This window comes from Oncorhynchus mykiss, chromosome 1 (genome assembly GCF_057628025.1).
Source record: "Oncorhynchus mykiss isolate SJ-2025 chromosome 1, ASM5762802v1, whole genome shotgun sequence".
In the NCBI taxonomy this organism is placed as follows: domain Eukaryota; kingdom Metazoa; phylum Chordata; class Actinopteri; order Salmoniformes; family Salmonidae; genus Oncorhynchus; species Oncorhynchus mykiss.
The window spans coordinates 38,415,051-38,559,229 of NC_143022.1; the positions used below are offsets into that span (position 1 = coordinate 38,415,051).

The 144,179-nt window shown below is 42.8% G+C and overlaps 1 protein-coding gene across 4 annotated transcripts; it reads right to left on the reverse strand.

The window, feature by feature from the left end:
* Positions 1–23,520: 23,520 nt before the first annotated feature.
* trim44 (TRIM family member 44) lies at positions 23,521–93,928 on the reverse strand. 4 transcript variants are annotated; one of them, XM_021600601.3, is made up of 7 exons: positions 93,444–93,603; positions 85,760–86,000; positions 85,336–85,675; positions 82,544–82,621; positions 57,995–58,279; positions 52,687–52,712; positions 23,521–26,198 (listed from the first exon to the last, which is right to left on the reverse strand). In XM_021600601.3, exons 2-7 carry the CDS (start codon positions 85,951–85,953, stop codon positions 26,114–26,116), a joined length of 1,008 nt encoding a protein of 335 aa, XP_021456276.2. In that variant the 5' UTR covers positions 85,954–86,000; positions 93,444–93,603; the 3' UTR covers positions 23,521–26,113. The 4 variants fall into 4 exon arrangements, with proteins under 4 accessions (XP_021456276.2, XP_021456267.2, XP_021456229.2 ...); XM_021600592.3 differs by having other exon boundaries at positions 52,687–52,709; positions 85,336–86,000; positions 93,444–93,928; XM_021600554.3 differs by having other exon boundaries at positions 85,336–86,000; positions 93,444–93,928.
* Positions 93,929–144,179: the final 50,251 nt, after the last annotated feature.

A 144,179-nucleotide genomic window follows, 5' to 3' on the forward strand; every position in this document is an offset into this window, starting at 1 on the left:
AAAGGCGGATTTCAGGCATTGATATTCCTTGTAACAACTGGGAAAGGTACCGCCAATTGCACCAGTGTCATTTAAACACTTTGTTGAACAATGCATCAAAACTGAAGGACTCATGAAGCATACAACTTGAAGCATACTGTAATATTTTTATTCAAATGTGTCAATGCCATTAAAAAGGGATATCGTGTTTATTTGCTGTAACATGGAGTGTATGTATTTTTACTAAAGACATGTTTAGAACCTACAAGCTGCATGTTTCATCCTAGGGACTATTTAAATGTTTTCTGTGCAGTAGGAAGATACTGTGGACACTTGTGAGGATATCTCAGATTTATCTCAATGGACATAAATGTGCTGAGTTCTTAGAATCAACGGGGTGGTCCTGTGACACCCTGCCCGGCCTATCAGCCCGCCCTCTGAGAGTATCCCTATAGTTACAGGACTTGCTAACAGCCTGGTAGATCAAGTTTCTTCGCGGTGTGGCCACGCCAGTTTAATGAATTATCCACATCTCTTTGGAAAACCCAAACACCCATCTTCTGTCTGAGTAGACCTATCCTACTCAGACAGAAGCAATCACACCAGAGGTGATCCTATAGAATGCAGAGATGGACAGAGAGAGTGTAAGAGGGAGAGAGAGAGAGAGAGGGTGAGAGAGCTGGTGGGTATAGGTCCTTCGGGTTTAAGCTACTGCATCCTGCTGGCCTCAGCACTACTGAAAGGACTTGGACAACTAACCTTTTATTTCACCAGTTTACATTCTCAACTTTATTTTTCATGTTCACAATTTATTTTATTTTGAATTCAATACATATTCTATTGACCCCATACGTCCTCCCCTCAGCAGCCTCCACTGATAGATAGCTCACCAACCAGGAATAGGGTAAATTACTTGCATGTTGGTGTTGCCTGTCCAGCTGGGTTAAGACGAACCGTCACTCCAAAACTAGTGGACCAATGGAGACTCGTTGTCTACACCTCCCTCTAAACCCCACCCTTCACGGAAAAATAATGCCAAAACTCGCAATCGAAAAGACTGGCAGTGAAAGCAAAGAAACAGACATAGAAAGAAAATATATGAGTAGCTTAAACAAAAGGAAGTACATACAGGCAAGAGTGTAGGCAAAATGCATTCAATAGGATTGGTTGCTGGGAGAGTTTAACCGGAAACTAGTTTTGCATTAGTTTTCAAATATTTGTTAAAAATAATTTGTCACAGAGTTTTGAGCTCGCTTTAAAATTATTTACGTACAGGTTTTGGAGTTATGCTTTCGATGTCTTATTTTTGTTTACAATTCTATACATTTTGCTTTCAATTGTTTGGTTTTTGATTTCAACATCCATTATTTAATCCGTCCTCGAAAATATAATGTTTACATTATCAACATTATTTTTCATGTTCACTATTTATTTTATTTAGAATTCAATACTTATGGCGTGAAATTGACCCCATAAGGACAGCTCATAATAATGGCTGTAATGGAGCCAATGGAATGGCATCAAGCACATGGAAACCATGCATTTGATGTATCTGGTACCATTCCACAGATTCCGCACAACCCATTACCACGAGCCCCTCCTCAATTAAGGTGACACCAACCTCCTGTGCTCTATATAGTTTCACGGTTGTGAAAGCATATGTCGAAGTAGCCCTCTCTCATTTTCTCTTCAAATTAATACAATCATATGATTCCCATGTCTTGAATTGAATACGGAAGCCTATTCATATTTACCTGTGGAGCTTCTCACCTCAATAACTGTGTTGTATTCCATTGTACCCTGTCTTTATATCATATCGTTTAACTGCACCTCATTATCTAATTATTTGTGGCACTTAAGTCTTTTGTGAGCGACTGGGTTTTTGCAGTTCCAGGGGTAACGGTTATTCAGAATGAGAATATTGTAAAATGGTATAACAGTTAATGACAACTTCTGATATAGCTAATTTAAGTGTTTCTCGGTATCCAACTCTTAATGGTGCCCTCTTAGATTAATTTGGATAGGATAGCCAACTAAATAATTCAATTAATTAATACAGTAATTAAATCAGTAAATGATCTTGAATAGTAATTAGCCAAAAGCCATAACAAACCAGTATGTCAATAACAGGATACACTCAACACGATCGGCTCTATATCACACCTATCTATATCACACCTATACATACCAGTGGTAGGAATCATGCTTGTCACGTCAGTGGGCTACAGTAGCCTAAGCTTCAGAGGGGGACGGGCATGTTGCCTAACACTGGCAAAGATTTTCAGCTGCCAGGCAGACACTGGACTACATTTCTGAGTGACAGAGTGAGGGTTTTGGCATAGGCGAGTTGTTGCATTTTTGTGGGACTGAAAAAAAATGTCCCGGAATGTAAAATAACGTTATTAATCGCTTCCTATGCTTTAAAAATTATGGTTTAGTTCCAGAATAGTATAGACAACTTTCGTTCCAGTTTCTGTTCCTCAAAAAATTCAGTTGTTTTCCAATTTTCTGTTCTGTTCTGTTCTGTGATCAGACATAATATCACTATAATCAGTGTTCATTTTCGGAAGTTGCTTTCATTTCACGCATCTAATATGTAAACATTACAACTGTATTAAATTATAACTTATAAAATGTACACCCAGTTAAATAAAATGATCTTTCTTCTCTTTCTTGTGATGTAATTGTTGAGACGCGTTAAATCCCAGACGACGCATTAGCGTTCTTATAGATGCAATCGAAAGACAATGGTCATGTCCGAATACCCATACTAGCATACTGCATACTTACACTGCATACTATTTACTTATTGTTGCATACTATTTAGCACGTACTGTTTAGTCAAAGGTATGCCACGACGGCAACACAGTAGCGGGTCCTGATTGGCTTGAGCATCTTCCCAATTAAGTAGCCTAGTTTTGTTTTTGGTTATTTGGAGAGAACTAGGGACAATCACTCCCAGCCAACCTCTTCCAATGCATTGTGATAAAGTGTGCATTGAATTCTACTACATGAAGTACCACAATTTGTATAACATCCTGGCATTTAAACCATAGTCGATTTTGAACATGTTGCATACTATTAAACATTCTATTTTCACATACTGTCACGTTCTGACCTTTATTTCCTTTGTTTTGTATTTATTTAGTATGGTCAGGGTGTGAGTTGGGGTGGGCAGTCTATGTTTGTTTTTCTATGATTTGGGGATTTGTATGTTTCGGCCTAGTATGGTTCTCAATCAGAGGCAGGTGTCATTAGTTGTCTCTGATTGAGAATCATACTTAGGTAGCCTGGGTTGCACTGTTTGTTTGTGGGTGATTGTCTATGTTGATTGCTTGTGTATTCACAGTTCTCATTTAGCTTCACGGTCGTTAATTGTTTTGTATAGTGTGTTTCAGTGTTTTCTTTATTAAATTTCATCATGAACACATACCACGCCGCATTTTGGTCCGCCTCTCCTTCAACAGAAGAAAACCGTGACACATACTGAGAATGCAACATGCGTGATTGCTTTGTTTCCCACTAATCATTGATTTCGGTAGCACATCCCCATATCTAATTGATCAGCTGTTTTCAAAGCCAAAATGAGTATGACATTCAGGCATTTACAGTATACTCATTTTCGAAATGTTGCATACTCAAACTGTCTACTATTTAGGACACAAGTATGGGTATTCGGACACGTCCACATATTCCATTTCAGCCATTCAGTCCATTTCAGCCATTACTGGGGTGTGTTTGACAGGTCATTACAAACATTCTGTATTTGTAACGTTAACGGGAAGAAACGACAGGCACAAGCAAATATGAAAGAGTCGTAGGAATAAAATTAAAGCAATCAATCCAGCGAGATTTAAGTGACAAGTGGATATTGTAACCCTCAAACACAGGAAATAGATGACTGAAAAGACAGATACTTAGGTGGGCGGGGCCCGCGTGTTACTACTCCCTTCATTCCTTTCCGCCCTCCCGGCCGCCTGTTGCAGGGGAAGTGTGCATTGAATGTGCATTGTACAGTAAATGTGAGCATAAAATGAGCTGGTCTCTGAGCGGAGAGAGTTGTGTGTGTCCGTGGAGGCTGCTGAGGTGAGGACGGCTCATAAAAATGACTGGAATGGAGTCAATGGAATGTTATCAAACATGTGGTTTCCATGTGGTTGAGACCATTCCATTGACTCCATTGAAGCCAATATTATGAGCCATCCTCCGCTCAGCAGCCCCCACTGGTGTGTGTGGGTGTGTAGGAGGAATCTGCTCCAACATTTAATGCGCCTAAAAACTAATCAGGCTGTATTTAGGATTCTGGAGGGGATGAGAGGAACACCATCACCAGAACCTTTCATTGGGACACAAACTGCCAGCCACAACATCTTAAAGAACACCACTCAGTATATCTCATAAATGTCAGCTGATGGCAGAGGCCTCTCTCTGTGTTTCCCTGCTGAGTATTTAATCGAGTAAGTCTCATTAAATAGCATTGCCAATGGCGGAAAGTGCACAGACACAAGCTGAGTCTGACCTTTCATCAGAAGAACAATTGATATGACTGGGCACTCATTTAATCAGAAGGGCATTTTATTATCATTATCTTTATGGGAACCCATACATCATGGTTACAGTCAGAGCCTGTTAGTTCCCCTTAATGTGGTTGCTAGGGCACCGAGGCTGGCACATAGGAAATGCAGCACTGATCTGTGATCTAAGAATCAAAACACTTCAAATCAAATAACTATGGCCCTGAGTTACTCCTGGCCATGGGGATATGGAGAGTCATGTGGTCAGGAAAAACTCCTGGCCCTATTCATGGGTTGCACGTTTTGTCGCAGTTTTAGGACTGACACCCGACTGAGTGTTCTACTCAATGCATTGTCATTGGCGCTGATGAAGATTTCCTCAAAAGTGTATTACAGTAGCTTGTAATTACAATAACAATTCTAAAAGGAGGTAAATAATTAGTAGGACAACTTTTTGTCATCACTGTAGCCAGATTGACTTTAGATGCAGCCAACTAAGATTCTGGGGACAGGACTGGATTTTGCTAGCTCACGTTAGCATTGCTAGCTATTTTTGACAAACTTTGCCTGAACATCGCTAAAACCTTGCCTACATTAGCAATGTCAATGTATTTCCAGGACACTAGAGTGTAATTTATACAAAACAGTCATTAGCCCTCTTCAGAATGACTTGGCATTGCTCGACTTTCAGGCACAACTATGGCAGAGGGTGGCTAAAGAACGTTAATAACAATGGCATGGCGCAACAGAATGACGGTGCAACACGTGAATACATTAGCAACATTGAAATGACAGACAGAAAACACAGGAAGAAGAAGAGAATGGTTTGTTCCACTCAGAGGTGCACTCCCTTATTGATGCTCTTAACTTCCCAGAAGTACGTCTTTGCAACAGTGCTCTGAATACAATGAGGCCTCAATTGAAGCGTAATGTGAATAAATAGTCTCTCTGCAGTATTTCTCAGGGCCGAGCTGTTCTTTCTCTTCTCAGTGGGCCAGCTCACTCACTCAGTGAGTGTGTCTGCATACATTTCTCCACCATCTGTTATCCTGCTACTCTATCAGCCACCCAGGACTCTGTACAAGCAAAGTAGTCCAGCACCAGGCTCATTAGATACATTGTTAGAGAGTGGCCTTCGCAAAAGAGGTGCTTGCTGTTGGAAGGGTGTATGTGTTTTTAAGAATGTGTGCGTGTGTTTTCAGTGTGTGTCTATGCCACCCACAGGGAGAGCCTGAAAGTTGACTAAATAAGTTGCAGAGCCCTGGGATACACATTACATTCACACACTCCCTCAGTCAAACTCTCAATTCAGGCCTCCAGCACTCTCAGAGGGCTGTCACAAAATAGAAATAGATTAATTCCATTCCCCATAGCAACCCTCACGGGCCTCTATTTCACTAGCAGAGACATATTGGAAAGAAAGCAGAGACGATTCTGTGGTATGTCAACTAATACTAAAGAGTGGAAACACATGGCCCATCTGACATTGCATGTATGATCTATATGTTTGTATTGAGGATACAGCCTTGATGAGCAAAACATGGCCTCAATTTCCAGACTGACCGTGTCCTTATCATCCAGCACTGGTGTCACATATACAGGTACCTGACAATTTTTGTATTTTTTTTATTTCACCTTTATTTAACCAGGTAGGCTAGTTGAGAACAAGTTCTCATTTGCAACTGCGACCTGGCCAAGATAAAGCAAAGCCTTTTATACACATACAACAACACAGAGTTACACATGGAATAAACAAACATACAGTCAATACTACAGTAGGAAAATCTATATACAGCATGTGCAAATGAGGTAGAATAAGAGAGGTAAGGCAATAAATAGGCCATGGTGGCAAAGTAATTACAATATAGCAATTAAACATGGGAATGGTAGATGTGCAGAGGATGAATGTGCAAGTTGAGATACTGGGGTGCAAAGGAGCAAGATAAATACAGTATGGGGATGAGGTAGATAAAGTAAACTCTTGAGTAAATGAGGCATACAAAGTATATTGAAAGCAGGCGCCTCCTCACAGGTGTGGTTCCCCGAGTTGGTTACCATGGCTAGAAGAAGAGATCTCAGTGACCTTTAAAGAGGGGTCTCAAAGGAGCATATGGTTTGTGTGTGTGTCTCAGTCACCAGATCTCAACCCAATTAAACACTTATTGGAGATTCTGGAGTGGCGCCTGCGACAGCCTTTTTCCGCCACCAACAAAACACCAAATGATGGAATTTCTCATGGAAGAATGCTGTCGCATCTGTCCAATAGAGTTCCAGACACCTGTAGAATCTATGTCAAGGTGTATTGAAGCTGTTCTGGCGGCTCGTGGTGGCCCAACTCCCTCTTAAGACACTTAATGTTGGCAGTTACCTGTAGCTTCCCCCTGATGGTGCCCCCTCATTCTATCTTTTCACTCCCCACACTGGCAAACCTTTTCAAAGTTTATTTTCCTCTCATCTGCCTGTCTCTTCCTCCCTGTCCCCCTCCTCTCTCTCCCACTCCTCCTTGAATGACTCATCCCGTCTCCAGACTGTTTGTTACCTCTGTCATTCTTCCAGCTCCTGACACCCTGCCTGCAACCTCTCTCACATCACACTTGTTTATTTCTGTTCCCTCTCTCACACTTTCTCCCTTTCCTTGCAAAAATAAAGTCTCCCATACAGGCCTGAACATGTACAGTGTCTCCATGTAGTAGAGTAGACTATTGAGTCACTTTTTCAGAGTAATAAGTGCAATTATTTAGGATATTTTTCACAAAGATAAGCTGAATCCTGACAATATGTCTAATACAGGTGCCATGATAAAGAGTCCGAGGGCTGGACACTCCATAAGATGTAAGAACTAGACCAGATAACTAGACCGTTCTTCTGCACTATGTGAGGCTCTGGTCAAAAGTAGTGCACTATATAAGGACTAATTTGTGAGGAACAGACACAACCATAGCCAGTCTCTGTGTACAGAATACAGTATTTCCTGCCCGCATGCAGCTGTGTTTAGTAGAGGGGATGGATTCATCAAGCCAGATGCACATTGCTCGGCTCAGTGAGTGAATGCTTACCCATCAGCGGTTTGTTTACCAGAGTCTCTTCCTCAGTCATCAGGACATCACTGCTGCTGCTCTAGCTTTTATAAAATTTGGCAGAGAATCTGCAGCGATTATCATAAGGACATCTACAGACATCTACATGTAAACTGTTCAACCCTATTCTTAACTGATGTGGTGACGTCATATCAGTACACAACATACAGTAAATGTCTTATCATCATCACCCAAATCCAATTAGTATCCGCTTTTTAATCTGCGTGTCATCTTGATTAACTGATTGCCATGGGGAGAGTCAGAGAGAGAGAGAGAGAGAGCAGAGTACCAGGAAGAAGCAGGAGTGAGTGGGTGGAGAGACTTAAAGACTTAAAGCCAATTGGAGTCACTGGAGTGGAACAGAAATGACTGCATAATTCCAACTCTGTGAGACAGCTTCAGTCTTTAAAGGGTCATTATGGCTTTGAAGTAATCTTAAAACCACAAAATGTTTGCCCATTTAGCAGATGCTCTTTACCAGAGTGACTAAGTATCACTCTTTCCCTGTCATCCTGAATCTCAAGTCAGAGCAGAATTGATAATAATAAGATAATAAGGATAATAATAAGCAGAGGTAATGTGACCTACACAAATATGTACAGTGGCTTGTGAAAGTATTCACCCCCTTGGCATTTTTCCTATTTTGTTGCCTTACAACCTGGAACTAAAATGTATTTTGGGGGGGTTTGATCATTTGATTTACACAACATGCCTACCACTTTGAATATGCAAAATATTTTTTTATTGTGAAAAAACAAGAAAAAAACGGAAAACTTGAGCGTGATTAACTATTCACCTCCCCCAAGTCAATACTTTGTAGAGCCACCTTTTGCAGCAATTACAGCTGCAAGTCTATTGGGGTATGTCTCTATAAGCTTGGCACATCCAGCCACTGGTATTTTTGCCCATTCTTCAAGGCAAAACTGCTTCAGCTCCATCAAGTTGGATGGGTTCCGCTGGTGTACAGCAATCTTTCAGTCATACCACATATTCTCAGTTGGATTGAGGTCTGGGCTTTGACTAGGCCATTCCAAGACATTTAAATGTTAAACCCCCCTTAAACCACTCAAGTGTTGCTTTAGCAGTATGCTTAGGGTCTTTGTCCTGCTGGAAGGTAAACCTCTGGCCCAGTCTCAAATCTCTGGAAGACTGAAACAGGTTTCCCTCAAGACTTTCCCTGTATTTAGCACCATCCATCATTCCTTCAATTCTGAGCAGTTTCTCAGTCCCTGCCAATGAAAAACATCTCCACAGCATGATGCTGCCACCACCATGCTTCACTGTGTGGATGGTGCTCTCGGGGTGATAGGAGATGTTGGGTTTGCGCCAGACATAGCATTTTCTTTGATGGCCAAAAAGCTCAATTTCAGTCTCATCTGACCAGTGTACCTTCTTCCATATGTTTGGGGAGTCTCCCACATGCTTTTTGGCAAACATCATACGTGTATGCTTATTTTTTTCTTTAAGCAATGGCTTTTTTCTGGACACTCTTCCGTAAAGCCCAGCTCTGTGGAATGTACGGCTTAAAGTGGCCCTATGGACAGATACTCCAATCTCCGCTGTGGAGCTTTGCAGCTCCTTTGTGGTCATCTTTGCTGCCTTTCTGATTAATGCCCTACTTGCCTGGTCCGTAAGTTTTGGTGGGCGCCCCTCTCTTGGCAGGTTTGTTGTGGTGCCATATTCTTTCAATTTTCTTTATAATTTTTTTTATTTTATTTTACCTTTATTTAACCAGGTAGGCAAGTTGAGAACAAGTTCTCATTTACAATTGCGACCTGGCCAAGATAAAGCAAAGCAGTTCGACAGATACAACGACACAGAGTTACACATGGAGTAAAACAAACATACAGTCAATAATACAGTATAAACAAGTCTATATACAATGTGAGCAAATGAGGTGAGAAGGGAGGTAAAGGCAAAAAAGGCCATGGTGGCAAGGTAAATACAATATAGCAAGTAAAACACTGGAATGGTAGTTTTGCAATGGAAGAATGTGCAAAGTAGAAATAAAAATAATGGGGTGCAAAGGAGCAAAATAAATAAATAAATTAAATACAGTTGGGAAAGAGGTAGTTGTTTGGGCTAAATTATAGGTGGGCTATGTACAGGTGCAGTAATCTAATAATGTATTTAATGATGTTCAAAGTTTCGGATATTTTTGTATAATCCAACCCTGATAATTACTTCTCCACAACTCTGTCCCTGACCTGTTTGGAGAGCTCCTTGGTCTTCATGGTGCCGCTTGCTTAGTGGTGTTGCAGACTCTGGGGCCTTTCAGAACATGTGTATATATACACTGAGATCATGTGACAGATCACGTCACACCAAGTTAAAAAAAATCCATCTGTGTGCAATCTAACTAATGCAACTTATTTAGGGGCTTCATAGCAAAGGGGGTGAATACATATGCACTCACCACTTTTCCATTTTATTACATTTTTTAAAACAAGTTATTTTTTTCATTTCACTTCACCAATTTGGACTATTTTGTGTATGTCGATTACATGAAATCCAAATAAAAATCTATTTAAATTACAGGTTGTAATGCAACAAAAATAGGAAAAGCGCCAAGGGGGATGAATACTTTTGCAAGACACTGTATATCATTTTTTTATTTTGTATTTATATACACTGAACAAAAATATAAACCGAACATGTTGGTCACATGGTTGATGAGCTGCAACGGAGACACAGGTGCAGTCCGTGAGTTTAATAATAACGAACAGATACAAAACAAGAGAAGCGACTGGACAAGAAAACAGAACCAGTACTGCCTGATGAGTGAGGCTACAAAGTGCTAGATAAGGGGGGAGTAATCAAGGTAGTGATGAAGTCCAGATTTGCATAATGATGGGCACAGGTGTGCGTAATGATGGTTGCCAAGTGTGGACAATGATGGGTTGCCAGGACTGGTGGTTAGTAAACCAGCGATGTCAAGCACCCAAGCGGGAGAGCGGGAGTAGGCGTGACATGAGCTGAAATAAAAGATCCCAGAAATATTGCATACGCACAGTAATCTTATTTCTCTAAAATGTTGTGCACAAATGTGTTGACATCCTTGTTAGGGAGCATTTCTCCTTTGCCAAGATCATAAATCCACATGACAGGTGTTTTATATCAAGAAGCTGATTAAACAGCATGATCACAGGTGCACCTTGTGCTTGGGACAATAAAAGGCCACTCTAAAATGTGCAGTTCTGTCACACAACAGATGCCACAGATGTCTCAAGTTGAGGGACTGTGTAATTCGCACGCTGACTGTAGGAATGTCCACCAGAGCTGTTGCCAGATATTTGAATGTTAGTGTCTCTACCATAAGCCACCTCCAACGTCATTTTAGAGAATTTGGCAGAACATCCATCCGGCCTCACGACCGCAGACAATGTGTAACCACACCAGCCCAGGAACTCCAGATCCGGTTTCCTCACCTGCAGGATGGTCTGGTACGAGCCATCCGGACAGCTGATGAAACTGTGGGTTTGCACAACCAAAGAACTTCTGCAAAACTGTCAAAAACCGCCTCAGGGAAGCTCATCTGTGTGCCTGTCGTCCTTGACCTGACTCCAGTTCTGCGTCGCAACAGACTTCAGTGGACAAATGCTCACCTTCGATGGTCACTGCTATGCTGGAGAAGTGTGCTCTTGATGGATGAATCCCGGTTTTAACTGTACAGGGCAGATGGCAGACAGCAGCGTTGTGTGGGCGAGCAGTTTGCTGATGTCAATGTTGTGAACAGAGTGGGGTTATGGTATGGGCAGGCATAAGCTACGAACAAAGAACACAATTGCATTTTATCAATGGAAATTTGAATGCACAGAGATACCGTGACGAGATTGAGACCTATTGTCATGCCATTCAACCTCTGCCATCATCCCATGTCTCAGCATGATAATGCACTTCCCCATGTTGGAAGAATCTGTACACAATTCCTGGAAACAAAATGTCCCAGTTATTTAATTGCCTGCATACTTACCAGACATGTCACCCATTGAGCATGTACGACAGCGTCTTCGCACAGCCAGACACAATTCCACAGGCCGCAATCAACAGCCTCATCAACTCTATGCGAAGAAGATGTGTTGCGCTGTATGAGGCAAATGGTGGTCACACCAGATACTGACTGGTTTTCTGATCCATACCCCTACTTTTTAAAAAAAGGTATCTGTGACCAACATATGCATATCTGTATTCCCAGGCATGTGAAATCCATAGATTTGGGCCAAATTAATTTATTTCAATTGCGTGATTTCCTTATATGAACTGTAAGTCAGAAAAATATTTAAAATTGTTGCTTGCTGCTTGTATTTATTTGTTCAGAGTAGTTAGCTATTTATGGAGCCATCCCGTGTATAATTTCTAGGCCTCCCAGGTATTTGCAATGACAGTAATGTATATGATTATTGCCGCTAGGGGGAGCTGTGATGTCAATGGGGAGCGTAGTGGGATCGTGAGGTCTTGGATGTTTTTTCTTCAATCTTGGAGAATGCTAACTTTTCTCAGTTTCATCATTCCATCCTGTTAATTTGGGTATATTATCTGCTGACCACATCTCAGTCCGATGCGTGTAACAGTAACAAATTGGTGTACCTTGAGCTGACACTCCTAACAAGGTGTCTGTGTCCTTTAACAGTCTCTGAAAAGTAATAAAGAATGACCTGACCATGTCATCAAACAGAAAGCAGCTGTGTGATGTGCCAGCAGAGGGCAGGTTCTGGGGGCAGGACATAGGCCATATGGCATCACCCTGCACTGCCACGTTGCCCGCCACACTCCTGGACAGAGCAATTAGACCTGCTGCCTCACACACTGTACTGTCGCCACCGCAATTAACAAGTTCCGGAGGAGCCTGAACAACGACAGAGTGAAAGACTGCACACACAGCATGAGGGATGAGAGGAAGGTGGGTGAAAGAGGGAGGTGAGAGGTAGGGTGAAGGGAGAACGGAGAGAAAACCCATGCAAAAGGGTGGACAGGCCCGGTTGCCGGGTTGTAGTGAACAGCCGGTGTAGGCGGGTGGCAGAATCATCACAACAATCAATGCTGTCCATTTACTGAGAAAATAATGTTTCAAATTCTGAGAGTTGGATGCACATCTTTCTTCCTTGACACAAACATGATTAAACTGTTTTGGGTTGAGTCTTTTCATGCTCCGTTTTGATGATGCAATCCAGGGTTCCATTGTTTTGTTGTTACCTGTACCTGTGGGAGAACAGAGAGTTTGGATTATAAACTCCTGGAAACTGTTGCGCTTTTTTCTCTCACACCCAGAGTCGTGAATATGATTCATCATCTGTGTTGTTGAAATTCTGCACCTGGGAGAGGGGGAGACGGGGGGAGAGAGATGGTGGGGGTGGAGAGAGAGAGAGCGCAAGTGAGAGAGTGGGAGATTTGCTACGGCTCCCAGATGGAACACCAAGAGGATGGGTATCTGCCGCAGCCTTACATTTTATTCAAGCACATGTTCAGTATTCACCGACTGAGAAGGAACCAACCATCTCTACACACACACCCAGAGACAGACAGATTCAATGGGCTAACAGACCTAGAGCAGACAGAGAACGCAAACAAGGACAGACAGACAATTCCAGACACACAAACTGATCTAGATCCAGTGAGAACCAGAAAGACCTACAAACAGATTGATGGACAGGAGGTCATGTTGTAGGCCGAGTGACAGAGAAGAGCGATGAAGACTGTCAGTGAGAGATGGATCTCTGGACCCTCTCATTTCCACACAGTCATCGCTCATCAGTGTGTGTTGCCAGACACCGGTCTTTCCTTGTCACACCTTACAGATGCCTCCTGTCACTCAGTCTGGGATTGGCCAAAGCCTCAGACAACGTTATCTGTCTCACTCACGCACACACGGACGAACTTAAAGATGGAATACGCATTAGGGGAAACAGTGCCACTGTCCACCACATGGTCATTGCTTCTGCTCTATCGTGTGTGCAGTGAATTCCAAGGGAAAGAAATACAGTGTTTGTTGTTTGCAGTAATTTCTTTGTTGTTATAATATCAGAAACAGAAGTGACAGTTTAAGGATTTCAGCTTTCAGGACACAAATACACACACAAACACAGGACAGAGCTTTGGTCCCTGCAGCTTCTGATTCAGGTATGAGCCTCCACCTGCAATGTAGGACAGGCAGTTGTGGAAGTCCCACTTTTCATCCCGTCGGCTCCCGAAGACCAGATGATGACGATGATGAGCCAAACCCCAGACCAAAACAGTCACTCTTTGATTCAGAGCTCCAGGAATAGGCATTTTAGTCTGCTGTGTTTTCAACTAGCCCAGACAGACACAGAACTAATCAATCTATTGAAGCAGTCCTCTTTCAGGTTAAAACATCTTAGGGCTAGGCCCCCTTTTTTCCCAATATCCGTCTGAATGAGGTGCCCAAAGTAAACTGCCTATAGCTCAGGCCCTGAAGCCAGGATATGCATATAATTGGTATCATTGGAAAGAAAACACTTTGCAGCATCTGCTAAAATTGGTTTCCCATTGAACATACTTCTTTCTGTAAAAAATATTATAGTTTGATTACATTTTAGGGTATCTGCGGAGTAAATATTCATGTTTTTTGACTTGTTGAAACAAAGTTTAGGGGTAGATTTTTGGATTCCTTTCTCTGCATGTTGAACGAGATGATGACTCAAATCGATGGTGCCAACTAAACTGACTTTTTGGGGCCTCTATGGAAAGGTGAGTCTCTCATGTCCGTTTTGCTCTAGGACGCCACAAGCCTCACAACACTCGTCTGAAGGTAGCCCGGTACCAATTAAAAACATTATTGGAAGTATTAATACTCCTTGACTTTCAGTCTCACATCACTGCTTCACAGGAGAGGCATTTAACAAAATGCATTTTTTGGAAGAAATGCCTTCTGGGACACGTGAATTTTATGTGCCTTAATTCCAAACTTGTATATCATCCATAAATACAAATAAAATTGGTAAATTACGAGTTGCCGAGAGATGAGCATGGATTGGTCTGCCATGTAGCATGCTTTTGTCTATAACGTGAGCTGCTCAGTATACGTTGATAGTCCTTTCTACCATGCCGTTTTTGAAAGATATAATGCCAGCCATCAAGAACTACTAAAGTTTGGCTACTTTTCTCAACAACATTGATGTCCTGAATTTACCAGGCGCTGTTGACAGATCAGTTGGAAAAAGTGATGGGCTACTTTCTGCACAAGCCACGGTCAGTGTTAACCAGAGTGACTTGACACAACACCTGCCAAACAAGATGAAGCTACAAACAAAACTGAGTTAAATGGTTCCAGTCTGCCGTGAAGCACTCATCCATGTTTACAAGTAGGAGTCGAGCAAAATGTTCAGATATTATACATTTTAATTTTAATTGCAAGTTAAAGTGTACTGTTAGCCAGCTAGAAACATTAGCTAAAGTTATGTGTATGATCTGTGTAGTAATATTATTTGAATCAGAAAACTATTTGCATTACTAGTTATAGCCTAATGTTAGCTAGCTAACATTGAACCTAGTTGTTAGCTTTAGCTACCTGCAGATTCATACTACAGCTATGACAATGTTTGTATTGGTAGTAGTATGAGTCGGGATTATGCTCGTTCATTGTTTAGCTAGCTAGCTAGTAGCTACATGTTAAGATGGCACCAGAGATGAAGGTTGATGCTTTATGTGTTCATATCCAATTGTGTTTTTTTGTTTAACTTATTTTTTTTAAACTTATTTTGTACATAATGTTGCTTCTAACATCTCTTATGACCGAAAATAACTTCTGGACATCAGAACTGCTATTACTCACCACGAACTGGCTGAATCCTTTTTTCCCCGTTAACTTCTTATGGCTGCAGGGGCAGTATTGAGTAGCTTGGATGAAAAGGTGCCCATTGTAAACGGCCAGCTAATCAGTCTCAGTTGCTAATATATGCATATTATTATTAGTATTGGATAGAAAACACTCAAGTTTCCAAAACTGTCAAAATGTTGTCTGTGAGTATAACATAACTGATATTGCAGGAGAAACCCTGAGGAATATCAAACCAGGAAGTGGCTTCTATTTTGAAAACTCCATGTTCCATAGCCTCCCTTTGCTCCATTTAAAAGGATATCAACCAGATTCCTTTTCCTATCGCTTCCTCAAGGTGTCAACAGTCTTCAGACATTGTTTCAGGCTTTTATTTAGAAAAATGAGCCAGAACGATAACATCGCGTCAAGTGTTCGCATGAGTTTTGCTCGTGCAACAGAGTTTGGGCAGACATTGCCGTTCCCTCTCCTACTGAACAAGACCGTTGTGGTTGATATATTATCGATTATATATTTTAAAAACAACCTGAGAATTGATTACAAAAAAACGTTTGACATGTTTCTGTGGACATTACGGAAACTATTTGGAATTTGTCTGCGTTGTCGTGACCGCGCTTTCCTGTGGATTTCTGAACATAACGCGCCAAACAAATGGAGGTATTTTGGATATAAAAATTATCTTTATGGAACAAAAGGAACATTTATTGTGTAACTGGGAGTCTCGTGAGTGAAAACATCTGAAGATCATCAAAGGTAAACAATTAATTTGATTGCTGATTTTCGTAACCGAGCTACTTGATGCTAAGTGTACTGAATGTTTTGTTGAGCGATCGATAAACTTTGCTTCGCTGTAAAGCATAATTTCAAAATCTGACATGACAGGTGGATTAACAAAAGGCTAAGCTGTGTTTTCCTATATTGCACTTGTGATTTCATGAATATACATATTTTTAGTAATATAAATTGAATGTAGCGCTATGCTATTCAGCGGTTGTTGATGACAATTATCCCGTTAACGGGATTGCAGCCATAACAAGTGACGATCCCGAGGTGAATATACAGTAACCATACTGTTTTCCCGGGAACAGGCCCAGGCCCAGATCCCCGTCATTTGCGTGAAGAGAAGGAAAAGGGGCGGGCGGGCTTCTGAGAATTCGTAGGTGATCATATAAACCCCCACTTCCTTCCATTCTGCTAGCAAATGTGCAATCTTTGGAAAATAAAATCAATGACCTACGTGGAAGATTAAACTACCAACGGGACATTCAAAACTGTAAAATCTTATGCTTCACGGAATCATGGCTGAACTATGACACTATCAACATACAGCTGGCTGGTTATACGCTGTACCAGCAGGATAGAACAGCGGCGTGTTGTAAGAAGAGGGGAGGCGGACTACTTATTTTGTAATAAGAGCTGGTGCACGATATCTAAGGAAGTCTCAAGGTTTTTCTCGCCTGAGTTAGAGTATGATAAGCTGTAGACCACACTACCTACCCACCTCTATTGTACTCCACACTTCCCTTTCCGATCTGGACAAAAGGAACCCTCAACGTGATCAAGACAAAGGAGATGATTTTGGACTACAGGTAAAAGAGGACCGAGCATGACCCCATTCTCATCGACGGGACTGTAGTGGAGCAGGTTGAGAGCTTCAAGTTCCTTGGTGTCCAACAAACTAACATGGTCCAAGCACACCAAGACCGTCGTGAAGAGGGCAAGACAAAACCTTTTCCCCTCAGGAGCCACTCCAGCCACCCTAGTCATAGACCGTTCTCTCTGCAACCGCATGGCAAGCAGTACCGGAGCGCCAAGTCTAGGTCCAAGAGGCTTCTAAATAGCTTCTATCCCCAAGCCATAAGACTCCTGAACATCTAATCAATTGGCTACCTAGACTATTTGCATTGTCGCCCTCCTTTTATACCGCTGTTACTCTCTGTTGTTATCATCTATGCATAGTCACTTTAATAACTCTACCTACATGTACATATTACCTGAATTAGCCCGACTAACCGGTGCCTCCGCACATTGACTCTGTACCGGTACCCCCTGTATATAGTCTGGCTATTGTTATTTTACTGCTGCTCTTTAATTACTTGTAACTTTTATTTCTTATTCTTATTTCTATTTTTTATTTTTTAAACTGCATTGTTGGTTAGGGGCTCGTAAGTAAACATTTCACTGTAAGGTCTACTACACCTGTTGTATTCAGCGCACTAATGTCACTAATAAAATTTGATTTGATGTCTAAACAAAAGACTCAACTTCAAAGGATGATTGCATGAGCCATCTAGTTAGCCAGGTGTGTCTGGGGGTGATTACGACATATATTTTAATTCATGAATGTGTAGATGTCTAGACAATAGTGACCCATCCACTTAGCTAGATGTGGCTGGGGGTTGGTTATAGTATTTCCTTCACATGCCCATCAATTTAGACAAGTGTGTTGGGTAAGCATCATCTAATTATAAACTATTTATATCCATACACTTTCTGTTTTTAATATTGCTACTATGCATGAAACCATTTCAATGTACCATTTACACCTTCTGAATCATGTGCATGTGACAAATAAACGTACATTTTATTTGATAAAGAGTGTGTTTACCAGAGATGTTAATGTAAAGGACAACATGACCTGCACCAAATTCAGATTAAGGACTAGATAAAGTGTATATTTACCTGCAGTTGTTCCTTATTGTAGGTTACTACTTTTACCACTTTTAGTCTTGAAATCTTTGGTTGTTTAATAAACGACTCACTCTGTTTAGCACATGGCCTCACATGTGAATCCTTAAAGAGATGTGTGGGGCTAAGGCTTAAGAGGGTGTGAATGATTCTGAATGGGTATGTGATAAAGAAGAGCTCTCCAGTAGTAAATTATTTATCCTGAAAATCTTGTTTCACTCAGTACTTTATTGAAGCACCTTTGGAATCAATTAAAGCCTTTATTCTTCTTGGGTATGATGCTACAAGCTTGGCACACCTTTATTTGGGGAGTGTCTCCCATTCTTCTGTGCAGATCCTATCAAGCTCTGTCAGGTTGGATGGGGAGCGTCACTTCCCAGCTATTTTCAGGTCTCTCCAGAGATGTTCAATCGGGATCAAGTCAGAAACTTATCCCGAAGCCACTCCTGCATGGTCTTGGCTGTGTGCTTAGAATCGTTGTCCTGTTGGAAGGTTAACCTTAGCACCAGTCTGAGGTCCTGATCACGCAGGAGCAGGTTTTCATCTGTACTTTGCTCTGTTAATCTTTCCCTCGACCCTGACAAGTCTCCCTGTCCCTGCTGCTGAAAAACATCCCCACAGCATGATGCTGCCACCACCATGCTTCCCCGTAGAGACTTTTATAATACATTATTTCGTCGTTTTATGGGACTTCAATCACGGCCGGTTGTGATTCAGCCTGGATTTCAACCAGGGCGTCTCCACTGAGATGCAGTGCCTTAGACCGCTGCACCATTCGAGAACGCCAACCCCATGTTTCCTCCAGACTCTTGTTACTCTTGGCATTTTTTTTGTGTAAATGTAACCTTTATTTATTTAACTATTTAAAGAGTTCAATCTTGGTTTCATCAGATCAGAGAATCTTGTTTTCATGGTCAGAGTCCTTTAGGCGCCTTTTGGCAAACTCCAAGCAGGCCGTCACGTGCCTTTTACTGAAGAGTGGCTGCCTTCTGGCCACTCTACCATAAAGGCCTGATTCGTGGAGTGTTGCAGAGATGGTTGTCCTTCTGGAAGGTTCTCCCATCTCCACAGAGGAACTCTGGAGCTCTGTCAGAGGGACCATCGGGTTCTTGGTTACCTCCCTGACCAAGGCCCTTCACCCCCAACTGCTCAGTTTGGACGGTCAGTCAGCTCTAGGAAGAGTCTTGTTGGTTTCAAACTTCTTCCATTTAAGAATGATGGAGGCCACTGTGTTCTTGGGGACCTTAAAAGCTGCAGAAATGTTGTTGTACCCTTCCCTAGATCTGTGCCGACACAATCCTGTCTCGGAGCTCTACGGACAATTCCTTTGACCTCATGGCTTGGTTTTTGTTCTGCACTGTCAACTGTGGGACCTTATATAGACAGGTGTGTAATCTTCCCAATCATGTCCAATCAATTGAATTTACAACAGATGGACTCCAATGAAGATGTAGAAACATCTCAAGGATGATCAATGGAAACAGGATGTACCAGGATGTACCTGAAATCAATTTCGAGTGTCATAGCAAAGGATTTGAATACTTACGTAATTAAGGTAACTGTTTTTTAATTTTTTTTATACATTTGCAAAAATGTCTAAAAACCTGTTTTCACTTTGTCATTATGAGATATTCTGTTTAGATTGATGAGGAAAATGTTTAATTTAATCAATTTTATAATAAGGCTGTAACGTAACAAAATGTGGAAAAAGGGAAGGTATCTGAATACTTTCCAAATGCACTGTATGTGTGAAATTTGTTTTGATTTAGAATGGACAAGTATAATGCACCTGTCTCGAAACGGGCAGGGAACCGAAATAAACTCAGCAAAAAAAGAAACATCCTCTCACTGTTAACTGTGTTAATTTTCAGCAAACTTAATATGTATAAATATTTGTATGAATATAACAAGATTCAGTTAACAACAGAGGTAAACTGAACAAGTTCCACAGACATGTGACGAACAGAAATGTAATAATATGTCCCTTTAACAAAGGGGGGGGGGGGGGGTGGGCGGCAAAATGGCCCTGGCCCTCACCCTCCAATCCAACAGGTTCCAGACGTGCTCAAAGGGATTGAGATCCGAGCTCTTCGCTGGCCATGGCAGAACACGGACATTCCTGTCTTGCAGGAAATCAGACACAGAACGAGCAGTATGGCTGGTGGCATTGTCATGCTGGAGGGTCATGTCAGGATGAGCCTGCAGGAAGGGTACCACACGAGGGAGGAGGATGTCTTCCCTGTAAAGCACAGCGTTTAGATTGCCTGCAATGATAACAAGCTCAGTCCGATGATGCTGTGACGCACTGCCCTAAACCATGACGGACCCTCCACCTCCAAAATCAATCCCGCTCCAGATTTCAGGCCTTGGTGTAACGCTCATTCCTTCGTCGATAAACGGGAATCTGACCATCACCCCTAGTGAAACAAAACCGCGACTCGTCAGTGAAGAGCACTTTTTGCCAATCCTGTCTGGTCCAGCGACGGTGGGTATGTGCCCGTAGGCGACGTTGTTGCCGGTTATGTCTGGTGAGGACTGCCTTAAAACAGGCCTACAAGCCCTCAGTCCAGCCTCTCTCAGCCTATTGCGGATAGTCTGAGCACTGATGGAGGGATTGTGCGTTCCTGCTGTAACTCGGGCAGTTGTTGCTGCCATCCTTTACCTGTCCCGCAGGTGTGATGTTCGGATGTACCGATCCTGTGCAGATGTTGTTACACGTGGTCTGCCACTGCGAGGACGATCATCTGTCCGTCCTGTCTCCCTGTAGTGCTGTCTTATACGTCTGACAGTACGGACATTGCAATTTATTGCTCTGGCCACATCTGCAGTCCTCATGCCTCCTTGCAGCATGCCTAAGGCACATTCACACAGATGAGCAGGGACCCTGGGCATCTTTATTTTGGTGTTTTTCAGAGTCAGTAGAAAGGCCTCTTCAGTGTCCTAAGTTTTCAGAACTGTGACCTTAATTGCCTAACGTCTGTAAGCTTTTAGTGTCTTAACGGCCGTTCCACAGGTGCATGTTCATAAATTGTTTATGGTTCATTGAAAAAAGCATGGGAAACAGTGTTTAAACCCTGTACAATGAAGTTGTTTGGATTTTTACAAATTATTTTTGGAAGACAGGGTCCTAAAAAAGGGACGTTTATTTTTTTGCTGGGTTTACATGTTATCTATGCACTTAAATAGCGAATGGAGGATGCTTTTCCAGTGGCTAATTTTCATGCCAGCCAGGTAGGCTATACATCTGTTGTAAAGAGAAGCAATGTGCTTAAAATTATGAAATAAATAAAGCTGATTGGATCCTCCTCTTTCTAAGAGGCCATCCCTCTGTTCTCATGCAATTGCATAGTCTATAGAAATGTTGCACAACATGAGCTTATGGGCTCTCATGAAGTGTTTGATTAGATTTTTGATTTCATTTGCATTGATGTCAGAATTATTAGAGGGACAATAGAGTGCTGAGTAGCAGGCAGTTAGCAAGTTCGGCAGGCTACGAATGACAAATCAGCAGCATAAGAGTTTTGAGCAGCCTAATTACCATGACTAAATGGTCACGTGGAATTAGATTGCCGTCATGACTCGTGACAGCCAGTGTGGCGTTAATACGGTCACCATAACAGCCCTAGGCAGGGGTGGGCCTCGTCAAATAAATGGATGCCATCTTAGACAGGCACACACACACCCACGCAAACACAACCACAGGCTGTCTTGTAAAGCTAACCTTGTGGGACACACAATTCAGTCCCATGCAAAATTCTATTTTCCCCGAGCCCTAAACCGTACTCTTTCTCTAACCTTAGCCAAAAACCTAACCTTAACCCTAACCAAATGTCCCCAGTTAGTCACATTTTTGTTTGTTTACTATTCTTGTGGGGACTTCTGGTCCCCACAAGAATAGTTAAACACTTCCACGTGCACACACACAAAAGTACAGCCACATATTGAAAAGGGCAACCGTACAACCAGGTTTGAGCCTCTTGCAGTGTGTGGTACAATTTCTCCCTGCTACTCCAGGCTTGCATGCCAATAAGCAGAATCATTAAAGCATGTCATAGTGGGAAGGTGGGCGTCTGAGCTGCTCTGTTACTCTGAAACCACAGCCTACAGACGTGTTTTAAAATTATTAAACACACTAATTAAAGCCACCCGCCACTAGCATCCCTATCACGTAACTAATTTCATCTCACAACCCACAAAGCAATTAATTCCTGTCAATACAAACAAACATATTGTCTATTTTGCCCATCGGGAAAATGGAGGTCTAACAGATGTGTGCGTGCGTGCTCTGCGAGGTGAGCCCAGCCTGGGAGAGCAGGTGTAATTGGATGTGGGAAAAAAGGAAACTTGTGGTCTCTCTCGCTCAATTAGATCAAACAATCTTCTCCTCTCCATTTCCTCCTCAGACAACAGGGTGCATTGTTCCCCCTCAGGTCTGTTATTATTGCTTTGATCATGTTGGAATCAACGATCGAGGCGACGTAGATGACAGGCTAATGATAACGCGTTGAAACCAGCCCTCCTTTGATAGCATAAAAGCCCCTCTCCATCTATACATCTTGTCTGGACAAAATCAATTTAGCTGCACAAAGAGGAAAAATATGCCCCACTAATAGGGTTTTAGTGCTTTGGTCCGCTGACACTCAGCAGTGGCTTAGCCATGCCTGCATGGGGATCAATGACTCCTACAGTAAGTCATTAAGGCCCATGTCTATAAAGGGAAACAGGTGAGGAGAGAACATGTAGAAAGGCATACTAAGCTCCAGCTGACCATGGCCAGTCGTTTATAGTCGTTGAGTTCTCAATGCAAAGACATTGGCAGGTCTGCTGAAACTGCAGCTCCACACTTGATGGAGCGTTCCATATACATTTGAAAGCAGGTGTGAAGCCGCAGTGTGCTCTGCGCCAGGATTCTGTTAAATGCGTAAAAAGGGAAGTGGGGGGAGCGGAAGATGAGACAAAGAGTTTTCGACTGTGACTGTGAGAGAGAGTGGTTCTAGCTTGGCGGAAGATGAGACAAAGAGTTTTCGACTGTGACAGTGACAGTGAGTGAGAGTGAGAGTGAGAGTGAGAGTGAGAGTGAGAGAGAGAGAGAGAGGGGTTCTAGCTTGGCGGGGTTTACGGGGAATCTCTTTCTGGCTGTTGACTGCAATTAAATGGTGCCGGCTGTTAGAAGACATAATTTAAGAGCAGCTATCCTTCTCCCCTTTCCCTCCATTCCTCTACTTCCCCAACCCCCAGTCCTGTCTGAATGAAAGGGTGCCATGAATCTTGATTAAGGAAAGACAGAAAATTACTCCCTTCCTTACCCAGCTCATCTACCCCTCCTTCCCTCCCTCCCCTACAAAGAAGTGCTGTTGAGGTGCCGAGAAGGACGGGTGATGGCAGATGTTTTGAGAAATGGACCTCACAGATGGAGGTGGAAAACACCACAGAACTTAGCTTGTCTAATAAATAATTAAGGGAGAAAATATGCTTGTGAAACAATTATTTGTCATTTCATTTATTAAGTCATTCAAGGCAACAGCATTAATAAAAAATTTCATATCCTGACTATTTACCTTTACTCTTACCATGATTGCTGAATCAAAATGAATCTATGTATATGTATATGTGTGTGTGTGTGTGTGTGTGTGTGTGTGTGTGTGTGTGTGTATATATATATATATATATATATATATATATACATACTATGTATACAAAACTATGTGGACAGCCCTTCAAATGAGTGGATTTGGCTATTTTAGCTACACCCGTTGCCTATACTGAAGAGCTCAGTGATTTTGAACGTGGCACCGTCATGGGATGCCACCTTTCCAACAAGTCATTTCGTCAAATTTCTGCCCTCCTAGAGCTGCCCTGGTCAAGTGTAAGTGCTGTTGCTGTGAAGTGGAAACATCTAGGAGCAACAAGGGCTCAACCGCGAAGTGGTCGGCAACACAAACTCACAGAACGGTACCGCCGAGTGCTGCCTCTGTAAGCAATGTCAGCCCAAGAACTGGTTGTAGGTAGCTTCATGAAATGGTTTTCCATGGCCATGCAGCCGCACGTAAGCCTAAGATCACCATGCGCAATGTCAAGCATTGGCTAGAGTGGTGTAAAGCCTGCCGCCATTGGACTCTGGAGCAGTGGAAATGCGTTCTCTGGAGTGATGAATCACTCTTCACCATCTGGCGGTACGCTGGACTAATCTGGGTTTGGAGGATGCCAGGAGAGCGCTACTTGCCCCAATGCATCGTGCCAACTGCAAAGTTTGGTGGAGGAGGAATCATGGTCTGGGGATTTTTTCCCATGGTTTTGGCTAGGCCCCTTAGTTCCAGCGAAGGGAACATCTGAACACTACAGCATACAATGACATTCTGTGCTTCCAACTTTGTGGCAACAGTTTGTGGAAGGCCCTTTCCTGTTTCAGCATGACAATTCCCCTGTGCACAAAGCGAGGTCCATACAGAAATGGTTTGACGAGATTGGTGTGGAAGAACTTGCCTGCACAGAGTCCTGATCTCAATCCCTTCGAACACCTTTGGGCTGAATTGGAACGCCGACTGCGAGCCTGGCCTAATCGCCCAACATCAGTGCCCAACCTCACTAATTCTATTGTGGCTGAATGGAAGTAAATCCCTGCAGCAACGTTCCAACACCAGAAGAGTGGAGGGTGTTAGTTATAGCAGCAAAGGGGGGATCAACACCATATTAATGCCCATGATTTTGGAATGAGATGTTCGACGAGCAGGTATCCACATACTTTTGGTCATGTAGTATATATATATACATACATACTTTTGGTCATGTAGTATATATATATATATATATATATATATATATATATATATATATATATATATATATATATATATATATATATATATATATATATATATATATATATATATATATATATATATACTACATGACCAAAAGTATGTATATATAAATAAATAAATATATATATATATATATATATATATATAACTTATTTTGTAGCAGTCATGAAATGATTATATATCTTTCTATTAATCATTTCATGACTGCTACAAAATAACATGATCCATTGGGTAGGGCTTGGTCCTGGTCACAACCCAAATCATATTGATTAGGTTAAAGGTTACTTTCTCCTTTTAAGACTAAATAGACCGCATCAAAATAAAAAAAAAACTTGTGTGTGATTATTGAATGACATGATGGAGTAAGACAAAGTACTGTGTGCAGTTAGTCGTCAGGAGTCAGGACTGCACTGTCTGTTGTACACTGCAGATTGTCTCGGGTAATGAGGCATGGTATTACAGAGAACGCTGACACTGCACAAAGAGCTATTACATACAGGCAAAATACACTTAGATTCCCCGTAACATGTACGCAGCAGCTCTCAGAAATCAATATGTGCCAACGCATCATCTGATGAGGAATCTGACAAACACAAGAGGAAGGAGGGGAGAGAATTTGAAGGTGAGGACAAACAAGAGAAGAGGAGAGCAGTTAGTAAGTACTAGGTTGTGTTTATACATCAAGGCAGATTTAAGACACTTGTGATATATTTCCCTTCAGAGTATAAAACAGGAACACCCACCTTGTCCTGTACATTCTATATTCCTCCTCTGATCTAAGGTGTTCTGTCAACTTATTTTGCCTGGCTTTTTTTTTGGTCAATGCTGCTTGTCATTACTAAATACATAGAAGAAATTAATGTAAAGCACAGCGTGTCACATTCAGAATTTCATGATCCAATCCTGACATCTGCTGGGTTTTAGCAGGTCCTCAGCTTTTCTACCTACACTCCTCACTGAGCACAGCTCACCAGACAAGGATCTGATTGAGTGTGAAAATTTTGCCTGACGGGAATAGATTGCAATCGACTCATGAACCTCAATTTAAAAAAAAGACTTAGCAGAGTTTTAAAAGTTCTGAAAGCAGAAAGAAAGAGCCATCCATTTTGTTACAGCCTTCTTCATTCTCACTCCATTTTCGTCAGACATGGAGAGGAGAATCTCTCTGGTTTTGTTGGTCTCCTGGACAGAAGTAGGAGGAAAGAGAGGAGTGGGAAGTGATCTGTGATTGGGAAGATGGTGTCAGGGGGCGTGTCCCATTGAGGATCTGGACCCACCCTCTCCATAGTCCCTGGGGTCCTGAGGGTCTCGTCTCGGCTCTGGGAGTCTGAAGGAACGAGACACACAAGAAGATCTGGTGAGAGGAACATCTCTTTTTTCTTTCTTTCTCTTTCTTTCTTTCTTTCTGTCTTTCTTTCTTTCTTTCTTTCTTTCTTTCTCTCACTCTCTCTGCCACACACACATACAAACATTTGTTTTACTATCCTTGTGGGCACCAAACAATTGACTCCCATTCAAAATCCCATTTTCCCTGACCCCTATCCCTATCCCTAACCTAACCTTAACCCCAAACCCTAAACCTAACTAATTCTAACCCTAACCACTAAGCCTAAAATGCCTTTTTCTTTGTGGGGACTAGTGAAATGTCCCCACTTGTCCAAATTTTCCTTGTTTTACTATCCTTGTGAGGACCCAAAAAACAGACACATTTGCGGGTGCATGCACAAACACTACAGTACATGTCACCAATCAAAAGTATTAGCTTGTATTATTTTGAGATGTTAAGTAGAAATGCTTTATTCTACTTAGTGGCTGTCGAGTGACGCAGGTAAAGTGATTGCCAAATTGGTGGAGCCTATTGCAATCAGAGACAGTGTGATAGATTCCATTCCACCGGGAACAGGCTGCACTAATCATATCCCCTAATTGGACAACCTTCTGAGGGTGACAGAATGACAGAACAGCCCTCCTCCCAGAGGGAGAAGGGAAGGGACAGGAAAAAAATACTTCTCTCTCCTCCTCTTTCCTCCCAGAGAGAGAGAGAAGCCAAGAAACAGACAGACCCCTCCTCATTTCTTCCTCCCCATTTCTGCACACTCATTCTCCTCTCTTTCCCTCTATATCCTTCCCTCTCTTCCTTCTGCCCACTTCCTACCCCCTGATCTCCTCCCAAAGACCACATCTTTGCTGGATCTCACTTTGTCTGAATTCAAACATCCCTCTCCTGCCTCTAGGACCTCCTCAGAGGCTACTACTCTGTTATCTCCTCTTTAACAACCCAACAGCCCTCTTCTGCCTCTAGGACCTCCTCAGAGGCTACTACTCTGTTCTCTCCTCTTTAACAACCCAACAGCCCTCTCCTGCCTCTAGGACCTCCTCAGAGGCTACTACTCTGCTCTCTCCTCCTTTAACAACCCAACAGCCCTCTCCTGCCTCTAGGACCTCCTCAGAGGCTACTACTCTGTTCTCTCCTCTTTAACAACCCAACAGCCCTCTCCTGCCTCTAGGACCTCCTCAGAGGCTACTACTCTGCTCTCTCCTCCTTTAACAACCCAACAGCCCTCTCCTGCCTCTAGGACCTCCTCAGAGGCTACTACTCTGTTCTATCTTCCTTTAACAACCCAACAGCCCTATCCTGCCTCTAGGACCTCCTCAGAGGCTACTACTTTGTTCTCTCCTCCTTTAACAACCCAGATATTTGGCCTTTCCCCCTCTCCTCCTCACTCTCTTGCTCCTCTCAGACTGTGGTGCAGCCTCAGGCAGCAGAGCAGCATATCCATGAAATCATCCTAATTTGTGGATGTTCATCACTCATTTCGTACCATATCTTACGAATTTCAAATCGTACAATATGTTATACATTTGCAATTTGTTGTGGCTAACATTAGCTAGGTTAGTGGTTAAGATTAGGGTTACGTTAAAAGTTAGGAATAAGTGTTAGGGGTTAAGGTTGGGGTTAGTGGAAGGGTTAGCTAACATGCTAAGTAGTTGCTAAGTAGCTAATTAGTCAAAATGCTAAAGTTGTCCATAATGTTATTCAACCTTTGGGTTGCTAGATCTTCACGTTATACGCTCACCTTCTTTTCGTTTTTTGATGTAACCTTCTGTCTTATGTAACCGTTTACTATGTTATGTCTTTTAGGGCAAGTTGTTGTTGTCTTTATATTTTTCTTCAACAAAGTCAGTGTGAAAGTATACACCTTCGCACCTCTGATGCCTGTTATACTCTAAACGCCTTTTCTCAGAGTGAGAGCAAGACAGAGAGAGAAGAGAGAGGTTTGCGAACACACACACACACACAGAGACACTGTTATCCCATGCCTGATATGAGGGGGAGAAGCCGTGTTTTGGGAGTAACTCAGAAAGTCTTATTTGTGTAAGGCAATTTCATCTTTCATCTCCAGTCAACCAAAAAGTCTCCCTGCTGTTTGATATGAAAATGTAATTATACATATATTCACATGGCTCCCCTACGGTGGGAAATTAACTATTTCTATTGCAATAGTCCTGGCTCAGCCCTTGGACGTAATAACTTATTTATTTCACCCGCAGGAGACAGGGCAGTACGTCAAGAGAGAGAACAGGGATAGCGTTAATAAGGAACAAAATGTCAGGATGAAGGGAGAAATATTCCCTACAAGGTTAGATTCCTGCTCTCTGCTTTTCCCTCTCTCTCTTTCTGTAAACGTGCACAAGTTTGTACACACCTCTCCTCCAACACCTCTCTTAGTCGCTCTCTTTCTTCCTTTCCCTTCACCACCACCACCACCCACTCCCTCCATCTTAAGTACCGTCTTACTGAGGACTAATGCAGTCCATGCATTATTGATTAACATCGATACGTTTTTCGTCCCTTTGCCTGTGATCGTGGCCTGCGGCTAGGGGGCACGTTGAGCTGTTAAGCCCAACGCGGGGCTCACTGTCTGGGGTCGGGAGAGTTCTGAGACCCCTGGGTGATGGATGCATAGATGGGGTCTCAATGGATGGGATCAGATGTGTATGTGTGCGAGAGACAAATGTGTATGTGAGAAAAAGAGCGTGCTCTAGGGGAAAGGGTTTCCAAAAAGTCTCTGAATCTTACTAACATCCACTGACTGTGTAAATTGGAAATGTCTCACCCTTCCTCTTAAAATGAACCAATTGTTCATTTTGGAAAACTTTGTTCTCCCCGCGAGGAACAGGGGGCAGGATCAAGCACGGTGTTGCTGACTTTGTTCTTTATTTTTTTTGGGGGGGGGGGCTGGGTTGCTGAGGCCTATAGAGACAGACAGAGAGGAAAGGAGAGAGGGAAGGAGGGGAGCTGTGGCCTGATTAAGTTTGATTCCCAGGATATGAGAAATTGCAGGGCTTCTAAGTCATCATCCGGAAATGCGCCCATCAGGCTCCAGCCTTGCCCCGTCAATCTAGCATTACTGCTCCGTGCATAATCAGACTGCGATACTCTGGAAAGGCTCAATGTGGGGGGGCAGGGGTGGCAGGGGTAGGGGAGGTGGGGGGCGAGGTCCCTACTGATTTAGCAGTACTTTAGTGCTTGAAGGCGACTGGGGGAAAGCGGGAGTAGTGGAGACACGAAGAGGAGAGGCTGATGAGGAGGGGACAGGGAAGTAACTTAGGTCTTTCCTGGTTAAGCATAGAGGTTGTCGGAGTGAGCACTTCACCAGAGCACCAGAGTAGAGACACTCATGCCAGTCATCCAAGTGGTAAATAAATATCCCCCATTTGCATTTCCAAACAGCGGTGATGCCGCCTGGGGAGAGAGGCCCATTTCTCAGGACCCTTGGGGCCTGTGAGGGAAGGGGGCTGTAATGAGAGAGGATCCTTAATGGTTATCGATAGGGCCTCCAGGACAGTCTCTTACCCTGGCTCTCCAGTAAGCACTGTACTCTGCCACTACTTAATGAAGTAAAACTTGAATCTTCTCCGGGATGATTTAACATCGCACACAGCTCTGAGACATGGACCAATCGAGAAGTAGATGGGGGAGTGATATAGGAAAGGAGGGAGAAAGGGATGAAGAGAGGATGAGAGGGAGTATGAGTGATGAAGATTGAGTTGAGGGTTATTAGCAAAAGAATGAGAGAAGAAAGAGAGAGAGAAAGAGAGTGAGCGAGAGAACAAAAGAGAGAGAGAGTCCAGATGGCAGTCCGTTGTGGAAAACGGAACCAGGAGTATGATGGGTAATTTGACATAGCAGAGTGAACACTCCACTGGGCCTAATTGGCCATTGTCCTGCGAGGCACTACATCCCTTTCCTCCTCTCTCTCTGTCTCTCATTCTCTTTATTTAGCGCTCTTCCTCTTTCCCTCTCTATCCTCTCTCCGTCTCCATGTCTGCCTCGCTCGCTCTCTCTCTCTCTCTCTCTCTCTATCCCCATCTCCCTCTCTCCATCCCACCCTCTCTGTCTCATGGTTAATGTCAGTAGATCTGTCCTCTTCCATCTGACATCTGCTATGTGTGAAATGTGTAATTTAGAAATGGCCCCTGCTCATCCACCTGTCCCTGGGAGACCCTGTGCCATCCCCCAGCACTTTGTACTGCAATCATCCTGCCACAGAGAATCTGAGCTGGGGATGGAGTGTGATGAGGGGAAATGCAGAGTGGAAGGAGGCGTTGGAGGGAGGGTAGGGAATAAGGGAAAGGGAGAGATGGAAAGGCAGAGAGGAAGACAAAGATATACTGTATCAGTGCTTCACATGAAGCTTGAGGAGGAAATGGATTCTCTGTCAGAGTGATTCAGAGGAAGCAGGAGGAACTACTATTATGTAAATTGGAGATTGTGTGTTTGTCAGCGCATAGCGTTTCATAGGTTGAAAGGGTGAGAGAGGATTTTGTAAATGTATGCTTTCACCACCGCGCCTCTAGATAAGAGCTGTCAATAGCGATTCAGTGCGCTGGATAAGAGTAGATATTCTTTCTATAAAAAGCTGTTATTGATATTGGAGTGTATTATAAACTGGAGCGGCTTGGTGATGCAACCTACCCCTGAGAGGGAGTGAACGCCTTCACGCCCATCCACCCACACATCATCTCCCTCCTCTTCACTTCACACCAGCCCACACACAAGCATGCACACTAAAATAGAGACAAAGAGTGAACAGACGGGCTAATAAAGCTGTGAAACAAAGCCGCAGAGGGAAAAATAACAAGAGTAGAGGGATATTTTTCCATGAGAAAAGAGATATCATCGCAAACCATTCAGTGATGCCTGACATAATTCCCAGAACATTCTTGAAAACAATTCCTTTGATAGAGCTACCTCACACCTAAGTTGCAGTAGAGAGAAAGTGAAAACGCAAAAGCTATCTAGCCACCAATCATGTCCTGAGTCGATGGAGAAGCCTGTCATGTGACGCACACACATACCATTCTATGTACTAACCATTCTGTAATCTCAGCCCACAGCCAGATAGATACTGCATTCCCTCTCATCCGTATCCATACATATATTTATACAGTACTGTCAAGGGTACAGCAATAGTGTACACCAATGGGAGAAGTGTGATGCTACAGGCAGAGGAGCATAGGATATGACCTTTAGTTTACATTGCATGTGATTGATGTGAGCAAAATGCTGCTCAGTGCAGTTGGAGATGAATCCATCTCATTAGCTTACTGATCCACAGCCTCCAGCCGCCCTGATTCCAGCTCATCTTCATACATGCCATTATGTAAAAATTTACATTATGAAATTCACTGGATACTACCACCCACTCGCCAGAAGAAATCCATGCAATCCCCCCACCATATGAAGTGTAGCATACATTAGCCTGAAAATGCCTCTGTGTGCTACCGGCTCTGAACCACAACTCTGGAACACACAAGGTCAGTGATGTGGAATTAAAACAAGCGTTGGTGATGTTTATCCAATAGAATAATCATTGAGGAGATGTGAGTTAGCAGCAGTTTTGCAGCCGGTATGAACACTTATCCACCCAGAGCCAATTTCCTGTGCGTGTCCGACAACGTACGCACCTGCCTTAATCGTTTACAGGAATTAACAAAGAGCCGTTCTGATAAGAGCATTAACTATTGTAAAGAGTCAATCTGACACAGGCTCATTTAGTGCTTTTACAATCACTTGTTGCCACAGGGAAAATTGAGGAATTAGCCTAATTGAGGGGAGTTGCATTGAGCAACACTGTCTCCGCCGCCTGCGTAGGCCGCAGAAATAAAATCTCTCATTAATTAGTAGTGTGAAATTTCATTTGGCGGCTCTGTGCTCCGGGGAGGGCTGTTAGTGTAGCGCGGCATCACGTGGCTGATAATTCCCCCATAAAGCTAATTTTCACAGAGATGTAAATAGATTGATAAACAATTAGAGAGCATTCAGCACATCCTGGATCAGCCGGCGCCTGCCTCCTATATCTCCTTCAGAGTCGTTAAAGTCCTATTAGGCAACTTAATTCATGTCTTAAAGAGCATCCTAGAGAAGATAGGAGAGAGAAGAAAAAACCCAAAAGTGGAGGGCCAGGTATAGAAAGAGGAGCCGGAGGGAGAGAGAGGTTTAGTTTATTCATTCGACCATTTAAAAAAAACGGCACACTTGAAACTTGAAAAGCCATACATGCACATGAGTAAAATCACGGAGGATAACACACAAAGTCTGGGACTTATTTTCATTGTGATCTTGAGACAAGATGACTAGGCAAGATCCAACACGGCTGCGCACAGTTTGACAGCGAGATAATAAAACATAAAAACAAAGAAGAAAACATCTCATCATTGCAGTTGCATCGTAAGGTACATTCAAACAGAGCACATCAAACTGTTAACTGTATTTTTAAAGTTGCCCAGAGAGGACATCGTTTTTATGGGCAGAGCCAACACATTCTACTCTGAGGTTCCAGTATACAAGAAAGTACCTTTCCCAGCATTACTCTTGAACCTGTATAAGCACACATCAGCAACACCTGATCTGGTGCTGTGATTGTGTGCATCCCTAACATGGGGAAAGTAATCAGTTAGATATCTGGGCGCAGAACCATAAATTCTCCTGTAAACCAAACCCAGTCTAAATCTGGGACACCCTAGCCTCAACAGGCAGCCAGTTGAGTTCCTGAAAGCAGCTCCTGCCTATGTAAGCATGTGGACTCACCTTCAATACTACCCTGATCAGCTTATTCTGAACTATCTGGAGCTTCCCCCCAATCTGGATAAGCCCCCAAACCAGGAAGTACTAGCGTAGTCAAAACGGCATTGAATGAGGGTAGTTGCTAGCACTATCATGGAGTACTTATCAAGCAGATTGGACTTTCTAGCCACAAACTTAGTCCAGGCATGAACCTTTCCTAGCACTTTAGTGGCCATGCTCACACCTCCCAAACTCCCTAACTCCACTCTGACTTCCGAGGACCTACACAATTTAGGTCTGGATCCAAAAGTAATGGCCTCAGTTTTACCTAAGTGCAGAGATAGCAATTGGCTTGGAGATAATAAGCTAATGTTAGTAAGCTATGTGCAAACTATCCTCTCCAACAAAGTTTTACTTTTATGAGACACCAGAAGTGTAGAGCCATCCGCATAAAAGGAAAAGACGGAAAGAACAAGCATATTTCATATCGTTTATATACAGTAAAAACAGTAGAGGTTTCAGTTTGGAAATTAGACAGTGGTTAACTGTATCAAAGGCCTTCTGTAGGTCAAGCAGTACCAATCCACAGCGTTTTCCCTCATCAAACTCTTTCCTGATGTAGTCAGTCAAGTAAAGTCAAATTGAATCAGTGTAATAGGTTTTTTTTAAACCACGACTGAAAATCATACATTAGACTTAGCTTTTTTTTTAAACATTTATAAATATCTCATGTTCAACTCTCTCCAGGATCTTTGATGTTATACTGAGGATAGATACAGGCCTATAGTTCCCAGGGTGAGACTTGATCCCCTTCCTATACAGAGGTATAACTTTAGTGTGTTACATGTCCCTAGGAAAGATGCCTTGTTCAAGAGAGAGATTAATGATATGCGTAATACAAGGGGAAATTTGCTCAGCAGAATCTCTAAGAAACCTTGCAGGAATATTATCCAGGCCTTTGGCTTTGGAGCATTTAAGCTCTGCTAATATACAGGCTACTTTGGTTGTTGCTACCTTTGCAAAAGAAAAACGTTTTAGCTGAACCCCTAACTCTGCATAATACTCCTTGACTTGGGTGTTTCCATACAAACCAGAATTGGTGATCAGCTTGCTAACCAGCTTGCTGGCAACAGACGTAAATAAAGAGTTGAATTCATTGGCATCCTCTGCTTTTCATATACCATCTCCCCCCTGATGTTCAGTCCAATACGGTTTAGTTTGTTTTTGGTAGTACTACAGCCTAGTTCCTTACATTATTTCTAAAGCTTTTTAGGGTCATTTTTGTTCTCAATTATTTTCTCAGCAAAGTAACCCCTCTTAGCTTCATCCATCCTGCTCTGTGCTTCATTTCTGTTATGTTTATAAGGGAGAAAATCTGGCTGCTCTTGAGAGTTCCTTTTTCCTTGCTTTAATAGATTCTAGAATCTCATGATTAAACCAAGGAATAGATCTCAGCTTTACTCTGACCCATCTAATGGGAACCACCACATTCACCACCTCAAGGAATCTACATTTAAAGGCTTCCCAGGCACTGTCTACCCCTACACTATCCAGCACAGATGCCCATACAATTTTACCCTCTTGCGCCCTAAATATTTCAACATGGTATTTTTTTTTAGTTCATTTGATTCAAATAGTTTTGTGACACTTAACAATATCTTGAAAAACCCACCTTGTGCAAAATTTAATAAAATGATCACTGATTCCATAGACTATTACTCTGCAATATTTTGGATTTATCAGACACCAATATTAAGTAAATCATACTTTGCACTGTTTCACATACCCTGGTGGGTACAGTACACTGACAGCAAAGGTAAGTTTCATTGAGCCCATGCCCAAAGCTAGGATCGCTGTATTTTAGATGAATCCACTGCGTGTATTCCAAACATACCAGAGCTTTGCTGTTACTCTAACCCAATGTTCGCAGGAGGTGCATGACTGCATAGGCCGTTTGTGTTCATGATAAACTGAGGCATTGATGTATATCACCTGATAAGAGAAGGCATAGAGTTATTATAAGATCTCCATTAATTTGAGATTTCAGACTGGCCTTGGATGATCGTTTTGATATATAACATTCCTTCCAAATCCGAAGTGTGGGATGCCATCAGAAGTGTTGGCATGACAGAAGTTACTGAGAATGTATCGTTCTTTAATGTAGAGTAAAGTAAAAAAAGTGCTGCCACCATGCCGAACTTGCCAATAGCCATCTGGCCTTGCCGAGAGACAGAGAGAGAGATAGGGGAGAGAACAATCATCTCTAATGGAAGTGATGGATCAGGCCTGAAAGGCAGACAATATTTGTTTCATTCTCCACCATAGTTCTATTTGGGGCCAAATGGAGAAATGGAGCATATCAGTGCCTCCAGTAATGCTGTAGTATAATGCAGGACAATGTGCCGGGATCCCCGGCAGTGTGTTCTGCAGCCTGCAGAACACACTAGACAGCCTGGAAATGAGGAAGTGAAGGAAGGACCCGTAACAACCAAGGTCTTGGTGCTGAAGCCCTCTCTGTTTACAATGAACTATAAAGACTGTCCCCATAGTGCTGCAATGCCATTTGGTCCTGGGTTTCATTGGGACTGCATATGAGAACAGGGCCTGAAGCGGTATGGTACTGCACTACTAACTAGCTCCCAGACGATGACAGTATAGGTTGTGTCCCAAATGGCAGCCTATTCCCTATATAGTCCACTACTTTTGACCAGGGCTCTGGTCAAAAGTAGCGCACTATGTAAGGAACAGGGTGACATTTGGGGTGCAGTAGTGACTGTAGAGTATAGAGTTCCACCATGTGTCAGAGGGTAACAGAGTAGAGGCTCTAATCAGCTTGGACAAGCCATTCTTATGGAACTGCTGAGCTGTCACACTACGATCACACTGCATTCCGGAACATTGCTAAAATTATAAGCTCTAGAATGTGGTTGAATGGAGAAAAAGTCCTTCGGAGTGACAAGGGGGTGGTAGAATTATTGAATTAGAGCAGGGATGGACTTTGATTTACTGAATCAGCTGATTCGGAGAAGGGCTGGAACAAAATCCTTCGTACCCAGTCAGTGCTCCAGGAGGAGGGTTGGGCACGCCGGAATTTTAGTTTTGTGTGGGCTCCACCCCTGGAATAGGTATTTGTATCTTTCTGCGGTATACTCTGACATTTCTACAGAGGAGAGCAGAGTTTGGAGGAACCTTTGTCATTTCTCTCCAGCTTCTTGAAACAAGGTTTATTTTCCTCTCAGTTTAAAAAGCCTCTTTCTTCACCACTGCTCTAAATATACCTTAAACTTCCCTTCAAAAAGCTGGAGTGTCAAGGCCAGCAAAGAGAAAAACTATTTAGAGCCAGATAAACTTTTATCTATCCCTCTATTGAACAACACCTCAAGTGTGTTGAGAAACCATATCAATAGCTAACAGGGGATAAATAACAGTGAAACCCTGCCCTATCCCTACACTCTTCCTCCCCACCACCCCCCTCCTCCCAGAGCCATCAATCCTGCTCTACTAGAAGTGGCTCTGCTAGAGGTGGACTCCCCCTGGTTTTATTTGCATATCTGTCCCATGTGATGTATGGGAGTCGTTCTAGGCTGGGCCATTATGAAGAGTGACTGGTCACAGTGCCCACGCTCCCACGAACACACTCGGCAGACTGGCACAGCTGCGTCCCGCCCTCATCTCCCTCCCTAACGGTGGACTACTGTCGCCGCCACCATGGAAAAAAAACAACAATTGCCCAGGTGCCGAGGCAAGCTGTCCGGGAATGCCTTGGAATGCTGTGTCTGTGTGTGCTGTGTCTCTGAGCGATGTCATGGAAAGGACTTTTCCCCATTCTCTCCCTTCATCAGAGATGGAGAGATGGTAGAAGACCATATGGCAGCAGAGGAAGAAAAGAAGGAGAGATTAAAAGAGAGAGAAAGAGAGAGAGTGTGACGGAGAAGAGACAGCCTGGCTAAGTCTTCTGTTATGTGAACGCTGCCCATCCAAGTTCTGTCATCCACACGTACATAGCCTAAGTCTGAAGGACACAAAGGAAGACTAGCATCCTCTCTGCCTGCTGCCTGCCTGTATACTGCCGTCACAACCCTTTTCTCCTGATAAACATTCCCTGTCCCTCAGTTCCACTTGTCCTCTCAAAAAAACAAACACAGAATTAGAACCTTCGCCCAGAATACTTACCACTGGGGATATCACATGTTTAATGTTTGAGCATACAATCCTGTGCTAATGATGAATACAATAGAAAGAAGTGAATACAATAGAATAGAGCTGTGTTGACGGGTCCCTGTAGTTGTGTGTTCCTGCAGTAGCAGCAGTAGACTCGACAGTAGGTCAGAGACCTGGCAATGTGGTGCCAAGACAACAACCTCTCACTCAATGTGAGCAAGACAAAGGAGCTGATCGTGGACTACAGGAAAAGGAAGGCCGAACAGGCCTCCATTAACATCAACAGGGCCGTATGTGGAGCTGGGCGAGAGTTTCAACATCACCAACAAACTATCATGGTCCAAACACACCAAGACAGTCGTGAAGAGGGCACGACAAAACCTATTCCCCCTCAGGAGACTGAAAAGATTTGGCATGGGTTCCCAGATCCTCAAAAAGTTCTACAGCTGCACCATCGAGCGCATCCTGACCGGTTGCATCTCCGCCTGGTATGGCAACTGCGCTGATCTGACCATAAGGCGCTACAGAGGGTAGTGCGTACGGCCCAGTACATCACTGGGGCCAAGCTTCCTGCCAACCAGGACCTCTATAATAGGAGGTGTCAGAGGAAGGCCCCCAAAATTGTCAAAGACTCCAGTCACCCAAGTTATAGACTGTTTCCTCTGCTGCCGCACGGCAAGCTGTACCGGATCGCCAAGTCTAGGACCAAAAGGCTTCTTAACCCCGTCCATTTGCTTTGTACACTGCTGCTACTCACTGTTTATTATCTAACCTGTACCCCTGCACATTGACTCGTTACCGGTACCCCCTGTATATAGCCTCGTTATTGTTATTTTACTGTGTTACTTTTACCTTTTGTTTATTTGGTTAACTCTTGAACTGCACTGTTGGTTAAGGGCTTGTAAGTAAGCATTTCAAGGTAAGGTCTACACTCATCGGTGCGTGTGACAAATACAATTTGATTTGATTTGACACTGAGCTGGGACAGGAGCAGAAAGAGAAACAGACACTTTCACTGGGCCCTGACAGCTCCACAGTGCTAGTTGGATGACTAATACATTTTTATGGGTGCTAATGCATCTTGTAAAACATCTGTCATAAATGCCTGCCAGCCCCTGGAACTAATATTCCCCCCATTATATTTTATCATAGCACAAGACAGAAGGCAATTTCAGTGTTTTGGGAAATCCAGTGGCCTGTCCATCCATGCCTATAAGTTAAAACACAACCCCCCCTCCCCAGACAAACACCTTCAGTGGAGGCTAGGAGGGAAACAACACTACACTGTCATTTAAATCAGGACCAAGCCCGCAGCAACCACCAAACCTTTACATATATATTTTTCCTATACGAAGATATTTCTCACCTACCACCAGAAATATGGAGAAAAAAAATACCTCTAAAATGTCATTCAAACAAAGAAAAACTGATCTGTAATCTCCCTCAACACCCCTCGCACCATCCAATGCAAAAGAGAGAAAAAACAAAGTCCAATAGTAAAAGAGAAAGAAGCTTTTCTTGATGTGTGACCAGTGAGAGGTGGTGTGCTATGTGGTGTGCATACTAACACTCCTCTATAGTAGGGTAATTAAGAACCGTCTCCCTTCACACTCCTCCCGTTCTTTACATTCCACTCAAGGTTGCCTTCTCCCGCCGCTGCCGAATACTGATACTGATGTGCTAGGCAACATAACGCCACAGCAACACATAAATTGCAACAGTGACAGCGCCTGTCGGGAGGCTGCTGAATTAAACATGACCATGACAACCTTCGTGCTCTCCCTCTCTCTCTTTGCGCTCTCTCCAGCAGAGGAATGGAGGCAGTAAAAGAGGAAAGGATGAGAGAAGAGACAGGCATCTTCGGCCCTTCCACTCTGCTGAGCCTGGGGTCCGTGAGCCGTGTGTTGTGATGTCACACGATTCAGCGGGCCCCCGTCTGCATGTAACAGTGTTAACAGTATATTGGTGGTGTAGTGGGCCGGGAGGGAGCAGGGCTAGGAGATGAGGCGGTGTGATATGGTTCTGCTGCTGCCGTGTTGACAGGTCATAGCGAGGGGCAGGATTCATCAGCCTTTGTTCAGCTCACCACTATCACCCCGCCAACATCTCCACTGAGCTGACACCAGACCTGGAACCCTACCCCGGGGTGTCAGACTGTGTGTATGTTTGTGTGTGAGAGAGAGGGAGAGGGGCACAGTGAGCATCGTCTTCATGTGGCTGAAGGAAGGAATATTTTACATCAGGCTCAAGAAGTATGTGTGCATGTTGTGTTTAGTACTTGGGAATGCAATAAATAATGTTTGTGTGTTCTGTAACTTCTAGAGTGGTGTGTGTGTGTGGGATTACCCTTAACAGAGATACGGGGTGACAGTCTGCTTTGGGAAAACCACTGGCACTCAAAGAGAGAGAGATTGCAACTTTGTTGTCTGTATCGGTTTCTGTATGTGACAGAGGAGGGACTGTTATACTTATTTTACTAAGTCACATCACCCAGTTATTCCAACTCAACCCTCTGTCTCAGTAAACACTGAAGCAGGCATTCACGGTCTTTTACCCAAGATTCTACCAGCCTGGAGACTGAGACTGCTAGATTGACTGGCATCTCCTAGTTTGAGTGGTTGACATACGTGGCCAGTGTTCAGTTAGCCATCATAGCCCATTACAAACCATTAAATGTTCTCCATCGTTCCTGCGTCAGCTCCTTACCGATGGCGATGCCATCTGGTCTCGTCAAGCTGTACCAGAACGACTCCCTATAGACGATGACTAGTGTTTGATGGAGTCACACTGTACACACAGAATCACAACACATCTGTGTTCTACTATACACTGCTCCTATCTTCTCCAGCAGTCTACCTCTCTCATATAGGCTCTCTCTCTCTCTGACACGCACTCTCCATTTTCAGTCTGTCTTAAGCTCACTTCATTTCTTACTCCCTCGCTCTCCCTCCTCAACAGCCCAGTCTTTCAAGCTAGTGCTGACAACGAGTGGCATGATTACTTTCCAGGAAAGGAGAGCAGACTAAAAGAGGAGAGCAGAACCTTTTAATGAGCAGGTGCAGAGAGAAAGAGACAAAGAACAAACAAATGAGAAAGGATGAGTGTTTCACAAAAACAAACCATCAACGTTGTGATTAACCAGCAACCAAACAAAATAAATATTCAGATATAATGTATTAGAGCCACAATTTGGAGTCTGTTTCAGCCCAAAAGCAGCGCCACTACTTGGTTTGGAACAGAACAAGCTAAACATACAACCACTCAATTTAATTGACAGAGCTGCGGATGCAAGGACTGACAGTCCATGCAGTCAAAACAGAAACAATCCGTTAATACATTTGGAGTTTGATAGGGTCAAACAGTTGTACTGAGCTCATGAGGTATTCATAAACAGTACATGGACTTGGTAGGAAGTGTAATACTTGGTAACATATTGGATACCACAAGCTTATCAGCAAGGGTATCACTGGAAGCAGATATAACTCAATGTGCAACACAGGAGAAGATAGCAAACTGTTTAAACCACCGTACATGGTGAAGTTGGCTGTCAGACTAAGTTATTGTTGTTGTCTTGTGCACTGGAGCCCTATGAGATATGATTCACCAGGCTTGCTCCCATTTTTCATGCCCTGTCCTTCTATATTACCCCGTGCCCAGAAAGCTTACCCCCCCATTTTACCATCTCCCCTCTTTCCCTTCTCTATTCTGAGTTAAACATGATCTCTCCTTTCTTGAATAGTTAAAGCGGTAACTGGGGGTATATATATTAATATTTTAAGTTATCCTCTTGATTCCCTTGTTAAATAGTTAAAGTGCATCCTCTTCTGGCTCCTTTTCAATGTCAGCAGAAAACTTTAACGGATTTCAAATGAATTAGATATAAATAGATATACTTAACTGACGAACCGACAAACACGCACTAACACACACAGAACTACTGTAGACAATCCATCATTTATAGCCACTATAGATTTGAAACATTAAAGGGATACTTCGGGATTTTGGCAATGATGCCCTTTAGCCCCGAGTCAGATGAACTCGTGAATACCATTTTTATGTCTCTGTGTGCAGTTTTAAAGGAATTTGCTAACTAGCTTTAGCACAATTGCTGACTAGCGTTATCGCAATGACTGGAAGTCTACGGGAACTTCTAGCATTCTAGCTGTTCCTGTAGACTTCCAGTCATTGTGCTAATGCTAGTTAGCATTTGTTCGCAAAACTACCTCTAACTTCCTTCACACAACGCAGAGATAAAAATGATATCCACGAGTTCATCTGACTCTGGGGAAGTAGATACATCCCGAAGTATCCCTTTAATGTTTCAAGCCTATAGTGCCTATAAATAATGAATTGTCTGCAGTATTTGTGTGTGTGTCGGTTCGTCAGTTAAGTATATCTAAACAGTGTGTTTGCCTACTCATTCATTTGAAAGCAGTTATCCTCACAGTTTTCTGCTGCTATTTAAAAGGAGCCAGAAGAGAATGCACTTTAACAATTTTACTGCCAGAATCCCTTAATAATACATTGCCCAAAGTATCCATTAAAACTAACCATATTTCATTGAATTTTATTGAGCAAGGATAATCCACTCAGTAACACTTGCCACTGTTTTCTTAGGAGTTCTGGGATCAAAGTCCAGGCAGATAACTAGTCTGAGATTGGCACTTTACACCTCCCTTCTTCTTACTGGGGATGATAGTCAACACAGAACAACACACATGACCAGAGTCTATTATTTACTCCAACCCCTAGGATTCAAAACTTAACTCCACAGACTATATCTAGCTATGGTTGTTTAAAGTCTACCTCTCTACAACTCAACAAAATCTGAGCTCCTCCACATCCATTATAAAGCCAGACACTTTCAGTCACATCTTTTATCAAAATATATTATTGTCAACTGCACCATTTTCTTGATGTGCGAGAATACAATCTTATGATTCAGATTCTGACATTTCAGAAACTCTATTAATCTAAAAAGCTTTACATTTTCCAATCCGCTTTAAGCAGCACTACCCTTTCCATTTAGGTCCACATCTCTTCAGAATGGCTGAACAGGGGAACAAAATACAAAACCATAATGTACGAGTTGCTATGGCAACTCCCAAGGTTAAATTGTGATTGTTATCGGAAGCCTTGTGGTAAATTGACCTTTTTTGCATTCCAGTTAACCCTGAGATAAACATTTTAAAAAGATCACGCAAGACACCCGAGCACGCACGCACGCACGCACGCACGCACACAGGTTTAAGATTAGAGCTGCTGTGGCTGTCTGTCATTCGATAGTGGACCTCAAAGTGAGTACCAGTGACATGAACCTAAAGAAGTCTGTGGGTTGTGTGTAGTACATGTGACTCTTTCGATTAATAATGCATATTTATTTGTGGTGTGACATTCAGTGAGTGGTGTGTGTGAGTGTGTATATATGTGCTTGCACAGAGAACAGTGTTATGTCAGTGTGTGTGTTAGTGCACACATGCCAGTGCATGTTTAGCAGGATAGTGTAGAGGGTGAAGTGTGGGATGCGAGATCCACAGTCCCATTGGAATGTGAAAGGAAAGGAGTGTGATCCTCCATCATCATCCACAGCAGCCAGCTGGGCCTTGTTACTCACGCACGCATGCACGCAAGGACGCACGGACGCCACACACACACGCACCAGCAGTCACTTAAACCATGTTGGCTGGTGTTTCCAACTACAGCCACTTAAATTATTAAGTGAGGGCATGTTGATTACACCGCGGCATACAGTTACACACAGTAAGACACACACACGTTCACGCGCACACACACACACAAATGTGATGGGATAATGGAGAGGGGGAGGAGGCTGCAGTGCCTTTGTTCTCTCTGGGGATTGTAAATATTTCATTAGCGGAAACCAAGCTCTGTGTTTCCATCTCAGGGGTCTTTCCCCAGCCCTCTACCACTTAACTCCTCTCTTTCCTCCCTTCCACCCATCTGGTTGACCCTCTGAAGGGCAAAGGGCTCAACATAGTTTCTAAAGCTGAGCCAAATCATCTCAACACCACACCCTTCCCTCTCCTAACCCTGGATGTGTTGACTGAACATCAGGAGGGCAACGCCAGAGAGATACCACTTCCTCTTCCTGTACAGCCTTGCCAGCACAACCAAAACACTACTAACTAACCATCCATTCAAGGAGAGAAAGATCACAACAGCAACCGATTTCACAGTTCAGGCTGTGTGTGTTACAACAATGTCTTGGAGTTAGTAGCGTATGTGAGAGCGAGCGAGTGAGAACGAGAGAGCGAGTGAGAACAAGAGAGCAGGTGGGGGGGTGAGGGAGATAGCCAGGGGGAGAGAGTGAGAGAGAGCGCAAGGGATGGAGAAAAGGAGCAAGAGAGAGAAGAGTATGTGTGATTACATAAAGGCTCTGGTGAGAGCACTAGCCCTTAGCCCTGCAATCGCTACTCTCCGAGGTAACGCTATTTCTGCTCAGGTCTTATTCATGATAAAACAGAGGAAATGGGTGTGTATGCACGCGCACAGGTCCCACGCATGAAAAAGCGGGTCTGGAAATCAGGGTGCATTGCATGGCTCCAGAGAAAGACCATAGCGATGTGACAGAGTGGAGGAATAAGTGGAGGGACCTCCTATCATCCTTATAAGTGCCAGACTCCCCAGCGTGCCTTATCATATTAGTGTGATTACACTGCATGATTTATATGCTTGCCAAGCCTCCCCTGCTAAGCAGACTTTCTGCACATCACAGTCCCGTAACTCTTTCTGACACACATATCTTCGTCACAACTGGGGTTGTAAAGTGATGGTACATTACTGGAAACTTTTGAAGTCACAAGACATGTACAGTGGGGCAAAAAAGTATTTAGTCAGCCACCAATTGTGCAAGTTCTCCCACTTAAAAAGATGAGGCCTGTAATTTTCATCATAGGTACACTTCATAGGTACACTATGACAGACAAAATGAGAAAAAAAATCCAGAAAATCACATTGTAGGATTATTTATGAATTTATTTGCAAATTATGGTGGAAAATAAGTATTTGGTCAATAACAAAAATGTATCTCAATACTTTGTTATATACCCTTTGTTGGCAATGACAGAGGTCAAACGTTTTCTGTAAGTCTTCACAAGGTTTTCACACACTGTTGCTGGTATTTTGGCCCATTCCTCCATGCAGATCTCCTCTAGAGCAGTGATGTTTTGGGGCTGTTGCTGGGCAACACGGACTTTCAACTCCCTCCAAAGATTTTCTATGGGGTTTAGATCTGGAGACTGGCTAGGCCACTCCAGGACCTTGAAATGCTTCTTACGAAGCCACTCCTTCGTTGCCCGGGCGGTGTGTTTGGGATCATTGTCATGCTGAAAGACCTAGCCACATTTCATCTTCAATGCCCTTGCTGATGGAAGGAGGTTTTCACTCAAAGTCTCACGATACATGGCCCCATTCATTCTTTCCTTTACACAGATCAGTCGTCCTGGTCCCTTTGCAGAAAAACAGCCCCAAAGCATAATGTTTCCACCCCCATGCTTCACAGTAGGTATGGTGTTCTTTGGATGCAACTCAGCATTCTTTGTCCTCCAAACACGACAAGTTGAGTTTTTACCAAAAGTTATATTTTGGTTTCATCTGACCATATGACATTCTCCTAATCTTTTTCTGGATCATCCAAATGCTCTCTAGCAAACTTCAGACGGGCCTGGACATGTACTGGCTTAAGCAGGGGGACACGTCTGGCACTGCAGGATTTGAGTCCCTGGCAGCGTAGTGTGTTACTGATGGTAGGCTTTGTTACTTTGGTCTCAGCTCTCTGCAGGTCATTCACTAGGTCGCCCCCCCGTGTGGTTCTGGGATTTTTGCTCACCATTCTTGTGATCATTTTGACCCCACGGGGTGAGATCTTGCGTGGAGCCCCAGATCGAGGGAGATTATCAGTGGTCTTGTATGTCTTCCATTTCCTAATAATTGCTCACACAGTTGATTTCTTCAAACCAAGCTGCTTACCTATTGCAGATTCAGTTTTCCCAGCCTGGTACAGGTCTACAATTTTGTTTCTGGTGTCCTTTGACAGCTTTGATCTTGGCCATAGTGGAGTTTGGAGTTTGACTGTTTAAGGATGTGGACAGGTGTCTTTTATACTGATAACAAGTTCAAACAGGTGCCATTAATACAGGTAGCGAGTGGAGGACAGAAGAGCCTCTTAAAGAAGAAGTTACAGGTCTGTGAGAGCCAGAAATCTTGCTAGTTTGTACGTGACCAAATACTTATTTTCCACCATAATTTGCAAATAAATTCATAAAAAATCCTATACTTTTTTGCCCCACTGTATGTGGCCCTTGTGCACTTCAGATTATCACAGGTGTCTGTAATTATCTCTGGACATCTATGTGGCCTCATCACAAAAACAGATAATTATTAAATAAGATCCTTTTAAAATACAAAAACTAGAATAACAAAGTTGTAAAACATTATCCTAAATATAAACCATCAACTTAGTTAATAGCACTGTGTTAAATAATGGGGTTTCGGCATGAAATATCCTTTTTTTAACTCACTTATTTGACTGTCAGTGTGAATTTGGTGCTAATGTTTTGGTGTCAAACCGGTGGTACTTGTGAAGAAAGTCTATAGTTGGACGAGTTGCAGAGGTAATTGATTGTCTCTTAAACCATATGGTCTACATACTGGAAACTAACAGACAATATGGACAGATAAAAAAGGAATATAATACAGTAACAGTCAAAAGTTTGGACACACCTACACAATGAAGGGTTTTTTATTTGTACTATTTTCTACATTGTAGAATAATAGTGAAGACATCTAAAGCTATGAAATAACACACATGGAATCATGTAGTAACCAAAAAAAGTGTTATATCAAAATATGTATTATATTTTAGATTCTTCAAAGTAGCCACCCTTTGCCCTGATGACAGCTTTGCACACTTTTGGCATTCTCCGAACCAGCTTCATGAGGTAGTCACCTAGAATGCATTTAAATTAACAGGTGTGTCTTGTTAAAAGTTAATTTGTTTTATTTCTTTCCTTCTTAAATGCGTTTGAGCCAATCAGTTGTGTTGTCACACGGTAGGGGTGGTAAACAGAAGATAGCCCTATTTGGTAAAAGACTAAATCCAAATTATGGCAAGAACAGAATAAATAAGCAGAGAGAAATGACAGTCCATCATTACATTAAGACATGAATGTCAGTCAATGCGGAACATTTTAAGAATTTTCAAAGTTATGATGAAACTGGCTCTCATGAGGACCGCCACAGGAAAGGAAGACCCAAAGTTACCTCTGTTGCAGGGGATAAGTTCATTAGAGTTACCAACCTCAGAAATTGCAGCCCAAATAAATGCTTCACAGAGATCAAGTAACAGACACATCTCAACATCAACTGTTCAGAAGAGACTGCATGAATCAGGCCTTCATGGTCGAATTGCTGCAAAGAAACCCCTACTAGAGGACACCAATAATAAGAAGAGACTTGCTTGGGCCAAGAAACATGAACAATGGACGTTAGACCAGTGAAAATCTGTCCTTTGGTCTGATGAGTCTTTATGAGACGCAGAGTAGGTGAACGGATGATCTCCACATGTGATGTTCCCACCGTGAAGCATGGATGAGAAGGTGTGATGGTGTTTTGCTGGTGACACAGTGAGTTATTTAGAATTCAAGGCACACTTAACCAGCATGGCTACCACACCATTCTGCAGCGATAAGCCATCCCATCTCATTTGCGCTTAGTGGAACTATCATTTGTTTTAACAGGACAATTACCCAACACACCTCCAAGCTGTGTAAGGGCTATTTGACCACTGAGAGTGATGGAGTGCTACATCAGCTGACCTCGCCTCCACAACCACTCGACCTCAACACAATTGAGATGGTTTGGGTTGAGTTGGAGCGCAGAGTGAAGGAAAAGCATCCAACAAGTGTTACACATATATGAGAACTCCTTCAAGACTGTTGGAAAATAATTCCAGGTGAAGCTGGTTGAGAGAATGCCAAAAGTGTGCAAAGCTGTCGTAAAGGCAAAGGGTGGCTACTTTCAAGAATCAAAAATATATTTGGATTTGTTTAATACTTTTTTGGTTACTACATGATTCCATATGTGTTATTTCATAATTTCTACAATGTAGAAAATAGAAAAAATAAAGAAGAACCCTTGAATGAGTAGGTGTGTCTAAACTTTTGACTGGTACTGTATATGAACACATTTTTTAAAAGTTATTCAAGTATAAATTACCAAAGTTATGATTTGGTATTTTTGGGGCATTTTATTAGGATCCCCATTAGCTGTTGCAAAAGCAGCAGCTACTCTTCCTGGGGTCCACACAAAACATGAAATAGTACAGAACATTAATAGACAAGAACAGCTCAAAAACAGAACTACATACATTTGGTAGACTGCCATAGATTCTGTTAATTACCAAAATTATTGAAGATTCCGGTGGCATAGGCCTCAGTGAATGTCCAGCCTTTCTTTTTATCAGAAAACTAACAAAAACCCTGCTCTCCTAATCTTCGTCCCTTAAGGACCACCTGTCTAGCATAACTTGCAACTCACCCAGGGTGAAAAACAATCTAAAAATGCAAGCAATGATCAACTTTTAGAGATGTAGAGACTCCATCGATTGGGATGTTTAATTTGCTTTCTTTAGTACAACTCACCCTTCTCATTTGCAAAGTTGCACAATGTCTCTGTCTCTCTCTCCCTCTCATGCACTCCGCCTCCATCTCACCTCTTTTGCTGTCCCTCTCCCCCTTTCTCTCCAATCCTCCTATATTCTCCAGGGAGACACATTGGCTCTGTGAAATTAACTGTTTATGGCCCATCCCCTGCTGTCCCAGGATGCTGTGAGGAGGTGTGTGTGGAGACACTAAGCACCTCTCCTGTTCCTCCATCGATCAGAACAAACTAACACACACCCATGCGCACACACAAACTATTGATCAGTGGGCCTACCATCTCCCAAACCAACACCACTCTCTGATCAGGGAAGAGTTTTTTCAAGGGGGCTCAGGGACGATGATGAGAAACCATTAACCAAATCAATGTGTGTGTGTGGTGTATTATGTGAGAGATGTGCAAGGGGGGCAATGGCACCTCTTGGTAGGATATAAATTGATTCAATTAAAGAGAATCTCATAATACATCATTAGCACACACAAACAGGCAAACCATGACCAAGTTCATAAAGAGGCTTCAATTGTGCGATTAGAGCCAGATGACAAGTATGGTCATGACCTGTGTCTATGTAGAACTAACACTGGGGAGAGGGGGCTAGGGAGAGAGGCTCATCACTAACACTGGGGAGAGGGGACTAGGGAGAGAGGCTCCTCACTAACACTGGGGAGAGGGGACTAGGGAGAGAGGCTCATCACTAACGCTGGGGAGAGGGGACTAGGGAGAGAGGCGCATCACTAACACTGGGGAGAGGGGACTAGGGAGAGAGGCTCCTCACTAACACTGAGGAGAGGGGACTAGGGAGAGTGGCTGCTCACTAACTCCGAGGAGAGGGGACTAGGGAGAGAGGCTCCTCACTAACACTGAGGAGAGGGGACTAGGGAGAGAGGCTCATCACTAACACTGGGGAGAGGGGACTAGGGAGAGAGGCTCCTCACTAACACTGAGGAGAGGAGACTAGGGAGAGAGGCTCCTCACTAACACTGAGGAGAGGGGACTAGGGAGAGTGGCTCCTCACTAACACTGGGGAGAGGGGACTAGGGAGAGAGACTCATCACTAACACAGGGGAGAGGAAGCTAGGGAGAGAAGAGTACAGTCGTGGCCAAAGGTTTTGAGAATTTTCACAAAAAGTCTGCTGCCTCAGTGTCTAGTTATTTTTGTCAGATGTTACTATGGAACAATGAAGTATAATCACAAGCATTTCATAAGTGTCAAAGGCTTTTACTGACAATTACATGAAGTTGATGCAAAGAGTGAATATTTGCAGTGTTGACCCTTCTTTTTCAAGTCCTCTGAAATCCGCCCTGGCATGCTGTCAATTAACTTCTGGGCCACATCCTGACTGATGGCAGCCCATTCTTGCATAATCAATGCTTGGAGTTTGTCAGAATTTGTGGGGTGTTTGTTTGTCCATCCACCTCTTGAGGATTGACCACAAGTTCTCAATGGGAATAAGGTCTGGGGAGTTTCCTGGTCATGGACCCAAAATATTGATGTTTGGTTCCCATAGCCATTTCGTTATCACTTTTGCTTTATGGCAAGGTGCGCCACCATGCTATGAAAAGGCATTGTTCCTGGATGGTTGGGAGAAGTCACTCTCTGAGGATGTGTTGGTACCATTCTTTATTCATGGCTGTGTTCTTAGGCAAAATTGTGAGGGAGCCCACTCCCTTGGCTGAGAAGCAACCCCACACATGAATGGTCTCGGGATGCTTTACTGTTGGCATGACACAGGACTGATGGCAGCACTCAGTCTTCTCTAGACAAGCTTTTTTCCGGATGCCCCAAACAATCGGAAAGGGGAATCATCAGAGAAAATTACTTTACCCCAGTCCTCAGCAGTCCAATCCCTGTACCTTTTGCAGAATATCAGTCTGTCCCTGATGTTTTTCCCTGGAGAGAAGGGGCTTCTTTGCTGCACTTCTTGACACCAGGCCATCCTCCAAAAGTCTTCACCTCACAGTGCATGCAGATGCACTCACACCTGCCTGCTGCCATTCCTGAGCAAGCTCTGTACTGGTGGTGCCCCAATCCGGCAGCTGAATCAACTTTAGGAGACGGTCTGGCGCTTGCTGGACTTTCTTGGGCGCCCTGAAGCCTTCTTCACAACAATTGTAAGCTTGTAAGCTATAACCCTACAGAAATGAAAAATACATGTATTCCCTCCACTTTCCCAGTCACATTCCTCCCTCTCTCCTTCCTTTAGTTCCCGTTCTTCTTGCATTAGGACTTCATTATGTTTTATACGAGTTGGTATCTGATGCCTTCATCCAGGCAGGGAGCTGGGCTAAATTCTGCATCCACAGCATTTTATGAAGATGGAAAAGAGTAGTGTATGTGCATACATTTGTGTACACTATCGTTCAAAGTATTAGAACACCTACTCATTCAAGGGGTTTTCTTTATGTGTACTATTTTCTACATTGTAGCATAAGAGTTAAGACATCAAAACCACAAAATAGCACATATGGAACCATGTAGTAACCAAAAAAAGTGTTAAACAAATCCAAATATATTTTATATTTGAGGTTCTTCAAATAGCCACCCTTTGCATTGATGACAGCTTTGCACTCGCTTGGCATTCTCTCAACCAGCTTCACCTGGAATGCTTTTCCAATAGTCTTGAAGGAGTTCCCACATATGCTGAACACTTGTTGGATGCTTTCCTTCACTCTGCGGTCAGACTCATCCCAAACTATCTACATTTTGTTGAGATCGGGGGATTGTGGAGGCCAGGTCATCTGATGCAGCACTCCATCACTCTCATTCTTGGTAAATAGCCCTTACACATCCTGGAGGTGTGTCGTGCCATTGTCCTGTAGAAAAACATAGTCTCATTAAGCGCAAACCAGATGGGATGGCGTATCGCTGCAGAATCCTGTGGTTTAACACTTTTTTGGTTACTACATGATTCCATATGTGTCATTCCATAATTTTGATATCTTCACTATTCTTCTACAATGTAGAAAATAGTAAAAAAAAAAAAAAACAACAACCTGTGAATGAGTAGGTGTTCTAAAACCTTTGACTGGTAGAGAGTGTGTGCGTGTGTGTGTGTTAGATATCTATCTATGTGGGTTAACCTTGACCAAGGGCATTGTAGAAGCGTTATCCAACCGTGGGGTCCCAACTCTCAGCCATCTGGTCTGGATAGAGAGTAGTGGATTGTGCTTGGGTCTCAGCATTACCATTGGCAGGCCCATCAGTTACAGCCCCTGAGCTGGCAGTTATACTGGGCCTCTCCATGGCTGGGTCAGGGCCATTAAAAACAAAACACTAGAATCTGCAAATATTGTACATTTCTCCAAAACAAATACTCCAACTCCTCTATGTACTTGCTCCATATTCTGCAGGTGTGTGACAAAACAAGGCAATGCTGATTGATGTGTTTATTCAGTTTCCCTGCCGTAGCTGCTATTTGGTTATTTGTGTTATCACTTATCTGTTCTGAAAATCCAACAACATTCCAAAGATAAAACACAGAGCTGTCTGTCTTTCTCTAAAGCTTTTAGTTCAAAGCTTGTTGATGGTGTCTGTCTTAAAAGACACTGTCTTCTTTAACCTTTATTCAACCACAAAGTCCCTTTCAGATAAAGCATTTATTTCCCACCGGATATACTGAGGCTGACATTTCAGAAAGGCAGACAGAGGCACTGCCTGTGTCTCAGACCTTTACTGAGCGAGCGAGTGAGTGTGTGCGTGTGCATGCGTGTGTACGTGTGAGAGAGAGGTGGGGAGGCAGCCTGACATCAAGGCCGGGAGAGACACACACACCAAAGGGACACAGCAGGGGGTGATGGGAAGGCAGCTGCTCCGAGCGAGCAGCTCCTCTGAGATCCATGTCAGTGTCAGGGAATCAATATGTGTGTGACTGGGTAAAGGCTATCTGTTACACCTACTGTCCCACACTAGCCTACACACCTTTACAAGTCAGACAGTCGGAGAGAGACAGGTGGACAGATGGACGGCAGGATGAACAGACAGACTTACAGATAGTAGGCAGGCAGGCAGACAGACAAGACACACACACACCCTACACGACTACCTACCAGACCAGCTTACTACAACACAGACCGTGCTGCCGAAGCACGGTCGATCCACCTGAAGGCTTGAGTTGACCCCAATAATCAGACTACAGCTTGACCACACACTAGTGGACAGTGTGTCTCTCCAGCATCCAGCCCGGCTCGGCCCAGTGTCCAATGAAGCGGACAGGGGCAGGTCATTCTGTGTTGCCGTGTGATTAAAGAGGGCAAGTCGTCACCTTTCCAAGCATTTAATTCCAGCGGGGACAGAGATTAGAGCAGCTAATTGCCTGGCTGGGCCACGGACGTGACACACATACAGTACTAAAGGTGAGGAGGAGGAAAGGAGGGGGGGACACTGTGCAAGGGCTGAAGAGAGAAGTGTGTGTGTGTGTGTTTTTAGTTTTACTATCCTTGTGGGGACCAGAAGTCCTCACAACGATTGTAAAACAAGGAAAGTGGGGACATTTTGGCTATTGCCTTATTCCTTGTGGGGACCGGCGAAATGTCCTCACTTTCTTTGTTTTATCATCCTTGTGAGGAATTCTGGTCCTCACAAAGACAGTAAACGCAACGTCCGTTAGGTTTAGGTTTGCAATTTTGAGTTAAGGTTAGGAGTTAAGGTTAGGGAAAATAGGGATTTTGAATGGGAATCAATTGTTTGGTCCCCACAAGGATAGTAAAACAAGTGTGTGTGTGTGTGTGTGTGTGTGTGTGAGTTTACTGTACGTGCGAGTGTGAGCATGGATGTGTGTCACATACTGATCCCCTCTCCCTGTAAGCCCACTGTAAAACCACCTGAGTGTGGGGATTTAAAAGGGTATTTTTCTCCCAGTTCTGCCAGATGCTATAAAAAGAGGTTGTTATGAATCAGTCTTACCTTGGCCTGGCCTCAATGTCGCGCTGCTGAAAAAGACAAGAGAAACAGCAGTTTAAATACAGGAGACTATAACACAGAACTGTGGTTGACACTGACACAATCAAACATCTACACAGATGGCAAGACCTCACACAGCTGACATCACATATCAAAAGCTATTCTCAAAGATATCGGTGTGTTACATGAGAGGAGAGTAAATGAGCCCAGTGGTGGATCAGTTCTCTGACAGTAGACACTGTTCACACTTTAATTAGCAGCCACCTCAGTCACCATCTATAGCCAGCCGCCAGCTATAGAGGAGAACCGCAGAGACTAACAAGACAGTACTATACTGTAGCTTCCCCTGGAGGGCCCTGCTAACTCCATCTCTCGGCTCCGTTTCATTAAAACAAATGAAATCAAATGTTGTTATTTGTCACATGCGCCGAATAAAACAGGTGTAGACCTTACAGTGAAATGCATACTTACAAGACCTTAACCAACAATGTTTTAAGAAAATACCTAAAAAAAGAAATAAAAGTAAAAAATAATTAAAGAGCAGCAGTAAAATAACAACAGCGAGGATATATACAGGGGGTACCGGTAGAGTCAATATGCGGGGGCACCGGTTAGTCGAGGTAATTGAAGTAATATGTAATGTAGGTAGAGTGACTATGCATATATAATAACAGAGTGTAGCAGCAGCGTAGAAGAGGGAGGGGCAATGCAAATAATATGGGTAGACATTTGATTAGATGTTCAAGAGTCTTATGACTTCGGGGAAGAAGCTGCTCAGAAGCCTCTTGGACCTAGAGTTGGAGCTCCGGTACCGCTTGCCATGCGGTAGCAGAGAGAACAGTCTATGTCTATGACTAGGGTGGCTGGAGTCTGACAATTTTTAGGGCCTTTCTCTGACACCGCCTGATAAAGAGGTCCTGGATGGCAGGAAGCTTGGCCCCAGTGATGTACTGGGCCGTACGCACTACCCTCTGTAGTGCCTTGCAGTCGGAGGCCGAGCAGTTGCCATACCAGGCAGTGATGCAAACCGTCAGGATGCTCTTGATGATACAGCTGTCGAACCTTTTGAGGATCTGAGGACTCATGCCAAATATTTTCAGTCTCTTGAGGGGGAATAGGTTTTGTCGTGCCCTCTTCACGACTGTCTTGGTGTCCTTGGACCATGTTAGCTTGTTGGTGATGTGGACGCCAAGGAACTTGAAGCTCTCAACCTGCTCCACTACAGCCCCGTCGATGAGAATGGGGGCTTGCTCGGCCCTCCTTTTCCTGTAGTCCACAATCAAGACACAATGAACAGAACTACCCTCCTTCTTCCCACTTAGTTAAAAGTGGACTATTTGATATTAAAATATAAGTTGAATAGGTGCAGAATTAAAATCAATTGTAAAAATAAGAACATATTGTGAGGCTGGGTGGGCCAGATGGGTGGGGTCTAGTTTACTATAGTAACCCAGGTCTGATTGAGACTGGTGAAATGTCAAATGAGTGATATCTACAGTGATGGCATTAATTTCTCTCTCTATGGCTGCGTTTAGACTGGCAGCCAAATTCCCTTGCTTTTACATCTGCATTGCCTTGGCGTTTTAGGCTGTGTTTCTGTATAAGCACTTTGTGACCTCAGCTGATGTAAAAAGGGCTTTATAAATACATTTGATTGAAATCTGATTTTTTTCACTTTTGACCAATCAGGTCAGCTCTGATGTGAAAAGATCTGACATGATTGGTCTGGTTTAGGAGCAGGTCAGGTTGAGGCCTGGGTCAACATGGTCAGCACACTGGGCATCTAATGACAAGCTAATGGCTGATTGGACCCTGTCCGAGGCCAGTTTGAGGCCAGGAGGCTTTACACATGATTGTACCCACTGCTTCTACTCTCTATTGTCAAACACTCACTTGCTCACACACAGGCATGCATGTACAAATGAGGAAACTACTGTAACTTGCTCAAACAAACAGCCACACTAATTCTAGTATGCACACTAACACAGATTCATATGGGTGCAAACACATCTCACACAATTCAATGGAACGTGTTAGTCTGTGTATTGGTGCACTGCGGCATGTGAGAGGGTCAGTGTGCATGATTGTCTATCTGTATGGGTATCATTCCAGTCTGTGCACTTTGCTGTGTGTGTGTTTATGCTCTGCGGTGTGTATTTGTCTGTATGCTTAGCTGTGTGTGTTCTGCAGTGTGTGTGTGTGTGTGTGTGTGTGTGTGTGTGTGTGTGTATTCTCTGACTATGTGTGTGGTTGTGTGCATGTGCTATGTGAGACTTTGTGTGTGTGTTCTGTCAGACAGGCTGAGGGATGATTTCCTCCGGGGTGACAGATCAGTGCTCAGTAATCATGGTGGGTGGTGTTTGGAGGGTAAACACAGCGGGCGTACGTCTGTAGAGCTACTTGCCTACCTACCTACCTACCGCCCGCCAGCCCGCCCCGCTCTCTATTGATTTAATGACAGATCTGTAGATTACACTGCAAAACAGGAGCCCATTCATTCTGTAATAAATGTACACAGCAACTGCCATAACAGCTGGCCCATTCTTTATCAGCTTTACCTCTATTTAGGCTAACTGCCTAGCGAGCATTAACACAAACACACACGCACAAGCATCATTCTCCATTTATGCACTGGACTTCTCAAACTAGTATGTATCTTATAGGATAAATTATGGGATTATGTTAATGTTTTTGCCTAAAATTGCAAAACTATCAGATAATTTGGGTAATTAACAAATCATGTATGACAATCTATGGTAACTTTGGTAATTTACACTTGAATAACATTTAAAAAATTTAGTTTTTCTAAATTGTGTCCATATTTCCCATGAGTTTCTGGAGGATAGACCATATGGTTCAATAGGAAATAGCCTAATTTATGAAAAAAAGCATCTAATCAACAATGGAATTATTTTGAATTAACTCTGCAACTCTTCCAACTATTGACCTTTTTCAAAACTGCCACCAGTTTGGCGACAAAACATTTTCAACAAAGACATATTGACATAGTACAATTCATGCTGAAGCCCTCATATTAAACACCAGTGGCATTCACTAAGTTGATGGTATATATTTAGGATAATGTTTTACAGCTTTGTCATTCAATTTTTTGTTTAAAAACCATGTTATATATTTTACATGTGAAAAGGCAAAACAGAGGGCCAGAGAAAATGACAGACACCTGTGATAATCCGAAGTACCCAAAAGGGAAACTAGATGTCTTGTGATAGATTACCTAAAATCCTTCGAACATTTCCAGTAATATTCACTACGTTTGCCTGATCTAAAGCAAGCGGACTCATCTCAATTATGAGAAGTATGCTTTAGAGAGGGGTTTGAGGAAGGATAATTATCGGGATATTATTCCATCCTAAATTATTTCCATAGTCTTATTCTTTCAGATGTGGTTTGTGGTTGCTGGTCTGTTGGTATTCATACAGTGCATTTCTGTTGCTTTCCTCTCTCAGATCTGCAGTTGGCATCTTTTCCATCTTGTAAGTAGATAGTGGGGCCACTACATCAGAGAATACAGACGGCAAGAACTGAAACGAGCTCGAGAATGTGATTAGATTGTGTGTATAAATTGGTATTAGGGTCTTCTCTCTAACTCGTTCCCTATCTTGTATCTCTTGCACACACACAAATGTTTATATTTGTACCTCATCATACACACACATATATCCCTAAGGCATCTCAAACACTGTACATGTCTCTCTCTCACTCCTATAGACATCTCTAAGTCACAGCGGGGCATTACTCAGAGCAGAAATTACTTACAGGAGAGAACAAACAGGGCAACCATCACCATTCAATTAGGCCCTTAATGAACTCGGACCACCACGAGCTGATCATTTCACACAGGAAAGCAATCTGCAGGCTGGCCATAGCCATTAGTACATCCCTCCGTCTCTCCCTGACTGCCAGCCACCCTGACTGGCTCATGCCTGAGAGGCTCCACCAGGGAAGACAATAGTCCAGTCTCCAACAGTTAAACTATAGCAGTTGAGTAATGGGCCAGGAGGATCTTTTAATTTACCCCTGTAGAAATAAGAGCCTTCTTTTAACTAGTATGAGGGAGGGGGAGTGGGTGGGGAGGGGAAGTGTGCATGTGAGTGAGTGAGAATTCATATGTGTGTGTAGATGTGTACGTATGTAAATGTCAGTGTGTCACTGTATGAGTGTGCGAATAATGGTGTGGGCGTATGAGAAAGTAACCTTGGCAGGGATTGGTATGTAGAAGAGGAGGTACAGTATTTCCAGCTGGCGTCTCTCTCTCTCTCTCTGTGTGTGTGTGTGTACCTGACAAGCAGCCAGAGGACATACATAGTTACACTTAAGCCCCCAGCTATGCAGTGCTAAACATGTTTACATCTAAGAAACCACCCTAGTTTTACACTCGCAGCTTCCCAAATAAAAAACCTGGTCTCAGGGCATTTTGTATTATTCTGTGGGTAAATCCGGGACAATCCATTTAGTATCATATGTTACGTTTCATATAGTTTGTATTAATTTGTGGATAACCATCACCCATTTTATATGATATGTTATGAATTACAATTCGTATTACATGTTACGAATTTGCAAATTATATAATATGTTACGAATTTGAAAAACGTATGATATGTTGCAATTCTAGCTAGGTGGCCAACTTTAGCTAGCTGGCTAACGTTAGCGAGGTTATGGTTAGCTAACATGCTAAGTAATTGCAAAGTTGCTAAAAAGCAGTAAGTAGTTGAAAAGTTGCTAATTAGCTAAAATGCTAAAGTTATCAGTGATGAGATTTGAAATCTAAACCTTCGGGTTGCTAAACATTCGCGTTCTACGCCTGCCCATCCACCAAGAACAACCACCCTACTTTCATTTTTGCCTTAAGTAACCATCTGGTCTTATGTAACCATACCAAACATAACATATAATACTAATTTGAGTGAACCGTATTTACATTTACTGTGTTAGCCTGGTCTCATAGACTAAACATGAGTTTAAAAAAAGTGGTGTAAACTGATTTTATCCCTTTGTACTCAGCACCGACCTTATAACTGACCTTATAACTGACCTATATAAATGTTTCATCCTAACCCACCATCATACTAGGATATCTGAAAAGGCACAGCATGTTGAATTACCAATCAACATGCTGTGGCTTTTCAGATATCCTAGTATGATGGTGGGTTAGGATGAAACATTTATATAGGTCAGTTATAAGGTCGGTGCTGCGTTACACACCCAATGATGCACTGATCCAAGATCAGTGCCTACAGTGGTAACATCTACCCTGACAATGGTGGTGTATAAGGGAGAGGTGCCTCACCGCTGGTCTGGGGCATGGTCCTCCCTGGGCTATGGCGGCTACTCCGGCTCCAGGCTGTGCCTCGGCCTGGTCCAGCTGGCCCAGCTGCTGCGTGATACAGGCCATCTCCTCCTGGAGCCGCTCGGTGTGGACGGTGATCTCAGCGATCTTCTCGGCGGCGGCGGCGGTCAGGAAGGCTTCTTTCAGGTCCACTAGGTGGAGGGTTCTCTTCTCCTCCAGACGAACTAGCCGGTGGAGCTCATCAAACTGACTGTTGACATACGCCTCCAACTGCTCTGTAGACATCTAGAGAGGAGAGGAGAGCGAGAGAGCAAGAGAGAAAGCGAGAGAGAGATGGAAGGATGTGAAAGAAGGTGAAGAGATGTGAGGAAGAATAGTAGGATGAAAAGGTGCAACAGTCGCATTGACGGTCTACAGACAGTCGGCCTGAGTCAGTGTTTCCCCTATATCAATTTCTCAAAAAAAGAACAAACACATTTTTTTTAAGTAGTTGAAAAGTTGCTAATTAGCTAAAATGCTAAAGTTATCAGTGTAAACTGATTTTATCCCTTTGTACTCAGCACCAACCTTATAACTCACCTTATAACTGACCTATATAAATGTTTCATCCTAACCCACCATCATACTAGGATATCTGAAAAGGCACAGCATGTAGAATTACCAATCAACATGCTGTGGCTTTTCAGATATCCTAGTAAATATATATTTTTTTGTAAATCGGGATTGTAAAAAAAAATCTGTGTAAACTTAAACAACTAAGACCATCTTCTGTGATGTGGTTCACAGCAGCACTAACAGGTGTGTTGACATGACAACTGCGTTGTGGTTTTGAATGACCCTTGCCCCCCTTTGTTCCATCCTGGCTGAAGATCTAGCTAGCCAGTAACTAGCCAACAACAGACACAGATGAAAAGGGAAAACATAAGTATCTTTACCATAGATGAATATGGTAAACTTTTAATTATATAATACTGGGCCTCCTGGGTGGCGCAGTGGTTAAGGGCGCTGTACTGCAGCGCCAGCTGTGCCATCAGAGTCCCTGGGTTCGCGCCCAGGCTCTGTCGTAACCGGCCGCGACCGGGAGGTCCGTGGGGCGACGCACAATTGGCTTAGCGTCGCCTTGCACACACTGGGCGCAGTGTGCGCTAACCAGGGTGGCCAGGTGCACGGCGCATTGGCGCATTGGTGCGGCTGGCTTCCGGGTTGGATGCGTGCTGTGTTAAGAAGCAGTGGTTGGGTTGTGTATCGGAGGACACATGACTTTCAACCTTCGTCTCTCCCGAGCCCGTACGGGAGTTGTAGCGATGAGACAAGATAGTAGCTACTACAACAATTGGATACCACGAAATTGGGGAGAAAAAGGGGTAAAAATTCTAAAAAAATAAAAATTAAATTATATAATACTGACACCCTACAGTAAAATGTTCCCAACATCTAGCTATTTGAATCACACCACTCCTTCTTTGATGTTGGTTACGGTACTTATTTAAATTAGGGAAGAAAATATCATGGTGTATTAAAATTATGATGTCACGCTATACCATTAATAATCCTGCCTCCTGAATCCAAGTGTTTGATACGGGGGAGACGAGTAATTTTATGATCAAACTTTATCAATGTAAAAGCAACATTCATTATTCATAGGAAATTATCTTTAAAATAGTCAAATGTCTCTGCGGCCAAGAGGAGAGCCACTACAATTTTAGGTCGGAGACTGCATCATTGACTAAGCCCACCACCACACCCACCACCTAAGCCCCATTTTGATCCAGAAAAACACCTGAAGTGGCAAGTTTAAACGTGTATTTGTAGAATATTTTGGGGGGTTTCAATTAGGTAAATGCAGATGGGCAGCCTATTTATTGAATGACGCAATGCTGCATTAGTTGGGATACAGGTTATAAATGCTTTTAAAGGGAAAATTATATTTCGGATGGTGTCACCATAATTTAATTTAAATGGATTTTGGTGTAGAATGTCCTTTTAAAAAGTCACCAGAAGTGACCTCAGTTGTTTTACAAATTGATTGGTGTTCACCTGTTGTAAATTCAATTGATTGGACATGATTTGGAAAAGCACACACCTGCCTATTTAAATGTCCCACAGTTGACAGTGAATGTCAGATCAAAAAACAAGCCATGAGATCGAAGGAAGGCACATATCTGGGGATGGGTACCAAAAAATGTCTGCAGCATTGAAGGTCCCAAAGAACACAGTGGCCTCCATCATTCTTAAATGGAAGAAGTTTGGAACCAACAAGACTCTTCCTAGAGCTAGCCGCCAGCCAAACTGCACAATCGGGGGAGAAGGGCCTTGGTTAAGGAATGGACAGATAACCTGATGGTCACAATGACAGAGCTCCAGAGTTCCTCTGTGGAGATGGGAGAACCTTCCAGAAGGACAACCATCTCTGCAGTACTCCACCAATCAGGCCTTTATGGTAGAGTGGCAAGACGAAATCCACTCCTCAGTAGAAGGCACATCACAGCCCACTTGGAGTTTCCCAAAAGGCACCTAAAGGACTCTCAGACCATGAGAAACAAGATTCTCTGGTCTGATGAAACCAAGATTGAAATATTTGGCCTGAATGCCAAGCGGCACGTCTGGGGGAAACCTGGCGCTATCCCTACAGTGAAGCACGATGGTGGGAGCAGCATAATGCTGCGGGGCAGGGACTGGGAGACAAGTCAGGATTGAGGGAAAGATGAACAGAGCTAAGTAGAGAGAGATCCTTGATGAAAATCTGCTCCAGATCACTCAGGACCTCAGAGTGGGGACAACGACCTTAAGCACACAGCCAAGATAACGCAGGAGTGGCTTCGGGACAAGTCTCAATGTACTTGAGTGGCCCAGCCAGAGCCCAGAATTGAACCAGATCAAACATCTCTGGAGAGAACTGAAAATAGCTGTGCAGCGACACTCCCCATCCAACCTGAAAGTATCTGCAGAGAAGAAAGGGGGAAACTCCCCAAATACAGGCGTGCCAAGCTTGTAGCATCATACCCAATAAGAATGAGATACAATAGCCGGACCCCTTCTACTGCCGGTACGGGGCACGGAACCCCGGCGGTCCTTCACGACCGGACTACGACGTGGTCTGCTCGAGGGGGTACTCAACTGGCCCCTACATCATGACGTCCCCTGAATGCCCATCTGCTAGCCGCAGCCCGCTAGCTGTCTAGAGAATATTGGACTGTTAGCTGTATACACCCATCGGACAATTTCTTGGTCCTCTATACCTATTTTGCCAATTGGACTTGGACCCCTCTGCTACTCGGAAACCTACTAATCCATCACGACTGGTTCTATCGACGTCACCGCACACGGAGGCTAAAACAGACTTTTCCTCCATCAAGACGTCCCTCTAAGGCCCCTCTGCTAGCTTGCTAGCCCCGGCCTACTAGCTGTCTGAATCGACGTGTCTCCAGCCAGCCCAACCACTCACTGGACCCCTATGATCACCAGGCTACGCATGCCTCTCCTTAATATCAATATGCCTTGTCCATTACAGTCCTGGTTAGTGATTGTCTTATTTCACTGTAGAGCCTCTAGCCCTGCTCAATATGCCTTAACCAACTAGTTTCACCTCCCACATATGCGGTGACATCACCTGGTTTAAACGTCTCTAGAGACAATATCTCTCTCATCATTACTCAATGCCTCGGTTTACCTTCAATGTACTCACATCCTACCATACCTCTGTCTGTACATTATGCCTTGAATCTATTCTATCGCGCCCAGAAACATGCTCCTTTTAATCTCTGTTCCGAACGCACTAGGTGACCAGTTCTGATAGCTTTTAGCCGTACCCTTATCCCACTCCTCCTCTGTTCCTCTGGTGATGTAGAGGTTAATCCAGGCCCTGCAGTGCCTAGCTCCACTCCTACTCCCCAGGTGCTCTCATTTGTTGACTTCTGTAAGCGTAAAAGTCTTGGTTTCATGCATGTTAACATTAGAAGCCTCCTCCCCGAGTTTGTTTTATTCACTGCTTTAGCACACTCTGCCAACCTGGATGTCCTAGCCATGTCTGAATCCTGGCTTAGGAAGACCACCAAAACCCCTGAAAATTCCATACCTAACTATAACATGTTTCGACAAGATAGAACTGCCAAAGGGGGCAGTGTTGAAATCTACTGCAGAGATAGTCTGAAGAGTTCCGTCTTACTATCCAGGTCTGTGTCCAAACAATTCGAGCTTCTACTTTAAAAAATGTACCTTTCCAGAAACAAGTCTCTCACCATTGCCACTTGCTATAGACCACCCTCTGCCCCCAGTTGTGCCCTGGACACCATATGTCAATTGATTGCCCCCCATCTATCTTCAGAGCTTGTGATGCTAGGTGACCTAAACTGAGACATGCTGAACACCCCTGCCATTCAACAATCTAAGCTTGATGCCCTCAATCTCACACAAATTATCAATGAACCCACCAGGTACAAGCCCAAATCCGTTAACACGGGCACCCTCATTGATATCATCCTAACCAACTTGCCCTCCAAATACACCTCTGCTGTTTTCAACCAAGATATCAGCAATCACTGCCTCATTGCCTGCATCTGTAATGGGTCTGCGGTCAAACGACCAACCCTCATCATCATCAAACGCTCCCTAAAACACTTCAGCGAGCAGGCCTTTCTAAATCGACCTGGCCCGGGTATCCTGGAAGGATATTGACCTCATGCCGACAGTAGAGGATGCCTGGTTATTCTTTAAAAGTGCCTTCCTCTCCATCTTAAATAAGTATGCCCAATTCAATGTTTTTTAACCATGAACCAATATAACCCTTGGTTCTCTCCCAACCTGACTGCCCTTGACCAGCACAAAAACATCCTGTGGCGTTCTGCATTAGCATCGAATAGCCCCCGTGATATGCAACTTTTCAGGGAAGATAGGAACAAATATACACAGGCAGTTAGGAGGCTATATTCTTCAAGCAGAAATTTGCATCCTGTAGCACAAACTCAATAAAGTTCTGGGACAATGTAAAGTCCATGGAGAATAAGAGCACCTCAAGAGCTGCCCAATGCACTGAGGCTAGGAAGGGATGACAGTGTTTCCCCGATCAACAGACCTCCACAGCAACTCGCCCAAGCCTTCCCCATTTCTCCTTCACCCAAATCCAGATAGCTGATGTTCTGAAAGAGCTGCAAAATCTGGAACCCTACAAACAGACGGGCAAGACAATCTGAACCATCTCTTTCTAAAATTATCTGCCAAAATTGTTGCAACCCCTATTACTAGCCTGTTCAAACTCTCTTTAGTATCGTCTGAGATACCCATAGATAGGAAAGCTGCCGCGGTCATCCCCCTCTTCAAAGGGGGAGACACTCTAGACCCAAACTGTTGTAGACCTATATCTATCCTGCCCTGCCTTTCTAAGGTCTTCGAAAGCCAAGTTAACAAACAGATCACCGACCATTTCGAATCCCACCGTACCTTCTTCGCTTTGGAATCTGGTTTCAGAGCTGGTCATGGGTGCACCTCAGCCACGCTCAAGGTCCTAAACGATATCATAACCGCCATTGATAAGAGACATTACTGTGCAGCCGTATTCAACAACCTGGCCAAGGCTTTCGACTCTCTCAATCACCACATTCTTATCGGCAGACTCAACAGCCTTGGTTTCTCAAATGATTGCCTCGCCTGGTTCACCAACTACTTCTCAGGTTCAGTGTGTCAAATCGGAGGACCTGTTGTCCAGACCTCTGGCAGTCTCTATGGGGGTGCCACAGTGTTAAATTCTCAGGCCGATTCTCTTCTCTGTACAAAAATGATGTCGCTCTTGTTGCTGGTGATTCTCTGATCCACCTCCACGCAGACGACACCATTCTGTATACCTCTGGTCCTCCTTTGGACACTGTGTTAACTAACCTCCAGAAGAGCTTCAATTCCATACAACTATCCTTCCGTGGCATCCAACTGCTCTTAAGTGCAAGTAAAACTAAATGCATGTTCTTCAACCAATCGCTGCCCGCAGCTGCCCGCCAGTCCAGCATCACTACTCTGGATGGTTCTGACTTAGAATATGTGGACAACTACAAATACCTAGGAGTCTGGTTAGCCTGTAAACTCTCCTTCCAGACTCACATTAAGCATCTCCTTTCCAAAATTAAATCTAGAATCAGCTTCCTATTTCGGAACAAAGCATCCTTCACTCATGCTGCCAAACATACCCTCGTACAACTGACCATCCTACCGATCCTCGGCTTCGGCAATGTCATTTACAAAATAGCCTCCAACACTCTACTCAACAAATTGGATGCAGTCTATCACAGTGCCATACGTTTTATCAACAAAGCCACCACTGCGACCTGTACGCTCTCGTTGGCTGTCCCTCGCTTCATAGTCATCGCCAAACCCACTGGCTCTAGGTCATTTACAAGTCCCTGCTAGATAAGCCCCGCCTTATCTCAGCTCACTGGTCACCATAGCGGCACCCACCCATAGCACGCGTTCCAGCAGGTATATCTCACTGGTCACCCCCAAAGCCAATTCTTCATTTGGCCGCCTTTCCTTCCAGTTCTCTCCTGCCAATGACTGGAATGAACTTCAAAAATCACTGAAGCTGGAGACTCATATCACCCTCACTAGCTTTAAGCACCAGCTGTCAGAGCAGCTCACAGATCATTGCACCTGTACATAGCCCATCCAACGACCTCACCCCCATACTGTATTTATGTATTTATCTTGCTCCGTTGCATCCCAGTATCTCTACTTGTACATTTATCTTCTGAACATCTATCATTCCAGTGTTTAATTGCTATATTGTAATTACTTTGCCATGCTATGTATTGCCTTAACTCCCTTATCCTACCTCATTTGCACATGCTGTATATAGACTTCTTCTACTGTATGTTTGTTAGCCTACCTGGTTAAATAAAGGTGAAATAAAAATAAGTACAATTTTTAAAAGAATCAAGGCTGTAATCGCTGCCAAAAGTGCTTCAACAAAGTACTGAGTAAAGGGTCTGATTTTTTTAATCTACAGTTGAAGTTGGAAGTTTATTTTCACTTAGGTTGGAGTCATTAAAAATCATTTTTCAACCACTCCACAAATTTCTTGTTAACAAACTATAGTTTTCGCAAGTCGGTTAGGACATCTACTTTGTGCATGACACAAGTAAGTTTATCCAACAACTGTTTACAGACAGATTATTTCACTTATAATTCACTGTATCACAATTCCAGTGGGTCAGAATTTAACATACGCTAAGTTGACTGTGCCTTTAATAAACAGCTCGGAAAATTCCAGAAAATTATGTCATGGCTTTAGAAGCTTCTGATGCTGAGGCTAATTGACATAATTTGAGTGAATTGGAGATATGGATGTATTTCAAGGCCTACCTTCAAACTCAGTGCCTCTTTGTTCGACATCATGGAAAAATCTAAAGCAATTAGTCAAGACCTCAGGATAAAAGGTGTAGACCTCCACAAGTCTCATTCATCCTTGGGAGCAATTTCCAAACGCCTGAAGGTACCACATTCATCTGTACAAACAATGGTAAGTATAAACACCATGGGACCACGCAGCCGTCATACCGCTCAGGAAGGAGACGCATCCTGTCTCCTAGAGATGAACGTACTTTGCTGCGAAAAGTGCAAAAAAAATACATTCTTTTTTTAATTTTACCTTTATTTAACTAGGCAAGTCAGTTAAGAACAAATTCTTATTTTCAATGACAGCCTAGGAACAGTGGGTTAACTGCCTGTTCAGGGGCAGAACGACAGATTTGTACCTTGTCAGCTGGGGGATTTGAACTTGCAACTTTTTTGGACTACTAGTCCAACGCTCTAACCACTAGGCTACCCTGCCGCCCCCCAAAAAAATAAAATCAATCCCAGAACAGCAGCAAAGGACCTTGTGAAGATGCTGGAGGAAACAGGTACAAAATAATCTATATCCACAGTAAAATGAGTACTATATCAATATAACCTGAAAGGCCGCTCAGCAAGGAAGAAGCCACTGCTCGAAAACCGCCATAAAAAAGCCAGACTACGGTTTGCAACTGCACATGGGGACAAAGATCATACTTTTTGGAGGAGTGTCCTCTGGTAGAATGAAACAAAAATAGAACTGTTTGGCCATGATGGCCATTGTTATGTTTGGAGGAAAAAGGGGGAGGCTTGAAAGCCGGAGAACACCATCCTAACTGTGAAGCTCGGGGGTGGCAGCATCATGTTGTGGGGGTGCTTTGCTGCAGGAGGGACTGGGGTACTTCACAAAATAGATGGTTCATGAGGAAGGGAAATTATGTGGAAATTTTGGAGCAACATCTCAAGACATCAGTCAGGAAGTTAAAGCTTGGTCGTAAATGGGTCTTCCAAATGGACAATGACCCCAAGCATACTTCCAAAGTTGTGGCAAAATGGCTTAAGGGCAATAAAGTCAAGGTATTGGAGTGGCCATCACAAATCCCTGACCTCAATCCCATAGAAAATGTGTAGGCAGATCTGAAAAAACATGTGCGAGCAAGAAGGCCTACAAACCTGACACAGTTACACCAGCTCTGTCAGGAGGAATGGGCCAAAATTCACCCAACTTACTGTGGGAAGCTTGTGGAAGGCTACCCGAAACATTTGACCCAAGTTAAACAATTTAAAGGCAATGCTAACAAATACTAATTGAGTGCATGTAATCTCCTGACCCACCGGGAATGTGATGAAAGATATTAAAGCTGAAATAAACCATTCTCTCTACTATTATTCTGACATTTCACATTCTTAAAATGAAGTGGAGATCCTAACTGACCTATGACAGGGATTTTTACTAGGACTAAATGTCAGGAATTTCAATGTATTTGGCTAAGGTGTATGTAAACTTCCGACTAACAGATTAGATAGACATTTTCTGTTGATTAAAACAACATGAAATTTAACATAAATACAGTGTGGACATTGTTAATGTTGTAAATGACTAGTGTAGCTGGAAACAACTTATTTTTAATGGAATATCTACGTAGGCGTACAGAGGCCCATTATCAAGAACCATCACTCCAGTCTTCCAATGGCACAATGTGTTAGCTAATTCAAGTTGATCATTTTAAAAGGCTAATTGATCATTAGAAAACCCTTTTGCAATTATTTTAGCACAGCTGAAAACTGTTGATCTGATTAAAGAAGCAAAAAAACTGGCCTTTACTCTTGTTGAGTATCTGGAGCATCAGCATTTGTGGGTTTGATTACGGGCTCAAAATGGCCAGAAACAAATAACTTTCTTCTGAAATCCGTCAGTCTATTCTTGTTCTGAGAAATGAAGGCTGTTTCATGCGAGAAATTGCCAAGAAACTGAAGCTCTCGTACAATGCTGTGTACTAGTCCCTTTACAGAACAGCTCAAACTGGCTCTAACCAGAATAGAAAGAGGAGTGGGAGGCCCCGGTGCACAACTGAGCAAGAGGACAAGTGTCTAGTTTGAGAAACAGATGCCTCATAAGTCCTCAAGCTTCATTAAATAGTACCAGCAAAACACCCGTCTCAAAGTCAACAGTGAAGAGGCAGAGAGTTCCTCTGTCCAGTGTCTGTGTTATTTTGCCCATCTTAATCTTTTCTTTTTATTGGCCAGTCTGAGATATATGTATTTTTCTTTGCAACTCTGCGTAGAAGACCAACTTCCCGGAGTCGCCTCTTCACTGTTGACGTTGAGACCGGTGTTTTGCAGGTACTATTTAATGAAGCTGTCTTTTTAGAATAAGGCTGCAATGTAACAAAATGTGGAAAAAGTCATGGTGTCTGAATACTTTCCGAATGCACTGTAGACATAAAACTGTGAACAGTGACCAAGACGGGGAGAGCGAGTGCATAAATGTAGAAGTAAAAAATACATGAGGAGACTATAAAAGAATAGAGGATGATGAGGTAAAAGAATAGCACCAGACGGTAGCAGAGAGGGAGAGGTATAGCGAGAGATCGACACACAAATAGCAAAATAAATCAGGACCATGAAAGAAAGTGAAAAAAAGAAAGAGTGAAAAAGGGATGGGTGAGTAACTGCCAGGCCTCAACCTCCGCTTGCTTTTTAACAGTCTCTCTATATTTCTTTCTTTCTTTCTCTCTGTCTCTCTCTGAGTGGTGCATCTCCTCCCCAGGCTCTCCTCCACGGTGCCAGGCTGTAGATAGAGACCTCAGAGCCCATCTGCACCGCCGCCATGCCATCTGTTTGGCTTTCAGGGCAATTGAACTCCAAACTGAGATTGCATTTTAATCAATTTCCCAGCTCCCCAGGCTTCTGGGCTCTCTTTAGCTACGACTCATTAGAATACGACACCTTCACTAGCAGGCCCCTCGCTGGGACGCCTCCAACGCAACATGCCAACATAGACGGTGATGCATTGAGGAGTTCCAGCCAGCCCCCTATCAAGGTCTCCTGGCACCCCCTCTCCCCCTGAATGCCCTCATGTCACCTTACCTGTCCTCAACATCTCTCACATTGCCTCCTATCTTTACCTCCTTTCCCTCATCCCTCCCCCTAACTGCTCCTGTGGAGCAGTCTCACAGAAGTTAGCATAGCTGAGGCCATTGGATGAGGCCATTGGAGACCAAAGTCTTGTCAGTAGCTGCCATTTCTGCACAAGCAATCAGATTCTCCAAATTACCCCCCAACTCAATAGAGAGATTTAAAACATTTAATTAACTTTTTTTGTATGGGGGGATAGAAACATGCCCATCACTCATTCAGATTCCAGGAAAATCGAATCACAGCAAATTAGTAGGCATGGAGTCACTGTACCGAATCTAAAAGTCGTTTTTTCAGTCCCAGCTATCCCATTAGCTTTAACACAGATCAAATTGAGAAATAAGATCATCCATTGAAGAATTAAAAGGGAAGGACATTTCAGTCAGCATAGCTTGCAGCAAGGTTCTTAGGTCATGTCCCTAATGCAAAAACATGTCATCAATCTGGCACAGTTGACACATTCTCTCACCACCTATCCCATCCTCCAGGCCCTCGATTGAGCCCCCTGCCCTTTCCTGCTGGGTCCCCACGACCCCTGCACCAGATGGGGGACATGCTCCTAGCACTGCCCCCCTGTTTGTGGAGCATGGCCCTCTGCCCTTGGACCTCTCTCCCTGGATGGAGCTAAGCATCTGCCCTGATAGTGAGAGGGGAGTCAGCCATCCATGCTAATCTTCATTTACACTGGAGCAGACCGAGGCCTTCAACTGGAGACACCAGAGAGAGCGGGTACAGGACTTGATGATGAGAAAGAGCGAGAGAAACAAAGAGAGAGAGAGGCAGGGAGAGAGAGGACACACTGGCAAGGCCATGGGCATTAGGCCACTGTGCCTCCGAGGCTACACAAAGACAGAGAACGACTGCTAGGAATCAAAATGTTACAGAGGAGAGTAGTGGGTTTGACTAAATATAGTAAACTTCTTAGACATAGGCCATGAGAGAGAGAAATAGTGCTGTGCACATGACTTCAGAAGTCTAGACACTCCAATGAAATTAACATCAGACAGTGGCTCCTTTGGGATTAAAGATTCAGAAGGTGCTACCAATTAGTACTGATAGAGAATGCTAACATTGAGCCAACACTCTTTGGACCAGCAAAACATCACATTCTCATAGCTGACAGCTAAAGCCTGTACGTGTTTACAATTGTATTTGACCATCACTTGAACTCGTAGTCATGCATTCATTAGAAATCAAATCAAAGTTTACGTGTCACGTGTACCGAATACAACAGGTGTAGGTAAACCTTACAGTGAAATGCTTCCTTACAGGCTCCAATCAATAGTGCAAAAAAGGTATTAGGTGAACAATAGGTAGGTAAAGAAATAAAACAACAGTAAAAAGACAGGCTATATACAGTAGCGAGGCTACATACAGACACTGGTTAGTCTGGCTGATTGAGGTAGTATGAACATGTAGATATGGTTAAAGTGACTATGCATATATGATGAACAGAGAGTAGCAGTAGAGTAAAAGAGGGGTTGGCGGGTGGCAGGACACAATGCAGATAGCCCGGTTTGCCAATGTGCGGGAGCACTGGTTGGTCGGCCCAATTGAGGTAGTATGTACATGAATGTATAGTTAAAGTGGCTCTGCATATATGATAAACAGAGAGTAGCAGCAGCGTAAAAGAGGGGTTGGGGGGCACACACAATGCAAATAGTCCGGGTAGCCATTTGATTACCTGTTCAGGAGTCTTTTTGGCTTGGGGGTAAAAACTGTTGAGAAGCCTTTTTGTCCGAGACTTGGCACTCCGGTACTGCTTGTCATGCGGTAGTAGAGAGAACAGTCTATGACTGGGGAGGCTGGGGTCTTTGACAATTTTTAGGGCCATCCTCTGATGCCGCCTGGTGTGGAGGTCCTGGATGGCAGGCAGCTTAGCCCCAGTGATGTACTGGGCCGTATGCACTACCCTCTGTAGTGCCTTGCAGTCAGAGGCCAAGCAATTGCCGTACCTGCAACCAGGATGCTCTCGATGTTGCAGCTGTAGAACCTTTTGAGGATCTCAGGACCCATGCCACATCTTTTTAGTTTCCTGAGGGGGAAATAGGCTTTGTCGTGCCCTCGGACCATTCTAGTTTATTGTTGATGTAGACACCAAGGAACTTGAAGCTCTCAACCTGCTCCACTACAGCCCCGTCGATGAGAATGGGGGGGTGCTCGGTCCTCCTTTTCCTGTAGTCCACAATCATCTCCTTAGTCTTGGTTACGTTGAAATATTTAGCATCAGCGTTTCCCCTATATTCATTCCTCCCCTGCTGCAACAAATATGTGACTCGATTCAGAAAACTAGGCATATGTCGCACATCATTACTTCACAGGAGAGCCATTTGAATGTAAACATAAAAAATCTATCAAAATTAGTTTCTTGGCAGAAATGTCTTCTGGAACATGTGAACGTTCATGTGCTGTAATAATAAACTTGTATTCCATCCATAAATACAAATGAAATGGTTAAATTACGAGCCTAGTTTGTTTAGCCACGGACAAAGACAGGAACCTTACCACTAGCCATGATTGGCTGAGATAATGGATGGGCTGGACATGCCGGGAGATGAGCTTGGATTGGTCTGCCATGTAGCATGCTTCTGTCTGTAAAGTGAGCTGTTCAGTATGTGCTGATAGAAAGGACTAACACGCCGTTTTTGAAAAGTATATAATGTTAACCATCGAGAATTACAAAAATGTTGCTACTTTTCCTCAACAACATTGATGCCCTGAATTTAGCAGGCGCTATGGACAGATCAGTTGGAAAAAGTGATGGGCTACTTTCTGCATACGGTGAGTGGGAACTGGAGTGACTTGACAAAACAAGATGTAGCTACAAACAAAACTGAGGTTCCAGTCTGCCGTGAAGCATTCATCCATGTATACAGGTAAGAGACTAGCCACATATTCAGATATTCGCTTCTAATTTTATCAGAAAGTTGTTGATCTATGAAGTAAAATTATTTGAATCAGAAATCCATGCGCATTGCTAGTTAGTCTAATGTTAGCTAGCTAACACTGAACCTAGATTGTTAGCTTTAGCATCCTGCGGATTCGTACTACAGCTATGACAATGCTTGTATTGGTAGTAGTACGAGTTCGGATTATGCCGGTTCATTGTTTAGCTAGCTAGCTACATGTCTAAACAAAAAGACTCCACTTCGGACAGATTATTACATGACTCATCAAATTAGCCAGGTGTATCTGGGGGTGATTATGGCCATCTATTGTACTTCATGAACATGTGTACATGGCTAGACAATAGTGACCCATCCACTTAGCTAAACATGGCTGGGGGGTGGTTATAGAATTTCCTTCATATGGCCCATCAATTTTGTGTGTTGAGTAAGTGTCATCTAATAATTATAAAATATTTCTAAAATATTTTTATCTGGACACTGTTTTTGATATTGCTACTATGCAAGTCACCATTTCAGTGAACCATTTCTACCTTCCGTATCCTTTGCATGTGACAAATAAACATAGATTTTATTGTATATATTGTGTGTTTACCACATGGCCTCACATGTGAATCCTTAATGAGATGGGTGGGGCTAAGGCTTAAGAGGGTATGAAAGATGCTGAAAGGGTGTAGACAAAGAAGAACTCTCCAGTAGGTGTAGCAAATTATTCAAGGGCCATTTTCTCAAAAGTGGGGTTACAAGTTTATCAACTTTCAAAGCAGAATTACTTCCCATTGTTCCTCAACTGCAGTGTATGATATACCATTTACTAGCTCGGAGTCATTACTTTTATCCATTGTAAAAAATACTATTTCAAATTTGGCTACATAAGACCGAATCGAGGAGGTTGGTCACATATGTATATATTTTTTAAAGGGATTGTTGTTGGCTCAATGACTGGAAGCCTATGGGAACTGCTAGCATGTAATTGTGCTAACACTAGTAGCAATGCACCCAGGTGCTAACAACTTTAAAAGTGAAAAGCACCACATTAAATGTAGGAGCACCAGAAAATAAGATTTTCTAAATTGACCGAGAAACAGCCTATATTGGGTCAATATGAATTCTACTCACTGGGCACAGACATCAATTCAAGGTCTATTCTGCGTTGGTTCAACATAATTTCATTGAAATTACATGGAAACAACGTTGATTCAACCAGTGGTTTATTATGAAGCACATGTTGTGCCCTATAAACTAATATGTAACACTGTAAAGACATGAGTTATAAAAGCTAAATTGCTTATACAAATACCTGGAATTGAAAATGCAAAGTAATTTGTGAAATATTAGGTTTCTACATGGTGTAAAAACACTATTTCCTTGCATTATTTTGAAAATTGTACACGTCCCCTAAAAACATAGTGATGATGACATGCAAGAGATCTGTCAATCATTCATTGCCATGTCTATGATCATTGATCTCCTGAAGAAGCTATCCCTTTAACTTTCTTTCTGTGCTCCAAATGTTTGGCTATACTGGTAAATCTACCAGGTTATTAACTAGCTAGCCAATGAGGTAACATGACTGAACAGAGTGTAAACAAATGGTTAGACCATGCGGTCCCTGAGATCCGCTATAGGAAGAAAAAAAATGTTGAGTCGGTAATAATGGGTCAGATCTTTAGACCTGGTTGGGTTAAAAGCAACACTGAGCAAATCATAAATGAAACATTAAGGTCTGTACACTTGTTGTAAAACTTTCTGTGCATATCATCTCTCTCTATATACTGTAGGTCCGGCTGGTGCTTATCCCCAGTGCCAGGCTCTGCGTACTGTTTTTACAAGGCCTAAAAAGCATTAATGGAACATTAGGACTAAATGGCTTTGAACGGTCTATCCCTCCCTCTGGCAACAACGGCCCTGCTCTAAACACTTTTCCAGAGAGATCCAAAGCCCCATTCTTCTCTCTCTCTAACTCTCGCTCTCTGTTATCGGCATTTCTCTGCAAGCAATCACATTCTCCAAATTACCCACTAACTCAACAAAGGAGAAGTACATTTTTTTTAATGTACTTTCTCCCTTTTTTCCCTCTAAAATAATGTACAAATGGGGAAAGCAAGAGAGGGAGAGTGAGAGAGAGGGTCAGAGAGAGGGAGAGAAGGAGAGGGCCTGTGACATCGGCTTTGAAAGAACGTCAGCTACAGTGAGCTCCTGTTTAATGATACATACGGTAATTAAATTAAAATGCTGTGAAAAGAGAGAAAGAAGGATAACTGGAGGTAGAGGCAGATAGAGAGGGAAATAGAGAGAGAGAAATACTTGAAATCAGTCAGAGCCCATTGCCCTTTATGGTTGTGAGGTCTGGGGTCCGCTCACCAACCAAGACTTCACAAAATGGGACAAACACCAAATTGAGACTCTGCACGCAGAATTCTGCAAAAATATCCTCCGTGTACAACGTAGAACACCAAATAATGCATGCAGAGCAGAATTAGGCCGATACCCACTAATTATCAAAATCCAGAAAAGAGCCGTTAAATTCTATAACCACCTAAAAGGAAGCGATTCCCAAACCTTCCACAACAAAGCCATCACCTACAGAGAGATGAACCTGGAGAAGAGTCCCCTAAGCAAGCTGGTCCTGAGGCTCTGTTCACAAACACAAACACACCCTACAGAGCCCCAGGACAGCAGCACAATTAGACCCAACCAAATCATGAGAAAACAAAAAGATAATTACTTGACACATTGGAAAGAATTAACAAAAAAAACAGAGCAAACTAGAATGCTATTTGGCCCTACACAGAGAGTACACAGCGGCAGAATACCTGACCACTGTGACTGACCCAAAATTAAGGAAAGCTTTGACTATGTACTGACTCAGTGAGCATAGCCTTGCTATTGAGAAAGGCCGCCATAGCCTGTCTTCTCTTGAGAGCCATGTCTGCCTATGTGCTCACTGCCCACAAAATGAGGTGGAAACTGAGCTGCACTTTCTAACCTCCTGCCCAATGTATGACCATATTAGAGAGACATATTTCCCTCAGATTACACAGATCCACAAAGAATTCGAAAACAAATCCAATTTTGAAAAACTCCCATATCTACTGGGTGAAATTCCACAGTGTGCCATCACAATAGCAAGATTTGTGACCTGTTGCCACGAGAAACGGGCAACCAGTGAATAACACACACCATTGTAAATACAACCCATATCTATGCTTATTTATTTTATCTTGTGTCCTTTACCATTTGTACATTATTAAAACACTGTATATATATATATATATATATATATATATATATATATATATATATATATATATATATATATAAAATATGACATTTGTAATGTCTTTATTGTTTTGAAAATTCTGTATGTGTGATGTTTACTGTTAATTTTTGTTTATTTCACTTTATATATTCACTTCATATATTATCTACCTCACTTGCTTTGGCAATGTTAACACATGTTTCCCATGCCAATAAAGCCCTTGAATTGAATTGAAATAGCCCATCACCATATTTTTTTTAATGCATTTCTGTCTGTTCCTGGCCTTCCCTGTAACGGCTTTCTTCGGTAGAATGAGAGTCGGACCAAAATGCAGCGTGGCTATTGAAATCCATGTTTATTTAATAATAAAGAAGCACGAACTTTACAAAAAACAATAAACGTAATGTGAAAACCGAAACAGCCTAAACTGGTGCAAACTGACACTAAGGACAGGAACAACGACACATAGGACAATCACCCACGACAAACTCAAAGAATATGGCTGCCTAAATATGGTTCCCAATCAGAGACAACGATAAACACCTGCCTCTGATTGAGAACCACTCCAGACAGCCATAGACTCTGCTAGATCACCCCACTAGCTACAATCCCAATACATACACACCAAAACCCCAAGACAAAACACACCACAATACAAAAACCCCATGCCACACCCTGGCCTGACCCAATACATGAAGATAAACACAAAATACTTCGACCAGGGCGTGACATTCCCGTGACAGCTTTAATGTGTCTACTGCTCTTGTAGATTTTCTGAAGCAGGGTAAAGAGATGGAGACAGATGGTATATATACTGTATGTATTACTAGGTGCTCCTGAAACGTAGTGATTCCTCACAAAACCCAGACAAAAAAAACATTTTTAATGATTTGGTGGGTTTTCACAAAATGTAATCCATCGAATAGTCCTTTGGAGGAAAGAATGTTGACATTTTTATCTAAAAACAAAATTGAGAATAATTGATCAAAGTTGGCGTTTTTATGACATTTTGGCCACACCCAGGCCTTCGAATCAAATTTTATTAGTCAGATGCGACGAATACAACAGGTGTAGGTAGACCTTACAGTGAAATGCTTACTTACGAGCCCCTAACCGACAATGCAGTTAAAAAAATATGGATAAGAATAAGAGATAAAAGTAATAAGTAATTAAAGAGCAGCTCCTTATTAAAAAAATAACAATATATACAGGGGGGTGGCGGTACAGAGTCAATGTGCGGGGTCACCAGGTAGTTGAGGTAGTATGTACATGTAGGTAGATTTAATTAAAGTGACTATGCATAGATGACAACAGAGAGTGGCAGTGGTGTGGAGAGGGGAGGGGCAATGTCTTAAGAGTCTTATGGCTTGGGAGTAGAAGCCTCTTGGACCTAGACTTGGCGCTCCGGTACTGCTTGCCGTGTGGTAGCAGGGAGAACAGTTTATAACTAGGGTGGCTGGAGTCTCTGACAACTTTTAGGGCCTTCCTCTGACACCGCCTGGTATAGAGGTCCTGGATGGCATGAAGGCCATACCCAGGCCTTCTTTAAGAGAGTCTATAATGTTTAACCTATAGATGCTACAAAGCATAAATTGGTGTCATATGAAGATTTAGCGCCTGCTATGCAATGAGTATTTTATTCAAATATAATAATTGTTACATTAATTAATGGCTATGGAAAAATAAGCACATTTTTCAATAAATTACACTCCATGTGCAAATCAAAGTTCCAAAGTGGGATCTCAGCTAGTTTTAAAGAGCAAATTCCCCTAAAAAGCAAGTAATCCCTTTGAAAATGGCCTGTGGCATCGATATGGGTCAGTAACATATATTCTCGTGTCGAAACGTAGTTTGGAACGTCCGTGCGTCACAACAAGTAAATGAAGGTTGCGTTTGGGTGAACAATTATGACAAGAAATCATGCCCCGTTATGCCAAGCTCCATATGCAAATCACCCCTCTGCCCTTCCCTTATGATTAGGGCTCCGTTGTGTCATCTCCCCCAACACGCTCAAAGGATCACTGCCATTAGAGACTGAAAACCCAAATACGTATTGACCATGCCTCTATGGTGTGCATGCTCTGCCGAAGGACCCTAGTATGCAGAATAGGTGCTTGGAGTTCGTCGGCCCCTGTCTGTACCAGTAATGCTAGCTTGGTGTGCAACGACCCGTGGTGGTTAATTATAACCAGAGATACTAGAATATAATGCACTCTCTGGTATAATTGAGGACTACATGAAAAGGCGGGCAGAACAGGCCACCATTAACATTGACGGGCTGTAGTTGAGCGGGTCGAGAGTTTCAAGTTCCTTGGTGTCCACATCACCAACGAACTATCATGATCCAAGCACACCAAGACAGTCGTGAAAAGGGCACGACAAAACCCTTTCCCCTGAAAAGATTTGGCATGGGTCCCCAGATCTTCAAAAAGTTATACAGCTGCACCATCGAGAGCATCCTGACCTGTTGCATCACCACCTGGTATGGCAACTGCTCGGCATCTGACCGTAAGGAGCTACAGATGGTAGTGCGTATGGCCCAGTACATCACTGGGGCCAATCGTCCTGCCTTCCAGGACCTATATAATAGGAGGTGTCAGAGGAAAGACCATACAATTGTCAGAGACTCCAGTCACCCAAGTCATAGACTGTTTTCTCTGCTACAGCACGGCAAACGGTGCCGGAACGCCAAGTCTAGAACCAAAAGGCTCCTTAACAGCTTCTACCCCCCCATTGCTGAACAATTAATCAAATGACCACCATTATTTACATTTGTGACCCGATTCAGGAAACTAGGCAAGTCATGACTTCACAGGAGAGCTGTGTGAAAGTAAAAAAAAATTTTCAGCAGAAATGCCTTCTCGACCATGTGAACTTTCATGTGCCTTAATATCAAACTTGTATGCCATCTATAAATATGAATAAGAGTTCAATTACAAGCATAGTTGGTTTAGCCACAGAAAAAGCAGGCAACCTTCCCAATAGCTATAATTGGCTGAGATAATGAGTGGGCTGGACATGCCGAGAGATGAGTTTGGATTGGTGTGCCATATAGCACTCGTCTGTCTATTGGAGCTGGTCAGTATGTCTAGGTAATCGTGTCAAACGCAGCTTTAAAAAACAAATTGAGCTCAGGTTCATCATGTTTCCATTGATCATCCCTGAGATGTTTCCACCTGTGGTTTGGAAAGGCACACACCTGTCTATATAAAAAGGTCTCACAGTTGACAGAGCATGTCAAAGCAAAAACCAAGCCATAAGGTTGAAGGACTTGTCAATAGAGCTCAGGGACAGGATTGTGTTGAGGCACAGATCTGGAAAGGGGACCAAAACATTTCCGCAGCATTGGTTCCCAAGAACACAGTGGTACCCATCATTCTTAAATGGAAGAAGTTTGGAACCATCAAGACTCTTCCTAGTTCTGGCTGCCCAGCCAAATTGAGCAATCGGGGAGAAGGGCCTTGGTCATGGAGGTGACCAGAAACCGAAGGTCTCTCTGACAGAGCTCCATAGTTCCTCTGTGGAGATAGGAGAACCTCCACCAATCAGGCCTTTATGGTAGTGTGGCCAGACGGAATCCACTCCTCAGTAAAAAGCACATGACAGCCCGCTTGGCACCTAAAGGACTCTCAGACCATGAGAAGCAAGATTCTCTGGTCTGATGAAACCAAGACTGAACTCTTTGGCTGGAATGCCAAGCGTCACCTCTGGAGGTAACCTGGACACCTGTGGGGATGTTTTTCAGCGGCAGAAACAGGAAAACTAGTCAGGATTGAGGGAAAGATGAACCTGCTCCAGAGCGCTCAGGACCTCTGGGTGAGGGGGTGGGGGGGGGTTCACCTTCCAAAAGGACAACAACCCTAAGCCCAACGCCAAGACAACGCAGGAGTACGGGCTCCCTACCTGAGCCCGTACTTGAACCCAATCTAACATCTCTGGACAGACCTGGAAATGGCCGTGCAGCGAAGTTCCCCATCCACCCTGACAGAGAATGAGAGGATCTGCAGAGTGCCAAGCTTGTAGCGTCATACCCAAGAAGACTAGACTGTAATCGTTGACAAAGGTGCTTCACCAAAGTATTGAGTAAAGGGTCTGAATACTTACGTAAATGTAACAACATTTGGAAAAGGTCAAGGGGTCTGAATACCTTCCGAATGCACTGTTCAAACGTCAACATTTTGCCTGTTTTGGTAAAACATAGTCACTGTTCTATTACCAGTGGCAGGTACTATGTGTGTATCTGTTCACAGAAACATGTATGGAGCCAGCACATGGAGAACAATGTGATGAAGTCCAGACTGACAGACTAGCTTGATACTGATGTAACTAAATGGAGAGACCTGGCACTCAGCACTAACATTTTACTAGACAACTTTGACTTGTATTGTATTTTTTTTGTTATTGATTTGAATGGTATGATTCAATATGGGGAGGGAGAAACCCTGTGTTTTCTGCACCAGGATCAGGGAACCCCTGCTGTATACAGGACACCACACAGGAAGGTGTGTGACATGTTTGCCAAAGTAATTTCATTACCACCAGACAAAATGCCCATAGGCACAGTGTCTGTATCAGCTGGGAATGGTGAAAGGTACACATTGTTTCAGCAGAATACTGCTTCTATGGTATTATATAAATGGTTGTTTGTCAAGGACACATCCAAGAAACATCCACATCAAACCACACCCCCAAACCAACTCACGCTTGGCTTCTGTCATGGCCACCAGCAATACTTGAGGAGCAAGTTCTGCTTTAAAGTTATTGCCCATTTTATACAGATAATTTCACATAGTAGGCAGTGTAACCAATCCCAGCCCTCTTTTTACATGTATCATTGCACATCCAGCAAAATACCAGCAGAGAGCAACCTTTTTGAATCAATTTTCACATTCACTCTGTTGGTAATGCCTACAAATCGGATCATAACTCTAAAAGTAGCAGAGCCCCCCCTAAAGAAAAAGTTATTGAAATCAAAACACTACTGATATTACAGAGCAAACGATAAAGCTTCATATGACACCAATGTTTGCTTAGTAGCACCTACAGATGAAACACTATGGAGTCTTAAAGGAGACCTGTGGAAGGCCAAATGTCACAAATATGCCAACTTTTATCAATTATTTCTCAATGATGCTTTTAGATACAAATGTCAAATTTATGTCAACAATTCTTCCTCCAAAATGGATTATGGATTACACTTTGTGAAACCCCACAAATCAATGGGTCCTGTCTAAGGTGATTGAGCCAGCAACACCACAGAAGGCAGTGCGCCACTGACAGAATTATGCAGAGGAGACAGTAAATAAAAAAAGAGACAGAGGTAAATATGCTGACTACCTGCTGCCTTGATCTAAACCTCCCCGCTTCACACAATGTTACCTGCTCTCTGAGACAGACACATAGACACACACAGAGAGACGCCCAGACAGAGGGACATGCAGGCAGGCGGTTAGGTATGCAGGCAGGCGGTTAGATATGCAGGCAGGCGGTTAGGTATGCAGGCAGGCGGTTAGATATGCAGGCAGGCACATCCCCCATGCTATCCTAATCCCCTGGTCACCCATTAATATGTATGGGCTGAGTCACAGCATTACTGTGCTTTTTGTATAATATTCCATTCTCCCTGCAGGTATAGTGTGTGTGTGTGTGTGTGTGTGTGTGTGTGTGTTCCATCCCCCTGCAGAGCATGGAGATATGAGTTAAGAGACGTGAAGATTAAAATCCCCATACCTGAGGCAGAGTACATAATTAAGTAGAGGGAATTTAATAAGTAAACAGCAGCTATGGGTTAAACCTTTTTATCCACTCACCTCCCTGAAAAGCATACACACGCACGCACACACACACACTCCCTTGGGACCATGCTAAAGTTTAATCTCTTCAAACTTCCCCTTCACACACACACCCTTCCCTCTGCCAGCATTGAACTGTAGTAGTCTTGCATAATGAGAAGCTGTGACATTTGAGAGCATGGAGAGGACACACTGACAAATCGACCTAATGGTTCCTGACGCTTCAGCCTGTGAGTGAGGAGGGAAGTGGATTCTCCTGAACAGGCCACACCTCTCTGGTGGGAAGACAGGAGACAAAAGGTCCAGGAAGGCCCAGGGGCAGCATTGGTATTCTAGTATGATAATATGCCAGGGCTGGTATTCCAGTGAGTACCATATTAAACTGATTATGACAGTAGGCAGATTATGCAATAGTCACAGAAACACCTTAATTCTGCTTATATTAAATCGCCATGAGGTCCAAATTGAAGTATGCATATGTCGATTAAAACACCTGGTTTTCTGAGCAATCTCTCAACTTATTAGGACATGTAAAGACCTCAATCAGCGTTCCAGCGGTGTATTTGATCAGCTCATGTGCTACCACCAGCCGAGAGCCTTCCTCTTTAGCACAAGTGAAGTGAGTTCGTAACAACGGAATGCATGTGTCTTAGAAGTAGTTTTCACATACAAACTTTAGATATGTCTGAACTCAGAATCAAATAGGCTTCCCAAACATAACACTGTGGTAGGACGTTTATTTTGATTGGATAAGAGTGCTAGCAGGTAGCCTGATTTCAGATGTGTCAATGTAAATATTAGGGACATGCAAAGCATGTCGTTTTAATCAAACTATTATATTAATCTGACTATCCACAATAATCATATTATTGTGTACATGTAACTGTACTCAGTGACTACTTGCCAATAAGGGTATTACCTTTTCACAGGGTGTTCAAATGAACCTGCTACATTATGGTGCTTGACAGCGGGTCAGCTCTCAGAGGGGACGGCGTCACGCCGCTCCGCTCACAGAGAGAGACATAGTTATGTAACGACACAGCAGAGTGTTAAGGCTGCAGGGTTCGCTGGAGGGCCAGGTTCAACACTGTCTATGGTAAATAAATTAGACCTGGCTGATTAGCAATGACCTCCCGCGTGCGCACGCACGAACACACAGTTTTACTCCCAGTGACTGTGTCCCCGCACTAAGTTATGTAGGGTGACATTAAAGACATTATTTCCAAGGTTGACCGGGGATACAGAAAGTCTATTTGAGTTGCTGTGTGTTAAAATGGGCCAACCTGGCAAGAGGGAGCGCAACTTAGCTACCTGCCAATCCTATATATAGCCTACTGTAGGAACCAACAGCACAGAGGGAAATTATTAATATCACTCTGACCGCTGCCAAATAATCAATCCCATACACTGAACAATAAACTCCTTAGAGGAAAACCTACAGTCACTAACACAGTATAAAGGACTCTGTGCTAAAGGACTCTGTGCTATTTTCTATTTTATTTAACTAGGCAAGTCACTTTAGAACAAATTCTTATTTACAATGACGGCCTACCCCAGCCAAACCTTGACGCTGGTCAAATTGTGCGCCGCCCTATGGGATTCCCAATCACGACCAGTTGTGATACAGCCTGGAATCGAAACAGGGTCTGTAGTTACGCCTCTAGCACTGAGATGCTGTGCCTTAGACTGCTGTGCCACTTCTGAACCATCTGCTACGTCTCAGAAGTAAACCAGGTGGTATCCCTGTTACTCCAGTACTGCTCAACAAAGTCATAGATGTCTGTCTGAGAGTTTATGAAGACAGATTTAGGTGGTGATGTCATAAATATCTAGATTTTTAGAAAGGTATGACGCTCCAGAAAGCCAAGTGGAAGCCTTCTCAGTGAACGGAACACAGTGAGTAAATAGGAATAATTGGCTCCCATGTATACTTCCTCCGTCTCATTTAGGATGTAATCTCTGTGTATTCCATCTTTAGCTCACACTAGACTGATGTGTGTCATACTGCCACAGCTGGATTTTGTTCTTAGAGAATTAGGAGAATAAATCAGACTTTCTCGTTCAAAGCAGTGTTCCCGAGGTAGAAACACTGTCGGCCATATTGGAATGTTAGTTGTAATAGTGTGGTTGTACTGACCTCAGGGTTGGTCCACTTGGTCTTGATATGGTCAGCCATGTTCTGTGTGCAGCCCAGCAGGTCATAACCCTCCCTGCTCTGGAGGAGAACAAAGACAACACAGAGACAGACAGTCACACAATTTGAAGTTGGTTTGTTTTTGAATTTTGTAAAATTCCATCACTCCTAGGCTTCATCTATTCCTCAGAGGCAAAATTATGATGATGATTACCCCACTTGGTTCATCACTAATTGGTACTATAATGATACGGGGTGTAAATGGGGCCATGATAATGTCATCGCTCTCCTCTCTGCGTAGTGATGATGATGTGTCATTCCCTCTCCTGCACATTATCCATGATATCTCCTCTGCCCACAGAGAGCAGTCAGTTAGTCAGTTAGTCACGGGATGGTGCGGGCTGTAAAACGCCTGCAGTAAAAAGCCATCTGGGAAGGAATCGCTCCCTAGCCAAACAGACATTGGAATATGTTAATCATATTCAAAAAGAAATAGATGTTGTTTCCATACAAATTATTAATAGGGCTTAATAATTGGAAGGATTTGTCATGAGGTCATTGTAGCCTTTACATGGTGGCATACTATTATTATTTTGACATGAAATCATTGTGTTAAACATATGGAGATAGTCCGCTCAACTTTTATAAATCCCTAGTGTGTTGACTGGAGGTAGTGTATCCGTGCATGAGAGCTATTAGTCTATTGTAATCATATAATATTACAGACACTACATAAACAATATTGATAGTATTGTTTCTCCTATAGGGGATGTAATTTGCAGTAGAGGGCTTAGAATGAGTTACATACAGGCTGTGTCACTTCACTGTATGCCAGTGGAGGCTCCTCAGAGGAAGAAGGGGAGGACCATCCTCCTCAGTGAATTTCATGAAAATTAAAACGGTAAAACATTGAAAAAGTTATCCTTTTAAATACAACTATACTAAATATAATCACGTCATCAAATAATTGATTAAAACACACTATTTTGCAAAGAAGGTCTACAGTAGCCGTAGCCTCAACAGCTATCTGTAGGGTAGCACCATGGTGTTGCCGGAAGACAGCTAGTTTCCGTCCTCCTCAGGATACATGGACTTCAATACAAAACCTAGGAGGCTCATGGTTCTCATCCCCTTCCATAGACTTACACAGTAATTATGACAACTTCCAGAGGAGAGTCCTCCAACCTATCAGAGCTGTTGCAGAATGAACAGACATGTTGTCTACCCAATCAAAGGGACAAATAATTGATCTAGTACTGAAAGCATAAGCTACAGCAGTGCATAAAATGTGGTGAGTGGTTTACTGAAAGAGAAAGAACGACAGTAGTTGTAAATTTATTCCAAAATGAAAGCGAAGCAAGAAAGAAATAGAGAGTGTATTTTTTTCTCACTTTGTTTCCCTTACTTAGCTATCAAATGCAGCTAGCAGGCTTAGCCTACTCAAACAGAGGGATGCTATGTTAGCTAGCGGGCTATGACTATCCAACAGAACACTGGAACTCTTCCAAGTCTAGGTAAACTTTGGTTTGACTAATTTATTGCCACCCCGCAGGTGTAAGTGCTTACTGACTTTACACTGTAACGTTACTGCATGATTGTAGCGGGTTTATAAACGCGTTAGTTCTATTGGCTATGCAAACTATGACGTTACTTTAGCTAATATGGTGACTACGATGTAGGCTGTGTGTAGTGGTTTGGCTTGGAAAGGTTTTTTCACCTGGTCACATACAGCTGATGTGCATTGAAATCCACAAGCGAAAGGAAGAGTTGAGAGGAGGAGAGCCCATAGACGCAAGAAGAAATACTGATATGATATGAAAGTGAATGTGATCAGGGGTGTATTCATTTCGCCAATTCTGTTGAAAAATTATTCTTATAACAGAAGCAAACGGACCAAAATGGGGATAAACATACCTGAACTTGTCCAATAGAAACTCTTGTTTGCAAATGTTGGACTAATGATTACACCCTATATCAGCTAGATGCAAGCAGGAGTGTGTAAGGCTGTATGGAATGTCACTGTCTGTCCATGTGTTGCCTCAAATTTGTCTCTCAACCTGTGTGCACCTACATTGTAAACTTTCATTCATAGACTAGGTTGTAGCAACCTCGTGATGGGTATCGGGAAACATTGAGTATCGTGTAGTAGTCTAAACCTATCGCTGATACATTGAACTGGGTGAATGGAACATGAATGACAGTCATCCAATATGCTGTAATAGAAATAAGGCCATGCCGAAGAAAAAAAAATGAAATGCCTCCCTCATCTTAAATGGCAATGACTGCTACTGCTATATGATTTCTATCCATGAAGAATACCTTTGCAGGTCATTTAATCAAGGACACAGGTGGCAAGGATCTCTCTCCCCCTTTACAATAAAATGCAAGTTTAGAACTCTTGTTGGCCGTTGTTAAAAGAGCCTGCATGTTTGTATACACTCTATATACAAAAGTATAAAAGGACACCCCTTCAGAATAGCGGATTATCTTGTGGCTGAATGGAAGCAAGTCCCCCCACAGCAATGTGCCAACATCTAGTGGCAAGCCTTCCCAGAAGAGTGGAGGCTGTTATAGCAGCCGGGGGGGGGGAGAGACCAACTCCATATTAATTGTTAAATTGTGGGACTGTGCTTAAATCCATGTTATTAATGTGGTACTGCGCTTATATCACGTTTATTAACAGTGCTACAGTGTAATATCTATGTTATAAACATGGGTTGACAGGTAGTGATCATTCTTATGTGAAGTCATTGCGAGTCCGCCTGCAGGTATGATATTATTTAAGTGCGACTCACCTTTTGCCAGATGTAGGCCTCGCGCAAGGTGATGATCTCATGCTCGCGGTGCTCCCCCTGCACGGCACACACCACACAGATGACCTTCTCGTCAGTCTTGCAGTAAAGAGAACCCTCCTGGCCATGCTCATTACAGCGCAGCCTCTCCACTGTCACCGTCTCCCTCTTACTACCCCCCTCTGGGGCTGCCACCGCCTCTTCATCACCATCATCTTCATCAACTTTCCCCTCCCCTTGGACTCTCTCTCCTCCACACGCCTCGTTCTCTTGTACCCCAGTCCCACCGCATGCCCCATTTTCCATCACCTCTTGCCCTGCCCTACGCCCAATCTCTCGAAACCTTTCCTCCCCCTCCCCTGAGTCTCTGTCCCTGGCCGGCTGTTGGGACCGGGCCTGGGGCTGCGCCACTTCCTGGTCGTAGGGCGTCAGTAGGTGTCGTGTGCTGTGGACATGTTTCTCAGCGTGGGTAGAGCAGAAGGCGAAGCTGCAGGTGTAACACACCTGGGTTGCCTGCTGGGCCTCGTCAGGCTCACAAGCGTCACATGACCCATCCATCTGTGGTAACTCCTCCTCCTCAGGTCCTCCACTTCCTCTCCAGGGTTTCCCTTGGTCTGTCATTGTGGTGGGTATGAGTAGGGTGAATAGGGGGCTATGAGCAGGACACCCTGTTGGAGAGATCAGTAGTACAGGACAGAGTATATAAATAGTGGTGACCAGGGAACATACTCACACCAAGCTCTGCAGAAATGTTATGTAGTCAGAATGTTACAGTCAGCTCTTCTAGACATATCACATGTGTTTGGGAGGGACAGACAATCTCTCTCTAAGAAAACAACAGTAATCTACACCTTTAACAAACACATCCTCCTACTGTACATCACCTAAGCAACAGTAACAGGTTGTAGCGACTACTGTCAGAGGGAAAACACAACCCAATTCTTCCACAGGTACTGTACTGGGTAGGTTACTTTCTAAATGTAATCCGTTACGTTACCTGTCCAAAATTGTAATCAGCAAAGTAATTTTTGGATTAACCAAACTCAGTAAAGTAATCTGATTACTTTGGGTTACTTTCCCCTTAAGAGGCAATTAGAAGAAGACAAAGATATATTGCAGGATAAACCAATGTTAGCATTTACATAGCTGGCCATAAATCAATGTTGCATTTTCATTTATGGGTTGGTTATGTAGGCCTCTTATAACCCATTGCTTTCTACTACAGATAATAATACGATTAGGCTGTATCGTTCCAAAAATCAAAGTCCGTCAGATTTCCCGTCAATCCAATTAATTTAATACCCCTTGATCTTCAAGAATATTAAATATGGAATATGGAAATATAGACTAGCCAAAGTTTTACCTGAGCATATACACACACATATTTTATATACTCAGTCGGGGTCTCAATTTACTGTTGAGAATTAGAATAGTAGGATACACAAGGTGCAAATTTGAAATGTTGTGTATCAGCAGTTTTTATCTTGTTACGTCACTCAAATTAGCCATGTCAGCTAACAATTTTTTGATTGGTAAATTAGTCTAGCCAGATATCTAAACTATGAATAATGGCCGAATACCTATCGGCACATACCCAGGGGCTCTGACCTCCAGGGAGCCCTCGTTGATTTTGTTAGTCACTCTCACTCAGATATAATTAACATGGCATAAATGATGGCAAAATGTGTAGAATTGCAGGTAATTCGTTTTAAAACTACAACATTTTCTCTACACCCCATGGCAAAATGTGTAGAATTGCAGCAAGTGAACTTCTCTGCCGTCAAGAGGGTGGTGACTAAAGTGTTTTGCCCGAGAGGTGTGTGTGTGTGTGGGGGGGGGGGGGGCATCCAAAGCTCGCTTAGGGCCTCCAAAAGGCTAGGGCCGGCCCTGAATCATTTACCCAACCAAGGAGAAGTTTTAGAACACCTACTCATTCAAGGGTTTTTCTTTATTTTTACAATGTAGAATAATAGCGAAGAAATCAAAACTATGAAATAACACTTATGGAATCATGTAGTAACCAACAAAAAAAAAGTGTTAAATCTAAATATACTTTTATATTTGAGATTCTTCAAAATATCCTTGACAGCTTTGCACACTCTTGGCATTCTCTCAACCAGCTTCACCTTGAATGCTTTTCCAACAGTCTTGAAGGTATTCCCACATATGTTGAGCACTTGTTGACTCCTCCCAAACCATCTCACTTTGGTTGAGGTCAGGGGATTGTGGAGGCCAGGTCATCTGAGGCAGGTAGGTAGTAGGTAGCCATGCTGCTTAAGTGTGCCTTGAATTGTGTGCCTTGAATTGTAAATAAATCACTGACAGTGTCATCAGCAAAGCACCCCTACACCATAACACCTCCTCCATGCTTTATTTAAATACACATGTGGAAATCATCCGTTCACCTACACAGCGTTTCACAAAGACAAGGCGGTTGGAACCAAAAATCTCCAATTTGGACTCCAGACCAAAGGACAAATTTCCACCGGTCTAATGTCCATTGCTCGTGTTTATTGGCCCAAGCAAGTCTCTTCTTCTATTTGGTGACCTTTAGTAGTGGTTTCTGTGCAGCAATTCAAACATGAAGACCTGATTCACGCAGTCTCCTCTGAACAGTTGATGTTGAGATGTCTGTTACTGAGTGTCTGTTACTTGAACTCTAAGTAGCATTTATTTGGGCTGCAATTTCTGAGGCGTGTAACTCTAATGAATTTATCCTTTGCAGCAGAGGTAACTCTGGGTCTTCCTTTCCTGTGGCTGTCCTCATGAGAGACAGTTTCATCATAGCACTTGATAGGTTTTGCGACTGCGCTTGAAAAAACGTTCAAATTCTTTACATTTTCTGCATTGACTGACCTTCATGTCTTAAAGTAATGATGGACTGTCGTTTCTCTTTGCTTATTTGAGCTGTTCTTGCCATGTGGACTTTGTCTATTACCAAATAGGACAATCTTCTGTATGCCAACCCTACCTTGTCACTACACAACTGATTGGCTGAAAAGCATTAAAGAAAGAAAGAAATTCCACAAATTAACTTAACAATGCACACCTGTTAATTTAAATGCATTCCTGGTAAACTACAATTTATGCATATTCAACGGGAATTGAATATGCCACTGCGGCCATCCTTACTTCCAAGTATTTATTCAAGTTAGATAATCTTTGGATGCCGACAGCAGTCACACATTGGAAGACATAGCTTGGACTACGGCCTATAAAAGCGTATTCCTGCTCTTTTCCCACAATCCATCACAGATTTGGTAATAGTGGTCTCTGACTTGTTGTCAGACTCATGTGGAACAAACTTTAACTTGTGCCTTTTTTCAATGCTGATTTGAATGTAATTGAGAAAACAGAAAAATGTTAAAGATAAATATTTTCTTCTAACCCTAGAAGTAATCATCTGTAATCTGATTACCATATTTTTGCTGGTAACGTAACGGATTACAGTTAGGTTTTTTGCTATACGTTACTCACCAACCCGGAGACTGTACCTGCCAAGGTTTACTGTCTTGGTCTGCACACACACTCTTTTTTTGCAGACTTTGCCCCACATACATACATACATACACAGTCACACAACTACTGAGAATGCATACCCAGCAACAGCACAAGCAAATACACACACTCTCTCTCTGGGCAAGTTCGTTTTCCATGGACCAGTGCCATGGGTGGGTGGAGATTTTACTTAAGGACCAATGGAATTGTATAAAATGTACAAACTTCGCCCACCCCGGACACCGGCCACGCAGAATGAACTCCCTTTCTCTCTTCCCTCCTTCTGTCAACCGTCAGAACTTGACCTTTTTTTAATCGCGTCACTCGTCATCTTTTGCTCCTGTCCCTTTCTTTCATTTCACTCTACAGGAGAGCATATGAGAATGCAGGCTACCCGCACTGCCTGCCTGACACACACAGCAGGACCTAAGCTTCATACAAACCCATTATGTGGCACTATATTGAATCACTCCAATATGGTATCCTTCTGCGCGGAAGGATACTTGGAATGTAAGATTAGTCCCATGTACCGGGTAGTGCAGCTGCCGCCGCACTACTTCCAAATCTTTCATTTCTTGGCTCATTCCAGAGAGGATTTGCTTGGTAAGAGCTCTATATTAGAGAGTGTATAAGCGCAGAAGTATACCCGCTGCTATTCAATACCATGGAGCAGCTAGCTAGCCTCTCCATTTGGGTGCTCTGCTGTCCCCCCACTCAGTTTGGCTTGTGTCATCTCGTTCGGGTTTTGTTCTTGTTTTTAAATCACTCGTGACAGTGTACCAACATGGGCAATACTCAGTTTGGTCGACCAGTATTGCGGCGCTGGCGGTTTGTCTTAGTTGTCTGAGGGACTCTGTCCACCAGAACCCTCGCGGTTTTAGCCTTCCAGTTCTGGGACCGCCTACCCTGCAGCCATCTTGCCTAGACTCTTGCTCTTATGTGTTCCACAGTGAACAAGCTATGCAAAGAAGCTAGCTTAATAAGGTGTGACCATTGCAGGACAAAGCACAATTATAAATACACTGTACACTTCCCATAAGTCCTGCCAACACTTTCCTTAAGTCCCTGCATTTATACCAAGAAATAAGCTATAAAAAAGGTGGCTTGAATTACAACTGACCCACACGTATAAAGCAAGAAATAAGATATAAACGTGTGGTAAAATGCCCTGCCCCTTAACGGTCAGACAGTTCACACTCCATGTGTCCACCTTCACATAGTCTGTGTTCAAAATACCCACCTGCATTCTGCGTTCTCCTGTTCTTTCAAGGGTGATCTTCTGAGAACACCTGAAACAGCATATCGTGTAGATTGGGAGAACACAGAGCGCTTAAAATCCCCCAAAATTGAAAGGTACCTCGATGTGACCACTAACCTAAACAGTAAAGTTCATCACGCACCTGGCGTCAACAAAGATATATTGTGTAGCATAAAAGCATGTGGACCCTCCTTCAAATTAGTGGTTTTGGCTATTTCAGCCACACCCGTTGCTGACAGGTGTATAAAAATCGAGCACACAGCCATGCAATCTCCATATACAAACAGTGGCAGTAGTAGAGCTCAGTGACTTTAAACGTGGCACCATCATAGCATGCCACCTTCCCAACAAGTCAGATCAAATTTCTGCCTGCTAGAACTGCCACGGTCAACTGTATGTGCTCTTATTGTGAAGAGGAAACATCTAGGAGCAACAATAGCACAGCTGCAAAGTTGTAGGCCACACAAGCACACAGAACGGGACTGCCGAGTGCTGAAGTGGGTAGCAAGAAAAAAATATAGTCTGTCCTAAGATGCAACACTCACTGAGTTCCAAACTGTCTCTTGAAACAATGTCAGCACAAGAACTGTTTGTTGGGATCTTAATAAAATGGGTTTCCATGGTCTGGGGCTGTTTTTAAATGGTTTGGGCTAGGCCTCTTAGTTCCAGTGAAGGGAAATCTTAACGCTACAGCATACAATGACATTCTAGACAATTCTGTGCTTCCAACTTTGTGGCAACAGTTTGGGAAAGGCCCTTTCCTGTTTCAGCATGACAATGCCCCTGTGCAAAAAGTGAGGTCCATACAGAAATGGTTTGTGGAGATCGGTGTGGAAGAACTAGACTGGCCTGCACAGAGCCTTGACCTCAACCCCATCGAACACCTTTGGGATGAATTGGAACGCCGACTGTGAGCCAGGCCTAATCGTCCAACATCAGTGCCCAACCTCACTAATGCAGTTGTGGCTGAATAAAAGCCCCCACAGCAACATCCCAACATCTTGTGGAAAGCCTTCCCAGAAGAGTGGAGGCTGTTATGGCAGCAAAGGGGGGACCAACTCCATTTTAATGCCAATGATTTTGGAATGAGATGTCCACATACTTTTAGTTGTGTAGCTAGCTACGTCCATTTACAATATACCCAATGTAGTAGTGTTAGCCACTAGTGCTACCAATTCAGTGAAGGACTATGCCAGAATTAAAATATTGAACACAAATACTAAGTAAAGGAACAGAATCAATTTTCAGTAGTTCGCTAAATTAAGCTGAAACCAACCAGAATTGCACAACGAGCAGGCTTACATTGTGATAAATTCATACAACAACCATGCATATTATTAAATTACACCGATGCTCAAGACAGCTTGAACCCTATGCATTGATAACTAATTGATAGGCAATATGATTCAATACAACTACATTAGGTCTAGACTACTTCATCTTAATGTATTGGATTCAAAACAAACACTGGCATATTATAAAAGGAGAACAGGTCCAATTTAATTATATGCATACATAAACAGGAATATCTATTAAATGAATACACCAAATATGATTAATGCCCTTCTCTCTCCTTGCAGGGGATTAGACAGATGAACTGCAGTCCCCAGATGCCCATGCCTCAAAACCAGAATTGTGTGGAGACATCAACACTGGTTATTTCTTATAAAATATTAACCCTGTTGTTTTCCTGTATCTGTGTACAGTATGAATACAACAGGATACATATGGTCCAAAGAAGTGCTTACGTGCATGTTCATTCTCGACAAAGTAATAAGAAATAAAATGAATACCAACCAAGAGTAAATGGCTCAGTAGCATAAACCTTTAATCAACCACAAGAGACACATCAAGGAGATTAACATTCAAAAGTTTTTAAATACACAGGACATGAGTTTATAGGTTTTTATTCCAACCTTTCACCAACACCTCATTCAACTAATTGTTGTCTAAATTGTAGACAAATAGTTGAACATGGTGTTTGCTGGGCAGTAATAAAATGTGCACACAGTACAGTACCCAGGGGCAGAAATCATCCACATCTGTATTTTAGAAAGAGCTTCATATGTTACAATGAGCTGACAATTCTGCATGATGGAGAATACTGTGTGGATCCACTTCTAACATAGTGACGTTGCACACTGCTGAATAAGTTCCTGACTAAACTCCTGTGATAGGGTGATTTTCCTGGTGGACAGGGGGTCCTCAAGTTCTTCACATCTGTCTGGGTGATGGGGTGGGATGTGTGTCAACCTAAGGAAAACAGAGCAGAAACATAAAGCCAAGGGAGGATAAATTAACCTCACTGCTCAAATGTAAAATGCTAGTTGAAGCTGCTGAGAACCACAACTAGCTTTGTTAATGTGCAATGGTTTTTCATATTCCTTGGCTTGATCACGTTTTAAGTGTTAAAACGTTCATTTCATTATATGCAATGGTGAAACAAGAGGGGGGGTGACAAGAAGAAAGTTAGCTAACGTTAGGTAAACATACTACATGCATGTATTTACTGATAATTTAAGAATGCACAAATAACTTGCCTGGCTAGCAAGCCAAGACTGAACAGAACACAGTTAGCTGCATTTCCTGTAGTTTTTTTATCCGATGTTAAAATGTCTTGCCTCCAAACCAGTTGGCGCAGTGACTCAACATTTGAATAAAACATTTATATGAAAGTAATTCGTTCAATATTAACAAAATATGGTGAATCAATAAACCTAATACTTACATTTTACAAAGTTATTCCTTATTCGTCTGGAACATTTTCTCCCAAGCAGGAACCTTAGACCCCGTTAATTTAAAAGTCTCGCTCTGTCGCAAGGTGTTATGGGATATCCTCCCCGGTTAACGAAAAAATGTGTTCCAATGCGTTCTTTGTTTTCCAGACTTTTCGCTTATAGAACTTCCGGTAAACTTAGTACATACTTGCCTTTTTGCGTTTTTATGTTTGGACTCGCACTTGAAAATGTCAGTTGTCTTACGTACTCGCTATACGCTCTAGATAGAACACGAGTATGCATTTTGGAACTCAGTAATAGTGTATGAGACAAAGGCTGGTACTGTAGGTCCGTAGTAATATTTACGATTATACACAGCAGGGCCTAAACTTAATTCAAATCCGCTATTTTGTTCTCTTCTGTTCTCCTTCTCTGTGTTGGGGCCTATTCCCTCCTGAACAATGCTCGGGTATTCTCTCTCCTTCCTGACACGAACAACCAGCACAAACCGGGCTTCGCTGCAACAACAAAAAACAACCATCTTCTCCCCTCTATATCCAGTTCTCTGACTCATTCAAACACTCACTTTTCCCCTGTGAGGCCTACCAGTGGGCAGCTCAGTTCAAATGGGTACTCACTGCTGGTATTTCTGTGAGGCAGGCGCTGCAGTCTCGTTCTCTTTCTGCCGCTCTTCGTTAAACTCTCTGCTGGGGAGAGCACAGACAGTGTTGACGTTAGCTAGCTAGCACTTCCTTATGCAAACTGCCCTGGTCTACTTTCACTTCACAGCTGAAGCTCTGGCTGCATTCACTTCCTTGTTTTCCTCAGCTGCTGGGTATTTATTTTCTCCCCCCTTTCTCTCTTTACTTCCTGGTTCTCTAGCGGCAGCCGGAAAGAGAGACACAGAAGTGGGAGAGAGAAACTATCTTGACAACCGTAAAGGCAGAGGGAGCAGCCCGCTAGCAAACACAGACAACGGAGCAGGATTAGAAGGCTTCAGAGGGAGAGGAAACAAACTCTTCCACCGCTCTCCTCAGATATAGCTAAGAGGCTATTGAGCTTAGGCTCCACATAAGCAGAAGTGTTTGGTCTGTGTTTAGAGTGCTGCCTCCTACTCAATGGTGAAACATAAATACATTTTCCATTAACTAAACCGGTTACGTTGAGTGGCCATGTGCTATTTTAGACGATTGACACGCTGAAAGTCAACCCACATGGGTGATTGAAAAATGAACAAGGTCCACACTCCAGTCCTGTTGGTGGCGGTAATTCACCTTAAAGTTGGTTGCCAACTGCCATATAGAATTCACAGAAGAAGAAAAATACGAAAACTGAGAGATTAATAAAAGAGAACTAACTAAACACGATCTAGGTTTCCCCTTTATCTGTGGATTAAATGTCAGATTAGAAAAAATATGACACAAAATGGGTCAAAATTCTACAAAGATCCAGCTAAAAAAAGTACCACATGCATTTCAGGTAAAAAAAAAAAAAAAACAACAACCCAATGATTATCTAACAAGACAAATTACCTAGCAACAGCAAGCTTGTCCCCAAATTAATATAGTTGGTTCACAGTTGGTTTTGCTATTTTAACCGGCGTGTCATGAATGCATCTGGTGGGAATAGACAAAATCAACATGCGCATGGTGGAGGATGCATGCACAGAGCCAGTTTGGTCAAGGTGTAAACTGAAATCACAGTCTGAGTGGGCCTCAGAGGATGTGGACAAAGATGTGTTGTCAATTACAAAATATAAAATAACTAAGCCAGACAAGCCACACTGCAAGAGAATAAACAACAGAGACAAAAAAAAAGCATTTAGCACAAACAGATGAGAAAATTATATTGTCCAAATCTTTAGTGAGTTCCAGTGGAAAATAAGGGCGGCTAAAAAAAATAAATCAGAAGGTCGGATTTCAACGAAGACAACACTTGATATATCACACTTGGGTAGTTTCACAAGAGTCCCTTTTTGGGTTGTGTAACTTGGTGGGGAATAAAACATTTACCTAATTTGAATTCTGTCATGACCAGCACATTCAACTTAATAAAAAACACATTTCCCATCTCAAGATGTTAAATAAAATAAAACATGTAATTGTTAAAACATTTCTAGCCTGTCTATGGGTAACATTGTTGAGGTGTTACGCTCGACCCACTCAGTTTTGCACTAGAAAGTGGCCAAAAAGAGTAGAACGAGCTCACTTGCGTTTACACTATGATTTGACTATTAGATGTTCAATGTTGATTTTGAAAAAAATATTTAAAAAGGAATAGCTTCACCAAATTAAAAGAGTTCAGTTCACAGTTAACCTTAAATTGAGGGATGAACCCACATGAAATATATAACAATCATCAGGAATAATGTTCTCAAAGCAACAAAATAACTAGGGTTTTACAAGGATGGTGAAAACCTGGAGAAGGGTGAAACTATGCAGAGGGTTAAGTAAGCTCTAATTGACAAGATATGGCAAGACCACATAACTTACTCACTATAGAACATCATTGCCTTTTTATGCACTTTTTCTCTATGCTTATTCTGACCTTGAACTTTAGTATGAGAATAGCATGCTATTCACCCACTAACCGTTTGAGGTGGAGTACAAATAAATGTAGGTGTGGTGGTGGTGTGTCTAAAGATACAACGTATTCGGACCTTCCCTTTAAGCCAATTAAAAGCCAATTTACAGTGCATTCGGAAAGTATTCAGACCCCTTCCCTTTTTCCACATTTTGTTACGTTAATTAAAGCCTTATTCTAAAAGTGATATTAAAAAAATAACAATCCGGGCCTCCCGGGTGGCGCAGTGGTTAAGGGCACTGTACTGCAGCGCCAGCTGTGCCACCAGAGATTCTGGGTTCGTGTCCAGGCTCTGTCATAACCGGGCGCGACCGGGAGGTCCGTGGGGCGATGCACAATTGGCCTAGCGTTGTCCGGGTTAGGGAGGGGTTGGCCGGTAGGGATATTCTTGTCTCATCGCGCACCAGCGACTCCTGTGGTGGGCACCAGCGCAGTACGCGCCAACCAAGGTTGCCAGGTGCACAATGTTTCCTCCGACACATTGGCTGGCTTCCGGGTTGGATGCGTGCTGTGTTAAGAAGCAGTGCGGCTTGGTTGGGTTGTGTATCGGAGGACGCATGACTTTCAACCTTCGTCTCTCCCGAGCCCGTACAGGAGTTGTAGCGATGAGACAAGCTAGTAGCTACTAACAATTGGATACCATGAAATTGGGGAGAAAAAGGGCAACAAAAAAATTAAAAAAACAATCCTCAATCTGCACACAATTGAACTCATTGATCGTAAGATGTTTCTACAACTTGATTGGAGTGCATCCGTGGCAAATTCAATTGATTGGACATGATTTTGAAAGACACACACAAACTTATATAAGGTCCCACAATTGACAATGCATGTCAGAGCAAAAACCAAGCCATGAGGTTGAAGGAATTGTCCATAGAGATCAGTGACTGGATTGTGTCGAGGCACAGATCTGAGGAAGGGTACCAAAACATTTCTGCAGAATTGAAGGTCCCCAAGAACACAGTGGCCTCCATCATCCTTAAATAGAAGAATTTTGGAACCACCAAGACTCTTCCTAGAGCTGGCCGTCCGGCCAAACTGAGCAATGGTGGGAGAAGGGCCTTGGTCAGGGAGGTGACCAAGAACCCGATTATCACTCTTACTCCAGAGTTCCTCTGTGGAGATGGGAGAACCTTCCAGAAGGACTAGCATCTCTGCAGCACTCCACCAATCAGGCCTTTATGGTAGAGTGGCCAGACTGAAGCCACTCAATAAAAGGCACATGACAGCCCGGGACTCTCAGACCATGAGGAACAAGATTCTCTGGTCTGATGAAACCAAGATTGAACTCTTTGGCCTGAATGCCAAGCATCATGTCTGGAGGAAACCTGGCACAAGCATGGTGGTGGGAGCATCATGCTGTGGGGATGTTTTTCAGCAGCAGGGACTGCGAGATTAGTCAGGATCGAGGGAAAGATGAACAGAGCAAAGTACAGAGAGATCCTTGATAAAAATCTGCTCCAGAGTGCTCAGGACCTCGGAATAGGACAAAGGTTCACCTTCCAAAAGGACAACGACCCTAAGCCAAGACAATGCAGGAGTGGATTTGGAACAAGTCTTAATGTCATTGAGTGGCCCAGCCAGAGCCGGGTCTCTCTGGAGAGACCTGAAAATAGCTGTGCAGGGATGTTCCCCATCCAACCTGACATAGCTTGAGAAAATCTGCAGAGAAGAATGGGAGAAACTTTCCAAATACAGGTATGCCAAGCTTGTAGCGTCATACCCAAGAATTATCGAGGCCGTAATCACTGCCAAAGGTGCTTCAACAAAGTCCTGAGTAAAGGGTCGGAATAGTTATGTAAATGTGATATTTAATTTATTATTACATTTTTTATTTCTAAATTAGCAACATTTTCTAAAAAACTTTTTTTGCTTTGTCATTCTGGGGTATTGTGAGTAGATTGACTGTTTAATACATTTTAGAATATGGACGTGATGTAACAAAATGTGGAAAAAGTGAAGGGGTCTGAATAATTTCCAAATGCACTGTATGCTTGAAACCGAAAATGTGTCCGAAAGCTTCTTATGGAAGTTGTGACACAATTGCGGAGCCACCGGGAAGCATGCAGAGGCCAAATTGAGCTTGGTACTTCATCACTGTGCGCCTCCCAATTTTAATAACAATGCGTAGGGCTCCATATAGCTCCGCATTGACATGATTGGTTGACGGTAGGTGGGGGCAGGAAGTCCTATATAAACACAAACTCACTTCCTTGACAAGATCTCTGCCCAACAGCTCTGCACTGCTCTGTGAAGCGCAAGCAGTATGAATGCCCTGACTTCTGCAGAGACCATATCACCATAAATGCTGCACGGCCAATGCAGAAGTCAGTTTGACCATGCACAGCCTTTTAATTCCCTAATAATTCGACCAACATTAATAAGTTCTTGCAAATCTGTTAAGGGAATATATATGTTTAAAGTAATGACTAAAAATTCCACCCTGAAATGTATAAGACTATGTGAAATGTATTAGAATTGTAAGACTGTATTCCAATAATACATGTGTGGGACAAGTTAAGAGGGAGAAATGTATGGTTGAGAAAACAGAGGCTGGTAGACTACACATGATATCTCTGAAAAAGCTGACAACAGGAGGGCCCTTCCAAGGTCTCTCTAATCTAGGGAGGAGAGGAGAGAATGGCGAGAAACTGCCAAGGCTGGTAGAAAAGTGATAAAACTGTGTGTGTGTGTGTGTGTGTGTGTGTGTGTGTGTAGAGGGGGTTATAAAGACTGTTCAAATTTTGGATGACTTTAGAACGTTCTCGTGAATAAAGAACCAACCTTTTGCAGAAGCTGAGTCTTTGCCTAATTATTATTAAACCCAGGGTCTTACAAACCTTGGGGATTGGTCAAAGCTTAAATAATTGTTTAGTTATCATCATTGGGATTGAAAATTCTCGTAACATGGTCCCAAGTGGAAAAGCATCTACTTTATTTTTTCCTGATAGAAATAACACCATTCTCAATGCACTGTAATTTCCAAATTAATACAAACTGTTGAGTAATTCATTTGCATAAGGGGATTGTGAATATAAATTATATAAGCTTACTTTTTTAGATTTATTTATCTTTTGATCACTGGAGACAAATGTGAAACCAGTCATACGGCAGAAAACTGAAACATATCAACTTTCCCACAATAAAGTTTATGAAATGCTGTGCCATTGTCAAACAATCAATCAATCAAATGTATTTATAAAGCCCTTTTTACATCAGCAGATGTCACAACGTGCTATGCAGAAACCCAGCCTAAAACCTCAAACAGCAAGCATTGGATATGTGGAAGCACGGTGGCTAGGAAAAACTCCCTAGAAAGGCAGAAACCTAGGAAGAAACCTAGTGAGGAACCAGGCTCTGAGGGGTGGCCAGTCCTCTTATGGCTTTGTCAGGTGGAGATTAGAAGAGTACATGGTCATTAAGATTGTTCTTCAAGATGTTCAAACGTTCATAGATGATCAGCAGGGTCAAATAATAATCACAGTGGTTGTAGAGGGTGCAACAGGTCAGTACCTCAGGTGTAAATGTCAATTAGCTTTTTATAGTCGAGAATTCAGAGGTCGAGACAGCATGTGCGGTAGAGAGAGAGAGAGAGTTGAAAACAGCAGGTCCGGGACAAGGTAGCATGTCCGGTGAACGGGTCAGGGTTCCATAGCCGCAGGTAGAACATTTGAACCCACGGACAGGGCCAACCAGGCAGAATATAACCCCGCAGCCCCCACACCACTATAGGTATATCAACAGACCACCAACTTACTACCCTGAGACAAAGCTGAGTATAGCCCACAAGGATCTCCTCCACCGAAACAAGCCCAAGGGGGCGCAAAAATGGACAGGAAGATCAGGTCAGTGACTCAACCCACTCGTAGTAAGACATTTCTGTCCTACTAGTGTCTGTGTCTTTATTGTCTCCATTCTAGTTCCCTGCAGCTAATCTGGGCGTCTTGTCACTAGAGATGACTAGAGCTGACAAATCAGTTCAAGACTGCATTACATACTATAGACAAGAATGTGTTTTACTAGAGATAGCATAGGAGTAGAACAATCCCTCATTGTCTCAAAATCATCCTTGCAACTGGGAAACTAAGCCAGGGTGGGGTTAAGACAACAACCCTGTGCAGATAACGACCGGATGAACCCAGAGTGGTTTATTATTCCTGTTGGTCTGCATGAGAGGGGCTGAACCAACCACGACGAAGCGATTTTAGTGTCAGCTATATATAGTACTCTGCATTTGTGTAAAGGTTAGGTTACTCGGTCCAAAACTCAAGGGTGTGGGGTCGACCAGCCTCATTATTGCATTAATTAATCAATTTGAAATAAAGATGTTTGTTTGAAGAAATGGCAGTCTCTCTCAGTATGAATTTCCATGACAAGGGACGCACCCCTCCTAGGTAAGGCATGGAAGAGCACTAGTAAGCCAGTTGAACAGCCCCCGTAATAGGGTCAGAGGCAGAGAATCCCAGTGGAGAGAGGGGCTGGCCAGGCATAGACAAGGCAAGGGTGGTTCATTGCTCCAGTGCCTTGTCGTTCACCTTCGCACCCCAGGGCCAGACTACAGTCAATCATAGGACCTACTGAGGAGAAAAGTCTTCAGAAAATACTTAAAAGGTCGAGACCGAGTCTCACATGGATAGAAAGACCAATCCATTCAAAATGGAGCTCTATAGGTTAAAGCCCTGTCTTCAGCTGTTTGCTTATAAATTCTAGGGACAATAAGGAGGCGGGTAGCTGGAGAGTAGAGAATTGCAGAAGTCTAATCTGGAAGTGATAAAAACATGGATTCGCTTTTCTGCATAATTTTTGGACAAACAGTTTTCACTTTTGCAATGTTACAACAATTTTAAAAAGTTGTCCTCTAAATATTCTTGATATGTTTGTCAAAAAAGAGAGCAGGGTCCAGAGTAACACCGAGGTCCTTCACAGTTTTATTTGAGATGGACTGTACAACCGTCAAGATTAATTGTCAAATCCAACAGCAGATCTCTTTGTTTCTTGGGACCTAGAACTAGCATCTCTGTTTTGTCCAAGATTAAAAGTAACATATGCCACCATCCTCTTCCTTAGGTCTGAAACACAAGCTTCCAGGGTAGGCAATTTTGGGGCTTCACCATGTTTCATCGAAATGTACAGCTGTGTGTCGTCCGCATAGCAGTGACATTTGACAAATGACGACACAAAGAGGTAGAATATATAGTAAATAATAGTGGACAATAATATATAGTGGACCATAATATATAGTGAACAATAGTGATCCTGAAATGGAACCTTGAGGAACACCGAAAAGTACAATTGATTTGTCAGAGGACAAACCATCCACAGAGACAAACTGAAATATTTCTGACAGATAAGAACTAAACCAGGCAAGAACTTGTCCATGTAGACCAATTAGGATTTCCATTCTCTCCAAAAGAGTGTGGTGATCGATGGTGTCAAATGCAGCATTAAGGTCTAGAAGCATGAGGACAGATGCAGAGCCTTAGTCTGACGCCATTAAAAGGTAATTTACCACCTTCACGGATTTTTCGAAACATATTTAGAGGAATGGTAGGTTCGATATAGGCCGATGGTTTTTTACATTTCGGGGTCAAGGTTTGGCTTTTTCAAGAGAGGCTTTATTACTGCCACTTTTAGTGAGTTTGGTACACACCCGGAGGATAGGGAGCCATTTATTAAATTCAACAAAGGAGGTTCATGCACAGGAAGTAGTTATTTCAGTAGTTGGAATAGGGTCCAGTATTCAATTTGAAGGTTTGGAGGCCATGACTATTTTCATGAATGTGTAAAGAGATACAGGATTCAGAAACTTGAGTGTCTCCATTGATCCTAGGTCCTGGCAGTTCTGTGCAGACTCAGGACAACTGAGCCTTGGAGAAATACGCACATTTAAAGAGGAGTACATAAGAATTTAATTTTTAAGGACTTTTCATATCAAATGTTATTTGTCACATGCCCGGAATACAACCGTAAGCCCTAAGCCAACAATGCAGTTCAATTAAATACATAATAAACAAAGTAAAAAATATATATTTTAAAAAGTAACACAATAACAACAACGAGGCTTTCTACAAGGGGTACCTGTAGAGAGTCAATGTGTGGGAGTACAGGTTAGTCAAAGTCATTTGCACATGTACAGTTGAAGTTGGAAGTTTACATACACCTCAGCCAAATACATTTAAACTCAGTTTTTCACAATTCCTGACATTTAATAACTAGTAAAAATGCCCTTTTTTAGTGCAGTTAGGATCACCACTTTATTTTAAGAATGTGAAATGTCAGAATAATAGTAGAGAGAAGGATTTATTTCAGCTTTTATTTCTTTCATCACATTCCCAGTGGGTCAGAAGTTTACATACACTCAATTAGTATTTGGTAGCATTGCCTTTAAATTGTTCAACTTGGGTCAAACGTTTCGGGTAGCATTTCACAAGCCTCCCACAATAAGTTGGGTGAATTTTGGCCCGTTCCTCCTGACAGAGTTTGGTTTGTAGGCCTCCTTGCTAGCACACGCTTTTTCAGTTCTGCCCACAAATTGTCTATGGGATTGAGGTCAGGGCTTTGTCATGGCCACTCCAATACCTTGACTTTGTTGTCCTTAATTAAGCCACTTTGCCACAAAATTGGAAGTATGCTCAGGGTCATTGTCCATTTGGAAGACCCATTTGAGACTAAGCTTTAACTGATGTCTTGAGATGTTGCTTCAATATATCCACATCATTTTCCATCCTCATATTACCATCTATTTTGTGAAGTGCACCAGTCCCTCCTGCAGCAAAGCACCCCCACAACATGATGCTGCCACCCCCATGCTTCACGGTTGGTATGGTGTTCTTCGGCTTGCAAGCTTCCCCTTTTTCCTCCAAACATAATGATGGTCATTATGGCCAGCAGCTCTATTTTTGTTTCATCAGACCAGAGGACAATTCTCCAAAAAGTAAGATCTTTGTCCCCATGGGCAGTTGCAACCAGTAGTCGGGCTACTTTATGGCGGTTTTGGAGCAGTGGCTTCTTCCTTGCTGAGCGGCCTTTCAAGTTATGTCAATATAGGACTCGTTTTACTGTGGATATGGATACTTTGTACCGGTTTCCTCCAGAATCATCACAAGGTCCTTTGCTGTTATTCTGGGATGTATTTTCACTTTTCGCACCAAAGTACGTTCATCTCTAGGAGACAGGACACGTCTCCTTCCTGAGCGGTATGATGGCTGCGTGGTCCCATGGTGTTTATACTTGCGTACTATTGTTTGTACAGATGAACGCGGACCGCGTACCACCTTCAGGCATTTGGAAATTGCTCCCAAGGATGAACCAGACTTGTGGAGGTCTACAATTTTTTTTCCTGAGGTCTTGGCTGATTTCTTTTGATTTTCCCATGATGTCAAGCAAAGATGCACTGAGTTTGAAGGTAGGCCTTGAAATACATACACAGGTACACCTCCAATTGACTCAAATGATGTCAGAAGCTTCTAAAGCCATAACATCATTTTCTGGAATTTTCCAATCTTTTTAAAGGCACAGTCAACTTAGTGTATGTAAACTTCTGATCCACTGGAATTGTGATACAGTGAAATAAGTGAAATAATCTGTCTGTAAACAATTGTTGGAAAATGTACTTGTGTCATGCACAGAGTAGATGTCCTAACCGGCTTTCCAAAACTATAGTTTGTTAACAATAAATTTGTGGAGTGGTTGAAAAATGAGTTTAAATGACTCCAACCTACGTTTATGTAAACTTCTGACTTCAACTGTACCAAATATAGATCTCAATGGACAACCTCTGCCATGCTTTAAATAAACCTCATTGTGATAGGAAATCACCAGTCCATTTCAATACATACCCCCAACTGTAGGTAGGGGTAAAGTGACTATGCATAGATAATAAACAGCCAGTAGCAGCAGTGTCAATGTAAATAATCTGGGTGGCCATTTGATTAATTGTTCAGCAGTCTTATGGCTTGGGGGTAGAAGCTGGTATTAAGGAACCTTTTGGTCTGAGGCTTGACGCTCCGGTAGCACATGCCATGCAGTAGCAGAGAGAACAGTCTATGACTTGGGTAACTGGAGTGTTTGAATTTTTGGGGGGCCTTCCTCTGACACAGTCTGGTATATAATTCCTGGATGACAGGAAGCTTGGCCCCAGTGATGTACTGGGCTGTTCGCACTACCCTCTGTAGCGTCTTAAGGTCAGATGCCTAGCTGTTGCCATACCAGGCATTGATGCAACCGGTCAGGATGCTCTCAATGGTGCAGCTGTAGAATGTTTGAGGATCTGGGGACACAATCTTTTCAGTCTCCTGAGGGGGAAAAGGTGTTGTCGTTCTGTCTTCACGACTGTCTTCATGTGGTTGGACCATGATATTTTGATGGTGATGTGAAAACCAAGGAACTTGAAACTCTCAAACAGCTACACTACAGCCCAGTCGATGTTAATGGGCCCTGTTCGGCTCACCATTTCCTGTAGTCCACAATCAGCTCATTTGTCTTGCTCAACGTGAGGGAGAGGTTGATGTCCTGGCACCACACTGCCAGGTCTCTGACCTCCTCCCTATAGGCCATCTCATCGTTGTTGGTGATCAAGCCTACCACTGCTGTGTCATCAGCAAACTGAATGATGGTGTTGGAGTCATGTTTGGCCACGCAGTCATGGTTGAACAGGGAGTACAGGAAGGGACAAAGCGTGCACCCCTAAGGGGCCCCGGTGTTGAGGATCGGCATGGCAGTAAGTACAAGATCCAGTGGCAGAGGGAGGTGTTTAGTCCCAGGGTTCCTAGCTTAGTCAGGAGCTTTTAAGCAACTATAGTGTTAAAATGCTGAACTGTAGTCAATGAACAGCATTCTCACATAGGTGTTCCTTTTGTCCAGGTGGGAAAGGGCAACGTGGAGTGCGATTGAGATTGCGTCATCTGTGGATCTGTTGGGGCAGAATGTGAATTGGAGTGGGTCCAGGGTTTCTGGGATGATATTGTTGATGTGAACCATAACCAGCCTTTCAAAGCACTTCATGGCTATCGACGTGAGTGCTATGGGGCGGTAATCATTCAGGTAGGTTACCTTCGCTTTCTTGGGCACAGGGACTATGGTGGTCGGCATGAAACATGTGTGTATTACAGACTCAGTCAGGGAGAGGTTGAAAATATCAGTGAAGACACTTGCCAGTTGGTCAGCGCATGCTGGGAGTACACGTCCTGGTAATCTGTCTGACCCTGCGGCCTTGTGTGGTGTTGGCGAAGTAGGTCTCCCTGTTCGCCGACCATCTGGGAGATGTCTCGGTTGGTTGCTGGTTCCATTTTGTGAGGCAATATTCTGTAATGTAGACACAGGGAGTCAGGAAGTGCAGTTAGTGAGTTTAGTGGCAAAGGACATTGAATGATACAAAACAAGAAAGTGTCTAAACATGGAAACATAAACAATATTGCCTGGTGGGTGATTCAACGGAGGGCTGTATAAAGGGGAAGTAATCAGGGAGGTGATGAAGTCCAGGTGTGCCTAATGAGGCGTAGGTGTGCAGAATTAAGGGTGCCAGGTGTGCGTAAGGATGGGTTGCCAGGACAGGTGGTTAGTAGACTGGTGACATCGAGCGCCCGGAGATTCCACAAGGTTTGGTTGTTGACTTACTATATACTATATGTTACAGGAGGGTTTCCCAAACTAATGTCTATTTTGTGATGTCATTAAAATGATCATACAGAAGTTATAACAGAAACATTGTAACTTTAAGACGGTATATATCAGATTTACATCTAAATGTTGTAAAAAATTCTATGATTAAATATTTATTTTTTTAAAGATGGAAATGTGATCTTAGCCTTCTAAATCAGATTATTTTTTCTTGCAAACTTTTGCTGACTGTCTAGCTTACATGATTAATAGTGAGCTGGACACCGTCAATAAGCTGTAGGTCCGTTATCATTTCGATTTGGATTTAATAATTTGAAAGCTTACTGAACAAAAATATAAACTCACCATGTAAATTGCTGGTCCCATGTTTCATGAGCTGAAAAAAAAGATCCCTGAAATGTTCCATTTGCAAAAAAAGCTTATTTCTCTCAAATGTTAATTAGTTTACATCACTGTTAGTGTGAATGTATCCTTTGCCAAGACAATCCACCCACCTCACAGGTGTGGCATGTCAATAAGTTGATTACACAGGTGCACCTTGTGCTGGGGACAATAAAGGGCCACTATAAAATTAGCATTTTTGTCACACATCACAATGACACAGATGTTTTGACGTAGTGTGCAGTTGGCATGCTGTCTGCAGGAATGTCTACCAGAGCTGTTGCCAGAGAACGAAATGTTCATTTCTCTACCATAAGCCATCTCCAACGTCGTTTTAGAGAATTTGGCAGTACCTACAACCAGCCTCACAACCGCATACCATTTGTAACCATGCCAGCCCAGGACCCCCTCATCCAGCTTCTTCACCTGCGGAATTGTGTGAGGCGGTGCTGAGGAGTATTTCTTGGTGTATTAAAGCCCTTTTTTTGGAAAAATCTTATTCTGATTGGCCGGACCTGGCTACGCAGTGGGTGGGCCTGGCTCCCAAGTCGTGGGCCTATGCCCTCCCAGGCCCAAACATGGCTGTGTCCTTGCCCAGTCATGTGAAATCCATAGAGGGGACTAATTGATTTATTTCAATTGACTAATTTCCTTACATGGACTGAAACTCAGTTGACTCTTTGAAATTGTGGCATGTTGCTGTTTTTAATTGAGTTCACCCGCCACCCCCCCAAAAAACAACATATTATATTTAATTTACAGTACAAGTCAAAAGATGACACACATACTTATTCAAGGCTTTTAATTTAATTTTACTATTTTCTACATTGTAGAATAATAGTGAAGACGTTAAAACTGTAAAATAACACTTATGAAATCATATAGTAACCAAGGAAGTGTTAAACAAATCAAAATATATTTAGGTAGCCACCCATATATTTAAGAAGCCACCTGTTGTCTTGATGACAGCTTTCCACAGTCTTGGCATTCTCTCAACCAGCTTCACCTGGAATGCTTTTCCAACAGTCTTGAAGGAGTTCCCACATATGATGAGCACTTGTTGGCTGCTTTTCCTTCACTCTGCAGTCCAACACATCCAAAACCATCTTAATTGGGTTGAGGTCGGGTGATTGTGGAGGCCAGATAATCTGGCCTTCTTGGTCAAATAATCTCCTTCTTGGTGAAATAGCCTTTACACAACCTGGAGGTATGTTGGGTCATTGTCCTGTTGAAAAACAAATGATAGTCCCATTAAGTGCCTAACCAGATGGGATTGTGTATTGCTGCAGAAGGCTGCTGTAGCCATGCTGGTTAAGATTGGCTTGAATTTTAAATAAATAACTGACAGTGTCACCAGCAAAGCACCCCTACACCATCACACCTCCTCCTCCATTCTTCACGGTGAGAACTACACATGCGGAGATTATCCGCTCACCTACACCTACTCTTTTTTGGTTACTACATGATTCCATATATGTTATTTCATAGTTGTGATGTCTTCACTATTATTCTACAATGTAGAAAATATTCAAAATAAAGAAAAACCATTGAATGAGTAGGTGTGTCCAAACTTTTTACTGGTACTGTATATTATATATTTTCTACTCATACCACCAACATTGAAAGTCAATATATATTAAAAAAAATAAAAAAATAAAAGGAGTTCTTAACAGGGCGTGTTTTTTTTTTACCCTCGCAGGTGTCGTCTCCTTCAGACATGAGCTCGTCGTGCTATTGGACCCCCTGGCAGGCAATATGTTTGACATACCTGCTCTACAACCTAGTGTGTCCCTCTGTTCATGCACCTTGGTTGAATGGAAAGGTGCAGAATATACAGTACGTTCCTGTTTCTCTCTCACTCATCTCAAAGCAGGTCAGCTCTCTTCAAGCCCGGGACACCCTGCCTGGTATAACACTGTGTCAAATAATAATAATGCAGAATCAATAGGTTTTAGAGAGTAAGTCAGTGTCTGGACTGGTGGTGCTCAGATGGGTCTGTGTGGAGGGAGATTATTTTTTATTTATTTCACCTTTATTTAAGCAGGTGGACCAGCTGAGAACAAGTTCTCATTTACAACTGTGACCTGGCCAAGATAAAGCAAAGCAGTGTGACAAAAAACAACACAGAGTTACACATGGGATAAACAAAAGTACAGTCAATAACAATAAAACAATCTACATACAGTGTGTACAAATGAAGTGAGGAGGTAAGGCAATAAATTGGCCATAGTAGCGAAGTAATTACAATTTAGAAAATGAACACTGGAGTTATAGATGTGCCGGTGATGTGCAAGTAAATAGAAATTATAGTGTGCAAAAGAGCAAAAAAGAATAACAAAATCAATATGGGGATGAGGTAGGTAGTTGGATGGGCTATTTACAGATGGGCTGTGTACAGCTGCAGCGATTGGTGAGCTGCTCAGATAGCTGATGCTTTAATTTAGAGAGGGAGATATAAGTCTCCAACTTCAGCGATTTTTGCAAATCATTCCAGTCATTGGCAGCAGAGAACTGGAAGGAAAGGCGGCCAAAGGAGATGTTGGCTTTGGGGATGACCAGTGAGATATATCTGCTGGAGCGCGTGCTACGGTTGGTGTTGTTATGGTGACCAGTGAGCTGAGATAAGGCGGAGCTTTACCTAGCAAAAACTTATAGATGACCTGGAGCCAGTGGGTCTGACGACTAATATGTAGCGAGGGCCAGCCAACAAGAGCATACAGGTTGCAGTGGTGGGTGGTATATGGGGCTTTGGTGACAAAAGCGATGGCATTGTGATAGACTGCATCCAGTTTGCTGAGTAGAGAGAAATGGAGAGGGAGAAGAGATCTAGAAAGGGGGAAAGAGAGAAATAGAAGGAGAGAGAGATATAGAGAGGAGGGGAGAGATAGCGATCCATATTTTTTTAATTAACTTTTATTTAATCAGGGAGCCCAATTGAGACCAGGGTCTCAATTGTGCACTGAGACCATAAAGTAAAATATTAAAAAAATTACAAAATACAATAAAAACTACATTACATTAGAACATCACAGCCATCATAAACAATCAATCAATTAAAACAATTGTCTTAGTTCCCTAGTAGCACCACGGAATCCAAATGTAATACATTTTGCAAGTGATTACAAAAATGTGGAGCGTGAAAACTTAAAGCAGATTTACCTAATTCCGTGGAGACCCGAGGAATCTGAAGAGTTAACAAACCATGCTTGGTTTGGTATCAAATTATTTTAGATGTTAGCAACGAAGTCAGGTAAGTTGGAAGCTTGTGTAATAGGTCTTTGTAAACAAAAAGGGAGTAATTCACTTACAGTGCCTTGCGAAAGTATTCGACCCCCTTGAACTTTGCGACCTTTTGCCACATTTCAGACTTCAAACATAAAGATATAAAACTGTATTTTTTTGTGAAGAATCAACAACAAGTGGGACACAATCATGAAGTGGAACGACATTTATTGGATATTTCAAACTTTTTTAACAAATCAAAAACTGAAAAATTGGGCGTGCAAAATTATTCAGCCCCCTTAAGTTAATACTTTGTAGCGCCACCTTTTGCTGCGATTACAGCTGTAAGTCGCTTGGGGTATGTCTCTATCAGTTTTGCACATCGAGAGACTGACATTTTTTCCCATTCCTCCTTGCAAAACAGCTCGAGCTCCGTGAGGTTGGATGGAGAGCATTTGTGAACAGCAGTTTTCAGTTCTTTCCACAGATTCTCGATTGGATTCAGGTCTGGACTTTGACTTGGCCATTCTAACACCTGGATATGTTTATTTTTGAACCATTCCATTGTAGATTTTGCTTTATGTTTTGGATCATTGTCTTGTTGGAAGACAAATCTCCATCCCAGTCTCAGGTCTTTTGCAGACTCCATCAGGTTTTCTTCCAGAATGGTCCTGTATTTGGCTCCATCCATCTTCCCATCAATTTTAACCATCTTACCTGTCCCTGCTGAAGAAAAGCAGGCCCAAACCATGATGCTGCCACCACCATGTTTGACAGTGGGGATGGTGTGTTCAGCTGTGTTGCTTTTACGCCAAACATAACGTTTTGCATTGTTGCCAAAAAGTTCAATTTTGGTTTCATCTGACCAGAGCACCTTCTTCCACATGTTTGGTGTGTCTCCCAGGTGGCTTGTGGCAAACTTTAAACAACACTTTTTATGGATATCTTTAAGAAATGGCTTTCTTCTTGCCACTCTTCCATAAAGGCCAGATTTGTGCAATATACGACTGATTGTTGTCCTATGGACAGAGTCTCCCACCTCAGCTGTAGATCTCTGCAGTTCATCCAGAGTGATCATGGGCCTCTTGGCTGCATCTCTGATCAGTCTTCTCCATGTATGAGCTGAAAGTTTAGAGGGACGGCCAGGTCTTGGTAGATTTGCAGTGGTCTGATACTCCTTCCATTTCAATATTATCGCTTGCACAGTGCTCCTTGGGATGTTTAAAGCTTGGGAAATATTTTTGTATCCAAATCCAGCTTTAAACTTCTTCACAACAGTATCTCGGACCTGCCTGGTGTGTTCCTTGTTCTTCATGATGCTCTCTGTGCTTTTAACGGACCTCTGAGACTATCACAGTGCAGGTGCATTTATACGGAGACTTGATTACACACAGGTGGATTGTATTTATCATCATTAGTCATTTAGGTCAACATTGGATCATTCAGAGATCCTCACTGAACTTCTGGAGAGAGTTTGCTGCACTGAAAGTAAAGGGTCTGAATAATTTTGCACGCCCAATTTTTCAGTTCTTGATTTGTTAAAAAAGTTTGAAATATCCAATAAATGTCGTTCCACTTCATGATTGTGTCCCACCTGTTGTTGATTCTTCACAAAAAAATACAGTTTTATATCTTTATGTTTGAAGCCTGAAATGTGGCAAAAGGTTGCAAAGTTCAAGGGGGCCGAATACTTTCGCAAGGCACTGTATCTATGGGCCTTTAATGAGGACCAGCCAACCTGTTGATACAGGATGCAGTGGTGAGTATTAAAACTGTCACCAATGATAAAACGAATGGCGCTATGGTGGACGGCATCCAAGGGTTTAAGAGTGGTGGCTGCTGAAATCTGGTAAATGGTGTCACCATAATGATCTGTCAGGAAGGTGGACTTTACAATCTGCTTCCTGATATTTTGGGAGAGGCAAGATCTATTTAAAAAAAATATATATGCCACTTCAGTTTTTTAACTAGCTCATCCATACTTTTTTAAAACATGAAGTATTTGTCAATACAGATGCTGAGATATTTGTAGATGGGAATCCGATCAATGGGAGACCCATCCAATTAATAAACATAGTGGGAGATATGGAGAAAGAGACCGAAATAGGTCAGACAGAAAGAGAGAGATTATAATGCCAAAGGGGGACATTTGAATTTGCTCCTGATCCTCTGCAGTCCCAGAGGAAAAGCTAATAATTTCAGAATCATCCCAGAATATTCTATATTCAATACAAAACTCTCAAACAATTTTCTGCAGAATCATTCATTCCTGAAAACCCCTAATTTAATATTCAATATAATCTGTATATTTCTTATGCAGTCAGAATTAGATTAATCCTGTACATGCATATGAGGCAAGGAAGGAGAAGTGGAGAGAAGGCAGAGAGAGTGTTTGCTTCATACAATGATAGAAAGGATGACACACACTGCGTGTGTGTGTGTGTGTGTGTGTGTGTGTGTGTGTGTGTGTGTGTGTGTGTGTGTTTGTGTGTGTGTGTGTGGTGTTAGGCACAATCTGGATGCAGCATTCAGCTCTGATGTTATTTTCAGTAATGTTGGTGATTTCACATCACTCACACTTCACTAACAGCTCTCAGGCTATTTTATGAGACTGTGAAAGCCTTCATCTGCCCATTTTTCTTTTCCTTCTCTTATATTACCATAGGATCGATACCCAGGTTTAGTGGACACTTTCCCCCAATAAGTCATTGATTCAATCATTTTCTGAGCCAGGTCTGTAGCGTGTCTATTATCATAAAACCAGGCCTGACCTGGACTTTATTGCTACTAGCAGATGGTAACGCTAGGAGTGTGGGAGAGAGCCACTTGGCAGGAAGTTGCAGGTCTTAACATGCCATTTTTCACCACTAACAGAAGAATGGCTAAGACACAACAGGATGGAGTGAAATCTTCTACTCCACATATTTTCTTATTCAACCTTTATTTAGGAGTCATGCTAAGTCCATGTTTTTTTCAAGGAGATGAGCTCTGCATGAACATTACAATAAACAATTACACCTATTCATATCTTTATACATCTTAATTTACAAAATACATGAAAAGAAAAACGTAATCATATGAAACTAACACATTCTTCAATAAAAAGGCCCTCTAACATCTGCCTGAATTGCCCTAGAGGCACCAACATAAGATGCAAAAAAACTAAAAGCTCGGTGGAGATGGAAGGGATCTCCAAGTTTAGACATCCCTGAGTCTGGGTCTGGTAACTTACACTGTACGTCTGAAGGTTAACAATGAGCTAATGTATGGCGGAAGTTTATGTATGAGGGCTTTAAAGTCAAAAAGAGCGCAATGCATCGATCTACGAGACTTCATAGAGGGCCACCCTACTTTCTGATACAAAATGCAATGATGTGTATTGAACCCATCAACCTTAATACTGCCTCCAATACAGTGGCAGCTGCATTCATATAGACAATGTGGCCATTGTCAATAATGATTTATTTTACGCTATTTAACGAACGACAGGACCTGTTCGTATGGAATAAGCCTATTTTCATTCTTAGTTTCTTAATGAACAGCTTTTAGGTCAATCCAGATGCCCAAATATACCGTATATAAGCAGGGATACAATCAATGAAGGGCACCATCAAAGTATGTATATATAAATCACCAGATACATTTTTTATGTGATATGGAAAATAAATGTGAAAAGTATTCAGAACCCTTCCCTTTATCCACATTTTGTTACGTTACAGCCTTATTCTAAAATGGATTTAAAAAAAAGTATATATATATCATAAATCTACACAAAATACTTCACAATGACAAAGTGAAAACAGGTTATCAGAAATGTTTGATAATTTATATATAAAAAACAAAAAAATAAATACCTTATTACATAATTATTCAGACCCTTTGCTGTGAGACTCAATTGAGCTCAGGTGCATCCTGTTTCTATTGATCATCCTTGATATGTTTCTACAACTGATTGGAGTCCACCTATGGCAAATTCAATTGATTGGACATGATTTGGAAAGGCACACACCTGTCAATATAAGGTCCCACAGTTGACAGTGCATATCAGAGCAAAAACCAAGCCATGAGGTCAAAGGAATTGTCCGTAGAGCTCCGAGATAGGATTGTGTCTGCAGCATTGAAGGTCCCCAAGAACACAGTGGCCTCCATCATTCTTAAATGGAAGAACTTTGGAAACACCAAAACTCTTCCTAGAGCTGACCAAACTGAGCAATCAGGGAAGAAGGGCCTTGGTCAGGGAGGTGACCAAGAACCCGATGGTCACTCCAACAGAGCTCCATAGTTCTGGTAGAACCTTCCAGAAGGACAACCATCCATGCAGCACTCCACCAATTAGGCCTTTATGGTGTAGTGCCTAGACAGACGCCAGTTCTCAGTAAAAGGAACATGAAGGTCCACTTGGAGTTTGCCAAAGAAACCAAGATTGAACTCTTTGGCTTGAATGCCAAATCAAATCAAATTGTATTAGTCACATGCGCCAAACACCACAGGTGTAGACCTTACAGTGAAATGCTTACTTACGAGGCCCTAACCAACAATGCAGTTAAAAACAAATATGAGTAAGGATAAATAAAAGTAACAAGTAATTAAAGCTCAGCAGTAAATAACAATAGTGAGAATATACACAGGGGTTACCGTCACAGAGTTAATGTGGGGGGCACCGGTTAGTTGAGGTAATATGAACATGTAGGTAGAAATATTTAAGTGACTATACATAGATGATAATAACAGAGAGTAGCAGCGGTATAAAAGAGCTGGGGGGGGACGGGGGGGGGACAATGCAAATAGTCTGGATAGTTTGATTAGATGTTCAGGAGTGTTATGGCTTGGTGGTAGAAGCTGTATAGAAGCCTCTTGGATCTAGATTTGGCGCTGCGGTATCACTTGCCGTGTAGTAGCAGAGAGAACGGTCTATGACTAGGATAGCTGAAATCTTTGACAATTGTTAGGGCCTTCCTCTGACACCATCTGGTGTAGAGATCCTGGATGGCAGGAAGCTTAGCTCCAGGGATGTACTGGGCCGTACGCACTACCCTCTGTAGTGCCTTGCGGTCAGAGGCTGTGCAGTTGCCATACCCGGCAGTGATGCAACCAGTCAGGATGCGCTCGATGGTGCAGCTGTAGAACCTTTTAAGGATCTGAGGACCCGTGCCAAATTATTTCAGTCTCCTGAGGGGGAATAGGTTTTGTCGTGCCGTCTTCACGACTGTCTTGGTGTGCTTGGACCATGTTAGTTTGATGGTGATGTGGACACCAAGGAACTTGAAGCTCTCAACCTGCTCCACTACAGACCCGTCAATGAGAATGGGGCGTGCTTGGTCCTCTTTCTCCTGTTGTCCACAATCATCTCCTTTGTCTTGATCACTATGAGGGAGAGGTTGTTGTCTTGGCAGCACATGGCCAGGTCTCTGACCTCTTCCCTATAGGCTGTCTCGTCGTTGTTGGTGATCAGGCCTAGCACTGTTGTGTCATCAGCAAACTAAATGATGGTGTCGGAGTCATGCCTGGCCGTGCAGAGAGTACAGGAGGGGACTGAGCACGCGACCCTGAGGGGCCACTGTATTGAGTATCAGCATAGCGGAGGTGTTGTTACCTACCCTTACCCCCTGGGGTGGCCCGTCAGGATGTCCAGGATCCTGTTGCAGAGGGAGGTGTTTAGTCCCAGGGTCCTTAGCTTAGTGATGAGCTTTGAGGGAACTATGGTGTTGAACGCTGAGCTGTAGTCAATTAATAGCATTCTCACATAGGTGTTCCTTTGTCCCGGTGGGAAAGGGCAGTGTGCAATAGAGATTGTATCATCTGTGGATCTGTTAGGGCGGTATGCAGATAGGAGTGGGTATAGGATTTCTGGGATAATGGTGTTGATGTGAGCCATGACCAGCCTTTCAAAGCACTTCATGGCTACAGATGTGAGTGCTATTGGTCGGTAGTCATTTAGGCAGGTTATGTTAGTGTTCTTGGGCACATGGACTAAGGTGGTCTGTTTGAAACATGTAGGTATTACAGACTCGGACAGGGAGAGATTAAACATGTCAGTGGAGACACTTGCCAGTTGGTCAGCGCATGCTCGCAGTACACGTCCTGGTAATCTGTCTGGCCCTGCGGCCTTGTGAATGTTGACCTGTTTAAAGGTCTTAGTCAAATCAGCTGTGGAGAGCGTGATCACACAGTCTTCTGGAACAGCTGGTGCTCTCATGCATGTTTCAGTGTTATTTGCCTCGAAGCGAGCTTAGAGTTAGTTATGCTCGTCTGATAGGCTTGCCTCACTGGGCAGCTCTTGGCTGTGCTTCCCTTTGTAGTCTGTAATGGTTTGCAAGCCCTGCCATATCCCAAGAGTGTTTGGAGCCGGGGAGGTACAATTCAATATTAGTCCTGTATTGATGGTTCGTTTGAGGGCATAGTGGGATTTCTTATAAGCTTCCGGGTTAGAGTCGTGCTCCTTGAAAGCGGCAGCTCTAGCCTTCAGCTTAGTGCGGATGTTGCCTGTAATCCATGGCTTCTGGTTGTGGTATGTACGTACAGTCACTATGGGGACGACGTCATCAATGCACTTATTGATGAAGCCAATGACTGATGTGTACTCCCCAATGCCATCGGAGGAATCGTATTCCAGTCTGTGCTAACAAAACTGTTCTGTAGCTTAGCATCTGCTTCATCTAACCACTTTTTATTGATCGATTCACTGGTGCTTCCTGCTTAAATTTTTTGCTTGTAAGCAGGAATCAGGAGGATAGGGTTATGATCAGATTTGCCAAATGGAGGGTGAGGGAGAGCTTTTTATGCGCCTCTGTGTGTGGAGTAAATGTGGTCCAGAGTTTTCCCCCCTCTGGTTGCACATTTAACATGCTGCTAGAAATTTCCTGCATTATAGTTCTCGGCTACTTGGAGTGCCGCATGTGGTTGAGCATTTTCCTGTTTGCTTATGGCGGAATAAAGCTCATTGAGTGTGGCCCTTGTGCCAGCATCGGTCTGTGGTGATATGTAAACAGCTATGAAAAATACAGATCAAAACTCTAGATAGATTGTGTGGTCTACAGCTTATCATGAGATACTCTATCTCAGGTGAGCAAAAACCTTAAGACTTCCTTAGATATCATGCACCAGCTGTTATTTACAAAAAATACATAGTCTGCCGTCCCTTGTCTTTCCAGACACTGCTGTTCTGTCCTACCAATACTCCAAATAACCATCCAGCTGTATGTTGATAATGTCGTCGTTCAGCCACGACTCCGTGAAACATAAGACATTACAGTTTTGAAAGTCCCATTGGTAGTTTTATTTTCTGCATAGGTCATCGATTTTATTTTCCAAAGATTGCACATTTGCTAGCAGAATGGAAGGAAGTGAGGGTTTATTCAATTGCCTACGAATTCTCAGAACGCATCCTGCCCTCTGGCACCTTTTTCTCCGCCTTCTCTTCATGCATATGACGGGGATCTGGGCCTTTTCCCGGGAAAGCAGTATATCATTCACATCTGGCTCGTCAGACTCGTTAAAGGAAATAAAGGATTCTGTCAGTCCATGTTGAGTAGTCGCAGTTGTAATGCCCAAAAGTTATTTTCGGTCATAAGAGACGGTAGCAGCAACATTATGTACAAAATAAGTTTAAAAAATAAGTTAAACAAGCAAAGAAACAAACAAAAAACACAATTGGTTAGGAATACCTAAAATGTCTGCCTTGATCTCCGGTGCCATCTCTACCCTGCCTTAGCTTCACGTCTGGAGGAAACCTGGCACCATCCCTACGGTGAAGCATGGTGGTGGCAGCATCATGCTGTGGGGATGTTTTTCTGCGGCAGGGACTGGGAGACTAGTCAGAATTGAGGGCAAGATGAATGGAGAAAAGTACAGAGAGATCCTTGAGGAAAACCTGCTCCAGAGCACTCAGACTGGGGCTAAGGTTCACCTTTCAACAGGACAACGACCCCAAGCACACAGCTAAGACAACACAGGAGTGGCTTTGGGACAAGTATATGAATGTCTTTGAATGGTCCAGCCAGAGCCTGGACTTGAACCCGATCGAACGTCTCTGAAGAGACCTGAAAATAGCTATGCAGTGATGCTCCCCATCCAACCTGACAGAGCTTGAGAAGATCTGCAGAGAAGAATAGAAACTCCACAAAATAAAGGTGTGCCAAACTTGTAGCGTCATACCCAAAGAAGACTTGTTATCGCTACCAAAGGTGCTTCAAAAAAATACTGAGTAAAGGGTCTGAATACTTATGTAAATTAGATATTCCATTTTAAATTTGTAATACATTTGCAAAATTGTCTAAAATCCAGATTTTGCTTTGTTATTTTGAGCTAGTGTGTGTAGATTGATGAGGGGAAAAAAATATTTAAGGCTGTAACATAATAAAATGTGGAAAAGGTCAAGGGGTCTGAATACTTTCCGAATGCACTGTACTTGGTTTTACCTGCATTAAGTACCCATTTCAGTTCTACAAAGGCTTTCTGCAGGGCAATAAAGGCAGATTAAAGCTATGACAGAGCCTGGTCAGCTGTGGGGGCAAGAGCATACACCACAGTGTCATCTGCAGTAAGGTGAAAGCATTTTTTTTTTTACAGATAAACCAATATTGTTCATGTAAGTGGTAAAAAGAACCGGACCAAACATCGTTTTGTACAGAAAACATGATTTGACACCATCAGTAAGTACACACTATTCTGTCCTTTAAATAATTTCCAAACCAGCTACCTGCAGCCTGGTCAGCCAAATGTATGAATGCCTATGGATAAGTAATGAGTTGTCCACAATGTTGCTTTAGACAGGTCAATAAAAAGTGCCGCACAGTGTTTCTTCTTTTACAAACAATTAAGAACATAATTTAAAACCAAAGAAGTAGCAGAGATGATGCCAAGACCTAGTCTGAAACCCGACTGGTGGACATTTAGAATAAATGTTGAAGTTAAAAAGGATGTAAGTTGAATATTTACCACCGATTCTATAATTATTGCAAATCAAGAGAGTTTTGAAGTGGGGCGATAATTATTTAAGTCACTGGGGTCCCCAACTTTGTGAAGGGGGAGTATATGGCCACCTTCCAGACCCTGGGGATGGTACCAGAAATAATAGTAAGGTTAGAAATATGTGTTAACGATTCTGTAATCAGAGGAGCAGAAAGCTGCAGCAAGAAAGGATCAAGCAAATCAGCCCCAGTGGATTTATTTTATATCAATCTTGTTCAAGGTGTCTAGTACATTACAAGTACAAAGTTGTTGAAATGAACACAAAGATTCAATAGAAGTGAATGGAACTTCCATTGAGCCAATTAGAGGCTGGGAGAGGGTCTGGCAGTTGACTGGCTGACCAGGGTAAATATCTACAGTATATACAACAGTTAAAGAGGCTCATCCACTAAACCAAAATGCAACCCCAAATCACTAACAATGTCCTCCGCGCCTAAAATAAACCAAAATGCATCCCGAATCATGAACAATATCCTCTGTTAATCTGTTCAAAACAATTCGATTTTGAGAGGATGTATGGTTAGTCAATACGCTACAGTGGCTGGGTTAACACTGGCATTCGTTTGATTGATGAGATGACTGGCACAATCAAATAACTGTTGGAAGGAAAACGGTGTACTCCTTGACAGTGATTCACTGAGTGTTGACAGTACAATATATGGACAATAGCCCCTGTCACTCTGTGGCTCAGATGAAAAGCGTTTCCCCGATGCTGTCAAGCCTGACACCCAGCCAGCTGTCTGGAGACAAACTGAAAGGAGATGCAAGCTTGTAAACATCACCACTGTCATATGCCTTATCAAAGTTGCTTTATATCAATCAGTATACTGATCAAAGCTAATCAACTGATCTCCCGGTCCCAGCTCAGAAAAGCCTCCACGACAGGGAACACTAATTTGTCCACGGAGGCCAATATTTGATGTTTTCACTGCTCAAAAGGGGTGAAAACAAACTGGTCATCCAAAGGTTGAAAGTGTACCATATTTTCCAAAGACGTCAGAGCACAATCCCTTTCCCTACCATTCCGTTGCTCATGCTCTGGGCTCCAGGCGAGCTCCACCGAGCCGCAAACAAAATTCTATCGATTTGGCTACGGTTTGGATCCTGTGCCATGTCAGTCAGTCAGACAGACACGTAAATAATCAGATAAATCGGTGACTCACCATCAGAGCCTTAGTGAACGCAGTCCTGTTCTGCAGCCTCGTTCCACCCCACTCGATCCACGACTACCTCTTATTAGTCCCCTCTTCACACAGGCCGTCTCCATGGTAACCATCTTCCACTACCAATTTGAGGGCAGCGATGTGCCTCCGTCGGTTTCCAGCGAGGTCGGCCCCTGCTTTTTCTGACTGCTGTCAGAGCTGGGGAAACTAGAGAGTGTTATTTAGAGTCAAACAACCCATTCAGCTAATATTATGACATTCTGTTTTCCTTCTAATATCTCTCTTGGATTTCCACTTCTGTTTGTGCTCGATCTCCATCTCTCTTATTTGAACAGAACCATAGGTTAGCAAAGTTCCCAACAGCAGTCCCAATACCTTACCACTGCTACACCTGGCTATCAGTAGAGCCTTGTCTGGCAGCAAAATAGTTCATTCAGCCTCATATACTGTCTTAAAAAAAACATAGCTGATATGGCTGACTTGCTTAAACAAATGTAGTTCCTACTGACAAATGAGATGTACAAACTATGGCATAAGAAGATGACAAGCAGATAAGAGGCAATCCATAATTATTATTTAGATTAAGACAATAAGCGAGGTAGGACGGATTTAGTCAATATAACTATTTGCTCAGCACTTTTGAAATGTACAGCGACAGAATTCAGAACATGGGCCGTTCTTACAGTGTTCTCCCTGTACACCAAGTCAGAACCGTAGGATAAATAAAGGGGGCATTTAAGCAGACAATTAAAATTCTTATGATATTCGATGATTACATTTCTATAAAACAGGTCATAGGCTGCATGTCAACCACCAAGTCAGAACAATAGGCGAAATTAAGAAGGGAAAATAGACCAGTGTTCCTTCATGTATTTTCCCAGTCGGAGCTCATTTTTTCCTGAGTTCCCAGTTGTCTTGAACACACCGAAGTCAGATTTCCCAGTTCTGAGTTAACCTCTCTGGCATCGTTCGGGACGCTAGCGTCCCACCTCGCCAACATCCAGTGAAATTGCAGGGCGACATATTCAAAACAGAAATCTCATAATTAAAATTCCTTTTACACCATTTTAAAGATACACTTGTCGTTAATCCATAGTGTCCAATTTCAAAAAGGCTTTTTGGCGAAAGCAGAACATATCATTATGTTAGGTCAGCAACTAGTCACAGAAAGCATTCAGCCATTTTCCAACCAAAGTCTCTTTGTGTCACAAAAAGCAGAAATATAGCTCAAATTAATCACTAACCTTTGACGATCTTCATCAGATGACACGCCCAGGACTCAATGTTATACAATACATGTATGTTTTGTTCGATCAAGTTCATATTTATATCCAGAAACCTCAGTTTACATTGGCGCCATGTTCAGAAATGCCTCCAAATCATCCGGAGAAATTGCAGAGAGCCACATCAAATAACAGAAATACTCATCATAAACTTTGATGAAAGATACATGTTTTACATAGAATTAAAGATAAACTTGTTCGTAATGCAACCGCTGTGTCAGATTTTTTTAAAAGCTTCACAGCAAAAGCACAATATTCAATAATCTGAGAACAGGTTCAGCCACAAAAGCAAGCCATACAGTTACCCGCCAAATTGTGGAGTCAACAAAAGTCATAAATAGCATTATAAACCTTCACTTACCTTTGCTGATCTTCGTCAGAATGCACTCCCAGGACTCCCACAGGAAATGTTTGTTTTGTTCAATTACGTCCATATTTATGTCCAAATACCTCAGTTTTGTTCACGCGCTTAGTTCACTATTCCAAAGGCACAATGTGAGAGCGCAAAATCCAGATAAAAAAAGTCAAAAGAGTTCCATTACAGTTTGTAGAAACATGTCAAATGATATTTACAATCAATCTTTAGGGTCTTTTTATAATAAATCTTCAATAATATTCCAACCGGACAATAGCGTATTCATTACAGAGGAAAAAGAAGGAACGGCGCGCCGTGTGACCACGCATTAAACAACTGATTGGCCTCAGCCTAGTCCACTTGTTGAAACAGTTCTTATTCGACACCCTTCCACAATAGAAGCCTCAAACAACTTTCTAAAGACTGTTGACATCTGCTGGAAGCCTTGGGAAGTTCAATCTGGCCCCAAAGACACAGCATATTGGATAGGCAACCACTTAAATGAAACTACAAACCTTAGATTTCCCACTTCCTGGTTGAATGTCTCAGGTTTTCACCTGCCATATGAGTTCTATGATACTCACAGACATCATTCAAACAGTTTTAGAAACTTCAGAGTGTTTTCTATCCAATACTACTAATAATATGCATATATTAGCATCTGGGGCAGAGTAGCAGGCAGTTTACTCTGGGCACCTTATTCATCCAAGCTACCAAGAAGTTTTAACAGTTGTTTTGAGTGTGGCAGAAATCATGCTGGATTGACAGCATGGCCAATGTTGAATGTTTATCATTTTAAACTAAGAAAGAGAACCATAATCCAAGAATTGGGACAACACACCTACTCCACAGACTAGCAGGCTAGTGATTGCTTTGCAATGCTTGCAATTAGCCACCGATTCCTTCCAAACCACTCATTGTTGAATTTGCGATTTCGAACTTGTGTAATGTTATGTGCAATGGCCGATTAGCACCGATATGTTTTAGCTATAATTTCTCTTCATATGACAAGGATTAAAACGTATTTGCGAGTAGGGTTGTCGACTTGATTCATGACCGCTAGCTAAAATGTTGAAAGTATGATGTTGAAATGATCAGTCCAATCAAAGCTACTCTAGATATAATGTGATTTGACGTCATTTTATCTGTGGTCAATGACCTTGAGCCTTTTTGGATGGGCACTTCTAATGTAACGCTATGGCAGCACCCAAGGGCCTTGAATTTTCGAGCTCCCCCTTTAGATTTGGCAGTGACGTAGTGTCCCCATTAGTGACAGAACCCTGAGCCAATCACGGCGCAACTAGAGCTGAAGCACCTGCATTTTGGAGCTGCCTTACTCAAGAAAGCAAAAAAGAGACAATGTTTATATGGAGATTTTATTATTATTGTTTACATTGTTTGCAAACTGATATGTAACACATTAATGCCAAAACAACATGCAAAACAGGCAACCCCAAAAACATTTTCTAAATGTATTTATTTATTTGCAAAAATCTGGGGCTCAAAACAGGTGGCCCTGAATGACCGGACGCCACTGGTCAGTCTTTCAAACAGAATCCTTACAAGGGAACAGTGGAGTTACAATTACTTTACTGTAGCTTCTGGGCTTGTTAAGTTTGTTAAGGCCTTGTTAAGGCCTTATGCTCCACAGGGAGCAAAGAAGAGTAGCTCTAAGTAAGCAAATACTGTCATCTATGTTGTCAAGAATAATTATGTCCTAACACAACACTTAATCTTGTCCAGATCAGCAGAATAGAGACAGAAACACTGACTGCCTCCTCTGCCAGGAAAAGCAGGGTATAAAAGTCCTAACCAAACACAATGGGGATTTGTCTGAGACTGTCACGTGTTGGCATGGGGTACGACACTGAAGGCGCTCGCTGATATACCGTATCAGTGATTCATCGGAGGTTGGCAAGTCTCTGCCTGTTCCTTGTCTGAGTGCTGCTCTACTCTACTTCACTCCAGAGGGCCAGACACTTCAGGACACCACAGACACAGAGATATGAACTCTCTAACAGGCACTGTTAGATAACAGTGTTCTCGGACTATACCATAATGGTTCAATTCAACGGAAGAGTGGATTATAAAGATACAGAAAAGGTATTCCAACATCACACTCATGCATTCACACGCATCACTCATACTTACTCTTTCTTCTCCACAGAGCCTATGCTTTGAACGCCTCCACTCACAGTGCACATATTAGGGCACTACTATCAGTCTGTCTGTTCCATTCTCACATGTTATTCCACCACAATTAGAATCCTCACAGCCGTGACATCATAGCAGAGGACACAGAACATGTCCTTGGACTCCTCCATACAATAAAACCCAGTGCTCCCCTTTCACCAGGGCCCTAACCGTGAGCGCACAACGGTCCTCTGTGTGTCAGTTCAGCTAAACCTAAGGTATGGCAAAGTAGGGTGTGTAGAAGTTGAAGCTCATTTTATGCATTTCTACACAATAAAAAAAAACCAAAATGCTTATCACCTCAATATTAGGTTTAAATGTCTGTGGAACGGCATGTACAATGTCAACCACCACTCAACCTCACCATACACTGACTAATTTACTTGTGGAATGGCGTATACAGTGCAACATGAAATAGATGCATATAAAGTATTCAAAGTATTTACACCATTTGACTTTTTCCACATTTGTTGTGTTACTGCCAGAATTTAAAATGGATTAAATTGACATTTTGCAGCACTGGCCTACACACAATACCCCATAATTTCAATGTGGAATTATGTTTTTAGAAATGCTTACTAATTAGTTAAAAATTAAAAGCCGAAAAGTCTTGAGTAAATAAATATTTGTTATGGCAAGCTAAAATAACTTCAGGAGTTAACATTTGCTTAACAAGTCACATAACACGTTGCATGGACTCACTCTGTAATAATAGTGTTTAACATGATTTTTGAATGACTACCTCATCTCTGTACCCCACACATACAATTATCTGTAAGTTCCTTCAGTTGCGCAGTGAATTTCAAACAGATTCAACCACAAAGGCCAGGGAGGTTTTCTAATGCCTCGCAAAGAAGGGCACCTATTGGTAGATGAGTAAAAACAAAATATCCCTTTGAGCATGGTGAAGTTGTTAATTACACTTTGGATGGTGTATCAATACACCCAGTCACGACAAAGATGCAGGCGTCCTTCCTAACTCAGTTGCTTGAGAGGAAGGAAACCATTAATACATTGCTTTATGTGTTAAAATCAATGAAGGGGACTGGCATCACATTTATGACCACACACTCCCAAGGAGATAGTAAGCACAGATAGAACAATGAGACATATATCTCACCGGATGTATAAATGTGAAGCATCCGCTTGCCGTTTCCACTCACTACCAAATATGGAAATAATTTGAAAGAAGGAAATCATTTGAAAGACATTTACAATAGGGGAAAAAACTGTAGCACTTGACAAATATTAAATAAGGATCACATGAAAAAACACTTTTCCATCAAGCAATTATCTCTCCAAATATGGTAGTGAGAGGAATCCCAGTTGCCGGCACTGGGAGAAGATGGAACAAAATTGATTTTGCAAGTCTTTTAATTGATAAAACATTTGATCTCAATACAGTTCTGTTCCTAAAACTAGAATCTGTCATGAACAGAGTGGACTAAGTTTTGACTATAGACTTTACCCATTCCACAGGGTAAAAAAAGAAGAAAAAAAAAAGAAGAAAAAAAAAAAGAAGTCCTCTATGACTGATTTTTCCCATTTGAAATGACAGGCTCTGGTCTATCTTGGGTTAGTTATAAAAGTCTTTGCTATAAGACCCAGTCGTTATTAGATACAACGTCACGGCCCCGCCCAGCTGTGGGGAAAACAACATGTGGTTACCTAGGTTACCCCATTAGCTCACAGCAAAAACGTTTACTTTTTCAAACACAATATTCTTGATACTTTGTTTTAGTCAATTACAAAACTACATTTAAGAAAAGTACATGTCTTAAGAATATGTTTCAACATTGCCTGCTCCCGAATGTTCTCAGTACTCATTAAAACGTAATGTTGTAGAACTTCCTTCATGACATTTTTCATGAAGGTGCTAGCAGCCACGTGAACACAAACAGACTATTCAGCTACAAGTAATCAGTGGAGTTACAAACGGACTATACCAAATCAAGTTAAATGTCTTACCGGTGTGTCAATGGTGTATTGGAGGTGAAGTCAGGTGCAGGAGAGCAGAGTATAATGAACGGGCGCACTTTTATTATAGTTCCAAAAACGAGAGCACTACATAAAACAACCGCGCTCAAACAACGGAACATAAAAGTAAAGCAGGTAAACTAACTTCACATAACATGAAACAATTACACACAAAACATGATGGGAAACAGAGGGTTAAATACAAGTAGATTGATTGGGGAAATTAAAACCAAAGGTGTATGGAAACAAGACAAATGGATAATTGAAAAATGGATTTAATTTATTTAACAATGAAGGAGAAGAAAGCGAGAGAGATATTGATTTTTTTTAACTTTCTGTTTCACTTACTTAGCTAGCAAATGCAGCTGGCTAGTTTAGATATGAAAGAAGGGTGCTGGAGATGATGGCTGTCATTTTACAGACTCCTAACCAATTGTGCTATTGTGTGTGTTCTTTTGCATTATTTGTAACTTATTTTGTACATAATGTTTCTGCCACCGTCTCTTATTAAAACCAAAAAGAGCTTCTGGATATTAGGACAGCGATTACTCACCTTGTACTGGATGAAGATTGTTTCTTTAACCTCTCTAGGATAGGGAGACAGTCATGTCTCACTTGGCCAAAAGCCAGGGAAACTGCAGAGCTGCAAATTCAAATAAAATGATATAAAAATCAAACTTTCATTAAATCACACATGTAAGATACTAAATTAAAGCTACACTCGTTGTGAATCCAGCCAACATGTCAGATTTTAAAAGGCTTTTCGGCAAAAGCATAAGATGCTACTATCTGATGATAGCACAACAGTAAACAAAGAGAGTAGCATATTTCAGCCTTGCAGGCGCTACACAAAACGCAGAAACAAAATATAAATCATGCCTTACCTTTGACAAGCTTCTTTTGTTGGCACTGCAATATGTCCCATAAATATCATAGATGGTCCTTTTGTTCGATTAATTCTGTCCATATATATCCAAAATGTCCATTTATTTGACGTGTTTGATCCAGAAAAAAACAGCTTCCAATTTGCGCAAAGTCACTACAAAATATCTCAAAAGTTACCTGTAAATTTTTCCAAAACATTTCAAAATACTTTTGTAATACAACTTTAGATATTTTTAAACGTTAATAATCGATCAAATTGAAGACGGGTCTATCTGTTTTCAATAGAGGACGAGAGGAAACTAAAGCTACTTTTCTAGTCTTGCCCAACTCTCCAGTGTTACCCTGTTCCAAGATGGCCGTAATTCTTCATTGCACAAAGGAATAACCTCAACGAAATTCCAAAGACTGGTGACATCCAGTGGAAACGGAAGGAACTGCAAACAAGTGCCTAATAAATATAGTTTCCCAATGAGAACTCATTGAACGGAAAGTGACCTCAAAAATAAATTATTCTGAATGGTTAGTCCTCAGGGTTTTACCTGCTACATAAGTTATGTTATACTCACATACATGATTCAAACAGTTTTAGAAACTTCAGAGTGTTTTCTATCCAAATCTACTAATAATATGCATATCTTATATTCTTGGCATGAGTAGCAGGAAGTTGAAATTGGGCACGCTATTCATCCAAAGTGAAAATGCTGCCCCCTATCCTAAAGAGGTTTTAACAAGTCGGACGCAAAGGATTTACTTCAGACACCCAACAAGGCCCAAATCCTCATCATTCGCAGGAGAAAGAGAAGGAGATATCGGGGATGTAGGTCTTGGTGCCTTGTAAAGATCCAACGGCGAGTGGGTAATCTGTCTCTGCCATCAGTACTATTAGCCAATGTACAATCATTGGAAACCAAAATTGTGTGCTTAGTCCCTTCCTGTACTCCCTGTTCACCCACGACCGCGTGGCCATGCACAAATCTAACACCATCATCAAGTTTGCTTACGACACGACGGTGGTAGGCCTGATCACTGCCAACAATGAGTCAGCCTACTGGGAGGAAGTCAGTGACCTGCCAGTGTGGTTCCAGAAAAACGACCTCTCCCTCAACATCAGTAAGCTCAAGGAGCTGATCGTGGACTACAGGAAATGTGGTCCCATCCACGTGGTCTACAGGAAACGTTGTCCCATCCAGAGACGGGGCCGCAGTGGAGCAGGTTAAGAGCTTCAAGTTCTTCCAAATCACTAAATACGTTAAAAGGTACAAATAGATGCACACAGTCGTGAAGAAGGCACAACAGCGCATCTTCCCCCTCAGGAGGCTGAAAAAGTTTGTCATGGGCCCTCAAATCCTCAGCTGTACCTAGGGCTGTGGCGGTCACAACATTTCATCAGGCGGTGATTGTCAAGCAAATAACCTTCGATCTCACTGTAATTGACCGTTAATTAACACACTTAGCATCTCCTGCCTTCCACACCTTTAAAAAGTTTAATAAATACCATGTAATATAGCCGACACCTTCACAATAAATCCATTATTTATTTGAGACAGGTCTAAAGAAGCATGATATTAAGAAAATGTAGTCTCTTTAAGAAGAACAAAATAGCATACTCTTGAGTTGTCCTTATGTTAGGTCCTGATCTGGCTATGCCAAATTGCTGTGGGCTACACTAGTTCATTTAGCAGACAAGATTTGCTTAGACTTCCGTGGCATTATTTTATAGTATGAAGAATACAATCGGACAAACTGAATAAAATAGAAAGGATATTTTCTCCAAACAATTTAAGGGAGTGTGCACATGCGGCTATTCTGTGTTGAGCGGTTAACAAAGAAATAGGTATTCATGTATGCTTAATTTACAGTTATTAATGTAACTTTAGTTGTTCTACAAACGTTGGGCTATATGTTTATATTTTTAATACATTTAATACATTGTTTAATACATGATGCAACTTGCTTGAAAGCCATGAGCTCTGCTATGTTTTTTGTTGAGTAATTGAGGTAATATGTTCATGTATGTAGAGTTATTAAAGTGACTATGCATAGATAGTTGTTCTACAAACTTTGGGCTATATGTTTATATTTTTAATACATTTAATACATTGTTTAATACATGATGCAACTTGCTTGAAAGCCATGAGCTCTGCTATGTTTTTTTGCGCAGACTGTACACACTACATCAGTCACTAATTTACCAAAATCCATGCCTTTTGCGGCCAGTGGCTGTTGTTTCGCTGCGCGCTCTATCACGTGATCTGATCTTTCTCACAGGCTACAAGTGAAGACAGACAAATAGGGGATGAAACTGCGCACGTCCTTATTAAATTCCGAGGTGCATATTGACATTGTAAGAAATTTTCACATTTACTTTTCAACAGCCAACAATATGAGTAGGCCTAACAAACAGCAAAAGCACTAGCCTATGTCAATCTACTATCCCCCATAGTACAATGGTCGACCTATTCTATTCTGTGAGAGAAATACATTTTCCAAACATAGTCTGGGACAGTTGTGGTATGCAATAAATCCTAAATTAAGACAACCACTAGCACCAAAAAAGGTTTCAACGCAATGTGGCTGATGCAACAGATCGGAACGTTTTGCTTAAAATGTTAATAAAGTACTTGACTATTTCTTCACATTATAAGCACAGCAATGCACACATGGCACATATGACAATAAGCTATATATACAATGTTCCATTAGCGGAAAACACCATTATCAAAAGTGCCCATAAATGCAATCATGAATGTAATGCTTTTATTATAAAGGTGCATTTTTATGGTGAAAATTATCTTCCCCAAACTTGAAAATCACACGCTGCTTATGTATGCCAGTTAGGCTCTACACCCCTTGTAAAGCCCATTAATGTGCTTCATTCTAAGAAGTTATTTGGCCACTTTAGTTGTGATACAAATGTTATTAAAACATATAGGCCTATGGGATAGGCTACTTGAGGCGTGCGACTATGATTAGAAAAAGTCACACACAAGGGCTTTGTTTCTTATGCTGGGCATAATTCACAAGTGATAATATATAGTTCACAAGTGATAAGCTAATATTGTCACCCATCAGAACTATTCTTGGTTTAATCTTGTCTTTACATATATTATTTAGTACATGTGTGAAATTTGTTTTAAATTTAGAATGGACCATTATCATGTACCCGTATTGAAACAAGGCCAGTGGGAAAAGAAAATGTCATCTATGCACTTAAATAGTGAATTTAAGTGCATAGATGACATATTTTTTGTCCATTAAAATATCATCAAATTGATCAGAAATACAGTGTAGACATTGTTAATGTTGTAAATGACTATTGACTATGACTATTTTATATGGAATATTTACGTAGGCGTACCCATTATCAGAATCCATCAGTCCTGTGTTCCAATGGCACGTTGTGTTAGCTAATCCAAGTTTATAATTTTAAAAGGCTAATTGATCATTCGAAAACCCTTTTGCAATTATGTTAGCACAGCTGAAAACTGTTGTCCTGATTAAAGAAGCAATAAAACTGGCCTTCTTTAGACTAGTTGAGTATCTGGAGCATCAGTATTTGTGGGTTCGATTACAGGCTCAAAATTGCCATAAACAAATAACTTTCTTCTGAAACTCATCAGTCCATTCTTGTTCTGAGAAATGAAGGCAATGTCATGCGAGAAATTTCCAAGGAACTGGAGATCTAGCCCAACTAAGTAATCATTAATGATTTGCATTATCTCAATTATCATTCTGTCACTGCATGACAATGCACATTTGTTATTATGGCTCACAAATGTTATTGTATTTGAAGGAAAAAACAAGACATGTATTTTTGGGAAAGGCTCTAAATAGCAAGTTGTTCAGGGCCCGGTTTCCCAAAAGCATCTTGATAAGGCTAACTTAATCATTAGAACTATAAGATCCTATGGTTCTAACATGAATTTAGCCTTACAATGCTTTTGGGAAACTAGGCCCAGTTGCGTTTATTTTCAAACCAATAAGCCTACATGAAACCAAAATTGCACTATCGTACTGTCAAATGAATGAAAATAACAATTAGGCCTACAGCTATCACAACCTACATTTTAATAGTCACCAAAAAGGAGGGCTCCCAATGCCTGGTTCAATAAATGCATGGATATCAGATTACAAGGTTTACAAGGCCGAGCTCAAATGTCAACATCAAATTCAAAGCAATCTGTGCACTGCCTAAACGACTGACTGGCAAAGCAAATTACACTCTCTGCCCTCTTCTTTCTTAAAGTGACAGAAAAGGTGCACAGACTGGCAGCTGCTCTCTGAGCGATGCTCCACATAGTCCTAAAGCCAGACATTGTATACACTAAACAGACATTGCAGTTTAATCTGGATTGGAATGATTTTAGAGTACCCTTTTGTTTTTTGTTGCCTACTCTAAATTGTTGGTCTTGAGCTTGGGTATAGCGACTGCCATCCTGGCACTGTTGTGGCCCTAGGCGGCTCCCCTACCATGATTGACTGTCCAGCCAAAAGGCCCTAGAGCCAGACCCTGCCAAAGCCACCACTGGGCTGTCTCACCCAGGCCTGCCCCCTGCCTGCCTGCCACTCAGAGCCCCAGACTTTCTGGCTCCCAGCCTGGACACAACCCAACTCCATGGGTTGTTAAGGAAGTAGACTGATTACAGCCAAAATACCTGTATGTCATCATTGCCTTCAGTCTCTGACCTGAAAATGACTGGCAACGCTACTGACCCATGACAGTTTTGTGGTGGACTGTGTTTAAGAGTTACTTTCACTTACAATAACCACGAAAAAGAGATATAAAACAAATATCTGAAAATCATATTATATCAAGTGACAAGCCTCTTATTTCTGGAGTGCGGCTCCTTTTCTTTTCTCTCCTTTCTCGTCCTTCTCTTTTCATACTGTATCTAACCTTCTAACCGGGCCCCATTTCTGCACTCTCTTCAGCTTGGTATGAAGCTCAGAGTAGCTTATCTAAACTGTCAATCAGAAGTCAGCAGCATCAAAACCTTGTCTGTTCTCTATAAGAGTAACATGGGGAGGTGGGGGAGCTGCTATCATTTGGCACAATTGTTCAGGTAATTACAGATTTGAAGGTGAATGTGAATTACATAATGTTCCCTCAAACAACGCCATCCAACGAAGCCTGAGGCGAACACAACAGAAGAGAGGGCTTTGTGTGTAGGGTGGATAGGCTGATGTGGCTGATGGAGAGATAGAGAAGTAATGCGAAGGGGAGGTTGAGTGAAGGAGAAAGGAAAGGGAGCAAGAGAGTGAATAGGAGGTAGAGAGAAAAATAATAAAAGGTAGAGTAGAAAAAGAAAGTGTGAGTGAAAGGAAGAAGATTGAATTTCATCTTCGCAGAGACGGGAACACTGCCTTCACCAAAACAAAAGGATAAAACTATGACCTGCCGCTGGTCTCTGTCTCAGCCTGGCTGACGGATGGAGTGTGCTCTCCCTCTCTTTTCCTCTCTCTCTCCATATCTCTGTGTCAGTGTCCAATATCAACTTCTAAAACAATTATTGAAGTGCCAAAGGGAGTGTAGAGCCAGCGACAGCCAACAGACCAGGGAAGAGTATCTGTCCAGCTAACAATTCTAGGGACAGAGAACAGTTTTGTAATATTTCCCGTAATGTTCCCATTCGTGTCCAGTGTTCCATTAGTTAGGGGAACATTCTGTCTATGATAACAAAAACCTCCTGAGAACCTTTTTTTTTTAGCTTGTTTTGGTGTTAAAGTTAGGAGAACATTCCCTTAATGTCAAACAGAACTTATCCAGAATGTGCTTACAATGTTCTACGGGACGTTGCAAGAACATTAATGTGTCCAGTTTTCAGGGGGTTAGGAGAATGTTCCATCAACATCCGGCCAAACAAACAGAGAACACGGTTGCCATGTTCTCAGAATACAAGATATTCATGTTCAAGACACATTTCATGGGAACGTTCCAAGAACATTTCTGAGCATCAATTGTTAGGACGTTGTCTGATGGTCCCCAACGAAATGTTCTCCCAAAAATACATCACACCTTGTTAATGTTGCCAAGCCCACACGGCCTGATTGCTTACAGCTCTTTTAGTCTGTTGGCAAAGTTAGAAATAGTCACATAGTCCTTTCAGCTTACACATTTGACATGCATGATTACAATATGCATGTTCATTTAGGCAATAATTATTATTCAACATGTCCTCAACACTGATTTGAACTCAAAACCTCTTGGTTCATAGCATTCAGATCTTCCTGCTATGCCAAAATGCCTGTGTCAGCTATCAGTTGATTTGACTATTCTCTCATTATTTATATCATTGACTTATTGCAACATTTGAAAGGCTTTCTGCATTGTTGTCTAATGTTGGTGGGGTATATTGACCTGTTTTAATTATATTCCTGATTCACTATGATCAATAAAAGTTTTTGTTGAGTGTACTTTCAACAGAGCTGAGATTTACTTCAAAGTGCATTCACCCCATTGCTTACACGGATAAAGTTGTTTCAGATTTACACAAGTGCCTTGGGAGGAGGGGGCTCTACTACCACATTCTTAGTAATATATGTTAATGTTGTTATTTGGCAACTGTCACACCCTGATCTGTTTAACTTGTCTTGTGATTGTCTCCAAACCCCACCAGTTGTCTCCCATTACCTTATGTGTATTTATATCTGCGTTTTCTGTTTGTCTGTTGCCAGTTCGTCTTGTCCCGTCAAGTGTTCCCATGTTTCCTGTGCTCTAGTTTTTGCTTTTTCTAGTCATCCCAGTTCTGACCTTTCTGCCTGTCCTGACCCTGATCCTGCCTGCCGTCCTGTACCTGCCTGACTCTGATTTGGATTACTACTCTTTGCCTGCCTTGACTTACCTGGGTCTTAGCCTGAGCCGTGATAGTACGAACTAGCCATGACTGACCCAGCAGGCTTGGACCAGCTCCGCAACGCTGTCTACTCCCAATGAGTCACCATTGGAAGACATGAGGAGTTACTGCAAAGCCTTATGGAGCGACTCCATACCCTGGCAGAATTCCATGACCATGGGTTAAATACATTGCTGGAGCAATTCCACGGATTACCAACTAGGCAGCAAGCCACAACAGTAATCCCCAGACTCTCAGCAACCCCGCCACCACCGTCGCTTCTTCCCAGCCTACCCTGGTGTACCAAGAACCCCTCTTCTCTCCTCCGGAGTGCTACACTGGAGATTCTGTAACCTGTTGAAGAATTCGGTGTCACCCGAGTTCCCTTTGAGATCACAGAGGGCTGTCGACTCGCCTCCTCTGGAGCCCGTGCAACTGGGCAGGGCTAGATTGTCTCCTGCTGAGTGCTTACGCAGACTAAACACCAACAGCTGTTTGTATTGTGGAGCTACGGGACAATTATTATCTAGCTGCCCATTAAAAGACCAGGCTCATCAGTAGGAATGAGTACACTGGTGAGCCGTACGGGGAGTTTCCAATTTCTCACTACTCGTAACCCCCTTTATGCTACCCTGTTGTGGGGAGACCAGTCCATTGACTCTGGGGCTGACGAGAGCTTTATGGACACTACCCTGGTGTCAGAGCTGGGTATCTCCACTCAACCCCTTTCCATCCGATGGACGCCAAAGCGCTGGATGGGCGCTCTATTGGCAGAGTCACCCACAATACGGTTCCTATCAACCTGCAAGTGTCAGGCAACCACAGTGAGGCTATGAAGTTTCTGCTCCTGGAGTCTCGTCATGTACCCGTAGTTTTGGGGGTTTTCATGGCCCCAGAGGCACAACCCCCTAATCGACTGGGTTGGAGTCTGTTTTGCCATGCACATTATCTGAAGTCGGCCGTACCTGGAAGAGAGCCTGGTCTTCTCAAGACCACCGAAAAGGTATCCACAACAGGCGGACCGCCACCAGACCCCTGCTCCCCGCTACCGTCTTGGGCAGATGGCTTTCCACTCGGGATCTGACCCTCCGTGTGGCGTCCCTCAAACTTTCCCCCTGTTTAATTGGCCATTTCCCCATCTCTAAGGTCCTTAGCCCCTTTGCTGTTCTCCTTCTGTTGCCATGCACCCTCTGTATACATCCCACTTTCCATGTATCTAGAATTAAACCCCTGTCTCACAGCCCTTTGTCTCCTGTCTCTGATTAGGAATCACATCAGCTGTAGTCATTGTATTTTGATCTGTAATTGTATACATTCATTTTCTTGCAACGTTCTCTTGAAACGTTTCTAGAACATCAATATATTATGTTCTGAGAACATGTCAACCATGTTCTGTGAATGTGGTGTGACTTTGAAGAACCATTCTCCTAACCCACAGAAAACTGGGCACAAATGTTTTTGCAACGTTCCCATTGAACATTTCTAGAGCATTATTACCTTAAGTTCTGAGATCATGATAACCACGTTCTGGGTAAGTTCAATTTGACATTAAGCGAATGGTCTCTTGGAAACATTCCTACAACGTTAATTTATGACCTAATGAGACTCTTAAGGGAACATTCTCTAAAGTTGTCGGAACGTTTGTTGTTAGCTTTGTGTCACAGAGAGCGAGAGGGAAGAGAGAAAAGAGGGGGAAAGAATAGGAGGAGGGAGAACAAAATAATCATCATCAAAATTTAGATTTAATGAAAGTTAAGCCTCATTGATTAGGCCGACAGTGCACATATGAGTGTGTGTATGTGTTTGTGTTTAATTAAGCTTTATGTCAGGCATCTTTGGATGAAAACAAAACTATTCAGGGCAAAAGCAGATTATGAGATTAAGTGATGCAACCAGGAAATATAAGTAAATAATAATACTGTATGTAAATTAATGTACTAGCAAATAGGTTGGAAATCATTCCTCTTCAGCTTGCTAAAATAAATGTGTGTGGATTTGCATCCTTTCAGTGTGCCTGTGTGAGTGAGTGAGATGATGACTTTGTAATGGCATCTCTGAGAGGTGGGAAATGAATCTCTTAATCAGTGCACGGCCTGTTAGCTTAGCAATGGCCTCTAGGTGGGGAATTACCTGCAGAGCATCTCTGCCTCCGATTACTTTTCCCTTTTCTTTTAATTTACTGTAGCTGAGCATTGACTGGACGGCCCTGCCTAAGACTAGATGGCCAGGCAGTGGCCAAACCAATCTGGGATAATACAGTAAACTCTCCCATGCTATTATTTTACTAAGACCTCCAAACAATGTTAGAGCAACACTGAACTGCTTATAACATCAACATAATCACAAAAGTATCCCAGTAAGCAAAATTATGCTGAAAATTTATATTTTAGATGTCTTTTCCAGACATTGACATCACGTGCATTTCTGGTGCTGAATGAAAGGTTAGAAGACATCCTTTCCGGACATCAAAAAGCCATCTTATAATGACGTTTGAAAGACGTCTTATATACGGAAGTCAAAAATACATATTTTCTGGACGTTGAAATCAGTTGCGTTTTAGGTGCTGTGTCACGGTCGTCCTCCTCTTCATCTGAAGAGGAGAGGCGAGATGGATCGGAGGACCAAAATGCGGCGTGGTATGTGTTCGTCATTCATTTTAATACAGAAAACACTGAACACTGAAACCCTATGCAAAAACAATAAACGAAATAACAACCGTGAAGCTAAATGCAAACTGCGCTGAAAATGGCAATCAACATAGACAATCACCCACAAACAAACAGTGCAACCCAGGCTACCTAAGTATGATTCTCAATCAGAGACAACTAATGACACCTGCCTCTGATTGAGAACCATACTAGGCCGAAACATAGAAATCCCAAATCATAGAAAATCAAACAGACTGCCCACCCAACTCACACCCTGACCATACTAAATAAATACAAAACCAAGGAAATAAAAGGTCAGAACGTGACATGCTGAGAGAAAAAGACGTATTTCTGGACATCGAAAATCTATTTTTTCTTGTACGTTGAAAATCCGGAAATATGTAATTTACAGACATTGAAAATACGTATTTTTTGGTCATTGATTCTATGGCCAAATTTCAACTGCTTTACAATTTCAATTAAGTAACCATGATATCAATAAGAAAGAGGAGCCAACTGGAGAATGCAACAAAATATGTATTATTGCTCCCATCTATCACATTCACTTATGTTAGCTTTTTCAAATGCTTAAAAACTGTCAGCGATGATGTTCAAAGTAGTCCAACTTACAGAATAAACCAACAGACCACATAAACTATAATAAAAAAATACATTACCTGATGTCAAATGATTAGTGTGATAGTTTATTTTATTTTTATTAGACTGATATTGTTTAAATGGCAGAATAAAGGACTTGTCAAATCAAATCAAATGTTATTGGTCACATACACATGTAGCAGATGTTATAGTGAGTGTAGGGAAATGCTTGTGCTTCTAGTTCTGACCATGCAGTAATAAAACAATTTCACAACAACTACCTTTTACACACAAGTGTAAAGGAATGAATAAGAATATGTACATATAAATATACGGATGAGCGATGGCCGAACGGCATAGGCAAGATGCAGTAGATGGTATAGAGTACAGTATACATATGAGATGAGTAATGTAGTGTATGTAAACATTATATAAAGTGGCATTGTTTAAAGTGACTAGTGATACATTTATTACATCAAATTTGTATTATTAAAGTGGCTATAGATTTGAGTCAGTATGTTGCCAGCAGCCACTCAATGTTAGTGAGGGCTGAATAACAGTCTGATGGCCTTGAGATAGAAGCTGTTTTTCAGTCTCTCTGTCCCAGCTTTGATGCGCCTGTACTGACCCCACCTTCTGGATGAAGGTGGGCGGAGCAGTTGCCATACCAGGCGATGATACAGCCCGATCAGATGCTCTCGATTGTGCATCTGTAAAAGTTTGTGAGTGTTTTTGGTGACAAGCAACATTTCTTCAGCCTCCTGAGGTTGAAGATGTGCTGCTGCGCCTTCTTCTCCACGCTGTCTGTGTAGGTGGACCATTTCAGTTTGTTCGTGATGTGTACGCCAAGGAACTTAAAACTTTCCACCTTCTTCACTACTGTCCCATCAATGTGGATAGGGGGGTGCTCCCTCTGCTGTTTCCTGAAGTCCACAATCATCTCCTTTGTTTTGTTGACGTTGAGTTTGAGGTTATTTTCCTGACACCACACTCCGAGGGCCCTCACCTCCTCCCTGTATGCCGTCTCGCCGTTGTTGGTAATCAAGCCTATCACTGTAGTGTTGTCTGCAAACTTGATGATTGAGTTGGAGGCGTGCATGGCCACACAGTAATGGGTGAACAGGGAGTACAGGAGAGAGCTGAGAACGCACCCTTGTGGGGCCCCAGTGTTGAGGATCAGATGGGTGGAGATGTTACCTATCCTCACCACCTGGTGGCGCCCCTTCAGAAAGTCCAGGACCCAGTTGCACAGGGCGGGGTTGAGACCCAAGGTCCCGAGCTTAATGATGAGTTTGGAGGGTACTATGGTGAATACTGAGCTGTAGTCGATGAACAGCATTCTTACGTAGGTATTCCTCTTGTCCAGATGGGTTAGGGCAGTGTGCAGTGTGATTGCAATTGTGATCGTCTGTGGACCTATTGGGGCGGTAAGCAAATTGAAGTTGGTCTAGGGTGTCAGGTAGGTGATATGATCCTTGACTCGTCTCTCAAAGCACTTCATGATGAAGGAAGTGAGTGCTACGGGTCAATAGTTGTTTAGCTCAGTTATCTTAGCTTTCTTGGTGGCCCTCTTGAAGCATGTGGGAACAGCAGACTGGGATAGGGATTGATTGAATATGTCCGTAAACACACCAGCCAGCTGGTCTGCGCATGCTCTGAGTACGCGGCTAGGGATGCTATCTGGGCCGGCAGCCTTGCGAAGGTTAACACGTTTAAATGTTTCACTCACGTTGGCAGCGGTGAAGGAGAGCCCGCAGGTTTTGGTAGCGTGCCGTGTTTGTGGCACTGTATAGTCCTCAAAGCAAGCAAAGATGTTGTTTAGTTTGTCTGGGAGCAAGACATCGGGGTCCGCGACGGGGCTGGTTTTCTTTTTGTAGTCCGTGATTGACTGTAGACCCTGCCACATACCACTTGTGTCTGAACCGTTGAATTGTGACTCTACTTTGCCTCTATACTGATGCTTAGCTTGTTTGATTGCCTTGCGGAGGGAATAGCTACACTGTTTGTATTCGGTCATGTTTCCGGTCGCCTTGCTCTGATTAAAAGCAGTGGTTCGCACTTTCAGTTTTGCTGAAATGCTGCCATTAATCACGGTTTCTGGTAGGGGAAGGTTTTAATAGTTGCCGTGGGTACAACATCACCGATGCAATTGCTAATAAAGTCGCTCACCGAATCAGCGTATACATCAATGTTGTTGTTCGACACTATCTGGAACATATCACAGTCCATGTGATCTAAGCAATATTGAAGCGTGGAATCAGATTGGTAGGACCAGTGTTGAACAGACCTGACCACGGGCGTTTCCTGATTTAGTTTCTGTCTATAGGCTGTGATCAACAAAATTGTGTCGTGGTCAGATTTGCCGAAAGGAGGGCGAGGGAGGGCTTTGTATGCGTCATGGAAGTTAGAGTAACAATGATCCAGAATTTTAACAGCCCGTGTCGCGCATTTGATATGCTGATATAATTTAGGGAGCCTTGTTTTCAGATTAGCCTTGTTAAAATCCCCAGCCACAATGAATGCAGCCTCAGGATATGTGGTTTCCAGTTTACATAGAGTCCAATGAAGTTCAGGGCCGTCGAGGTGTCTGCTTGGTTGAGGATATGCACGACTGTGATGATAATCAAAGATAATTCTCTTGGTAGATAATGCGGTCGGCATTTGATTGTAAGGAATTCTAGGTCAGGTGAACAAAAGGACTTGAGTTCCCGTATATTATTGTGATTACACCATGACTTGTTAATCATAAGGCATATATCCCCGCCCTCCTTCTTACCAGAGAGATGTTGGTTTCTGTCGGCGCGATGCGTGAAGAAACCAGGTGGCTGTACCAACTCTGATAACATATCCCGAGAGAGCCATGTTTCTGTGAAACAGAGAATGTTACAATCTCTGATGTCTCTCTGGAAGGCAACCCTTGCTCGGATTTTGTCTACCTTGTTGTCAAGAGACTGGACATTGGCGAGTAGTATACTCGGGAGCGGTGGGTGTTGTGTCCGTCTACGGAGCCTGACCAGAAGACCGCTCCGTCTGCCCGTTCTGTGGCGCCATTGTTTTGGGTCGCCTGCTGGGATCCGATCCATTGTCCTGGGTGGTGAACCCAGAGGATCCTATTAGAAGATTCATTACACTGTTTCAAATGGATGGAAGTAACACATGCATTGCAAACCGAGCACAGCAAACTTGGTGTGTGCATGTATGTATGTGTGTGTGCATTTGTATTTGTGTGTACTATACGTGGAAATAGTTAGGAGCACTCAACACCCAACAAATGGCAGCAGGTGTATGGGGGTGTTTGAGTGGGTGTGTGTACTGTGCGTGTGCATGCGTGTGTGTGTGAGAGAGAGAGGGAGAGAGAGTGAGCAGATTGCAGAGAGTGCATAGTGCGGAGAGAGAAAGAAGCAGAGGGAGAGAGAGATGAAAGATGAGGAGTTTAGAGGCACCCAACACTTTGCACAGCAGATGCAACATTCTGTCTGGCACAATGATCTGTGGGGCTGCTCTATTTATATCTCCCTCTCTGTCACACCACAGCCAGTAGGTAAGTTGCTGGCGTTCGCTGAGAGAGAGAGAGAGAGAGAGAGAGAGAGAGAGAGAGAGAGAGAGAGAGAGAGAGAGAGAGAGAGAGAGAGAGAGAGAGAGAGAGAGAGAGAGAGAGAGAGAGGTTCATCAGTAAGCAGAGAGTGTTGATATACAAATTCAGGAAGATGTGAGATTGTGGGGTTGGCTCACAAACTAAATCACAACAGTTTGGTTCAGAAACACAAGGTTAACTAAAGCTAAGATCACAAATAGGGTGGGGGGGGGGGGGGGTGACAAACAAAACCAGTGAAGCTTGGAGGGGTCCCAAGCTGGGAAAGGGTTCTCAGTCCATCTCAAACACAGCAAATACCTGCCTTGTCTCAGGGCTGGCAGGCCAGACAGCGCCTTTTGAGAGATAGAAGATTGACTGTGAGACAAGAGAGGAGTGACTGACTGTGAGAGTGGGGAGTGAACAAGCAGTTGGAACATAAAGGGAGGGGTGAGCTGTGCCTTTTGGAGCCCCATATAGTAAGAATAACAGCCATCTTCCATTAGCTTTTTTCCTTCCACTTTAACAACTACAAGAGCTGGGAATAAAAGAAGGAAAGGAAAGTCTAAATGCGTGTTGATAATGAGTTGGGGAGAGAAAAGCAGATAGGGGAGAGAGAGACAAAAAAAATTGAGAGAGAGAAAGAAAGAGGTAAATGAGAGCGAGAAAGTGAAGTGAGAAAGTGATGGCACAGCAACTAATCCTTCAGTTCTCTCACATGGAGAAAGACAATGTAGGAGATAATATTTTAAGACTCCCACCACCAGATACTACCAGATACTATAGGGATAAGTACGTAATAGAAAGCGGCAAGGCAGCAAGAAAGCATGGCGCCTTGACTTGGACTACTCTTCTTCTTATGTGGGTGGCACAAAAGCCTTATTACAAAAGCTCTTTGATTTAACAAGCTGTGCAGTGTGGAAAAAAGTATTGTGGGAATGAATTTTCTCCCTTTTCCATCTCTCTCTCTCTTTCTAGCTCTCTCTCCTCTCTCCTCTTTCTGTCATTCATCTCTGAAGCTGTGTCATAGTCTTAAAAGTCGGGCAACCGCTGCATGTTAAACACTTTCTGTTTGTAATCAATCAGCACAAATGTTACAAGAGCAGAACAGGGTTCATTACACCAGAGGCTCAGAGGAATGACACCAGTCTGCACATCCATCAACTTCACACACCACAGGGCACTGCAATATAACACTCCCTACTCACCAGCAAGGGCACATGGGCGTGGGTGTCCTATAGCGTGGCAGGAAAAGTCATTCAAAACAAATTAAAATACCATTGGAGGAGGCGATTGTCTAAGAGCAGGTTGAATACCTTATGCAGGTGGAATATAAGAAACTGGAAATGCAATCGGTGAAATGTCACCTCTTCTGTCAATTTAAATCGCTAAGTTCACATTTGAGAGAACTGCTAAACCCTGCCACCATCATTCTTTTGAGTACAAACCAATTTCAGTCTGAAATGTTTTCCCCGCGACATAGTGCAGCACCTTGTCCGTGCTTGACCATACCAGAGAAAAAGAGATGAACAGAGAGAGAGCGAAAGAGAGAAAAAAAACTTGACCCCTATCACCTTACCTCCCTTCTTTACCCACCCCCCCCCCCCCCCCCTTCTCCCTAGTCTCTCTAGACATCTGCATTGCCTCCCACAATTTTTAAATGATCCGGCTTAAAGGTCTAGTTTTGGAGACCCCTATCACCTTTCCTCCTTCACCCCCTCCCTCTTCTCTCTACACCCCTCACCCCACAGTGAATCATGAATCCATCTCCTCATTTGTCAAGATGCCTCTGCCTCTGAAGTTCAGGAATGTCTTTCCTGGATCTGAGACTCTGTGAGTTATGGGAACACCTGGAAGGGGGGAGAGAAATTGAGAAGAGGGAGAGAGGGAGGATGAGGGAGGGTTAAGATCTACCCCCTCATCCTAACACCTAAATATGGCAGTTTGTTGACAGGGAAGGAGCCTGATGGATTGATTGTGCTAGTCATCTGTATCTAGTTTGGGAGATGAGCATTTGAACTCTAGAATGAGCATGGAAATAGGGCCCTGTCCGTCGGTAACATCAGAGACAGAGGGAGGAGAGGTTGATTGATGGGAAGGGCGTATTTTAGGGGAGTGGAGGTTATAAAAACAGAACATGGGTGAGGTCGTGCCCTGTCCTGGCTCTGTCGTTCCTGCACAGCAAGTCTGCATTCCTCAAGTCTGCACGCTCTAAAGTCATCCAGCCCACAGCAGCTTGCCAGCCTCAGTACACACCAGGCAGATGTGTTTGTGTTCGTGTGTGAGAGCAACAGAGAGTTACTGACAGAGGAAAAGAGATAGCTGTGTGCTATAGCAAATGCTTGTGTCTGTGCTTAGCTGTGCATTGTAGGATAGTGCCTGTGTACACTACACAACCTAAAGTATGTGGACACCTGCTCGTTGAACAACTAATTTCAAAATCATGGGCATTAATATGGAGTTGATCCCTCCTTTGCTGCCATAACAGCCTCCACTCTTCTGGGAAGGCTTTCCACTAGATGTTGGACCATTGTTGCAGGGACTTGCTTCCATTCAGCCACAGGAGCATTAGTGAGCTTGTGCACTGATGTTGGGCTTTTAGGCCTGACTCGCAGTCTGCGTTCCAATTCATCCCAAAGGTGTTCGATGGGGTTGGGGTCAAGGCTTTGTGCAGGCCAGTTATGTTCTTCCACACCGATCTCGACAAACCATTTCTGTACGGACCTTGCTTTGTGCATGGGGGAGTTGTCATGCTGAAACAGTAAATGGCCTTCCCAAAACTGTTGCAATGAAGTTGGAACCTGTCACACTGACCTTTATTTCCTTTGTTTTGTCTTTATTTAGTATGGATTTCTATGTTTGGCCTGATATGGTTCTCAATCAGAGGCAGCTGTTTATCGTTGTCCCTGATTGAGAACCATATTTAGGTAGCCTGGGTTTCACTGTTGGTTGGTGGGTGTTTGTTTCCGTGTCAATGTTTGTCACCACACGGGACTGTTTTGGTTTGGTTTTCGTTCATGTTCACATTTATTGTTTTGTATTTCTTAGTGTTCAGTTTATGTTTTATAATAAACGATATGGACACTTACCACGCTGCGTTTTGGTCCGATCCCTTCTACACCTCCTCTTCAGGCGAAGAGGAGGAAATCTGCCATTAAACACCCACCACAAAAGGACCAAGCGGCATGGTAACGGACAGCAGCAGCGGTGTCAGGATTTCTGGACATGGGAGCGAGTTCTGGACTGTGTCACTACTTGGGAGAAGATAGACAGGTGGGCGGTCGACCCAGGGAGAGTGCCGGAGCCCGCCTGAGATTCTCTGGAGCAGTGTGAGGAGGGATACCGGCGAATGGAGTGAGCACGGCGGCGCGGTAGGAAGCCCGAGAGGCAGCCCCAAACATTTATTGGGGGAGGCACACAGGGAGTGTGGCGAAGCCACGTAGGAGACCTGCGCCAACTTCCTGTGCTTACCGGAGAGCGAGAGAGACCGGGCAGGCACCGTGTTATGCTGTGGAGCGCACAGTGTCCCCGGTGCGGGTGCATAGCCCGGTGCGGTACATTCCAGCTCCTCGTATCGGCTGGGCTAGAGTGGGCATCGAGCCAGGTGCCATGAAGCTGGCTCTACGCATCTGGTCTCCAGTGCATCTCCTTGGGCCAGCGTACATGGCACGATCCTTACGCATGGTGTCCCCGGTTCGCCGCCAGAGTCTCCCGTCTGTCCGGAGCCGCCAGAGTCTCCCGTCTGTCCGGAGCCGCCAGAGTCTCCCGTCTGTCCGGAGCCGCCAGAGTCTCCCGTCTGTCCGGAGCCGTCAGAGTCTCCCGTCTGTCCGGAGAGAGTCGCCAGCCAGCCAGGAGCCGCCAGGAGCTGCCAGCCAGCCAGGAGCTGCCAGATCCGCCAGCCAGGAGCTGCCAGAGCCGCCAGCCAGCCAGGCTGCCAGAGCCAGAATCTCCTTTCACTCCGGCAGTTGCCGGAGTCTCCCACCTGTCCGGGGCTGCCGGAATTCCCGTCAATTCGGGACCTATGTCTAGGGTCCCCAGTCCAAGGTCGGTGGCGAGGGTCGCCGCTTTAAAGAGGCCACGGAGGCGGGCGAAGAGGCGCATTAGAACTATGGTGAAGTGGGGTCCACGTCCCTCGCCAGAACCGCCGCCGTGGACAGACGCCCACCCAGACCCTACCCTGTAGGTTCCGGTTTTGCCGGAGTCCGCACCTGGGGGGGGGGGGGGGGTACTGTCACGTTCTGACCTTTATTTCCTCTGTTTTGTCTTTATTTAGTATGGTCAGGGCGTGAGTTGGGGGGGCAGTCTATGTGTGTTTTTCTATGTTTTTCTATTTCTATGTTTGGCCTGATATGGTTCTTAATCAGAGGCAGTTGTTTATCGTTGTCACTGATTGAGAACCATATTTACGTAGCCTGGGTTTCACTGTTGGTTGGTGTGTGTTTGTTTCCATGTCTGTGTTTGTCACCACACGGGATTGTTTCGGTTTGGTTTTCATTCATGTTCACATTTATTGTTTTGTATTTCTTAGTGTTCAGTTTATATTTTATAATAAACGATATGGACACTTCGCACGCTGCGTTTTCGTCCGATCCCTGCTACACCTCCTCTTCAGAAGAGGAGGAAATCTGCCGTTACAGAACCACAGAATGGTCAAGAATGTCATTGTATGCTGTAGCATTAAGATTTCCCTTCACTAGAACTAAGGGGCCTAGCCAGAACCATGTAAAACAGTCCCAGACTATTATTCCTCCTCCACCAAACTTTACAGTTGGAACTATGCATTCAGGCAGGTAGCGTTCTCCTGGCATCAATTAAACCTAGAATCATCCGTCAGACTTCCAAATGGTGAAGTGTGAGTCATTACTCCAGAGAACACGTTTCCACTGCTCCAGAGTCCAATGCCTGCGAGCTTTACACCACTCCAGCTGATGCTCGGCATTGCGAATGGTGATCTTAGGCTTGTGTGCGGCTGCTCTGCAATGGAAACCTATTTCATGACGCTCCCGACGACCAGGTTGTGTGCTGACGTTGCTTCCAGAGGCAGTTTGGAACTCGGTAGTGAGTGTTGTAACTGAGGACTGACGGTTTTTACACG

What these genes read in the sequence shown, in the direction of transcription:
- trim44 (XM_021600554.3), bottom strand. Translation starts at nt 85,953, where the DNA reads ATGACAGACCAAGGGAAACCCTGGAGAGGAAGTGGAGGACCTGAGGAG. An exon ending in CCAAGTGGACCAACCCTGAG is followed by an intron (nt 58,280 to 82,543) that starts GTCAGTACAACC and finishes TCTCCTCTCTAG; the next exon opens with ATGTCTACAGAGCAGTTGGA. An exon ending in GACCATGCCCCAGACCAGCG is followed by an intron (nt 52,713 to 57,994) that starts GTGAGGCACCTC and finishes TGTCTTTTTCAG; the next exon opens with CAGCGCGACATTGAGGCCAG.